The sequence below is a fragment of the Chrysemys picta genome, chromosome 2, assembly GCF_011386835.1.
Source record: "Chrysemys picta bellii isolate R12L10 chromosome 2, ASM1138683v2, whole genome shotgun sequence".
NCBI lineage: Eukaryota > Metazoa > Chordata > Testudines > Emydidae > Chrysemys > Chrysemys picta.
In genome coordinates, this window is record NC_088792.1 from 237,237,290 (window position 1) to 237,381,468 (window position 144,179).

General features: G+C 42.9%; 1 protein-coding gene and 1 long non-coding RNA gene across 6 annotated transcripts; one reads left to right on the forward strand and one right to left on the reverse strand.

Annotated features, from left to right (window-relative positions):
• Positions 1-21,426: 21,426 nt before the first annotated feature.
• Positions 21,427-32,250, reverse strand: PEX2 (peroxisomal biogenesis factor 2). Of its 2 annotated transcripts, XM_005306764.5 has the most exons (3): positions 31,862-32,250; positions 29,654-29,742; positions 21,427-22,528 (listed from the first exon to the last, which is right to left on the reverse strand). In XM_005306764.5, exon 3 carries the CDS (start codon positions 22,509-22,511, stop codon positions 21,594-21,596), a length of 918 nt encoding a protein of 305 aa, XP_005306821.1. In that variant the 5' UTR covers positions 22,512-22,528; positions 29,654-29,742; positions 31,862-32,250; the 3' UTR covers positions 21,427-21,593. The 2 variants fall into 2 exon arrangements, with proteins under 2 accessions (XP_005306821.1, XP_065441861.1); XM_065585789.1 differs by lacking the exon at positions 29,654-29,742 and having other exon boundaries at positions 31,862-32,248.
• On the forward strand, positions 32,217-82,382 carry LOC112059158 (uncharacterized). 4 transcript variants are annotated; one of them, XR_002888372.3, is made up of 5 exons: positions 32,217-32,356; positions 74,822-74,997; positions 77,952-78,073; positions 78,976-79,051; positions 80,699-82,382. It is a non-coding gene; the product is annotated as an uncharacterized LOC112059158 (long non-coding RNA). The 4 variants fall into 4 exon arrangements; XR_006173123.2 differs by having other exon boundaries at positions 78,976-82,382; XR_010598914.1 differs by adding an exon at positions 51,608-51,675 and having other exon boundaries at positions 32,219-32,356; positions 77,952-82,382.
• The last annotated feature ends 61,797 nt before the right edge of the window (positions 82,383-144,179 follow it).

Here is a 144,179-nt window from a genome sequence, read left to right on the forward strand (position 1 = left end):
ATGAAACTATTCATAGAATAAGTTAGTACAAATTTAAAGAGGGCGGAATGAGGCCCAATTCATGCATAATATTTTTCTGTTAGGTGTGGTGAGACTATTAGCGTACATAAAATGTACTTCATATGCTTTATACTGCAGTGTACGATTTCTATTTATTTAAGCCCAAAGAAAGGGTAAGAAAAAATGGGGAGCAGACATAGATTTTGCTTTGAATACTTTGTCTTTGCAGACATGCATTGTGCAAGGTGGCACAACTCATTGAGAAGGGCCAAAAAGTATCCCAAAGTGTGGTGTGGCCAGAGGCAGATTAGGGGCCCTGGGCCACAACAAGTGGGGGCCCCTCCCTACCCCTTCTGCCTGCTGTCCCCCACGGCGCTCCTGCCAGGGAAATTGGGTCGGGACGTGGGGGTTTCACCTTCCCACCTTGTGCTCCTCCTGGGGAAATGGGGTCAGGGTGGGGAAGCTTTCCCCACCCGGCACACGCACCCGGTGCTTCTGCTGAGGAGCAGGGTCGGGGCAGGGGGGCTTCCCCTGCTCCCCGGTAAAAGTGCTGGGTGGGCAGGCGGAGCAAGCCCGCGCACTCCGACCCTGCTCCCTGGCAGGAGCACCAGGTGGGCAGAGCGGGTTGGTGCAGGGGCGTCCATTTTTCCATGCCCCATTTGGCCGGTGCCCCTGGGCATGGGCCCCATTGGCCCAGTGGCTAATACACCGCTGGGTGTGGCAGTTACTAGACAAGCTTAGTTGCTGTTTTTTGGACGTCTGTAGAGTGCTGGGAGGGAAGCATTTGTCATCCCTAGAGGCTACATAGCCTATGGAACTTATATTTAGCTATTAGCTAACTGCTTTAAACTGGTATTCTGTCTCAGTTCAACGGGGAGTAGGGGCAAACCTGAACGAGGTGAGGGTTTGTAGATTGTTACCTGATTTGACTGGGCTTATGGGGAAAAGATAGTGCCCTATCAAACGACAGCTTTATGAAATCTGAGGAGTGGATACTTTCATCAACCTGCTTAAGTACCCTAAAGTCTATCCTAAATATCTCTTGCTGCAATTTAAGCCCATTACTTCTTGTCCTGTCCTCAGTGGTTAAGGAGAACAATTTATCACCCTCCTCTTATAACAATTTTTTACCTACTTGAAGACTATGTCCCCCGTCAGTCTTCTCTTCTCCAGACAAAACAAACCCCATTTTTTTTCAATATTTCCTCATAGGTCATGTTTTCTAGACCTTTAATCATTTTTGTTGCTCTCCTCTGGACTTTCTCCAAGTTGTCTACATCCTCCCCAAAGTGTAGTGTCCAGAATTGGTCACAGTACTCCAATTGAGGCCTTATGAAATGCTATTATACACTTATAGGCTTTTAAACTCAGATACACATTTTCTGGGAAATATTTAGATTAAATATTTAGAATTAAGCAAATGACTTAGAAGGGAATGTATATCTTTACTACTTATCAAATGAAAACAGTATGTAGATTAATGCTTTTGTTCACTTTACAGTGTCTGGTCCATTGAGAAGTAGAAACTTCAATTCAGTTCAATGTAGTGTTAATGCAAGGTGGTACTCTGAATCCTGTTCTAGTATTTCAGCAATTTTTTCTTAAGAGTTAATAGGGTTTTTATCTGTGATAAGCCTTTGTTGTTAGGTGCAGGAGGAGTTTTTAGTGGCCAGTCATTGCATGAGTACCTAATTTCCTGTCTTGTCCAGGTGTCTTTCGGCTTATAGGTAGCAACTTGTTGGAGGCATTAAGGTTCTTGTATTCAATTTTGATGCAGTCTGTTCACTCGTTCCCTTTTCAAAATACTGATGTCGACCAATGAGACAATTCCTAATTCACACATAAAGCTGAGATGGTCACCAGGATCTGAGTTGTATTTTATGCATCATCTTTTCATAGCACATGAGAAAATAGGGCAAATGTCTTGTGGTTTCATATTTAGAACTGCACAACATTCCTTTGTGTTTATGTTCCAAAACTCAAGATCCATAGACTTTCAAATGTAAATCATCTCGCTTATGCTTTCAGGGCTAGATCTTCAATTTGTGTAAATGGTTGTAGCTCAGCTGAAGTCAATAGAGCTACAACAATTTATGCCAGGAGAGCACCTCAAAATCTCCGTAATTTAAGAAAACAGATGACACCTATCTGTAACATTCGATTCTCTGCAGTCTTTGCAAAGCTTCTCTTCAGGGTCATGTGACTGCATTGGCTACCTTTGCAGTTTTGTGTTTCTTCTCAGATTTTAGTTTCTCTCTCTATTTTTTTACAGAAATGTCCATCTTGCAATGTGCTGGGATTTATTAAGAATTGCTCTTGATTACTTAATGCTTTTTAATCAGTCCACTGCAAAACAATAATAAAGTCACTTGATTCATCTGTTCATCAACAGTCATAGCTTAGTTAAGAATGAAGAACAAAATACCTGAATGAGTCTTCGGTATCTGAATCACTACTTTTTTATTCTTTCTTTTTAGTCTTATTTGACTTATGTTCTGGAATCAATTCATTTCTTCTTCTCATCTGTGTGTCTGTGAACTTCTACTCACACAGTTAACAACTGTTTTTAGAGCTTTACCTTGGTTGGCTTTACCTTGAAGATTTTTAATTTGCATTGGCTTTAAAACATATGAATTTTTCACATAGACTTTGATAGAACATAGATGCCTTAGATACCTTTATTCATTAATCAACATTTCCTATTGAAAATAAAAATGCATTATTCTGTCATTTGTGATTATGCTCTCCTAGCAACTTTCTTGAACTGGCACTTGTCATTTCAATGGGTCTATATCCAGAAAGCTTTAGATAGCTAAAACTGGACAGATGATTCTCTGCATAGTTTAATCCTTTCCTCTATATGGTATAACTTTAATTTCTTACTTAAGGGCTCTTTCATTTCAATACACTAATGACAGAATATAACATTAAGCCTTCTTTTCATATGTAAACATAAACTAGATCACAAAAGGGAAAAAGGGAAGTTCTTGTCCCACAAATTCTACAGGAATCTGCAATTGACAGGCTGGTTGTTTTTCATTCCGAAAACTCTAGTGAGGCATAGAAAATGCTTCTGTTTGCTGTATCAGGGCTTAGACCTATAATCCATTGGCATGTATAACATTGTTGTTGTTAATTTTAAAATACATATTTTATGGGTGTTGTCATCAGTGTCAGCTACGCATTTTCTACACATCTGGGCCTCATTCAATGGGGTGAATCAGAGTAACTCCAGTGAAGTAAATTGAGTAACACCAGTTTAAAACAAATGGACAAAGAGAATCTGACCTACAAATTGTATAAAGTTCAGTATTGACCCTGGCCATATGTTTTATTGCCTGTATTATTTCTGGGGTTGCAATAGGAGCAGGAAGTATGTCATTGTAATCCTCAGTGAGCATATTGAGGTTTATAAGTTTGCAATACGGCTAAATTTCCTTTCCATTTTTTTCCAGCTCAGAGGAATGTAGTGTTTGATAAAAATTGGAGAATTCGTCTCCAGTTCCTTTTAACTTTCCCCTTGTGTCTCTGAAAACTCATAGTTACAATTCTCTTATTCCTTTGCTGTTTTAATTTTATGTTGTTATACCAGCTATCTTTTATACTACTAATACTAAAATTGCTTAGCATAATATATATGTTTTTTTCTGTTTGTCCATTAGTCAAAATTTACAGGGTTAGCCTTTCTCTGAAAGATCTTACTATATATTTCATGAGACAGACATTATCTGTTTGTGTTTCTATACTAGTTTCTTTAATTCCTTCTCTAGAGTTTTTCCTGGCCCGAGTTTCCTTTTCACGATTTATATTCAGTTCCTCAGGCCCCAGTCTTCAAGCCATTCAATAAAATTCATTTTCAGCCGACTGAATTTTCATTTACATAAATTATTCTAACTTACTTTTTAAGTGTAAATTAAATCCATGATATTTTATTACTTGAGTATTAATTAGACTTCATGCCTTCTATCATGCTAACTCCCTTATCCCATCATGCTATACCTGCAAGATTCTCCCTGTCCTCATTTGCCATGTGCCCTTTCTTTCTTCAAATCCCTCCTTTAAACTTCTCTCTTCAGTTATTCCCTCCTTCATTTCATTCCTCTTTAATAATCCACAGAATCTCCTTCTCCTGGACCATAATCTTGTATTTTGTCTTGTGTATATTTGGCTCATTTTATCAAAACTGTGTAAGCTCTTTTGGTCCAGCAGCATTGTTTATGGCTCGTGTGGTATTGGGAACTATATCTTTGAGTGGTTTATGTTCCAAGTCAGGATATCTGGATGAGAGGTGCTGAAGAAGCCCCAGTGCTGTTATGCAGAGGCAGTTGGAACTGCATCACTGAACAAAAAGGATCCTTTCAAGCAGCTTGCGCCTAGAGTGATTACTCAACACTACTGCTCTGATCCTGCAATCTGGTGCACATTGACAGATTATGGCACCTGCACAGAGCCACGTTGATTATAGCTGAGCAACATCCATGTTTATGCTGCTCTACCAATGCATTTAAAAATAATAATAGTTCATAACCTTCTCTGTGTATATTTTTAGAGAGTAATGAAATCTCCAGCATAATTGGTCCATCATCCAATAGATGTATACAACCCCTTTGCTTCACTTGTATGTTTAATGATTTAGGCTTAGATCCGCAAAGGTACTTGTGTGCCTAGGTCCCAATTTTAGGCACCATTGTGATCCACAAAACCCCTGTTCAGCATTCACCTAACCCTGTAGGTGCCTAAACTCACTTGGCACCTAAATTTGGCCCTAGTCACCTAAGTTTCTGCATGCTGGCATGCACACTATTGCCTCACTCTAGATACCTGTCTCCTACCTAAGCCCCAGTGCAATCCATGAACTGAGGTGCTCCTCTGCCTGTTTTCCCAATTTCACCCATAGGGCCCGATCTGATAGGCATGCTCAGAGGCTGCCATCAGATCGGGTCCCATTCAAAATAATAGTGATGCCAGTGTCTATGTTATAACTTTAAGCCTGGTGGTGAGAGCACCCATTTGGGATGTGGGAGACCCAGATTCAGTTTCCCCCTCTGCCTCCTGGGAGGCCTGCCTTGATTGATGTAGAAGAAAAGGCCACCCCGTTAGACACACACAGCATTGTTCCCCCCCCCCCTGCAATCCGCTGGAAACCCCTTTGCGCTAAGCTCCATAAAGCTTTGGAATGTAGCCAGGACCGGAGGAGCCAGCTGTTCTCTGCAGCATTATACCTGCTGAAAATGTAGATTTCTGCGTGGAAACCTGATAAGAGTCAGTACTGCTTGAAGCAGTATTAACTTCCACTGGACTTTCTCTTTTGCTGCTGCTAATGACTACAGGGGGAATCTATCCAGGAAAGAGAGGAGTCAGAGAAGCAGCAATGAAAGAGTGCAGTTCTCTTCAGTGCAGAATCGAAAGATGATGGAGGTGGGGCTTCACCTATGGACTAACTTCTTCTGCTGAAGAGAAGATTTGACAGAAATATTAGACCAATTGAAGTCAATGGCAAACTCCCATTGACTTCAGTAGAGCCAGGATTTAACACCTCATGGTGTTTCCTAGGCCTTTTGTCACCTTCTGCAGATATTTCCATGGTGGGGTACAACGTAGCCCTTAGAAATTAAAGAGTGATCAACACATGAATGAGTATGGTGAGGTTTTGGAAATAACAAAAAAAGCTGTCCCATAGATGCAAATATTGTTACATGTCTTCTAATTTGCTATGCCACCCTGTTGAATCAAACCATTTTACAGTCTGTTTAGTTACTCTGTCCATTTCTATTTATTGTTGAGACCACAATTGCAATGAAAATCCTGTGGTTATAAATACAATATATGGGAAGATCGGTACCATATTAAATATATCAAAACTGAGGACATAGAAATGAGGATGATATATGTTAGTTAATACGGATCTGAGATGAGATCTTGGCCCCATTGAAGACAACAAAACTCCTATTCACTTCAGTGGGGCCAGGATTTCCCCCGTTACCTATGTTGTAATAGTTACAGATCTCCTTCAGAATCTGTATCTGTATTTTCATGAACAAGTTGTATAAAACTTTTATATTAAATGTTGTTTTACATATGCACCTAACTTTAGCATTATTCAATTAACTCTTCCTTAGATGCAAGGTGATTCTTGTGTAGAAATTTTATTCCATAATTTTTTCCCCTCCCCCCAGATATTATAAATCTTACCTTTCATTGGGGGAATTGAGAACTTGTATATTCCAGGATACTGTTTGCAGAACTCGGGGCCACTGTGATGAGGTATATGAGTTAAGAATACTCAGATGCAGGACTGGATCCTAGATTTTGTTCCACTACTTCGTGTAAGTTTAGGGAATTGTTCTTCCATGATGATGTATTCAGAGTGGCAGCCATAGTGAAGGCAGAGGGAAAAATAATCAAACAGCTATCCATACTTACTTAATTTTGCAGCTTTTTTTTTTTTTTTTTCTAATTCTTGGAATTGAGAATGGGACCTACTGGCAGAACCAAATAATAAGGGTTGATCATTTACAATCACTTAGAGTTGAACCCAGTAGACATAATGGATGATGAAACAATGACTTGTATTCTTTTCTTTTGCAAGCCTCTGGAAAAGTCCTGACTTATGCAGAACCGAAGAATATGAATCTATGTAAATCATCCTATGTAAGTTGTTGGGCATTCTGTAACACTCCATAATAGTATCCTATATCTTAAGCTCATAAGGCACAATATGATTATACATGGCTTGTGACTGAGGCTATATTTAGGTCTGCCATTGCTGTGTTCACTTCTGGCAAATGACTTTGAATTTAGACTTGGTATAGCTTTAAAATTGAATGCACTAGCTATCTAGCTCCATCTGTCCTCTGGAATCCCTGAGATTCTTAAACATTGGTGTCTAAACTTGTTCTCTAGGCCTTCATATATGTTGCAATCTTAATATTTTTAACATAGCATTTTGTATAGAACTGCAAAAATACTGAACAATTTAGTTAAAGAATAGGAAGGTAGAAGCTGAAACAAATGACTCCACTTTCATTACTGGATCTCATTATTATTATTTTTGTAGCACCTAGGAGCTCTAGTCAAGGACCTCATTGTGCGAGATGCTGGATAGCCACAGAACAAAAAGACAGTCCCTACCCCAAAGAGCAAACCAGTTAAAAATTGCCTACTTGTCTCTTATAATAATAAATAAATAAAAACTGTAGAATTTACTTTGCTGACTTTATCTATGTATTCCACTACCATTAGCTTCTTCTCTGAGGGAAAAAAATAGCTCTGATGTTTGCAGACCCAAGTCTCGGAGTCAAGGGCTAGTACACCAATGAAATTTGATCTTCTTACCAGGGCTGGGTTTTTCTTCTCTCTGCCTCCTGCCATTTTGAACAGTTTTGTCATATCTGCCCCAACTCCCCACACCAATCTCACCTGAAATTATCCTTTCCCTTGCCTATCCACATTAATTTTTCTCTTCTTGTGCTATCCGCCTTAACTCTGTGACTGCAACACTTGATATAGTGAAGTGTTTTACGATACATTCTATATGAAAGATACTACACAAAATAAAATTATGTCGTATAGCTTTTGGGCACTTGACTTTTTTGTCTTTTAGTTCTTTCTGTCTCACTGGGGGGAATGTGAAATTTTGTCAGTAGCATTTGTTGTTTAGTATTTGTTTCTTAAAATTAATCAGAGAATATCAACCTCTTAAAAATGAAAATTAGTAGATGATAATTGGGAATTTCTTTATTTGAAACCTTTGTAATACTTTACTAGTGGCATTACAAACTCCCTAACTGTAGGACTGAAGAAGAACTATACAAACATGTTACTTTTTGGGTAGCCACTGGATAATAGAGGACTTTTTCTTTCTAACTAGTTATTCACTTGCATACTTGCTATGGAATCAGTATGATGGGTAAGTTGATAGCCTGTATAAGAAAGTAAAGAATGGCAGGCTGATTACTTTATGGTTATTTCGCAAAACTGATGAGACAGCAAATGATATGCAATCCTATTACAAAGACTAAGCACAGCTTCTCCCCCCCACCTTAAAAAAATCCTTACATTCCTTGCATTGGGATTGGGTGATATGATTCTACAGTTCAGGGAGATTGGAAATTACAGAACATCTGCAATGAAATTGGTATTTTGTGGAAAACTGATGAATCACTTACTGCCAATGACTGGAAGGAAAAGTACTTGTTTATGCCCTTATGTAATGAATTTTTATGAGGTGAAGTTTCCTGTTTATAAAAAATACACTTTAAGCTGCCGCTGATGTAAAATAATAGAATTCAGAATAATGCATCACTGCAAAGACAGTCACTAGTAGAATAACGTCTGCTTACAAAACACCAAAACAGTGCTATTACTTCTGTAATGGAATTAAAAATTTTCATCCAGCCTCTCATATTCTTATAAGAGAAAAAGTATTAATAGGGACATAGTCCACATTTGTCAGAGCCACTTACATACCTTAAAATATGACAATTTTTTTCATATTGTCTTTTGAACCCCAAAATATTTTCTTCTGCTCCAAGAAGTAGGGCTGATATATACTGTTGGAGAAAAATTACTCCTAAGCAATTATTCAAAAACAAACTAAAGGCAATGGCTCCCTGTAATCTTAGGCATCTAAGTACAAGTAACTATTTATATATCACTCACCACCACATATCAGTTGGCTATGTTTGTGTGTAAGACGTGTACTGAAATTTAAAAGACTCTTGCTTTCTTAGATTAATGTAGCTACATAAAAATTGTTCTATAGATGGTTAAAGAAAATCATTTCATTTCTTTTGAAGGCTACACAATTTCTTTGAGTGAGAGCTGACATCAGTGAATGTTTTTGCTTAGTTTGGGGGGCAATGAAAAGAGACACACCATTAAGTGATCAAATTAACCTTCTAAAACTAACAGTTGGGACTAATTAGTAACCTCAAATATGCCCAAAAGGAGCATTCTGTGCCTTACAACGTAGGTTGTGAACATTTCAATATGAACCCTTATTTGGTAACCGTCAGTGGCAGTAGTAGAAGCTATGTTGTGAAAACTCCCACTGGTAATTTTGTGAGGGGAATTAAGATTGTGAGAATGTCTTGCTAATTTTGAGAGGTGAAATATTTTTTTCACAGTATAATTTTGGAGTTTTGGTTATGGTTGATACCAATTTTAATTTTTTTTTGTAGTAGAATAGCACTCAGCTGGAATGCTTCAATAAAAGATAGAATCTTTTCGAATTACAAATTGCCTTTGCCCACAGGACCCCACCAAATATTTCCTGGAGAATTTATAGGCAGTAAATAGGAAAAACACTAAGGATGGTATCCACAAAGGGGGACTTAGGTGCTGTGATAGCATTGAAATGTCTAACTTTTAAGTGCCTAGAAAATCCTGGGAAATTCGTGATCCATAATGCCAATTTAGGTACCAAGGCTACTTATATAATGAATGGAGAGAGATAAGTACCTTAGAATCTGATCCACAAATCCAGCAAATAGGCACAAAGCCATCTAAACTAGACTCTGGGAGATACCAATGAGAGGGGTGTGCACTTAGCCTTGCCCCTATCATGGAGATAGGCTCCTAAACCCAGGCTGCAGGGAAGCACCTACTTCTCCTTGTGATCCACAAATGGGAACCTGGTGCCTGGACTGAGCCGGCTTATGCATCTAAACCACTTCTTGCAGGAATTACTTATGCCCTGACTCTCAAACCAAAACAGCCAGAGGAGGAGCTGTTGCTGCCACCGCTGCCCTTATAACTTTTAGCCCCATGGTTATAGAACTTGCCTGGAATGTGGGAGACCCAGGTTCAACTCCTGCCACAGGCAGAGCAAGGATTTGAAATGGGGTCACCTACTTCTCAGGACAGTACTCTAACTGCGGAGCTATGGGATATTCTGAATGGGGGGAAGCCCTCAATCTCTCCTCTTGAAGCTGTTCTGCTGTGTCCTACCCACTATCCCACAGGATTGTTCTCTTTCTTTCTCTCTCTGGTCTAATGACTGTTTAAATATTTATTCCCAGTGAAACAGTAGGAGGTAGGTAGGGGGAGATAGGAGACCCTGGATTTGCCCTCCTCCCTCCCCATCAATCACTCTTTCACTATTTATCCACAATGGAACAGCTTCAACGGGAGAGACTGAGGGATCCTCACATCGGAATAAACCATAGTTCAGTGGATCCTCACTTGAGAGACAGAAGATGGGAGATTCCTGTTCAAATCTTTTTCTTCTCCTCTGGAAGAAAAGGGGAATTTGAACCAGTATCTCCTACGTACCAGACAAGTGCTCTAACCACTGCCTCCTCTTCCAGCTGGATTCTGGATGGAACCCAATCTGGTAAACATGCTTAGTGGCCACCGACTGGATCAGGCCTTGCATGCAATTTAGGTGACCCAATGGCTATCTTCCCCTGGTTCAAGAGTTGTTCTAGGGATTGAAGCAGGCAATAGGCATCTGGACACCTAGACTGGGGAGCAGTGTGCTTGCCCAGGGTCTAAAACCTAGCTGCCTAGACAGCAGAATGTTAGGTGCTGAGTGAGTTTAGGTGCCTACAGGGTTAGGTGGTAGCCAAGCAGGAGTTTCATGGATGACAGTGGTGCCATGCAAAGGGACTTAGATGCCATACTCCAGAGTTTAGGTGCCTAAATTTCATCATGCATCACACCCTAACAATTATCACTTTTTTTCTACCAATTAATACATTTTGCATTTTTTTAAAAAGAAGCCCTGCAACAACCTACTTATACCAAACAATGCTAATTACTGCCTAGGTTGAAACCTTCAAGTACTGTGTTCTTTACAGCTCTTCCCTCTTTGGCCTGGCATCTCTACTAGTTTGACATGTATTGCTAGTATGTCAGAGTTTCTTAAAAAGGTATTTATAAATAGTTCTATGAATATGTCATAATACTGTCAAAATATGTGGCTTAAAAATTGAATATGATTAGGGTTTGTATGATGGTTTAACAGTTAGCATGGCAGTTCTGCAAGGAATCAAAATTCTTTTTTTCCCAGGTTAGCAGGGAACAGGAGATGAAGTTATTTCAAGAAGCAAGGTAAACTGACTCCAATGGCAGCAGTATTCAGCCCTGTTGTGAGAAAAGAGTGATGCACAAGTGGTTGGGTGGGTGAAGAAGAGGCATGGGTGTTATAGAATCTCAATCTCTCTAAGAAGTATGGGTAGGAAGAAAGCACCATGTATACGGTGTTCTGTAATTGTGGAATGTTTCTTTCTTTCTCTGTATTTTGGATAGTAATTGCTAGAGAGAATCTTTAGCAACCCACAGGAATCCAGCTAACTAAGGGGAAGGTCAGCAGAAGTTAGCGCTACTTGAACACTTGAGATAAATGTTAAGTCACACTTTCAGATTACTGGCTTGACATCGTTCCTTTAAAGGAAAACATCTTTTTGGCTTTGTGATGGGATGTATCTACTTGCACTGGCCCCACAGGGGTTAACTGTGCATTGCAGACTGAGGAAGCCACACCCCTCCATCTCTGCTGGGCATGCTCAGCCTGGAAAAAGGGTATAAAGGGAAGCAGCCCACCTCAGTTGGGGTAGACTGCTGAGGACTGATGTATATTGTGAGCTCCTGCTACAGAGCTGCGGGAGCCTCAGTTCACAGAGGCCAGTCATGCCAAATCCCAGGTGGACACCGTCCGGCCAGTGTGACCTGGGAAGGGAGTCGCTGCAGACTTCACCACCAGAGGACCCATGGACTGCTGTACTAGGAGACTGGGTAGGAAGTAACCTAGGGGAAACAAATACCAGTTTTGTCATAGTACTGGGAGACTCATCAGTGTGTTTTGGTGGGACCCCCACTGACCTAGTGACACCCCCTCCCCCACCAGTTAGAGCTCTGGGCTGAGACCCGGTGAATCAGGTGAGCCCAGGTCCCCCATCCCCTGCTGCCAACCCCACTCCAGGTTGGTAGCTTCTCACCTTAGGCCTAGAGGCTTGTGGTTGTCTACTGTTCACCCGAGTCAGAATGCTAGACTATTGAGACTGTGTGTTTACTGCTCTTCCCTGTCTGAGGGCCTGAGCACCCTGGGACTGTGTGTTTTCTGCTCCGCCCTGATTGAGGGTCTGAGCACCCCAGATTGTTGATTTGATACTCTACCCTGCTTGAGGGCCTGAAACTCTTGAGGGTGGCACAATCTACTCTGACTACTAGGTCACACTGCCCCAAGAGCCAGTATAGCCCAAAGGACTCTGACTGCTAGGTTGCACTCTCCCATTTTGTGAGGGAGGCTGTCAGAGAGACTAGCAATTGGGGTGTCAGCTCCCAGCTGACAGTATGTGACTGGACACCCCTTGATGGGGTATATCAACCCTGTCGCAGGGTAGATATCTGAGCAATATGAAAGTCCACAGTAGTAAGTACTTATCTCTGTTAATAGTCTATTTAAAAATAGTGTATGTGATGGTTTGGGGGACAACTTATGTATGTACAACTTATGAATGCTGTTTAATATTATGAACTCACTAATGCATCTATCAAACTACAAACTCCATTTGTTTTCTGAGCACCATTTTGATTATTACTGTTCTGTGCCGTCACCTTGGCTCCGTAGCCTCAATATTGACCTGGAACACACAGAAGGGGTCAGGAGAAATTCTTGCACCTAGCAGCAGGCTAACAACAGAGGGTAATTAAACCTTGATGATTTTCCATTCAAATGGAAGCACCTGGGACAAAGAGCTGGTAACTGGCCAGGGCAAACTAATTTTTCAAGGCCAGTGGTGACCAAGCAACAGACCAACTGGTGGGGGAACTCTGATCACCTGACAGGGGTTTGAGGCTGACTAGGAAAGTCACATGACTGGGTCAACTAGACATTTATAAAAGAAATGGTCTCTCACTGGCCCTTTTAGAGAAGAGACCAGAACCAGAAGGTAAGGCTATGTAGGAGACGAAGAAAGGACAAGGAAGGATCCCAGTCTCCCTAGAAAACTTTGACCAAATCCCAAATGCTTGAGTGGTTTAAAAAAACAAAACAAAACTAAAAAAACAGAATTGCAAATGGGTGTTTCTTATTTGCATGGCTTTGTCTACCTTGTGTTGTCTAATATAAAGAGTGATTATTTTAGAAATCCTGCTACAAAATCTGTGTCTGTTTGCTTCCAACTATCACATGTCCCTGAAGGCATAAACCAGAGTGGTGATCTGGGAAAGGGTGTGCTCAGATACTGAGAAGTCTTGGTGGGGCATGTAGGGCAGGCATTCAGCACTGGTCATGGGGTCTAGCATGGTTGGATCATGGAATTCCACTTCTGACAAAGACTATCAGACAGAGTCTATGTCCAGAGCGAGCCTGATGCCCAAAGACAAAAGACCCTGCGGGAGCCTAAAGCTTAGAGCACATGGGTTCAGTGTTGGGATTCAAACACAGGGGCCAGGTGAGCCTCTAGCAGGGTGATCTTGACCAAAGCTGTGACAGGTGGAGTATGTATACACTGCAGCTGAGTGTGTCCCCCAGCCTCGGTAGACAGACTTGTGCTAACGGGGCTCAAGCTAGTGTGCTAAAAATAACCATATGGACGTTACCATACTGACAGACGCTTGGGCCAGCCAACTGAGCTCAAGGTCACCCTTCACCTTGATCTTAACTGCTGCTGTTATCTTTTGGACCGATCACAAATTAGCTGAATTTTCTCATCTTTAGGAAAGACATACATTTTAGGAATTTTCTGTTGTCTCAAACGACAGCAGCAGTTAAGATCCTATTTGAAAATATAACATATGAACTTTAAGTGTTAAAGGGAAGCTGCAAACTACTGAAGTTTTAGCTCCAAAATTTCCTCCCTTAAAAATATTAACCCAGTGTCAAATGTCTTCTAAGCAGTTGGGGGAGAGGAATCTTGGCTTCTCAATGGTTGTTTTGACTCTACTGCAGCCAAGATTTCACCTAATTACATAGTAAAAAATAAAAATAAAATCTAGCATTGCTAAGGAACCCTCCCCCCCAATAAAATATCTGTTATTTAGGAGAACTTCAGAGTTTGGTGCTCTGCTATTGCAGAGGTGCACTGATAACACTGGTCTAGAATTTTTGAGACGTAGTCTGCTTCAGAGATAAAATGTGCTATTTATTATGTATTTTGATGTGCTGAATTCAAATATGACAATTAAAACAACTGATTGGCTACTGTTTCTAAGATATTTAAGTTTTTACATTTTATGTCTATGTATATTGTGTAGATAGGTCTTTTCATGTGTTTACGGTTGCTTTACATGATATTTCACCTGTCCTGTTTATGTAACACTTTAAAAATCAGCAAAAGGCTTATATAAATAAAATTTATTATGAAACAAAAGGCAAAAAACGATTATGTACATAGTTTATTCAGTGTCTACTCGGCGCTTCTTGGCTTGACTCTTGTATTCATTAAATGGAGCATCTCTTGTCACTGTCCAGCAATAGTCTGCAAGCATTGATGGGCTCCATTTGCCCTGATAGCGTTTCTCCATTGTTGCAATGTCCTGGTGAAATCGCTCGTCGCTCACTGCTCTGCAGTTCGGTGGAAAAAACCTAGATGAGAGTGCAAAAAATGTATCTTTAGTGACATGTTGCAACCAAGGCTTTTGTATGCCTTGAGGAGGTTTTCCACCAACAACCTGTAGTCTGCCTTGTTGTTTCAGAGAAAATTTATTGCCACTAACTGGAAGGCTTTCCATGCCGTCTTTTCCTTGCCACGCAGTGCATGGTCAAATGCATCATCTCTAAGAAGTTCACGAATCTGAGGACCAACAAAGACACCTTCCTTTATCTTAGCTTCACTTAACCTTGGAAATTTTCCACGGAGGTACTTGATAGCTGCTTGTGTTTTGTCAATGGCCTTGACAAAGTTCTTCATCAGATCCAGCTTGATGTGTAAGGGTGGTAACAAAATCTTCCTTGATTCAACAAGTGGTGAATGCTGAACACTTTTCCTCCCAGGCTCCAATGACTGTGAGAGTGGCCAGTCTTTCTTGAGGTAGTGGGACTCTCTTGCACGACTATCCCATTCGCAGAGAAAACAGCAGTACTTTGTGTATCCAGTCTGCAGACCAAGCAAGAGAGCAACAACCTTCAAATCGCCACAAAGCTGCCACTGATGTTGGTCATAGTTTATGCACCTCAAAAGTTGTTTCATGTTGTCATAGGTTTCCTTCATATGGACTGCACGACCAACTGGAATTGATGGCAAAACATTGCCATTATGCAGTAAAACAGCTTTAAGACTCGTCTTCGATGAATCAATGAACAGTCTCCACTCATCTGGATTGTGAACGATGTTGAGGGCTGCCATCACACCATCAATGTTGTTGCAGGCTACAAGATCACCTTCCATGAAGAAGAATGGGACAAGATCCTTTTGACAGTCACGGAACATGGAAACCCTAACATCACCTGCCAGGAGATTCCACTGCTGTAGTCTGGAGCCCAACAGCTCTGCCTTACTCTTGGGTAGTTCCAAATCCCTGACAAGGTCATTCAGTTCACCTTGTGTTATGAGGTGTGGTTCAGAGGAAGAGGATGGGAGAAAATGTGGGTCCTGTGACATTGATGGTTCAGGACCAGAAGTTTCATCCTCTTCCTCGTCTGACTCAAGTGAGAATGATTCTGGTGCATCAGGAACCAGCAGTCCTTCTCTGTGGGGTACTGGGCATATAGCTGATGGAATGTTTGGATAATGCACAGTCCACTTTTTCTTCTTTGACACACCTTTCCCAACTGGAGGCACCATACAGAAGTAACAATTGTGGGTATGATCTGTTGGCTCTCTCCAAATCATTGGCACTGCAAAAGGCATAGATTTCCTTTTCCTGTTCAACCACTGGTGAAGATTTGTTGCACAAGTGTTGCAGCATATGTGTGGGGCCACCTCTTGTCCTGATCTCCAATTTTGCAGCCAAAATAAAGGTGATAGGCTTTCTTAACCGTAGTGGTTATACTGCGCTTTTGTGATGCAAAAGTCACTTCACCACAAACATAGCAGAAGTTATCTGCACTGTTCACACAAATACGAGGCATCTCTGCTCACTTTGGCTAAACAGAAATGTGTCCCTTTGCAAAATCAAACACTGACAAATAAGAGAGCACGACACTGTATGATTTCTAGCGCTGATATAGGGCAATTTGTTCAGCAGAGTGATGTAAGTTTCGTTATGATTGCATCATCCATGACTTCTAGGAATAACATGATGCAATTCATATCATGTATGAAGCAATACCAGCTTCAGATTGCATCATTCATTGTTTTGCCTAAAAAGCAAGTACTGTCCAAACCCAGTCATAGATTTATTCATAGATCCAGTCAAAGATGTATTTTAGTCATTTCTGGTTTAAATTGAGTTCCCTTCCCTTTATAACTCACTTATCCTCTGCCATTCCCAAGTCAAGGGTTGTATATACTGACCCAATAGCATATCTTGAAAACTAGAGCCAATCAACAATTTTAAGCATCATTTTAGTTCTCAGTGACCCAGAATTAGGCCTGGTCTACACTACGACTTTAATTCGGATTTAGCAGCGTTAATTCGAATTAACCCTGCACCCGTCCACACAACGACGCCATTTAATTCGAAATAAAGGGCTTTTAAAATCGATTTCTGTACTCCACCCCGACGAGCGGAGTAGCGCCAAAATCGATTTTAGCATTTCAAATTAGGGTTAGTGTGGCCGCAATTTGATGGTATTGGCCTCCGGGAGCTATCCCACAGTGCACCATTGTGACCACTCTGGACAGCAATCTGAACTCGGATGCACTGGCCAGGTAGACAGGAAAAGCCCCGGGAATATTTGAATTTCATTTCCTGTTTGCCCAGCGTGGAGAGCACAGGTGACCACAGATAGCTCATCAGCACAGGTAACCATGCAGTCCGATAATCGAAAAAGAGCACCAGCATGGACCGTACGGGAGGTACTGGATCTGATCGCTATATGGGGAGAGGATTCAGTGCTAGCAGAACTTCGTTCTAAAAGACGAAATGCCAAAACTTTTGAAAAAATCTCCAAGGGCATGATGGAGAGAGGTCACAATAGGGACTCAGATCAGTGATGCGAGAAAGTCAAGGAGCTCAGACAAGCCTATCAAAAAACAAAGGAGGCAAACGGTCGCTCCGGGTCAGAGCCGCGGACATGCCACTTCTACGCCGAGCTGCATGCAATTCTAGGGGGGGCCGCCACCACTACCCCACCTATGACCGTGGATTCCGGGTCGGGGATAGTCTCATCAGCTACACCTGAAGATTCTGCGGATGGGGAAGAGGAGGAGGAGGAGGAGGAGGACGACGAGCTTGCAGAGAGCACCCAGCAATCCGTTCTCCCCAACAGCCAGGATCTTTTTCTCAGCCTGACTGAAGTACCCTCCCAACCCTCCCAAGCCAGTATCCAAGACCATGACCCCATGGAAGGGACCTCAGGTGAGTTTACCTTTTAAAATATAAAACTTGTTTTAAAAGCAAGCGTTTTTTAATGATTACTTTGCCCTGAGGACTTGGGCTGCATTTGCGGCCAGTTCAGCTACTGGAAAAGTCTGTTAACGTGTCTGGGGAAATCCTCAGGGGACATCGCCATGAAGCTCTCCTGGAGGTACCCCCAAAAGCCTTGCCACAAGGTTTCTGGGCAGTGCAGCCTTATTCCGTCCTCCATGGTAGGACACTTGACCACGCCATGCTTGCAGCAAGTAATCTGGTATCATTGCCTGACAAAGCCTGGCAGCGTATGGTCCCGGTGTTTGCTGGCATTCAAGCAACATACGTTCTTTATCTTGCTGTGTAATCCTCAGGAGAGTGATATCGCTCATGGTAACCTGGTTGAAATACGGGAACTTAATTAAGGGGACAGAGGTGGCCGTTCCTACTGGGCTGTTTGCCTGTGGCCGAAAAGAAATTCCTTCCCTCCAGTTAGCCAAGCGCAGGGGGGGAAATTGGCCCTGAGCTTTTCGCGTTTGGCTAGCAGGGATCTTCCCTGTTACCAGCCACGCGGTGGGGGGGAGGGGTACAGCGATCACCCCAGAGAATTTATGGCGGGAAGGGGGGAGCAGGGGGGTTACTTTGGTTCCTGCAGGGATCTTCCCTGATACCAGCCACGCGGTGGATAAAGGGATCATCCAGAGAATTGGATGGTTAGTTTGTTTTCTGCTGCTGCTGCTGAATGTTAATAGGAAAACCGCAGCACTCAACGGGCTTTGCTTGGTATGTGGGAAAGGAGGGCACAGAAGCCGAAAGACAATGGCTTACCATGGCCACATGCAAGCCAAATTCTGTTGTCCGGACCTGTGATCTCTAGCAGCAAAGCCACAGGCACTCAGTATTAAGAGGCAAAATGCGACCTTGCACAGAAATCACATGTGCTATGTAATGTGAATAGTGTTGGTCACCGTGAAAGAGTATAAGCATTGTTCTGCAAAATGTATCTTTTTAAACAATTCTCTCTTTTTTCCCCTCCCTACAGCAGCTGCAAATTCTTCAAGCCTCCCTCCTCCGTCCCGAAGGCTATTACAGATAAGGCGTCGGAAAAAGACGCGAGACGAGATGTTTGCAGAAATCATGGAATCCACCCGCAGTGACAGAGCTCATCTGAATGAGTGGAAGGACACAGTTTCAAAGTATAGGAAAAGCCAGTCAACGTGAGGACAGGAGGGACCAATGTGAGGACAGGAGGGACGCTCGAGATGAGAGGTGGCGGCAGGAAGATCAGAGGAGGCAGGATGCAACGCTGGGGCTGCTGCGTGAGCAAACAGATATGCTCCGGCGTCTGGTGGAGCTTCAGGAACGGCTGCAGGAAAACAGAGTGCCGCTACAGCCCCTGTATAACCCCCCTCCCCATGTTCCATATCCTCATCACCCAGACATGTAAGAACTTTAAGAACCGGGGGGGAGGCTCCGTACACCTTCCCATTCCACCCCAGTGGACAGCCCAAGCAAAAGGCTGTCATTTTTTTAAACCTTTTTTTAGTGGCCTTTTCCTTCCCACCGATCCTCCTCCCAAACCCCCCCCCCCCAGGTTCCCTCCCTTTTTTTAATAATCTATTAAATAAAGAATAAATGATTTTTAAATGATAGTGACTTTATTTGGTTTGAAAGCAAGCTGGGGGAAGGGGGAGGGTGGGTTCCTTACAGAGAATGAGTCAATAAAGGGGGCGGGTTTTCATGAAGGAGAAACAAACAGATATTTCACACTGTAGCCTGGCCAGTCATGAAACTGGTTTTCAAAGCTTCTCTGATGCACAGCGCTTCCTGGTGTGCTCTTCTAATCGCCCTGGTGTCTGGCTGCGCGTAATCAGCAGCCAGGCAATTTGCCTCAGCTTCCCACCCCGCCATAAAGGTCTCCCCCTTACTTTCACAGAGATTGTGGAGCACGCAGCAAACAGAAATAACAATGGGGAGACTGGTTTGGCTGAGGTCTGAGCGAGTCAATTACGATCGCCAGCGACCTTTTAAATGGCCAAATGCACATTCTACCACCATTCTGCATTTGCTCAGCCTGTAGTTGAACAGGCTCCTGACTCCTGTCCAGGCTGCCTGTGTATGGCTTCATGAGCCATGGCATTAAGGGGTAGGCTGGGTCCCCAAGAATAACTATTGGCATTTCAACATCCCCAACGGTTATTTTCTGGTCCAGAAAGTAAATCCCTTGCTGTAGCCCTTTAAACAGAGTAGTGTTCCTGAAGACACGAGCGTCACGAACCCTTCCCGGCCAGCCCACGTTGATGTTGGTGAAACGTCCCTTGTGATCCACAAGTGCTTGCAGCACCATTGAAAAGTACCCCTTGCGGTTTATGTACTGGGTACCCTGGTGCTCCGGTGCCAAGATAGGGATATTGGTTCCATCTATCGCCCCAGCACAGTTAGGGAATCCCATTGCAGCAAAGCCATCCACTATGGCCTGCACATTTCCCAGAGTCACTACCTTTCGTAGCAGCACCTGAGTGATTGCTTTGGCTACTTGCATCACAGCAGCCCCCACAGTAGATCTGCCCACTCCAAATTGATTCCCGACTGACTGGTAGCTGTCTGGCGTTGCAAGCTTCCACAGGGCTATCGCTACGCGCTTCTCAACTGTGAGGGCTGCTCTCATCTTGGTATTCTGGCGTTTCAGGGCAGGGGACAGCAAGTCACAAATTTCCATGAAAGTGCCCTTACGCATGCAAAAGTTCCGCAGCCACTGGGAATCATCCCACACCTGCAACACTATGCGGTCCCACCAGTCTGTGCTCGATTCCCTTGCCCAGAATCGGCGTTCCATGGATAGAACCTGCCCCATTAACAACATGATCTCCAAAGCACCGGGGCCTGCGGTTTGACAGAGTTCTGTGTCCGTGTCCATGTCCATGTCCTCATCACGCTTGTCGCTGCGCTGCTGCCGCCGCTGCCTCCTCGCCTCGTTTTTCTGGTCCTGGCTCAGCATAAACTCCACGAGAATGCGCGAGGTGTTTACAATGTTCATGACTGCTGTCTTGAGCGGAGCGGGCTCCATGCTTGCCGTGGTATGGAGTCTGCAGTGTTCACCCAGGAAAAAAGGCGCGAAATGGTTGTCTGCCGTCCGTTGCTTTCATGCAGGGAGGGAGGGGTGAGGCTGTACCCAGAACCACCTGCAAAAATGTTTTTTGTCCCATCAGGCACTGGGATCTCAACCCAGAATTCCAATGGGCGCGGGAGACTGCGGGAACTTATGGGATAGCTATGGGATAGCTACCCACAGTGCAACGCTCCAGAAATCGACGCTAGCCCCGGTACTTGGACGCACACCGCCGAATTAATGTGCTTAGTGTGGCCGCATACATTCGACTTTATACAATCTGTTTCCCAAATTCGAATTATATAAATTCGGATTAATCCCGTAGTGTAGACATACCCTTAGTAAAGTTTGACTACATTTATTTCAGAAGCATTTTGGCTGTAGAGCAGTGTAATTGATATCCAGTGAAATTGTGGTACAACAATGGAAATAACCAAAGAAAGAGACCCACATTTATCACTGGGATATGAATGCTATACTAAATGTTTATAAAGGCAATAAAAGTACCCTATGACTTATAATAGATTAGGGTGGTATCCACTTAGTAGCCTGGAACAGTAGATGCATTTAGTTGGGACAATTAGGGAACAGATTCATTGCAATGAATTTAAACTGACTTAATGGTGCATAGTGGCAAAAACTGTTTAAAAAGGTAATTTTAAGCCTATTCCCCAGTAGTAAGAACATGAATTGTTTTTTGCTGATATATCGTGGGGTGCAGCTCTCCATTTTCTTTAGGTGGTCTCACTACTTTATTATAGATGTTAATGAGTTACTTACCTCAAAAGTAGTTTACAAGGAATGTCTTTTATGGCGATTATATAAGGTAGTTGATGAAATATGTGGATAGCTACCAACAATATAGTCCCATGAATCTTTGATTATAATTGGAATAATGGTTAAATTACAATTATTAGTATATGGAAATTAATGTCAATACAGACTTTATTATATCACAGACCTAAGACAGAGAAAGATCAAACTGCTGTAAACAAAGAGGACAATGATCAATTTAATAGGGTTCTGAATAGAGTAGAGTAAACTGTATAATAAAGTATGTGCTTCAAGTGCACTGCAAAAAACTCTAGAGGGTGTGAACTTCTGTCATTTCAATTTTGTATTTCAATGGCTGAAGATTGTGTGCCTCTGTACCACACTTAGGACAGGTAAAATACATGTCAAATAGGCAGTTGCTTTTAATACAATAGTAGCAGAAAACATGTGAGCAGCCTATGGTATGAGGCATAGTTGGCCACTCCCCACATACAGCACATTCCTTGCAATGTGCTGCTAAAGAGTTTTCGCTATTGGAAAAAACTGCCATAGGCAAAGACCAAGATGAAATTTTGAGTTTGAGCTTTTGCATGTTAATGAGTGGTAGAAGATAGATTAGAAACTCAGCAAAGCCATGCCATAGAAGTTCCCTGTTCATGTAGTCAAACCCTATTTGACGAACATTCTGAGGCCTACAAAAGACAGATCTAATTCCTAAAATACGTTCGGTCAATGTTGCAAATTTTCCTTTCTGAAGGAAAATCAGAAAGTTCAGTAGTCCACAAAGTTTTAAAAGTCCAGCTACAAAATTAATGAAATACTTGGTTCTGAAGAATGACTCTAGTTGACGACTGCTGAATAGATCATAGCACCTTTCTTCCAACCACCTTCCGCCAACAGTGCATATAAGATACCATAACTTCTGATGTTTGCTCAATGGCTGATATTTCTGTGTTTGAGATAAGTCATTCTTGTACTGAATATTCAGAATAGTCTGTCCCACAGTTGCATTCTTAGAATAGATGGTGAATCTCCACAAGAAAAGCCATAAAAATGCTTTTACTTCTGGTTCAATGTGAGCCAACAGCCCTGGCTTAAATCCATGAAAACAGCTGGAAAACTGGGACCAAACTAGCTGCTCCAAGGCTTTGTTTAGTTCAAGAGCATCCAGCTGACTTATTCTGAGCACAGGGTTCACTCTCTCTGCATTACTGCCATTGGAAGTCATGTCTTCACCACAGCTTTCTAGGAATAAATACAGATAAATTATACTATAAGCTTAACATTTTGCATTGTTAATACTTTAATACAGTTCATATAAAATTGTGAACAACAAAATTGAACAAGAAGCAACAAAGCCATCTCTTTAGGAAATATTAACACAATAGTACACACTGCAACCAGCACCATTTAAGAAGTGTCATATTAATAACTTTCCATCTTAAAATTACTTAAATTGCACTATTATTCCACACAGTAACACAGCTGTATCCTCTTTGAGCTATTCAGGATACTAATCACACATTTAGTGCTTCACTATAAGACTTAATGCATTGCCTGATGCTAGAAGAGTGTTGAAATACTAAAATGAAGAGGAAGATTAGCAACAGTAATTGTAAAACAGTACGCTGGTTTATGGAACTTAATGTGGCAAACAGGTATAGTAAGTAAACTCTTGGGGGAGGGCGGGGGGATGTAGTGAAGACAAACCTTGCCATATCAACACATCACAAGTTGCTGATAAACTATATACTATAGAACAGGGGTTGGCGACCTTTCAGAAGTGGTGTGCCGAGTCTTCGTTTATTCACTCTGATTTAAGGTTTTGCGTGCCAGTAATACATTTTAATGTTTTTAGAAGGTCTCTTGCTATAAGTCTAATACATAATGTAAATAAGGTTTCTAAAACATTAAGAAGCTTCATTTAAAATTAAAATGCACAGCCCCCCAGACTGGTGGCCAGGACCCAGTGAGAGTGCCACTGAAAATCAGCTCGCGTGCCGCCTTTGGCACCCGTGCCATAGAAGGTATTAGGAGATCTGAGAACTATGCATAGAAGAAATATGGAATGTAAACAAGTTGGGGATAATAAAGCCTTTAAAACAAAGACAGTGATATGTTTAAAAATGCTAAAAAGATCAAATAAATATTCAGCACTCACACAAATTATTTTACAATATATCAGTGATGCCTGCATGTATTTTCTAATCTCTTTTGACAGGTGCAGGGTTTTACTACTGGTTGTATAACAATTTTTCTGGCAAGATGATTAATGTATGCTGGTAACATCAACTAATGTGTACTCTTTTCCTGATTGAGTATTAGAATGAAAAATAAAGTTATCTTAAAAAAAATAAATAGCTTGGTGCATATGTAATCATATTAACAATTCTGTGCAATGGGAAAACAGTAGTATACAGTACAAGGGCATCAAAATAATCTTGCATAAAAGTCATGGCATAACATGTCTCAGAAATGCAGGATTCTGCTGTGGGGTGCCTGATGTAGTGGTCCTTTTACTGAGATACAACAAATAAAAATGAGTTGCTAGGAGGCCTAGTGATCTAGTAAGTGCACAGGTTGCTACCACAGATTTGGGGTTTTAAACTGAGTTCCTCACAAAACAGACCAATAGGACTTAATTGCACTGTGGAGGTAGCATGTTCAGTTGATTTAGAAAAGTTGGATAGGAACAGAATGAGTCTCTCCAGAGAACAAAAGCCTGAAATGGAATTTACCAACTCTAGAGGGAGCTGCATCCAGTCCTTATTTGTTAAAGAGAAAGTTGCCATAACAGAGGTTTTTTTTAAGAGGTGAATGAATTCTCGTTGAACACCCCCCCCCCCCCCGGGAGGGGGAGGGGGGAAAGAGAGGAGAGAAGAGAAGGAGAAATGGGCACGCAAGTAGGGAGAAAAATACTGGCAAAACTGTAACAGTTCCAAAAGCTTTAAAAGTGATCTACATCTGCAATTCAAAGCCCAAATTACAAAAACTTTAGAGCAGTATTCCTTTCTGTACCTACTAGGAGACTTAGGCCTGGTCTACATTTGGGGGGGAGGGGGGAGAATGATCCAAGTTGCACAACTTCAGCTACGTGAATAATGTTGCTGAAGTTGACATACTTCGATCGACTTACCGTGGTGTCTTCACTGCGGTGAGTCAATTGCTGCGGCTCCCCCGTCGACTCCGCCTGCGCCTCTTGCAGCGGTGGAGTACAGGAGTCGACGGGAGAGTGCTCGGATCGATTTATTGCATCTAGACTAGACGTGATAAATCTACCTCCGCTGGATTGATTGCTACCTGCTGATCTGTGTAGACATACCCTTAGTACTATTGCAAGAAACACATTGTTAAGACAAATCTTGCAGTAGATGTGATTAGCTTTTCCATGTGTGCTCGATAGAAACAATATTAAAGTAAAGGAGATCAGAAAAAATTCAAGATGTTGGCATGCTAAGCTTTTTTCTTGTTGCCTATGGGTATATCCAATCCTCAAACTTGGGGTGTAATTCCTAGTTCAAGGAGACATACTTTGTATTAGCTCTGATCAAACTAGCACACTAAAAATAGAGTAGTTGTGGTGGCATGAGCAACAGGAGGGGCTAGACAGCCTGAGTATGTACTTGTCTGAGATGATGGGTACATACTCGAGGAGACTAGCCATTCCCGCTGCTTGCGCTGCCATGAAGTGTAGTCAGACTCCATGGCAGTAGCTAAGAATTCTTCTGTTTAAGTCCTGGAAATTAATTTATATATAAGTACTTCTAGATAATGTAAGCCACAACAGACCATCTATTAGCATGGGCTCTTATCCAGCAAACCACTTAAGCACATGCATAATTTTGACTTTAATAGGACTATTCACATGCTTAAAGTTATGCACACACTTAAGTGCTTTGTTGGATTGGGGCCATACATCACACTCATTACCCTCCATCACTATGACTGTGTTGAAGAAGCCTGCACTTAACTAGGGTTGTTTGGACATTTAGAATGTATATTAAAGGAAAGATTCTGAAGTTGCTCCCATTGATTTCAATGTTATCCATATGTGAACATCAAAAGGTAGAATTTGAAATGCCTATTCCCATCTGAATGATAAATATGTATGAGAATCTCAATGGTCTTGTGGCTAACTTTTGGTGAAATAATAAGCCTCCACTCCACATATTTCCTGCTTTGCAGCAATGGTGGTTTCTTATTTTACTCTGTTTTTATCCACTTTTATTTTTAAACAGTGGCAACATAAAAGGTCTCCTTTGATTACTTTCCCTTCCCCAACAAAGTTATTTCAATGCTTTGTTACATTTCCACTTTGTATTGTTGTCACAGATACTGGCCCTACCACTGGAACAAATATGCAGCCTGGTATCTGTACCAATAAATAAATAAATAAATACACCACCTACAAGTATCATCATCTTTCAGCTTGTATTTTTTCATTGCAATTCTTCATTTCATATTCTTCTGTTTTATACCGATCTCACCAAGAATCTTGTTTTCCGCCATGCCGCCTAATTAAGTTCCATTTCTCCTAGTCCCTACTGCTTGTTATTGTCTTTTCATCATCTTGCTTTAGATCATTTTAAACTAGTGAAGGGACCAGAATTGTATACCCAATAATAAATAAAGACAAACACCAGTGTTAAATTTAAGTACATCACCAGGCTAGGAGTACATGAAGGGAACGCTCAAGGCAAAAATCAAGAACAGATAAACAGTATAGTACAGTCTACTAAAATCAGTGTGATTAAGTTGTTACATAAATGTTAAGACAAAATGATTTAAAACTAAATATTAAGATCTCCTGCTGACATTTTATCACCACAGCCAATTGTTTTTATTTCACAGAAAAAAAATCAGTTTTCCAATAATAAAGTCTTTTCCTTAAATAAGCCCATGCTTTGCTTTTAGTTTAAAAAAAAATAACCCAAGAATCTCTTCTACAGTGCATTCCAAAATAAAAAATTGTATATCACAAAGAAAATAGGAATTTCTCCAATTAGATTTTAATGCTGTTATTGAGTATTGTACAAATTATGAATGAATATATTTTATTTAGAAACATATTATTGACAGAAATCTATCAATAGTAATGTGAGTATTGTCAAGGGCCTGTCAATATTAATGTAATTATGATTAAGGGGATAACATGGATTTTAGCTATAATACCAAGTAACATCTCCTACATTGCTGCTATCAATATAAGCATTATTATTGACCTGTTCTGAGACACTCAGTACTAGATGTATTACCATTAGGCATATTTGTCAATGCATTCTGCCTACAAACATTCTACGTTTAAATTTACAGCCCTATAACCTTTGTCAGCAGAAATGCACGAATCCAAGTAATCTCTAAGGTATCATTCTCCCCTACCCCACCCAGCTATTCCCTTGTAATAAACTAATTTCCACAGTTCCAATGTCACTGCCATCTTGCTCCCCCTTTTCTATCATAATCAACAGAAATATTGCATTTACATATTATTTCTATGCATAAGCTTTGATTTAATTAAGTTTTTAAAAAACGTTCAAAAGAAAACATTAATTTTTAAAATGTGTTCTGTTCACAACTGTTGTAATTAAAAACCTCATTTGGAATGTGATCCTGGCATGCTTTAAATTAGTAGGAGCATTCCTGTTGACATAAATGGGTTCAGGATTGAGCACTTTAAAATGATCTCTCTTCTGCAGCAAATTGGGGGGAGGGATAGCTCAGTGGTTTGAGCATTGGCCTGCTAAACTCAGGGTTGTGAGTTCAATTCTTGAGGGGGCCACTTAGGGATATGGGGCAAAAATCAGTACTTGGTCCTGCTAGTGAAGGCAGGGGGCTGGACTCGATGACCTTTCAAGGTCCCTTCCAGTTCTAGGAGATATCCTATCTCCTAGAATTTAAATTAAGTTAGTCTTCATGTCATAAAAAAAAAAACCATATAGAAGACAAAACAATGGCATCCTGATGGAATTTAGGAGGATACCTGTTCCAGAAAAAAAAATTCGCAAATACTGGCATTGGAAAACAATTTCATAAAACTTTCACTACTCGATACTGATTAACGCAAGCCTTCATTAGTATACATGGATATACAGGAGTCCAAGATAAGAAAATATAAAAGAAGTAGCCAGTGTCCAAACATTTACTTTAATATCTTAATCATTAAATCACAAAGGAATAATCAGCAACTCAGGCTCTTTTCTGCAGTCCCCAGCAGGTGTCACAGGGAAGTGCCTTGTTAGTGCGGATTCAATGGAGCCATATTATGAAGGAGAGGACGCCATGGGGGGCCAGAGCTAGTGCTGAGACACTGGGCTTCCACACAGATAGTATAAGATCCTCCAGGTTTGCAGCTGGCCCAGTCCACTCTCCCCTTTCCCTCCAACTGAGCAACAGTGGAGTATCTGCAAGGGGATCCTCATGGAGATTTCTTCTACCTAAGCCCCCCTCTTTTAGATTTTTCAATGGGAGGGGGAAATGTGGACCTCAGTTTTTAAGACATCACTTTTAAATGAGAGAGAAAAATCATATTCCAAACAATCAGTATTCAAAACTCTTGTTTACACTACAAATGCTTTGAAATTATAGCTAAAACCCTAGTGTAGACCCTTTATGCCGACAGGAGTTTTTCTATTGGCTCAGTAATAGCACCTCTCTCAATGATATTAGCTATTCTGACAGACACTCTTTTGCTAGCATAGCTGTGTCTACAGTGGCAGTTTTACAGGCACAGTTATGTTGGCTGGGGTGTGTGTGCTTTTTTCACATGCTGACTGACATAGCTATGCTGACAAAACTTTGTAGTGTAGATCTGGCCTTATAAACACAATCTCTGAAAGACTAATGAAAAAAATCTTACACCTTAACATTTGTTTATATACCGTCCAATCTCATCTAGTGAGGGCAGAAGTACCCCCAGCTCAAAGTAACGTTGGGGCCCTGATTGAATTATTTCTTAGCCACTGTAAAATTAATTTGTCATCTGTCATTAGCTCATATAACCTTAAAAATGAATTTCCATAACTAAATTTTTTACACGTCAATTAAGTACTTTTTATCATCCAAAAGAATGAACTTGAGTTCTCTAACCATAATACTTCACACTTACATAAGGGATATTGGTTTCATTTGTTAGTCTCTAAGGTGCCACAAGAACTCCTTGTTGTTTTTGATAAGGGATATTGAATCACTGAAAATATCTAATTATTTCTCCCAAAATTCCTGTGCGGCACAGAAGTATTATCTGCATTTTACAGACGGAGAAACTGGTTTAGAGAGGCTAAATAATTGTTCAAACAGAAAGTCAAGTTTAGAATCAAGTTTAGAACTCAGATTACAGATTACTCAACCATTTGCTCATTCCCATCTTTGGTTATAATCATATTGTTTATTCTGTTTCTTCCCCAATTCTTCAGAGTGAACAGAAAACTGATCAAAAGAATGAGACTCTGGCCTTACTACTTCCTATTTAGTGCCAGACCAACAAATTCAAGACACGAGTGCTATTCCCAACTCTAACTCATTAAGCCTAGATGTTGTAAAACAGGACAAGAAATTAGCCACTATTCTGAGGCACCTTAAATATCTAGAGACCACAGGGAAAGGCGGAAGTCTGGGGACCCCACGGGTGCTGGGGGGGGGGGGGCGGAAGGGGGGAAGTCTGGGGGCACCACAGGTGCTGGGCGGGGAGGCGGGCCGCAGCACATGGCCTGGGATTCCTGCTGGTGCTGGGGGTTGACAGGGCTGGCAGACTCACTACCCAGCTCCACGCAGCTTCCTGGAAGCGGACGGCATGTCCCTGCTGCTCCTAGGCCCACAGCATTTGTGCAGGCAGTGAGCCAAATTCTGCTATAAATCCAAAATATGTTCACTGGAGTGAACTCTTCTGGTCTAGTCAATGAAATACATTGCTTTTAGAAGTACAGTACTTTCTTTTAACATAAGTAATGCATGTCTGTCCATTTCATTTTTTTGTTATTGAACATATATTTATTAGGATATGATATCAAAACTGCATGTGTGTTTGGAATCACTAGTCAGACTTAACTGGCCACCTGTTTACATACTGAATTTGCTCATCTCACTCAATGCACACACTTTAAAAAAAAAAAAAAATTTAAGCTGTTGTCACTGCCAAGAGATCCTGAAATGGTTTCTGATTGAATAGATATAATATGATAGTTTTGTGTCAAAATAAGTATATCTACTGGTGAGCTTTTGTTTAATGTTAATTAATTTGAAGTGGAAGTTCAATTATCAATTTTTTTCTCTTAAGAGGCAGAAGGTAGAGTATATTTTGTTGCAATACAGCATAGGTGAAAATGAGGTCCAGGTCCCATATTTTTTCCTTGGTAAACTTTAAAAGGTACTTACTTTGTTCATGTTCTCATGTTTCTTGGCATTGATTGAGCACAGTACATAACCTTCTTGAACTTTCTTCCCCCCCAGGATTCTCTTTCAAGCTGCCAGTGGCAAAAAAAGTAGCATTTGGTAATTTTCTGAACCCCTATTTTAATCTTCTGTAGGCACACTTGACCTTCCCTGGTCTTTAAAAGGCCATCTCTTGACTTGCCACCGCCATAGTTAGTGTTACCGTACAAAAGGAGATCCAGAGATTAAAAATGGGAGTGTCAACATCGGAATGCAGGAAAGTGCTTCTCCCATCCTATGCTAGGAAGCCTCGGGAGGAGGCATAATGATGTACAGTATAAGTTTTTAAATTTAGTTTATCCATAAGTCCACATTTGGTTCATATGAATCTTGAATTACAATAAATGTCATTGACCCAGTTCTCTGCACGTGAGTCACTGACTCCTTTATGAAAGAAACCTCTGACTGCTAGTAGCTGGATAAAAGGGGATGATCGTTCAATAAATTTCCCTGTTCTGTTCATTCCCTCTCAGTGGTTGGTGCTGATGTTTGTCGGAAGACAGCATACTGGGCTAGATGGACAATTGGTCTGACCCAATATGGCTATTCTCATGTTCTTATTCTTTCAGAAGAAAAAGAGGAATTTATTTTTTTTGTTCCAAGATGATGCTTTTAAGGTGCATATTAATAAGTGTAGTGGATATTCCAATATGGATACTATTGACTATTTCCATAAGGAGTGCTGGTGGTGGTGGAGTTAAGTCATAGTTGTCAAACACCTGCTCTGCATAGTTGATCTAGTGCTCCTTACATATCTATGTGGCCTGCATGATCTATTCAGAATCTACTGAAACATAATTTAAAAAAAAATTCTAGACATCATGGTTATAAAGTTAACCCTCTAACTGCAAAGTGAGTAACTGATGTGATAATTTCATAAGTCTGTGGACAGCCTGAAACAATAGATTTCAGGTATGAATTCCTTCACGCCAATTAATCTAATGGGAATATTAACTCCAGAGACAAATACTGACACAAATATAAATATTTAACAATTTTATTGACGATCACTTAATCAGATGAGCTGGGGATGATGAAGACCACACATGAATGGAAATTGGGAGCTACTGCACAGGAAAGAAAATAGAAGAGGGCTATAAACAGAGAAAACAGGATGGGGAAAGAAGAAAAACGTAGAAATTCACTCTATAAAAGGTAGAAATAATGGTGGTCCTAAATGTGAACATTTACCTACTCTGAGATGTTGACTTGTGAGTTAATAACAAAGTTTAATTTACTACAACCAGGCCCTTTTCCCTGCACAAACAGTGCACCTCAACCTTTGTGCAAGTTTACCACTGATATCAGGGGCAGAAGTGGACGGAAAGAGAAATAGGAGGGTGATTGCTATGGACTGAAGGGAATGTACAGTCCTAATTTTTTTAACCCTGGTCTATGAATTAAAAATAGAATTCAGCTGTCTTCAAAAATAAGTTTAACATTAGCAGGTTAAGGGATAAAACTGTATTCACTATGTAACCCTCATACTCCACTCAACTGGTCATCAGGAGCCCAAGTGCTGTCCAAGTGAAACCAGAGGGCAGCCATCCTCAGCAGAGAACAGCCCCAATGTGTAATGAGCATAGCAAAGACTACAACCCCAGTATGTAACACCCCATCTTAATCCTAAAGGTCTAGTGGTCAAACCCTGGCCTGCAGGGTTCCTATAGCTGCCACTTTGGACATGGCACATTCCAGGCTGGGTGGGCCCTGTAGTCTCTCCATAGGCCACCATCAAAGAGAAATGGGCAGGAGATCAAAGGCCACACAGAAGAGCTAGAGGAGGCTTTCCTATCACCACTGTATTGTGACCCCTGCTGCCAGCCAGTCACCAGTTGGCATAGTTGGAAGCCTATTAAAATTGATGCCAGGCCCAAGTCTTTGACTACGCCAGAGGCAGTGCCTGAGCGCTCCTAGTCCCCCCAGGCAGGGGCAGTTCTGGGGCCATTAATGGTGAACTTTTAGGAAAGGGGAGTTGCCTTCCTAGGTCTGAGAAATAAAAACCTGAAATTCACTAGAATAAACAGACCCCTCCCCGCAAGACACTTCCGCTCCGGGCGCCCCCTGGCCCGCCACAGCTTCCCCCTCCCCACTGCACCGCCGCATCCTTATTCTCCCCCGAACTCCTCCCCCGGTTTGCCCCAGACTGACCTCTGCTGCCGTCCTGGCTGCTGCCCAGAGCAGCCTGGCGCTGAGGGGCGGGCTCGGCCGGCCCGCTCGCCCCCCGGCTTTCAGGCGAGGAGAACCTGAGCTTCCCTCTCGCCGCCTGCTAGTGGGAGGCGAAGCACCCGGTGAGCCGGCTCCCACTCGCCCCGCCGTGTGGTGCCAGGGCTGGGCACGGTGGCCCGTCTCCCGACCAGGCCTGGCTCAGCTATTAACAGCAAGTTGCAACCCGGATCATAGAGCCCGCGCCTACTGCCTAGAACGGCCGTCACACAGCCCAACAGATACCACAGCTATAGAGTCAGCCGCCTAGAGTGCCCCCAACTAAACAGGAAAATGCCATCGAGCAAAGCTTCTCCTCGCCTAACTAAGGGACCCGGGATAGTAGCCAGGCTCGCGCTTCCGGGGGTGACAGCGGTAACAGCTATTTAAATGACAAACCATTCAACCAATCAGAGGAAGGAGAGCAACTGGCCAATGGGGGTGAGTTTGATAGGAAGCGAGGCGGTGTGGGAGGAGGGGAGCGCGGTAAACTCTGGGGAGAGGGCTGGGGGCTGCGCGGCCTGCCCGGGCGCCTGCCCCGACTGTTGCTTTAATGTGCGGTCTGCGTTTCGTTCCTTCTCCTGCCACCCTTTAAAACTGTGTGTTTTGTAGCAGCGGCCCGTCCCCGCCCCGCCCCGCCCCTCCGGCTTCCGGCAAAATCACCTCCCCCCCGGCAAAATCACCCCCGTCCCCAACCCGCCTCCTCCGGCTTCCGCCAAAATCACCCCCCCCCCCGCGGCAAAATCACCCCCGTCCCCAACCCGCCCCCTCCGCCAAATCACCTCCCCCCCGCAAATCACCCCGTCCCCAACCCGCCCCCTCCGGCCTCTGCCAAATCACACCCGCGCAAATCACCCCGTCCCCAACCCGCCCCCTCCGGCCTCCGGCAAAATCACCTGCCCCCCGGCAAATCACCCCCGTCCCCAACCCGCCCCCCCCCGGCCTCAGGCAAAATCACCCCCGTCTCCAACCCGCCCCCTCCGGCCTCCGGCAAAATCACCCCCCCCCCGGCAAAATCACCCCCATCCCCAACCTGCCCCCCTCCGGCCTCTGCCAAAATCACCTCCCCCCCCCGGCAAATCACCCCCGTCCCAACCCGCTCCCCCCGACCTCGCCAAAATCACCCCCGTCCCCAACCCGCCCCTCCAGCTTCCGCCAAATCACCCCATCTCCAACGTGCCCCCCCCGGCCTCCACCAAATCACCCCCCCCGCGGCAAAATCACCCCCGTCCCCAACCCGCCCCCTCCGGCAAAATCACACCCCCCCCCGACAAAATCACCCCCCGTCCCCAACCCGCCTCCCTCCGGCCTCCTGCAAATCACCCCGTCCCCAACCTGCCTCCCTCCGGCCTCTGCCAAAATCACCCCCGTCCCCAACCTGCCTCCCTCCGGCAAAATCACCCCCCCACGGCAATATCACCCCCGTCCCAACCCACCCCCTCCGGCCTCCGGCAAAATCACCTCCCCCCGGCAAAATCACCCCCGTCCCCAACCCGCCCCCCCCCGGCCTCCGGCAAAATCACCCCCGTCTCCAACCCGCCCCCTCGGCCTCCGGCAAAATCACCCCCCCCCCGGCAAAATCACCCCCATCCCCAACCTGCCCCCCTCCGGCCTCTGCCAAAATCACCTCCCCCCCCCCCGGCAAAATCACCCCCGTCCCCAACCCGCCCCCCCCCGACCTCCGCCAAAATCACCCCCGTCCCCAACCCGCCCCCTCCAGCTTCCGCCAAAATCACCCCCATCTCCAACGTGCCCCCCCCGGCCTCCACCAAATCACCCCCCCCGCGGCAAAATCACCCCCGTCCCCAACCCGCCCCCTCCGGCCTCCGGCAAAATCACCTGCCCCCCGGCAAAATCACCCCCGTCCCCAACCCGCCCCCCCCCGGCCTCAGGCAAAATCACCCCCGTCTCCAACCCGCCCCCTCCGGCCTCCGGCAAAATCACCCCCCCCCCCGGCAAAATCACCCCCATCCCCAACCTGCCCCCCTCCGGCCTCTGCCAAAATCACCTCCCCCCCCCCCGGCAAAATCACCCCCCGTCCCCAACCCGCTCCCCCCCGACCTCCGCCAAAATCACCCCCGTCCCCAACCCGCCCCCTCCAGCTTCCGCCAAAATCACCCCCATCTCCAACGTGCCCCCCCCGGCCTCCACCAAAATCACCCCCCCCGCGGCAAAATCACCCCCGTCCCCAACCCGCCCCCTCCGGCAAAATCACACCCCCCCCCCGACAAAATCACCCCCCGTCCCCAACCCGCCTCCCTCCGGCCTCCTGCAAAATCACCCCCGTCCCCAACCTGCCTCCCTCCGGCCTCTGCCAAAATCACCCCCGTCCCCAACCTGCCTCCCTCCGGCAAAATCACCCCCCCACGGCAATATCACCCCCGTCCCCAACCCACCCCCTCCGGCCTCCGGCAAAATCACCTCCCCCCCGGCAAAATCACCCCCGTCCCCAACCCGCCCCCCCCCGGCCTCCGGCAAAATCACCCCCGTCTCCAACCCGCCCCCTCCGGCCTCCGGCAAAATCACCCCCCCCCGGCAAAATCACCCCCATCCCCAACCTGCCCCCCTCCGGCCTCTGCCAAAATCACCTCCCCCCCCCCCGGCAAAATCACCCCCGTCCCCAACCCGCCCCCCCCCGACCTCCGCCAAAATCACCCCCGTCCCCAACCCGCCCCCTCCAGCTTCCGCCAAAATCACCCCCATCTCCAACGTGCCCCCCCCCGGCCTCCACCAAAATCACCCCCCCCGCGGCAAAATCACCCCCGTCCCCAACCCGCCCCCTCCGGCAAAATCACACCCCCCCCCCCCCGACAAAATCACCCCCCGTCCCCAACCCGCCTCCCTCCGGCCTCCTGCAAAATCACCCCCGTCCCCAACCTGCCTCCCTCCGGCCTCTGCCAAAATCACTCCCGTCCCCAACCTGCCCCTCCGGCAAAATCACCCCCCCACGGCAATATCACCCCCGTCCCCAACCCGCCCCCTCCGGCCTCCGGCAAAATCACCACCACCCCCTCCCGGCAAAATCACCCCCTGTCCCCAACCAGGCCCATTCGGACCCCTAAAAATCTCCCCCGGTTCCAACCCCCAAGAAAATCTCCCCCGCCATCAACCTCCTCCCCCCCCCCGTTCCAACTCTGTCTCTGCCCCTGGCAAAGTTACCCTCTGGCCCGGTCCAGCCCTTTCAAACGCAAATCACCATCCTCACATTTGGGGGCTTTCACCCCTCACTCCCCCGGTCCATCCCACATCCTGTTACTGGCAGGATAAGCAAACACGTGCGTTTTGTTGCTCTCTGTGAAGCCTTATCCATCCCCACCTGCCCCCGCCCTACCTGCAGCAAAAGTGCTGCTCTCCCACCATAAAGATCCCCCCTCCCCCCTCGGATTGTATAGGTGGAAAAAGCTTGGTGTGTGTGTGAAATGGCTAATCAAGGTGGTGAGAATCTGTGTAGACTAAATGCTCTAGGAGGTGATGGAGATAAAGTAACATGGGGAAGATATAGCAGAGAAGGGGATACAGCTGCAGATACTTGTCCAGGACGCACCAGATGAGTAGTTTACTAAAAAAGTGCACTTGGCTTCATGAGAATCTGAGCAGACTAGAGAGGAGAGATGGCAACAACCAATAAAGAGGTGCTGAAGACAAGCATTTCGACACCAACACCGCCCCACCTACCTAAACTGTTGATAGATTTCTTTACCATTACATGACCCAAAGCACTTGACATGCCACTGAAATGCAGCCATCACTGGGGTGAATGTTTAATTGAGGCATATAATGAATCTTATTATTATTTATATATGGTAGCACCTTTGAATTGCAATAAAAGATAAGGGCTCCATTGTGCTAGGCACTGTACAGACATGTTGCAAAGAAGGCAGTCGCCATATAAGATACTTACAAAAAGCCCACTTCCTCCCCATCAACAAACAAAACCAAACCAGCTATTGTGTGACAGATCAGATATAGAATCATAGAACTGGAAGGGACCTTGAGGGTCATCTAGTCCAGTCCCCTGCACTCATGGCAGGACTAAGTATTATCTAGATCATTCCTGACAGGTGTTTGTCTCACCTGCTCTTAAAAATCTCCAATGATGGAGATTCCACAACCTCCCTAGGCAATTTATTCGAGTGTTTAACCATCCTGACAGGAAGTTTTTCCTAATATCCAACCTAAACCTCCCTTGCTGCAATTTAAGCCCATTGATTCTTGTCCAATCTTCAGAGGTTAAGAAAAACATTTTTTCTTCCTCCTCCTTGTAACAACCTTTTACATACTTGAAAACTGTTCTCATGTCCCATCTTGGTCGTCTCTTTTCCAGACTAAAAAAATCCATTTTTTTCAATCTTCCTCCATAGGTCATGTTTTTGAGACCTTTAATAATTTTTGTTGCTCTTCTCTGGACTCTCTCCAATTTGTCCACATCCTTCCTGAAATGTAGCATCCAGAACTGGACACAGTACCCCAGTTGAGACCTAATCAGCGCGGAATAGAGTGGAAGAATTACTTCTTGTTTACAACACTCCTGCTAATATATCCGAGAAGCATGTTCACTTTTTTTGCAACAGCGTTACACTGTTGACTCATATTTAGCTTGTGGGACACTATGACCCCCAGATCCCTTTCTGCAGTACCCCTTCCTAGGCAGTCATTTCTCATTTTGTATGTGTGCAATTGATTGTTCCTTCCTAAGTGGAGAACTTTGCATTTGTCCTTATTGAATTTCATCCTATTTACTTCAGACCATTTCTCCAGTTTGTCCTATCCTCCAAAGCACTTGCAATCCCTCCCATCTTGGTATTGTCTGCAAACTTTATAAGTGTACTCTGTATGCCATTATCTAAATCATTGATGAACATATTGAATGGAACTGGACCCAGAACTGATCCCTGTGGGACCCCACTCGTTATGCCTTTCCAGCATGACTGTGAACTACTGACAACTACTCTCTGGGAACGGTTTTCCAACCAGTTTTGCGCTCAACTTATAGTAGCTCCATCTAGTTGCATTTCCCTAGTTTGTTTATGCATTCTCACTTCTATTTTCTTCTGACGCACCTAATTGCTCTTGCTATCCTTACTGGTGTGTTAGTATGGAAATCAACCTAGTAGCATGAGAAAATGTAGATCCACTGTCTAGTAATATAACTCCACTTCAGGACACAGCATGTATGAAGATGTGTACCTAACAACTCCATTCCTGATCAGACCACTTTTACAGATTAAGTAGCTGGAACTGATTTGTACATTTATACAAAATTTAAGGAAGAGAAGCTGTAAATTGCATTGCTGGAAATTGAAGAGTAAAGACTTACCGGTGCTTAAGTTACAATACCATTCTCATCAAGAAGTAGATGGCTAATACAGTGAGATATTTTCTATTTCCAGTTTGAAAAATTTTCCACTCTTTCTTCAACCATAGTTCTTGAACTGTGTTCATCTACTGCATTTTTGAGTGTCTTTACAGAAAATGAAAATAATTAAACTCTTGATCTGTGAGATGTCCATGTAGCGTATTTCAGAGATCAGTAGTGCCGTCACTTTGCCGTTAATATTCAACACAGACAGCAAAGAAGCACAACTAAGGAACTGGAATTTGAGGAGGGAGTGAGGGATGGAGGGAAAAAATAAAATAAGATACATACCTTTCATTCATGCCTAGTATTCCTTGTCACATTTCCCCTTCCTACCCCCTAACACCTGAACGACATGATAGAAAAATGTCCCCATTCCCCATAAAAAACACCCTAAAATTTTTCTACTACTTTGAGTGCTTAGTGTTGGTTTAAAAAGCAAAGATTTTCTATAGATTTAATAGCCTGTAGATCTGTCCCAATGCTGAAGAGGCCTCTGTGCTTGCCTAGTAAGTACTCTTCATAAACATTTTTAGAATATTTGACCTTAAGCATGACCTGAAGATTTATAGGTATACATTGTATTACTTTAAGTGGGCCCATTTTCCCCCTCAATGCACATGTGACTTCCATTAAGGCTAATGGGAGTAAGGTGTGTGCCTAAAGGTTAGAAGAAACTTCTAAAGGTGCTGTTAGGCTCTGTTGTATTATTGATCTCATAACTGCTGAGGTGCTGCTTCTTCATATGGAAACAAACTAATTTAAAAATCCTATTGTATCTTGGGATAGCAACATACCTGGAATATATAATGTGTATGTTTCTTTGAGTTCTCTAATACTTAGATGCAGTGGGCCAAATTAAAGGTGTAGTTTGAGCCCTAACTCTGAACTTTCTTGCTTGTAAGTGTCTTTTGCAACTTCAAAGTTATGTTAAGTTTTACTTTTTCAGTGTTTATCAATTACCTCTAGTCAAGGGGATAGAGTTTGTTCTTTTAAAATATAAAATATATACATTGAAAAGGACATGAGATGTAAAATAAATCAATCAAGAGGATTTAGTGGATTTGTGCCCCAAGGAAGAGCAGTTGTTATTGTTTGTACATTTATACAAAATTTAAGAGAGAAGAAGCAGTAAATTGCATGCAGTGAACATGATTTCTCCTCTTTCTTTTTAATAAGTTTATATAGAATACAAACTGAATACCAGTAGTAAACATATTTGGCCCTCTCAATAGGACATTTGAGCATTATGCGTGACATATGACAAAACTCACGTACTTTGAAAGAAAGCAATGACATGACCCTTGGGGTAAATTTGTTGTCTGTAGTGTGTGTATTTGTGGAGTGCTTGCTGCTTGACTGAAATATACAGTGTGGTCTGTTTGGAGGACTGTGTGCTGAGCCTAGAGGCCTGCTAAGCAAGGCTGAGAGCTTCTTAACGAGGCTTTGAACCCTAAGCCCTTTAGCACCCCTCAACCCTTAACCAGGGGGCGGGGCTACTGAGGAAGACCAGGGCTTTAAAAAGCCCGCTCCTAAGCGACCAGAGGAACTAGCGAACAGGGGTGTTTTGTTAGGGAGTTTAGTGGGAGAGTGGGGGGCTAGATACACTTAACATTCTTTAAACTTAAGGCCAAATATACCCCTGATAAAAAACAAAACAACAACAACAACAACAAAGGAACGAGCTGCAGGCAGAATGAGGGAGAATGAGAATGCAGGCAGAAGTCCAGCAACAGAGTGGGGGCTATCCAGTTTATTGTACTTAATACAGCATGTATGATTATCTGTCGTATGGGCAGGTTGCATATGTGTGCATTAGGAGCAAGGAGCTCCTGGCCCTCAGAGACCGTGTATGGGCTTTGGAGATCAGAATGTCTGAACTGGAGGAGCTAAAGGAGACAGGTACATACATGAGGCTTTCCGGGACACAGTAGAATGGTCCCACCCTGGTCTGACAGCCTATGTGCTGTTGAGGAGGATGAAAGTCTTGGGGAAGGAGAACATCCAACTGGAGTAGAGGGAAACGATCCCATAGTTGGGATCCTCCTTCCAGATGATATTGTGGTATCCTCTCACACTGAGGATACCTCTCCAGGGGAGGGAACTCCAGTTATTGGGAAGAGACTGGTAATAGTTATGGGGGATTCAATTGTTAGAAACATAGATAGTTGGGGTTGGGATGACCGGGAGTATTGCATGGTGACTTGCCTGCCTGGTACAAAGGCTGTGGCTCTCTCGAGATATCTAGATAGACTTATGTATAGTGCTGGGGAGAAGCCGGTGGTCGTGGAATATGTAAGTATCAATTGTGAGCCTACACCCCATATTCTTCATAGAGATATGTCATATTTATATCATAAGCATAACTAAGATATGTGTTATGCAAGATGGGTCATGTGAGGTATCATTGGAAAGGTTCTGATTTACTGAAATTGATTATCCTATTTGTATGCATGTATCATTTCTGTATCTGAAGTTAGGAATATTGATATGTAACAATTACAACTGTGTTTACATTTGGGGAATGCCCACCAGACAGTATGCAATCAGCCTGGATGGGCCATTTGGGAGAACAATAGGACTCTGAAGATGCTAATCTCCCACCTTCCTGAGAAGTTTCCTGGAATGCTGTGATCATGTCACTTGGTACTGGATTACATCTTGGACTTCTGATATTTTTCCATTGGGGGGGGGGGGGGGGGTGAGGGAATTGCACTGAGAGACAAAAGATTCCCACCATATGTAAATCCTATTTAAGGCAGGGAAGTGAGGTAATCAGGGTTCTTCTCCACTGCCCTCCCACCCAAGAAGGAAGACTGCTGAAAACACCTGAAGAAACAAAGGAACTGCATCCGAGGGTGCTAAAGGAGTTGGCGGGTGAGATTGCAGAGCCATTAGCCATTATTTTTGAAAACTCATGGCGATCGGGGGAGGTCCCAGATGACTGGAAAAAGGCTAATGTAGTGCCCATCTTTAAAAAAGGGAAGAAGGAGGATCCGGGGAACTACAGGCCAGTCAGCCTCACCTCAGTCCCTGGAAAAATTATGGAGCAGGTCCTCAAGGAATCAATTATGAAACATTTAGAGGAAAGGAAAGTGATCAGGAACAGTCAGCATGGATTCATGAAGGGGAAGTCGTGCCTGACTAACCTAATTGCCTTCTATGATGAGATAACTGGCTCTGTGGATGAGGGGAAAGCAGTGGATGTGTTATTTCTTGACTTTAGCAAAGCTTTTGATACTGTCTCCCACAGTATTCTTGCCACCAAGTTAAAGAAGTATGGGCTGGATGAATGGACTGTAAGGTGGATAGAAAGCTGGCTAGATCGTCGGGCTCAACGGGTAGTGATCAATGGCTCCATGTCTAGTTGGCAGCCGGTTTCAAGCGGAGTGCCCCAAGGGTCGGTCCTGGGGCCGGTTTTGTTTAATATCTTTATTAATGATCTGGAGGATGGTGTGGACTGCACTCTCAGCAAGTTTGCAGATGACACTAAACTAGGAGGCGTGGTAGATACACTAGAGGGTAGGGATTGGATACAGAGGGACCTAGACAAATTAGAGGATTGGGCAGAAAAAAACCTGATGAGGTTCAACAAGGACAAGTGCAGAGTCCTGCACTTAGGACGGAAGAATCCCATGCACTGCTACAGACTAGGGACCGAATGGCTAGGTAGCAGTTCTGCTGAAAAGGACCTAGGGGTCACAGTGGACGAGAAGCTGGATATGAGTCAACAGTGTGCTCTTGTTGCCAAGAAGGCTAACGGCATTTTGGGCTGTATAAGTAGGGGCATTGCCAGCAGATCGAGGAACGTGATCGTTCCCCTTTATTCGACATTGGTGAGGCCTCATCTGGAATACTGTGTCCAGTTTTGGGCCCCACACTACAAGAAGGATGTGGAAAAATTGGAAAGAGTCCAGCGGAGGGCAACAAAAATGATTAGGGGTCTGGAGCACATGACTTATGAGGAGAGGCTGAGAGAACTGGGATTGTTTAGTCTCCAGAAGAGAAGAATGAGGGGGGATTTGATAGCAGCCTTCAACTACCTGAAGGGGGGTTCCAAAGAGGATGGAGCTCGGCTGTTCTCAGTGGTGGCAGATGACAGAACAAGGAGCAATGGTCTCAAGTTGCGGTGGGGGAGGTCCAGGTTGGATATCAGGAAAAACTATTTCACTAGGAGGGTGGTGAAACACTGGAATGCGTTACCTAGGGAGGTGGTGGAGTCTCCTTCCTTGGAGGTTTTTAAGGCCCGGCTTGACAAAGCCCTGGCTGGGATGATTTAGCTGGGAATTGGTCCTGCTTTGAGCAGGGGGTTGGACTAGATGACCTCTTGAGGTCCCTTCCAACTCTGATATTCTATGATTCTATGAACTAAGCTCGGGGGGTTGGGAGGCAGGGGCTGAGCCCAGGTGAGAAAGGTCTAACCTGTGAAAGGAATACCTGGAGATCTAAGCTGCAAGCAGTGCAGTTTACCTTCAAGAAACTCTACAACCTACATAAAACAACACTTAGGGTGAGAATTTGCTACTATTAACTAGTAAATTTAGTGTATTAAGCTTCGTTTGCATTTTTGGTTCATTTGCTCAGTAATTTGCTTTGATCTGTTTGCTATCCCTTATAATCACTTACAATTTATCCTTTGTAGTTAATAAATTTGTTTTGTTTTCTAAAACCCAGTTTGTGCAGTTCATAATAGGGGTGGTGGTAGGGGGAAAGCTGTGCATATCTTCCTTCACATTGAGGGAGGGAGTGAGTTTCATGAGCTTACGCTATACAGTTTTCTGTGCAGTGCAAGATAATACAATTTTGGGTTTATACTCCAGAGGTGATGTGCACTTGAGTGCTGGGCAATTTCCTAGCAGAGGTGATTGTAGTGTCTGTATGATTATACAGCTGGGTTTGTTCCTACCTGTGTTTACTGGAGGAAGCCAGAGAGCCTAGTTCAGCAAAACACTGTAGGGGAGTCCAGGCTGGTGGAGGAGGTGGGCTCTGAAACACCAGTACATCAGGTGGCATCCTGGAAGCGGGGTCCAACCCATCATACCAATGACATAGAGAAGGATAGGAGAGAGGTCCTGGAGGCCAGATTTAGGCTTTTAGGCAAGATATTGAAGTCCAGGACCTCCATAGTAGCTTTCTCTTAAATGGTTCCAGTTCCACATGCACGGCCAGTTAGACAGGCAAAACTGCAGGGTCTCAATGCATGGATGAGATGATGGTGTAGGGAGGAGGGGTTTAGATTTATTAGGAACTGGGGGAACTTTTGGGAAAGGGGGAGCCTATACAGGAAAGATGGGCTCCACCTAAACCAAAATGGAACCAGGTTGCTGGCACTTAAAATTAAAGTTTGTAGAGCAGTTTTTAAACTAAGGGCTGGGGGAAAGTTGACAGGTGCGAAGGAGCATATAGTTCGGACAGAGACATACCTTAGGGGAGGATCTACTAATGGAGATTCTTTCCATCCGATTTAGGAGGGGAGGATAGAAGATGATAAAGTACGGGTAGGATCTGATGAGAAGGTCAAATGAAAAAGAGTCCCATTCAATTACAGATACCCCCCGACTTACGCAATCATTCCATTCCGGAAAGCCTTGCGTAACTCGAATTTTGTGTAAGTCAGAAACGTATACCTGTATGTTACGCAAAAATTTCCACAACTCGAAAATCCTATTTCTGGCTTATGAAACTTTTCCCGTAAGCGCAAATTTGCGTAAGTTGGGTCTTGTGTAACCCGGGGAGCATCTGTACATCATGCAATGGCAGACAGGTAAAAAGTGACAAGTTTTTAAAGTGCTTATATACAAATGCTAGATGTCTAAATAATAAGATGGGTGAACTAGAGTGCCTCGTATTAAATGAGGATATTGATATAATAGGTATCACAGAAACTTTGTGGAATGAGGATAATCAATGGGACACAGTAATACCAGGGTACAAAATATATCGGAAGGACAGAACAGGTCTTGCTGGTGGGGGAGTGGCAGTATATGTGAAAGAAAGCATTAAATCAAATGAAGTAAAAATCTTGAATGAACCAAACTTTGACTTAGAATCTCTATGGATAGCGTTTTCATGCTCAAATAATAAGAATACAGTAGTATGGATATACTACCGGCCATCTGACAAGGATGGTGATAGTGACTGTGAAATGCTCAGGGAGATTAGAGAGGCTATAAAAATAAAAAAAAAACCCTCAATAATAATGGGAGATTTCAACTATCCACGTATTGACTGGGTACATGACACCTCAGATGGGTTACAGAGATAAAGTTTCTTGACACCTTAAATTACTACTACTTGGAGCAGCTAGTCCTGGAATCCACAAGAAGAGAGGCAATTCTTGATTTAGTCCTAAGTGGAGCACAGGATCTGTTCCAAGAGGTGAATATAACTGGACCTCTTGGTAATAGTGACCATAATATAATTAATTTAACATCCCTTTGGCGGGGAAAACTCCACAGCAGCCCAACACGGTACCATTTAATTTCGGAAAAGGGAACTACACAAAAATGAGGAAGTTAGTTAAACAGAAATTAAAAGGTATAGTGCCAAAAGTGAAATCTCTGCAACCTGCGTGGAAACTTTTTAAAGACACCAACTTAAATGTATACCCCAAATTAAAAAACATAGAGAATCAAAGTGCCATCATGGCTAAACAACAAAGTAAAAAGAGCAGTGAGGCAAAAAGGCATCCTTTAAAAAGTGTAAGTTAAATACTAGTGAGGAAAATAGAAAGGAGCATAAACTCTGGCAAGTGAAGTATAAAAATATACTTAGGAAGGCCAAAAAAGAATTTGAGGAACAGTTAGCCAAAGATTCAAAAAATAATAGCAAAAATGTTTTTAAGTACATCAGAAGCAGGAAGCCTGCTAAACAACCAGTGAGGCCATTGGATGATCGAGAGGCTAACGGAGCACGCAAGGACAATAAGGCCATTGTGGAGAAATTAAATGAATTATTTGCTTTGATCTTCACTGCTGAGGATGTGAGGGAGATCCCTAAACTTGAGCCATTCTTTTTAGGTGACAAATCTGAGGAACTGTCCCAGGTTGAGGTGTCATTATCAATTTGTTCCAAAACTTCCTCTAAACAGCAATAAGTCACCAAGACCAGATCGTATTCATCCAAGAGTGCTGAAGGAACTCAAATGTGAAATTGTAGAACTATTAACTGTGGTTTATAATCTATCATTTAAATTAGGTTCTGTACCAAATGACTGCAGGATAGCTAATGTGACGCCAATTTTTAAAAAGGGTTCCATTGGCAAGTACAGGCTGTCATGTTATTGACTTGAACTGGGACCATATAGAACATGGTTGCAACCAAGGTCCTGTAGTTGCACCAAATCTGGTATAAAGGAGGTCAAATAAGGTGTCTAAGACAAGGTTATGGTTTGCTGGTTATGATTATGCTATCTGTATGCATATATCATTTTTGTATTTAAAGTTAAAAGTATTGGCTCTATATTGTCTGTATTTCAAAATTATGCTGTGCTTCTGGGTGACACCCCAGATAAGTTGGTGTCAGTTCTGCCTAGCCTGTTTGATGGCCCATTAAGGACCATCGATTATACAACTGACCCATTGAGAGAGGCAAATAGGCCTTGTAACTCAGCAAAGTATGCAGGGACTTGCCCATGTGACTCCAGACTCCATTTTGCTGTAATTTTCCACAGTAAGGACAAAGAGGTGTTCTTACACCTGGAAATGACTATAAAAGGCTGTCAAGTATCAGATGGGTAGCCGTGTTAGTCTGAATCTGTAAAAAGCAACAGAGGGTCCTGTGGCACCTTTAAGACTAACAGAAGTATTGGGAGCATAAGCTTTCGTGGGTAAGAACCACACTTCTTGCATCTGAAGAAGTGAGGTTCTTACCCACGAAAGCTTATGCTCCCAATACTTCTGTTAGTCTTAAAGGTGCCACAGGACCCTCTGTTGCTTTTTATAAAAGGCTGATGCCTTATCTCCGTCTTGTCTTCAATCCTGCTTCATACCTCTGGAGGGACTTTGCTACAAATGGAAGCTCTACACAAAGGACTGATGACCCATCCCAGCTGTGAATGCACTCCAGAGACTTGATTTGAACCTGCAGTTTATTCCATCACTGCTACAAGCCTGAACCAAGAACTTTGCCATTACTGTATGTAATTGATTCCATTTAACCAATTCTAGCTCTCCTCTATATATTTTTTTCCTTTTATGAATAAACCTTTAGATTTTAGATTCTAAAGGATTGGCACCAGCATGATGTGTGGGTAAGATCTGATTTGTATAGTGACCTGGGTCTGGGACTTGGTCCTCTGGGATCAAGAGAACCTCTTTTCTTTTACTAGGGTATTGGTTTTCATAACGATTTGTCCCCATAACGATTGGTGCTGGTGGTGATACTGGGAAACTGGAGTGTCTATGGTTAGCCAGTGGGGTAAAACCAAAGTCTTCTCTGTTTGGCTGGTTTGGTTTGCCTTGGTATGTGTCGAAACCCCAGCCTTGGGCTGTAACTGCCCTACTTTAAGCAATTTGTCCTGAATTGGCACTCTCAGTTGGGTCCTGCCAGAACCAGCATCGTTACACAGGCCAATAAGCCTGACTTCAGTACCAGAGAAATTGGTTGAAACTATAGTAAAGAACAGAATTGTCAGATACCTAGATGAACATAATTTCCTGGGGAAGAGTCAACATGGTTTTTGTAAAGGAAAATCATGCCTCACCAGTTTACTAGAATTCTTTGGGGGAGTCAACAAGCATGTGGACAAGGGTGATCCAGTTGATATAGTGTATTTAAATTTTCAGAAAGCCTTTGACAAGGTCCCTCACCACAGGCTCTGAAGCAATGTAAGCTGTCATGGGATAAGAGGAAAAGTCCTCATGGACTGGCAACTGGTTAAAAGATAGGAAACAAAGGGTAGGTATAAATGGTCAGTTTTCAGACTGGAGAGAAGTATATAGTGGTGTCCCCCAGGTGTCTGTATTGGGACCAGTAGTATTCAACATATTCATAAATGATCTGGAAAAGGGGGTAAACAGTGAGGTGGCAAAATTTGTAGATGATACAAAACTACTCAAGATAGTTAAGTCCAAAGCACACTGAAGAGCTACAAAGGTATCTCACAAAACTGGATGACTGGGCAACAAAATGGCAGATGAAATTCAATGTTGATAAATGCAAAGTAAATACACATTGGAAAACATAATCCCAACTATACATATAAAATAATGGGATCTAAATTAGCTCAAGAGAGATCTTGGCATCCTTGTGGATAGTCGTCTGAAAATATCCACTCAGTGTGCAATGGCAGTCAAAAAAGCAGAATGTTGGGAATCATTAAGAAAGCGATAGTTAATAAGACAGAAAATATCATATTGCCTCTATATAAATCCATGGTACGCTCACATGTTGAATACTGCGTGCACATGTGGTCGCCCCATCTCAAAAAAAGATTCAGAAAAGGGCAACAAAAATGATTATGGGTATGGAACAGCTTCCATATGAGGAGAGATTAATAAGATTGGGATTTTTCATCTTGGAAAAGAGGCGACTAAAGTGGGATATGATAGAGGTCTATAAAATCATGACTGGTGTGGAGAAAGTAAATAAGGAAATCACTTTTCCTTATTTAAACAAAAACTAGGGGTCATCAAATGAAACTAATAGGCAGCAGATTTAAAACAAACAAAAAGAGGTATTTCTTCACACAATGCACAGTCAACCTGTGGAACTCTTTGCCAGAGGATATTGTGAAGGCCAAGACTGTAACAGGGTTCAAAAAAGAACTAGATAAATTAATGGAGGATAGGTCCATCAATGGCTATTAGCTAGGATGGGCAGGGACATGGTCCCTAGTCTCTGTTTGCCAGAAGCTGGGAATGGGCGACAGGGGATGGATCACCTAATGATTACCAGTTCTGTTCAGCCCCTCTAGGGCACCTGGCATTGGCCACTGTCAGAAGACAGGTTATTGTGCGAGTTGGACCTTTGTTCTGACCCAATATGGCCGTTCTTATGTTGTCCAAAATGAAAAGCCTGCAGTTTGAGTGTATGACAAGAATGTAACAACTGAGTCCCTATGATGTTACGCTTATCTCTGTGTCATTTGTATCTGACCTAAGATACCAATATGTTTTTAACAACTCACTTGCTTTTTATCATTTAGCCTATCACAACATTTTGACCAGACCCAAACCAAGCCAGTCTGAAAGTACTAAACACACTTCACTGTTGCTGAGTTATCTGGACTGATGTTTAGACATTCTAAAAATGACAACATTCTGAACAATGTTTTGGATAAAATTTTCAAAAGATCCTAAGTGACTTAACCTAAAAGCTTTTCTTCACTGACAAAAAAAAAAAATTTTTTTTACTGTGGGATAACTGATGTGCTGTAAAAACATAGTGGATACAAGGCTCTCTAGTTTTACTGGGAGTTAAACTAGGTGAAGTCAACCCTAGGTGGGGGCATAGTGCTGACCTCATCTAGCCACTTCGGGTAAGTACTACAAGTGCCATGGTTCCACTTAGTTATCTCACTGTAAAATCCTATCACATGTTTGCTATCTTGCTATATAAGAGCATCTTTTTAAACAGTGAAGAGAAATCTACAGCCCATTTTTTAAAAATGATTTAGGTAGCTAGGAGCCTTCATTTCATTGACTTTTAGTGTGACCTAGGCAGCTCCGAAGTCTCTTAGGCACGTTCTGAAAATTTTACCCCATGGTTTTACTTCCACAGTTTTCCACTGTTTTGGAAATAAACTCAGATGCAACCTGCTTCACAGAAATATATTTGGAGTAGAAATCAAATTCTTAAAATTTAAATTCTAGAAGTAAAGGAAGGAACTCAGTGCTAGGTTGTGTTCCCCACATTTTTAATTTTTTTTCCTATCCTGGTTTCAGCCTCTATATTTAGTAATGGAAAGGGTCCATAGCATCTCCGAATTGTCTTTCTTTGTGTGGTTCTAGTTCTTTGTTAATTAGATCAAACCAGATTTCCATTGAGACTGTAACAGTAGTGTCATCGGCCTGTAATCTGTCAAATCCCTAGGAAATCTCCTTCAATTGCTTATGTAAATGTATTTAAGGTTGGCAGTTTCCCAGGAAAAACTAGATTAGGACAGGATGCTGGTAAATACTGATGTAAACTGTGAAAGTTTGAAAATATATTCTTTTATTAAAATATACTAATGAAAATCACTGACAAATATTTAGCAATTTGATAATAATTTTGCAGTAAGATGGTTTGTTTAATTTTAATGAAAGGAAATTTAAAAAACAACAACCCTCCTCCCCCCCCCCCCCCAACCCCTGTATGCTATTGCCTTGGCTATCTCAAACAGAAACTGAAACTTCTGAATCCGGGAAGTGGACAGGGAATTCCCGGATTCAGAAGTTTGTTTCTGTTTGAGGTAAACTGCCAAACTAACTGTCCAGTCCAGTAATCTGTCTCTTGATCTGGCTGGCTGCAGTGCAACTCCTGTGATTGAACTCAGTGCATACAGTGATTCAAGACAAAATATTTCATCATGAGCTAAGATGGAAGACCAGTTGACCCAATTTATGGCTATTTTGACAAGTTTCATGAAGATGGCAAAGAGTCTTAGATGCAGAAATTGTAAAGAAAAAGTAAGTGGGAAGGCTCCAGAGACTTCAGAACTGCTAACTTTGGCTAAACATACATGAGTATTAGAATCAGACTCTGAGGATGAAGGTACTGATAATACTGCAGTGTCATTGCCAAGTACATCAAAAGGAAGCCATATACACCTCAGCTAAAGACAAGGAGGAGGAAGTATCACGGTTTTTCAACCACAAATGGCTATGTTTGTAACAAAAACATCTCCAGAATTGAAACAAAAAGTAGACTTGAAAATTGCAGATTTTTTATGAGTGTAATATTCCCTCTTCTGTTATTGAGCATCCAATTTTTCAATCAATTATCAGCTGCCTAACGCCAAGCTATAAAGCTCCCTGTCAAAAGAAGGTAGTAGATGAACTGTTAGATAAAGTTACTGATGGCTTAAAGGTAGAAGCACACAACAAATTATGTGGAAAAGCAGTTACATTAATACAAGATGGCTGGAGAAATGTGCACAATGACTCAGTGATAGCTAACTTTGGCTTCTCTATTGGTGGTTGATACTGGAAGCAATAAGAAGACTGGAAAGTACTCTGCTACACTGGCAAGAGAAACCAAGGCATTAGCAAATGAACTGTACCATTGTGTAAAGAGCTACCTGACAGACAATGAGAAAAAGATGTAAAATATGAGAAGTGATTTGGAACAAGAGGACGACACTTTGGTTATGTATGGATTCACATCACATTGGCTAAATCTACTTGGACAAGACCTTACATCAAGTGCTTTGATGAAACATGTTGTAGATTTACAAAAGCATTTTTGTAATTGTCATCAGCCTGAAGCCTGGTTAAAAGAATGCCAAGTTCTGTAAAACCCCAAATCCCTGGTGATACACAATGGAACAGTCAAATAACATGCTTGGAAACATATGTTTAAAAATTGGCCTCATTATCTCAGGGTTCTGACTGACCATGAGGCAGAACTGAAGATAGAGTTCAGTTGTCAGTATAATTAATAATAATTAATAATTAGGGCAATGCCATTTTGGTCAATTTCAGGGTCATAAGATTTTAAAAATCGTAAATTTCATGATTTCAGATATTTTAATCCATGGTGTTGTAACTGTAGGGGTCCTGACCCAAACAGAGGCCCGGGAGTGGTGGGGGGATGGAGGATCACAAGACTATTGTAGAGGGGTTGCATTATTACCTCCCATACTTCTGTGCTACTGCTGGTGGCAGCACTGTCTTCAGAGCTGGGCGGCCGGAGACTGGCAGCTGCTGGCCATGAGCCCAGCACTGAAAGCAGTGCCACCACCAGCAGCAGCACAGAAGTAAGGATGGCATGGTGTGGTATTGCCACCCTTACTTCTGTGCTGCCGCCTTCAGAGCTGGGTGCCCGTCAAGAAGCTGCTGCTCTCTGGCCACCCAGCTCTGAAGGCAGCGCAGAAGTAAGGGTGGCAATACCGCCACCCCACCTACAATAACCTTGCAATCCCGCCCAGGCCCTTTTTTGAGTTGGGACCCCAGTTTGAGAAACACTGGTCTCCCCCGTGGAAAAAAAACTAGATTTCATGAGGGAGATCAGATTTTAGTCTGTGAATTTGGCAGGGCCCTATTAATAATCAAGGGATTTACCAAGAAGAAATAATTCGATCAGACAATTAAAATCAGTTGCTGTGAAACTTCACGCACACCAAAGGGACACATTAACAATTGTTGTAGAATGAAGAGAATGGTTGCATTTGCTGATAAATAAAGATCTTGCACCACACAAAGAAAAAGTACACCAAGAGATTTTTATGAGGCAATTACTCCTGTACACGTTGGCCAACCTCCTTCATCCAAAATACGCAGGACAAAAAGAAATTGCAAGGCAGTGGTTGCTGAGTAAAATCCTGACTTTCTCTCATATTTAGCTTGATTTAAAGTAGAAGAATTGCTGTATCCAAAATCATTGTTTTCATCTGCTATCAAGGAAAAGTTTTCCCTTTAACATGGTGGAAAAATTTGTAGAATGATGATATTCTGTCTGACTTGAGATACAATTGCATCAGTGTCCAGCAAGTTCAGCAAGCATACAACTAATCTTTTCAAACTTTGAATACATCCATCCAGAACTGATGTATAGCCTTGGTCTATCCACTACATCAAAGTTGGTCTTCTGCTACACAATTTTGAATGGCCAAGTGGCCCTAGACTGGTAGTCTGCAATTCTGCATGGTTCTGATTGCTTAATGCTTCAAGCCTAAAATTCTGGATTGTTGTTATTTACATATAACCAAATGTTTTGACTCTTATTTATAAAATATTGAAAACAGAAATAAGTCCTGACATGTATAACTTCCTTGAGAAAATACCGAACCAAAATGTATACAGATATTCTGACAGTCAGTATTATAATTACATATATTGTTATGCTCACTGCAATTTTACTTTTTATTTGTGAATTAATCTCCTAGTGCTCTGTATAATCACAATTTGAATCTGTAACTAAAACTATGTGTAATGTGGCAGCAATATAATGCATCAATGACACAATTTTTAGAATAGAAAATGTCTTAAACTGGGACTAACTAGTTTTTCCGAGTTAGAAAACACCATGATCTAACCAGCTAAAAAACCATCTCTGGTAAATACCATGCAGTCCCTGAGTTTAGTGCCTCTGTGTAGAATCCCTTGTGTAAAATGTGTGCTATGTTTTGATCAAAGTTTTCCTTGTATAACTTACCCATTAATTTGATTTAATTTCTGCTGTTTCCATTTTAGTAATCTAGAACTGTCCCTTCCCCATTTAAGGAAAAAAAGTTATTCCTCTTTTGTATAATGCCATAATGGTAAGTAATTCTATTATAAACTCATTTTTTTTCCTTTTTAAAATGAAAAGTGAAGTTAGCCTACTTGATTCTAGTTTCTATATAGCTGCTGATCCATAAAAGTAAAGTAAAAACAGGTTCATTGTATAAACTTTTAATTCCCTAATTTTATAGTTTATTTCTGTGATGCTTGCTTACATAGTCTTTTGCATAAATGTGTGAACACATGCATAACAGCCTTCCAAAATTGTCATGAAAGTTGGACATAATCAGGCACAAAATTTGCTTTTTGTGGGAAATGGTTTTATGGTCAAAGTACTGGACTTGGACTCAGAAGATCTGAGTTCAAATCCCAGTTTTGCCACAGATTTCCAGTGTAATCTTGGGCAGATTACTTTATCTATCTATGGTTGAGTTTTCCCTCTGTAAAATGGGAATAACAACAAGACAAAGGAAATACTGATAGATATTATAAACTCTTTGGGGCAGGGACTGTCTCTTAGTATGTGTTTATACAGTGCCTTTTACAATGGAGCTCCAGTCTTAGTTGGGGCCAGGTGCTACTGTAATACAAATAATAACAATCCCCCACTCTTAAAAAGATAAATGAAAAGGCTATATTTTAATGTCTGTCTTAAAAAAACCCAGAGAATTCCAACAAATAAAATCTGTTAACCCAAGGTGATTGGGCAAGTAGAATTTTAATGGGCTAAATTACAGAATATGTATACAATGTTCTAAATCTCAAATTAGAGTGTTTTCTTGAAAATAGAAAAATAGTATACTAGTACTTGTACATAAGCTTCCGTGCATAACCTATTTGTATTTTAGCCTCACATGACAGATTACCTTGCTAAATTTCATAAGATTAAAGTTGTTCAATATCATATATATTTCATCATTATGAATTGGATTCTAAATAATCAGAGTTTTTAACATGTGGTAGTTAATAATGACTGATAAGGGTTCTGTGGAGTATAGCAGGTCCATTTTACAGAGTGCTTAACTGAGTCAGAAAAGAATAACCTAATATCACAAGGGAAATTGGTGGAGTAGGGAGTAAACCCCAGACATTGTGACTCCCATGTCTCTAATTATTAGCCTGATTTTGCAACCCTCATTTTAGTAGTGCTCTGCATGACTTAAAGTTGTAGAATCATTTCACCACCCCTGGGTTAAGGAAAGTATGGCCTGTGGGCCACATCCAGCCTGTCAGACCATTTAATTTGGCCCTCAGCTCCCGCCAGGGAGCGGGGTCGGGGGGTTGCCCTGCTCTGGCACTCCAGCTGCGGAGCGGGGTTGGGGGCTTACCCCACTCTGCACGGCTCCCAGGAAGCAGCCAGCATGATCCTCCTCCGGCTCCTACATAGTACACGGAGGCATGGCCAGGCGGCTCTGGGCGCTGCCCCGTCCTCAGGCACCGCCCCCGCAGCTCCCATTGACCGCGGTTCTCAGCCAATGGGAGCTGCAGGGGTGGCGCCTGCAGACTGGGCAGTGCGTAGAGCAACCTGGCTGCCCCTCTGAATCGGAGGGGGGACATGCTTCTGGGAGCTTCTTGCGGTAAGCACCACCTGGAGCCTGCACCCCTGAGCCTCCCACCCCACCCCCCTGCCACAGCCCTGATCCCCCTCCTGCCTTCCAAAACCCTTGATCCCAGCCCAGAGCCCCCTCTTGTACCCCAAGCCCCTCATCCCCCAGCCCCACCCCAGAGCCCTCACCCCCCCATGCCCCAACAGCCTGCCCCATCCCTGATCCCTCTCCTGCCCTCTGAACCCATTGGTCCCAGCCTGGAGCACCCTCCTGCACCCTAAACCCCTCATCCCCCAGCTCGCATCCCCAGCTGGAGCCCTCTCACCCTTTCCCCCATACCTCAACCCTCTGCCCCAGCCCTGATCCACCTCCTGCCCTCCAAGCCCCTCGGTCCCAGCCTGGAGCCCCCTCCTGCACCCCAAACCCTTCAGCCCCACCCCAGAGCCTTCCCTCCCCGCTCACCCCAACCTGGAGCCCCCTCATGCACCCTGAACTCCTCATTTCTGGCCCCACCCGAGAGCTGGGGATGGGGTTTAGGGTGCAGGAGGGTACTCCGGGCTGGGACCAATGGGTTCAGAGGGCAGGAGAGGGATCAGGGATGGGGCAGGCTGTTGGGGCATGGGGGGGCCCCACCCAAGACCCCTCGCCCCCAGTCAGAGCCCTCACCCCCTCCCGCACTCCTATCCCCAATTTTGTGAGCATTTATGGTCCACCATACAATTTCCATACCCTGATGTGGCTCTGAGGCCAAAAAGTTTGCCCACCCCTGCCTTAACCATTATTAAGTCATCCATGTGTGTTAGTATATGTAGGGTGATTATGCACCATGGATTAATAGTTTCTTTATACATTTTAATTTTTTTTAGCAAAAAAACAAATTAATTGATAGAGAAATATGTGATATGCTCAGGATTCTAATGTGTTTTTTTTGTTTGTTTGTTTGTTTTTGGTAATACCTTATTTCATGACTCCTTTACTATACTTCATTTCTTGACACCTCACAAGTGAAACACAATTAAAAGTAATGTGTTAAGTTGAATAAGCTAGGAAATAATTAATTTTGGTAGTGCTTTTCTACATGTTAGTGATCCAAAAATCCTTAGAACTAAAAACAGAAATATCAAAATATCTGTGGGGGAGAGGAGAAGAACATTGTTTGGCACTGCTCTTGCTCCTTTCTTTCTTGGTCAGTTTTGAAGCTGGAGAAGTTGAGTGCAACTTTTTACTCCTGTGAGTGGATTACTTTTCCCACTCTGCTGCTAATACCATTGGAAAGTATTCTTGTATAGGAAAACAGTACTTTTGAACTTCATTTTTATAAACCAATGTTGATCTCAACAAAGATAAAAGGGCTAATCTAATTTTAAATCAACGTTTGTGATGGATAAACAAGAATAAAGGTTGTTCCGAGTTGCTAGTGTATTTATAATGAAGTTACCTATTGGATGAATTAGTATATTAAAAATACTCAAATTATCATGACTTTAGTGTCGTAGGACCAACGTGGCATCATCTTCGCCTCCAACTAGTTAAGGAAATCTTTGCAGTTGACTGTGGGTGGGGAATGACATTCTGTTGTATTCTGACACTAACAGTAACTTAAATCACATTGACATCACATCAGAACAATGTTTTATAGCCTCTGCCAATTTAAAAATCAAATTGATGTTAGATCTGTATAGAACAACATATTTGACTGACAAGAAAGGTAGTTATATATGGATGTGATGTTCTATCCATGTATAATAAGGTTTTTGACTGACAGTTTAACAGTGGGACAATTTCTATCCCTTAGATTCCAAATGATTATTATTGTCGTACAAAAAACACTTTTCCACTAGCTCTGTATAGAGAACATGCATACTTTTTTGTGCAATAACATTGAGTCTTTTGAAGTCTCAGATGGTGACAATTAATGAAGGCACTATCAGATAATTGTAATCAATGTCAAGGACTGCTATTGTGGTGTGTGATGATGTGGAAGCCATTGGGTACATAACTCCCAGTGGACGATCGGCACAAATCTTTGACATATTCTGCACACTGGATGAAATGTCTTTGGAGAAGTGACAGAAATATTTCCTAACTTGAAGGCTTCTTATAATCTCTTTTCAGCTTTGCATTTCTCTACATCACTATAAAATGCAGTTTTAATCTGAAAAATAACTATCTATAAAAGTATCAGAGGGGTATCCATGTTAGTCTGGAACTGTAAAAAGCAACAGAGAGTCCTGTGGCACCTTTAAGACTAACAGATGTATTGGAGCATAAGCTGCCTCCCAAGGTCTGTGAAAGCGTGGGATCATTGTCCAGGATGGGTTGTAGATCACTGATGATGTGTTGGAGAGGTTTAAGCTGAGGACTGTAGGTGATGGCCAGTGGAGTTCTGTTGGTTTCTTTCTTGGGCTTGTCTTGTAGCAGGAGGCTTCTGGGTACACGTCTGGCTCTGTTGATTTGTTTCCTTATTTCCTCGTGCCGGTATCGTAGTTTTGAGAATGCTTGGTGAAGATCTTGTATGTGTTGGTCTCTGTCTGAGGGGTTGGAGCAGATGTGGTTGTCCTCAGCGCTTGGCTGTAGACAATGGATCGTGTGGTGTGTCCGGGGTGGAAGCTGGAGGCATGAAGGTAGGCATAGCGGTCGGTGGGTTTTCGGTATAGGGTAGTGTTAATGTGACCATCACTTATTTGTACTGTGGTATCTAGGAAATGGACCTCCCGTGTAGATTGGTCCAGGCTGAAGTTGATGGTGGGGTGGAAGCTGTTGAAATCGTGGTGGAATTCTTCCAGAGTCACCTACAAGACCTTCACCAAGTATTCTCAAAACTACAACTCCACTGGCCATCACCTACAGTCCTCAGCTTAAACCTCTCCAACGCATCATCAATGATCTACAACCCATCCTGGACAATGATCCCTCGCTTTCACAGACCTTGGGAGGCAGGCCAGTCCTCGCCCACAGACAACCCGCCAACCTTAAGCATATTCTCACCAGCAACCACACACCACACCATAACAACTCTAACTCAGGAACCAATCTATGCAACAAACCTCGATGCCAACTCTGCCCACATATCTACACCGACAACACCATCACAGGACCTAACCAGATCAGCTACAACATCACCGGTTCATTCACCTGCACGTCCACCAATGTTATATATGCCATCATGTGCCAGCAATGCCCCTCTGCTATGTACATTGGCCAAACTGGACAGTCATTACGTAAAAGGATAAATGGACACAAGTCAGATATCCGGAATGGCAATATACAAAAACCTGTAGGAGAACACTTCAACCTCCTTGGCCACACAATAGCAGATGTAAAGGTAGCCATCTTACAGCAAAATAGCTCAGTGGTTTGAGCATTGGCCTCCTAACCTAGGGTTGTGAGTTCAATCCTTGAGGGGGCCATTTAGAGATCTGGGACAAAAATCTGTCTGGGGATTAGTCCTGCTTTGAGCAGGGGGTTAGATTAGATGACCTCCTGAGGTCCCTTCCATCCCTGATATTCTATGATTCTATGAGAAATAGGTCTGTGAGTCACCAGTACAGAGATCGTAGTTGAATTTGTGTTTGTGGATGAAATTATCTGAAGATAAGGTGTTAGAGAGAGAAGAGGACAGAGTCCTCTGAACTGATCACAGAACTAAAAATTAATGATAGCTTAGTGATTATGATTTGATTACATTTATATGTGCAAACAGAATAAAGTACAGACCAGTAATATACATACTAGGTGCTTTAAAAGGGCCAGTTTCACGAAAATCAAAAGAATTATAAGCCAAATCAGCTAGGAGGATGAATTTAATCAGAAAAATGTGAATGATAATTGGGAATTGTTTAAGAACATTTTACCCAAAAAGCCACCACCGAGGAAGAAGGCAATATTGGTTAAAAACAGGCCAGGTTTAGAGGGGAAGTGAAGGCAGATATAAAACACACATATGTATGATAAATGGAAGAATGGGGAAGCTGATAGTAATTAATATAAATCAAAAGCTAGGAATTGTAGAAAATTGATTAGGGAAGCAAAGAGATGCAAAGAGAAATCTATGGCCAGCAGAGTTAAGGACAATAAGAAGGATTTTTTAAAATACATTAAGAACAAAAATAATCCTAACAATGGTATTGGTCCATTAGTAGATGGAGATGGTGGTAGAATTATCGATGATAATAAAGAAAAGGCAGAAATGTTTAATAAATATTTCTGTTCTGTATTTGGGGGGAAAAAAAGATGATGCAGTCATTTTATACCATAACTCTCTTTCCGTTCCACTAGTATCTCAGAAGAATGTTTAAGAGCAGCTACTAACATTAGATACTTTTAAATCAGCAGGTCTGAATAACTTTTATCCAAGAGTTTAAAAGTGCTGGCTGAGTAGCCCTTTGAAACATTGTTTACTTTTAATAAGTCTTGGAACACTAGGGAAGTTCCAGAATATTGGAAGAAAGCTAATGTGCCAATATTTAAAGAGGATAAATGGGAAGCCCGAGTAATTATAGGCCTGTCAGTCTGACATCAATCCTGGGCAAGATTACAGAGCTGCTGATACGGTACTCGATATATAAAGAATTAAAGGAGGGTAGTATAATTAATACCAATCAACATGGGTTTATGGGAAATAGATTCGGTCATACTGACTTGATACCTTTTTTTGATGAGACTACAAGTTTGGTTGATAAAGGCAATAACATTGATGTAATAAACTTAGACTAAGGCATTTGATTTGGTACCACACAACATTTTGATTAAAAAAACTAGAACAATATCAAATTAACATGGCACCTATTAAATGATTTAAAAGCTGTCTAACTTATAGGTCTCAAAATGTAATTGTAAATGGGGAATCATCATTAAGCAGGTGTGTTTCCAATGGGGTCCCTCCAGGATCGGTTCTTGGTCCTATGCTATTTAGCATTTTTGTCAATGACTTGGGAGATAACATAAAATCCTCACTGATAAAATATTCAGATGACACAGTAATTGTGGGAGTAATAAATAATGAAGAAGACAATTACTGATTCAGAATGATGGTTCACTTGGAAAACTGCGTGCAAACAAACAATGTATGTTTTAAGATGGTTCAGTGTAAATGCATACATCTAGGAACAAAGCATGTACACCATACTTGCAGGGTGGGGGACTTTATCCTGGGAAACAGTGACTGAAAAAGATTTGGTGGTAGTTGTAGATAATCAGCTGAATCTGAGCTTCTAGAGCGACACTGTGACCAAAAGGGCTAATGCAATCTTTGGATGCATAAATGGGAATGTCAAGCAGGAGTAGGGAGGTTATTTGGGACTGGTTTGACCACTGCTGAAATTTTGTGTCCTGTCTTGGTGTGCCCAATTTAAGAAGGATATTGCTAAATTGGAGAGGGTTCAAAGAAGAGCCAGGAGAATGTATAAAGGATTAGAAAACATGTCTTAGGGTACGTCTATACTTACCCGCTGGTTCGGTGACAAGCAATCGATCTTCTGGGATCGATTTATTGTGTCTTGTCTAGACGCGATAAATCGATCCCGGAAGTGCTCACCGGTAATCCTGCTCTGCAAGAGGAGTAGGCGGAGTCGACGGGGGAGCCTGCCTGCCACGTGTGGACCTGCGGTAAGTACCTTTAAGTTCGAACTAAGATACTTCAACTACGTTATTTACGTAGCTGAAGTTGCGTATCTTAGTTCGAACTGGGGGCTTAGTGTGGACCAGCCCTCAAAGTGATAGCCTCATAGAGCGCCAACTACTTAGCTTAACAAAGAGCAGTTTAAGGGGTGACTTGATTACATTCTATAAGTACCTTCCCAGGGAACAAATATTTAATAATGGGCTCTGCAGTCTCGTCTAGCAGAGAAAGCTACAACATGATCCAAAGGCTGGAAGTTGAAACTAGATGAATGTAGACTAGTAAGTGGGTGTTAATATTTATCAGCGAGGGTAATTAACCATTGGAACAGTTCATCAAGGGTCGTGGCAGATTCTCCATCACTGATAATTTTTAAATCAAGATTGGATGTTTTTCTACTCGATCTGTTTTAGGAATTATTTTGGGGAAGTTCCATGGCTTGTGTTATTCAGGAGGTCAGACGAGGTGATCAGAAAGGTCATTTCTGGCCCTGGAATCCATGAATTTATAGAAGCGGCAGAAACAGGAGAAAAGAAGCCTAACACCCTCACCATAGTCTGATCCAGTGCAGGAAGTATGAGAGAAGAAGAGGCTTCTGTAAAAGAGGGCAACTGCAGAGGCAAGGTCTCCCTGAGAACCAGGACCAGGGAATGAGATGAATGCATTATAAATGGCTGTGATCTTTTTTTGAAATGGAGACAGCAAGAGAAGGGGAGCAGGGAGGAATAAAGAAGAGGGATGAGCGTAAGGTTAGGAATGGTGGCTTGAGAGTAGCAGTAGTGATGGCAGGGTTGGGTGTAGGAGGTGAGACCTGAAGGAGGGCCAGGGTTGGAGCAAATGTCATCAGAGGAGAGGATGAGCCTGCGGACATGGGACCTTGATTTGTGCTGGTTGGAGGAGGGAGGAGATCAGGGTGGACAGGGGATAAGGAGCAAGTAGAGGCAGTGGAAACTGTAGAGGAGTGTGTGTAACCATTAATGGGAGATGGATCCAATGGGGGCAGAGAGGTGGTAGAAGAAGGACAGATGTTACGGTGCAGAAGAATGTTATCATAAGAGCCGTGAGTGAGTGGCAGATGCACAAGATTATAAAAAACCCCACAAAACTAAACACACACAAGGTCTAATGCATGGTTTTGGCCTGATGCTGAGTCTCTGCTTTCTGGGACTATTCCCCTGCTATTGGCAGGACTCCCCAGTTGCAGACGCCTTTGGTGGTGCGGTCTCTGGGCCAGGCTGTGATGCAGTGGCAATAATGGCTCTTTGCCCTGTGCTGAGTCCCTATTACCTGGGAAGGATCCCCTGGCTATATGCAGAAATCCCCAGTTAGAGTCGCTGTTATTAATTATTCTGCAACCTAAAAATCAAATGACTGTTACTCATCTGTGCTGCAGTCTGTTATATGCTGGGACACTAATTCAGTCATTAATCACACAGGAGACTACTTATTGCAGGGCATGCATTTTTTTTTGTACGGCTTCCCATGCAATTACCAGCCAGATCCAAATATGATGATTTCTTGGCACATGCCTTGGTCTGGATACGTTTATGCTGCAGCTGAGAGCGAGCCTCTCAGCTCAGGTAGACAGAGTTAGGCTAGAAGAACTCAAGTAAGTGAGCTAAAAAGAGCAATGAGAATATTGTAGCACTGACAGAGGCTTAAGATAGCCGCTCAAGCCTATCCTAGCCACTTGAACTCGGACCAACCGGCTAGCCTAAGCCTCTGTAGGTGCCACAATGTCGACACAGCTGTATTTGGTGTGCTGACATAGCCCCCTATAGCATGTCTGTCTACCTGAGCTGAGAGGCTTGCTCCAAACTGCAGTGTAGACATACCCTCTGAGGTTATGTGGCAAAAGAGAAACGTTGCTAATGGTTATTTTGGGTGGTGCGCAGGGGTGAAGTTCTCTATTGACAAAATGAAAAGTGAGATTTTTCATATTACTATTAAAATTATCTTTATTATTAATAAAATTATATTTGGATGGATGGTCATTTACTTTACATGGAGCACAACGAGCAGAGAGAAGCAGAAGCTGGCTTTCCTTGAGGGAAGTCTCCTTTGGTGAATCTACACAAAGGAGCATAGTTAGAATTTGTGTTATGTATGAGGTACTAAGCTTGACTTCATTCCCTATTTTAAAGGAACAGTTTACACCCTAATTTATGAATTGACAATATATATATTTTGGATCACGTAGTAATGTACCAAAAAGCAAATGTTATTACAACATAAAACAAATGATTGCTTAAGCAAAGGATGTGTGGACTAAGGATTGATGCATGAACATTTTTTAGAAGTCTCTTGTAGAGAAGTTCTTGATATTGCTAAGAGTCCCATGAATAGTTTTTGTAATCTACATTAAGTTGCTCACATGAACCAATACATTTTTTTTTTAGTTCAGACATGGATTGGTTTTGAGAATGAGTGGATGTTGCTCCTAAAGTGTTCAATAGAAAGGGAATTAAAAAGACACTTGGAGTTCTAGTTAATTTTCTTACACAAGATTTTTTGTATTTAGCAACTTATTAAAGGTGTGTTAATAAATCATTCTTCTTAAAATAGTTCTTTATTTGTTGCTTACTATGTGTTGGTAGTAATTCCATTTTTAAGGTTGCATTCAGTTTTTTAGTTAAAAAGGACTTAAAGCTCCACTTTATTGGCCTTAAAAACAAACGATGATTATAGCCAAGTTACCCCACTGTTAGGGAGAAATTTAATATTTTGGAAATTTGCAAGGAAATGTATTCAGCAATTTAAGAACACCAGAAAGCTAAAATGGTTCCTTTAAAAACATTTATGGCTGGTGTCTAACATTTTTTCACAACCCTCTAATGCCTTCTTTTTAAATGTTGAAATGTATGGGAGTAGATTTAGTTTGACAAACTTTTTAACATAATTTTTATTGCCATTTTTCTTCAAAACTGTTTCTAATAGCATCATAAAAGTCAAAGAATACTAACTTATTTTTCAAATGCCTTCATCTAACATTTTAGATGTTAAAACTCTGGCATCTAAAATTTCAGATGTCTCTTCTTCTGAGAGAGGAATAAAAAGTGGAGCTGCTAACTACACTGCTAATTATCTCATTAGGTCAGAAACATAAGCTAATGTCAGGTTTCAGAGTAGCAGCCATGTTAGTCTGTATCCGCAAAAAGAACAGAAGTACTTGTGGCACCTTAGAGACTAACAAATTTATTAGAGCATAAGCTTTCGTGGACTACAGCCCACTTCTTCGGATGCATATAGAGTGAAACATATATTGAGGAGATATATATACACACATACAGCGAGCATGAACAGGTGGGAGTTGTCTTACCAACTCTGAGAGGCCAATTAAGTAAGAAAAAAAAACTTCTGAAGTGATAATCAAGCTAGCCCAGTACAGACAGTTTGATAAGAAGTGTGAGAATACTTACAAGGGGAGATAGATTCAATGTTTGTAATGGTTCAGCCATTCCCAGTCCTTATTCAATCCTGAGTTGATTGTATCTAGTTTGCATATCAATTCCAGCTCAGCAGTCTCTCGTTGGAGTCTGTTCTACAGGCCATTATCCTCTGATCCCACTGAGGATTACCTAAAGAAACTACACCATCTGCTAAAAAAACTCCCTGACAAAGCACAGGAACAAATCTGTACAGACACATGCCTAGAACCCCGACCAAGGGTATTCTATTTGCTACCCAAGATCCATAAGCCTGGAAATCCTGGACGCCCCATCATCTCAGGCATTGGCACCTTAACATTAGGCTTGTCTGGTTATGTGGACTCTCTCCTCAGACCCTACGCTACCAGCACTCCTAGCTATCTTCGAGACACCACTGACTTCCTGAGGAAACTACAATCCATCGGTGATCTTCCAGAAAACACCATCCTAGCCACTATGGACGTAGAAGCCCTCTACACCAATATTCCACACAAAGATGGACTACAAGCTATCAGGAACAGTATCCCTGATAATGTCACAGCTAACCTGGTGGCTGAACTTTGTGACTTTGTCCTCACCCACAACTATTTCACATTTGGGGACAATATATACCTTCAAGTCAGCGGCACTGCTATGGGTACCCGCATGGCCCCACAGTATGCCAACATTTTTATGGCTGACTTAGAACAACGCTTCCTTAGCTCTCGTCCCCTAACGCCCCTACTCTACTTGCGCTACATTGATGACATCTTCATCATCTGGACCCATGGAAAAGAAGCCCTTGAGGAATTCCACCATGATTTCAGCAACAGAGGGTCCTGTGGCACCTTTGAGACTAACAGAAGTACTGGGAGCATAAGCTTTCGTGGGTAAGAACCTCACTTCTTCAGATGCAAGTCTTGCATCTGAAGAAGTGAGGTTCTTACCCACGAAAGCTTATGCTCCCAGTACTTCTGTTAGTCTCAAAGGTGCCACAGGACCCTCTGTTGCTTTTTACAGATTCAGACTAACACGGCTACCCCTCTGATACTTGACACCATGATTTCAATAATTTCCATCCCACCATCAACCTCAGCCTAGATCAATCCACACAAGCGGTCCATTTCCTGGACACTACTGTGCTAATAAGCGATGGTCACATAAATACCACCCTATACCGGAAACCTACTGACCGCTACACTTACCTACCATGCCTCCAGCTTCCATCCAGGACACACTACACGATCCATTGTCTACAGACAAGCTCTAAGATATAACCGCATTTGCTCCAATCCCTCAGATAGAGACCAGCATCTACAAGATCTCTATCAAGCATTCTTAAAACTACAATACCCACCTGCTGAAGTGAAAAAACAGATTGACAGAGCCAGACGAGTACCTAGAAGTCACCTCCTACAAGACAGGCCCAACAAAGAAAATAACAGAACACCACTAGCTGTCACCTTCAGCCCCCAACTAAAATCTCTCCAGCGCATCATCAGAGATCTACAACCTGTCCTCAAAGATGATCCTTTACTCTCACAGATCTTGGGAGACAGACCTGTCCTCGCTTACAGACAACCCCCCAGCCTAAAGCAAATACTCACCAGCAACCACACATCATTGAACAAAAACACTGACCCAGGAACCTATCCTTGTAACAAACCCCGATGCCAACTCTGTCCACATATCTATTCAAGTGACATCATCATAGGACCTAATCACATCAGCCATACCATCAGGGGCTCGTTCACCTGCACATCTACCAATGTGATATATGCCATCATGTGCCAGAAATGCCCCTCTGCCATGTACATTGGCCAAACCGGACAGTCTCTCCGCAAAAGAATTAATGGACACAAATCTGACATCAGGAATCAAAAACCAGTGGGAGAACACTTTAACCTGTCTGGTCATTCTATGACAGACCTGCGGGTGGCTATTTTACAACAGAAAAACTTCAAAAACAGACTCCAACGAGAGACTGCTGAGCTGGAATTGATATGCAAACTAGATACAATCAACTCAGGACTGAATAAGGACTGGGAATGGCTGAACCATTACAAACATTGAATCTATCTCCCCTTGTAAGTATTCTCACACTTCTTATCAAACTGTCTGTACTGGGCTAGCTTGATTATCACTTCAAAAGTTTTTTTTCTCTTACTTAATTGGCCTCTCAGAGTTGGTAAGACAACTCCCACCTGTTCATGCTCTCTGTATGTGTGTATATATATCTCCTCAATATATGTTTCACTCTATATGCATCCGAAGAAGTGGGCTGTAGTCCACGAAAGCTTATGCTCTAATAAATTTGTTAGTCTCTAAGGTGCCACAAGTACTCCTGTTCTTTTTATAAGCTAATGTGCACACTTTCAAAGGAATGAAGGAGGGAACCTTCACACTCTTGCAAACCTTAGTAAGAACCAGGAGGAGAGCCATATTCCTCCTCAAGCTGGTAGTGCTGGCTCGGGCAGCTTGGCTCTTAAACAGAGCCGAAGTCTGAGTCAGGGGAGGAGCAGAGCAGCCGCGGGAGAGGAAGTGCCCGGCCAGTATTTTTCCCGGACATGTTCGGCTTTTTGGCAATTCCCCCCGGACGGGAGTTTGATTGCCGAAAAGCCGGACATGTCCGGGAAAAACTGGACATATGGTAACCCTAAGTTAACTGAATATATCCACTGTAAGGATGACAGAAATTAGTTAACAGTGCAAACAGGTCATTCTGGTCTTTTTAATGTTAGTTATACATTTTGCAATAGGGCTGTGTAAATTACTTTAGTAACCTTCACTCTAAGTTAATGAGAGTTTTTGTTTAGATTATGGATCTAAAAGTGTTATGTATTAAAGGAAAAATTAATTAGTTATGGATTAGCAACTCTGTCCTTGTTAGAGCACGTAGAGCCTTTTAAATCATGTGGACCATCACAACTTATGTTTATGAAATTGTCCTAACACAAACACAAATCTATCTAGTAGGAATAGTTAGTGATCTATGCTTCATTAGGTCTGATGTGTACTTAGAGGTTGGCTTTTTTTTTTTTTTTTTTTTTGGGTAGGTTGTGTCTGAGTGTCTCATCAGTCAATCATTTCATCAATGGACTTTCCTATCTTTCCTTCTAGTATTGGCGAGGCCATACTTCACAAAGTGGATTTTACAAAATGTCTTGATTTCTACTTTGAATAGATATACATCTTTGAAAAGGCCCTACATTCTCTCCCCCCCCCCCCCCTTTTGATACCAACATATTAGGTCTATTAGAGTTCTGAAGAATTATTTTAAAATACTCTAGTTGTCTTTATGTGTTTCTCGGAATTGTCACTTGAGGTTTAAATTAAAGCTTGTTTTACCAGAATTGTGGCAGCAATGATAACCAGTCTCAGGTCAGTTTCACCCCTTGAGGCCAGCAACTTGGAGTCATTACATGCTTTTACAAAGCACTAATGCCTCGGCTGTATCACATGGGATGCTCACATCAACTCGGCTGTAGTATAAAAGATTGTTTCCTGTTCACTGTCCATATCTTTACTCTCTTTCTCTTTGAGTCTGTGTTTCATATATCTAACTATCTGGTTGTGTTACTATATTGCCCCTTGTGCTTTTCTGCTTTAGACAGGATTTTCTATAGTAATGCCCACATTTCAGCACTGTCATTAATATGTTTATAGCTTGACCATTAAAAATTCAACTTGGATTGAAACCAGTATTTAAAAAAAAGAAATAATTATGTAAAAAGAATGTTATTTGGTTTTTGTTTTTACTACTGACATTTTTGTGAACCATTTTCAATTTGTTGAAACTGAGAAAACAGAAGTGGAAATGAATATAATAAATGATGGGCTTTATTCCTCTTTCCAATCTAGTTCTTTAATATAGTACTATTTTAAAAGGAATAAACTTAATAGAAAAAAATGCTTCAAAATAACATTAAGATTGTGACAAAATAACAATGGAAATTCCACATTTCTCCTGCCTTCCTCTGCTCACTTTTCTTAGTTGAGGTTTCTGAGAAGTGCATCAGTTTAGACAGTGTCTGCATCCTAGAGACTTTACAGTGATGCTTCAGATGAGGAAAAGGTACTGAGACTATTCTGTTAAATGGATTCCTCCTTGTGACAATGGAGAGAGGGAAAATTTGAGTCCTGATAGTATGTTGGGTATATCTGCAGTTTAATATATAATCAAATCATGAGTGCCATAGACTTGCATTCAATTCCTGAGCTACTAAAGTAGCAGTGTATGGAAAACACTATTTTTTTTTTCTTATATAGATGTCAGAGTGTTGTGATGGGCAACTCCTCCTCCTTCCAAGAGTTTTTACTTTTAGAATTGCACAAGAATCGATCCGTCTTATCCCTTTTCAACATTTATATGAGACTTCTTGGACAATTTGTTACGTGCTACAAGCTCCAATGCCATCAATACACAGACAACACCTAGCTTTAAGTCTTAGTTCCAATGAATCTAGTCACATATAAAGATATGCTGATTCTTGTCTAGATCCCAGCCTACTCTAAAACTGAATGAGCAAGGTTGAAAGGTTTTGGTTTTGTTTTGCTTTTTTAAGTTTAATTGAAAAACTGTTTTGATGCAAAAAATCTCAACCAACCAACCAAAAAAACCAACAACAACCTACCACCCAAAGTCCAAAGAAACACATAAAACCCTACAACCTTTTGAGTATTTTATACTCACATACCCTTTCCATTTTTATTGGATCCTAGGTTGTCTGGTGGGGCTGCCCAGATATAGGTTCTTCACCACAAACCTCCCCAAATAATTTCCTTCCTCTAAAAGTTGTCTTTGATCATTTGTTGCATCCTATCTAGCCATTTTAGCTGCCATGGTGATAGACTTCAACAGCAACTGATTTTACTTAAATATATATGGAATCTTTACAATAGAATAAATTAATCTCTTCATTTCAATCTTTATAGTTCTTCTTCGAGTGATTGCACATGTGCATTCCACTCTAAATGTGTGCATACCCTGAGCACAGTCACCAGAAAAATTTCTCTCAGTGGTACCCATCAGGGCAGCTCGAATGCCTTCTCGTGCCACACGCTCATAGGACTGGCATAAAGCACCCCGCTGATCCTGTGCCCCCTCAGTTCCTTATCGCCTGTGACAGTTGCTGGAACTGTTATCCTTACTTTGGCAAGCTCTCTCAGTAGTCTTGTTTTTTGTATATTTGTACATAATTAGTTATTTCTAAATAGTTAGTCAGTTTTAGTATAAGTTTGTAACTTACTGAGTTAAGGGAGTTTTTGTTCATTACCTTGATCACCAGGCTTCAAGCCCATGCTTCCTGCAACAAGGCTGAGCGATCCGCACTCAATCTGCCTGAAGTGCCAGGGAGATTCTCACAAGGGGGACTGCTGCCAAACCTGCAGAGATTTTAAGCCTTGCACAAAGAAGTAATGGGAGACCAGGCTGAAATTTTTGCTCATGGGGCGGCACTGAGACCTCCATCTGAGCCAGGCCAATCTGACTGCACAGAATGCCTCGGCATTGGTAAGGAATGCTCGTCCTACTTTACTAGCGTCCCAGCACCATTCACCCTCCACAGTGCCTAGGAAAAGGCAAAAAAAACAAAACAGCTGGTCAAGAGAGGATGATCTCCTGCACTGAAGATGGCCAGGCATGAGGATCAGAGTAGAGTGCAACCTAAGTGAGGGCAGTCCTCTGTCTCAGTACTGCAGAAGTCAGCATCGTTGACTCAGGCACTTACGCAGGTACCATTGAGTCTGATACTGGATGAGACTACATCTGCGATATAGTATGGTACCTACACTATCTCAGTGCCGATCTCGCCAGAGGCGTTTGCTGCTGCCAGAGACCTTCTATCACTGTTGGTACCAGTATCACTGGCAGTACAAAAGTCAGCAGTATCAGTGCAGGTGATCAGAAAGGAACCCATCGGTTCTGGTCATTGTTCAGTACCAGCCCTTTGGTACCATCTTCACCACTGCACCCGTCTCTGGCACTAGTGGGATCCACACCTCCATGGTCACCGGATAGAGTCGTCTGACTCAGAAGAGGTCTAGTCTTACTCCTCTTGTTCGAGGAGTCATCCCCGCTGCTCCCCCAGACACTCCTACCCTTCCATGGACCTGGAACAGGGGTAGCATTGAGTGCATGGTCAGGTCATCATTGGGGACCTATGCTTGTCCAGTGGACATTTTGGAACCCAGGGGGTTTCTCCCCAGTTTTCGGAGCTTACTCTAGGTGCTCCTATTTGGTGGCCTCAGAACGAAGGGCATCACCATCCAATCTAACTGCAACCAGCCTGGACTCAGGTACTGAGCCTGGCACAGAATTACAGGAGACTGTTCAATGGGATCCTGCCAGGAAGAAAGAAAGGGAGAATGTCCTCAACTGGTGCTGTCCTCCTCCTCCTCCTCCTCCTCCCCTGACGAGGCTGTTTCAGGAGCGGGCGTGTCACATCCTCCGGATGACTATAAGGCTCACCAAGAGTTGTTGAAAAGGATGGCCTTAAATCTGGGCAAACAGGTGGAGTTAATGAAAGAATCCTCCCACAGCTTAGTTGACATTTTAGCTGCTGTGAGCACTTCAGGGGTAGCCCTGCCTCTCAATGAGGCCATTATGGACCCTGTTAAAGCCGTATGTCAGACCCCTGCATCCCTCCCATTTCAAAAAGTGTCACAGTCAGAATAAAAATTGCCCCCCCCAATGGGGGTAACATAAATATGTCAGAAAAGGGCGGAGCGAAAGTACTTTGTTTCTGCCTAGGGTTATGAGTTCTTGTACACCCTTATCCCTCTCCATCCCCCGGGAGCCCTGGTAGTATTCAGTGCCAGTGAAAGAGAACTACAGGGTCATCAGAGTGAAACCCCAAAAGCAAAGGACTCCAAGAAATTGGATTTGTTCAGTAGAAAAGTTTATTCTACTAGGGGGTTACAACTCAGGATTACAAACCAGCAGGTGCTGCTGGGCAGATATGATTTCAACATGTGGGATTCCATGCAGAAGTTCAAGAACTTGCTCCCACAAGAGGCCAGGTAAGAGTTCTCTTTATTGGTGGATGAGGGAAAATCAGTATTGAGGGCATTGTTGCAAGCTGCTTTGGATGCGTCTGACTTGATGGCCAGGTCCATGGCTTTGGCAGTGGCTATGCGCAGGAGTTCATGGCTTCAATCCTCAGGTCTCCCACAGGAGGTCCAGCAAACCCTTTAGCACCTACTTTTTGAGGGAGTTTTTCAGAACAGACTGATGTGAAGCTTCATGGGTTAAAAGACTCCAGGGAGACCCTTAAGTCACTTGGTTTGTACACACCAGCAACTTCAAGGAAGCACAACAGGCCCCAACAGCTTGTTTGATATTCTGTCCATCAGGATCCACAGAGAAAAGAAGCAGGGATTTTCGATGTAAGTCAGCACCTCTTCTACTTCAACGTCAAAGCCTGCCCCACCCAGACATCCTGGGGGTTCTAAATAAGTGTTTTGATGGGACATTCGAGGACTCTGTACCAGTTCCCATGATGCCAAGCCCTGTTTCTCCTTTGTTTACAAACTGACTTTCCCTCTTCTGCAGTGCAGGGTCCCGTATCACCATGGACCGTTGAGTGTTGAGCATGGTGGAAGTGGGATATACCCTCCAGTTTATTTCCACTCCTCCTTCCTCCCCTCCGTCCCCATCCTTCTCCAGGGACCCCTCTCATGAAGAACTTCTGGTCCAAGAGGTTCTATCTCTCCTTTGGGTGGGAGTTGTGGAAGAGGTTCCATAGAATTTAAGGGGGAAAGGGCTCTACTCCCACTATTTCCAATCCCAAAAGCCAAGGGAAGTCCCTCACTGATTCTAGACCTGCACAAACTTAACAGAAAATAAAGTTCCACATGGTCACCCTGGCATCCATTATCCCTTCCCTGGATCCCGAGGACTGGTACACTACCCTCAATTTAAGACACATTTTTTCGTATATAGATGTACCAAGATCACATACGTTTCCTCAGATCTGTAGTGAACCACTCGCATTACCAATTCATGGTCCTCCCGTTCAGCCTATCTGCAGCTCCATGGGTGTTTACAAAATGTATGCCGGTAGTGTCAGTCTTTCTGAGGATGTTAGGGATGCAGGTCTACCCTTATCTGGATGACTGACTAATCAAGGGTCGGTCCTGGGCTCAGGTAGCATCCAGCATTCAACTCATCCAGTCACCGTTCAAGGCCCTAGGCCTTCTTATAAAGGGGGAGAAATCTACCCTCACTCTGGTGCAGAGGATAGAGTTTATTGGCGTGGTGTTCGACTCTACTCAGGTCAGGACCTACCTCCCAGAGGGAAGTTTCCAGTCAATCACATTCCTGATAACACACCTCAAAGGTCATCCCATCACAACAGCCCAAAATTGCATGAGGCTTTTAGGGCACATGGCTTCATGCACTTATGTGGTACAACGTGCCAGGTTACACCTCAGGCCCCTCCAGATGTGGTTGGCCTCAGTGTACTCCCCAAACCGCCACCATCTGGACACTACACTCACAGTATCTCCATAGGGTCTTTGTCTCCCTCAATTGGTGGTTGGATCCTCTCACTGTTTGTGCAGGCGTTCCTTTTATATGCCCTCACTTGACAATGGCTCTAGTCGCAGGCGCAAAATGAGCTGGCAGCTTGCCTCAGCAGGACTTTTTCCAGTTACCACGAGTGGTCCCTTTGTCCAGCTGTGGTGAGGGGCATTTTCAAGAAATGGCGGATTCCCCAGACAGACCAATTTGCAATCCAGTAGAAAGTGTCATCAATTCTGCTCCCTACATGGCCACAGTCTGGGGGCTATCATGGATGTCTTTCTGCTACCATGGACAAAACACCTTTACTACGCTTTCCCTCCCATCCCGCTCTTGAATGGAGTACTGTTAAAAATCAAGCGGGACCAAGACTGGGTCATTCTGATAGCCCTAGCATGGCCCTGTCACACTGGTTCGCCACTCTGCAATGCTTCTCAGTAGTGACCCCAATCTCACTTCCATTACACCCAGACCTGATCTCTAAGGATCACGGTTCACTGCTCCATATAAACCTGAGCTCCCCTCCCTAACAGCCTGGAAGCTTCATGACTAAATCCCAGAGAGCAGGCTTGCTCGGAGTAGGTTTGTCAGGTCCTACTAGGTAATAGGAAGCCTCCACCAGGGCTACTTACCTTTCAAAACGGAAATGGTTTTCTGTCTGGGCATCCCAACACAGGGTCTCGACCACACGGTCATCCTTACAAGAAATTCTCAAATATCTATTGCACCTGAAGCTGCAAGGCTTAGCTATCTCCTCTATCAAGGTTCACCTTGATCAGCCTTCCATTCCTGGTTGGATAACCAGTCCTTGTTTGCACATAACATGTCTGTTCGATTCCTGAAGGGCCTAGAAAGGCTTTGCCCTCAAGTAAGAGAGCCAGTTCCTCCCTGGCACCGGAACTTGGTCTTATTAAAGCTCATGGGCCCTCCATTTAAACCATTGGCAATGTGCTTCTTATTGTATCTGTCCTGAAAAGTAGTTTTCTTAGGCCATATGTACACTACACAGTTTTGTCGGCAAAAGGCAGCTTTTCTCAACAAAACAGTGGAGGTGTACACACTATGATGCCCCTCCCATCGACAAAACTCTCCTGCTTTGCTGACTTGATGAGAGGCGTAGAGCTTTTTACGGCAAAGTTAGATTGACACAGCATCAGTGTAAACGCTGCATCTGTTACGTCAGTGTAACTGGCCTGCAGGAGGTATCCCACAATGCCCACCATGACCGCTCTGCTCACTGTTTTGAACTCTGCTGCTTTGCATCCAGCTACACAGGCATGCGCCCCTCTCCTCTCAAAGCTCCCCTTTCAAATTTTGAAACTGCTCAGCGTGGAGAACTCACATAGCTACTAACCAGCTGAGCATGCTGGCTCTTGGCAGCAAACAAACTCCTGCCTGGACTACAGGGGAGGGGTTGGGTTTCTTGGTCTGTGGGGAAAAGAGGCTGTGGGAGAACTTGAGGGAATCACGGAATCAAAACATTAATGCAGAATCCCGTTCTCCTCAGCACTAGGACCGCAGCGGCAGGCAGGCAGGACGAAGTGCTCCTGGGGCAGAGAGAGACTGCTTTGCTGTGCAGAGCCAGAGTGAGGCAGGGGCTGATGTTGGGTGTCCCCTTCTACTGCTGGTGTACCAGTCTCCACTGAGCTGGGGTGGGGGAATGGGGACACTAACTGGCTGTACACCAGCTTCTGCCTCAGGATTGGTTGCTTCCAGCTGCTGTCTGAACTTAAAGAGACAGTGTGCCAACACATTCACTCGCCCCCAACACACACAGTTCCTCAACATGCTGTCTCTCTCTCTCACACATACACACTCCCCCCAACACACACATACACTCCCTGTCACGCACTCTGCACCCTACCCCCATACACACGTACACAGTTTTGTGGGCTTCTTGTGTTAGTGTTCAGCCATGTCAGTTTGGTCATATTACCGAGTGCTACTTTTAAAAGTGATTTCAAATTTGTTACTTTTTGGGCACACACAGCAATCATTACAAGGTTCATAGCACAGTGCAAGCAAACAATGCCAGGCTCAGCACACTACAGCAACACACATTATTGTGGCTCATTGTTAATATGCTCCATCAAGGCATTCCCCAGCCGAATAGCCCCCCCAATGGGCTCCTTTTATAGCCTTGTGTTCATAATGCACAGCACAATACTGAACAGCAGTGCAGGAACCATATTTTCTGACCGAGATGGCTGGTTTGCAGGTTACCAGGGCACTTGAAAAGCAGCTGGCAATCTAGTAGGATGCCCATGGAATGATGGAATTGAGAAACCCTCATCATGTGACGCTGTACCTGCCCCATGAGCCATTGCAAACCCTTCCCAAAGCACCCTGCGGCCAGCTGCACAGTAGGATAGCTACCCACAGTGCACTGCTCTCTGTCGATGCAAGAGCTGCTATTGTGGATGCGCTCCACCAACACAAGGAGCATAGTGTGGACATCCAACAGCCGTTTAATTATAGTGGTGGCTGTATGTCAGCATAACTTGCGTTGACAAAACTTTGTAGTGTAGCCAAGGCCTATGTGGCCATCAATTTGGCCAGAAGGGTCTCAGAGCTCCGTGACCTCACATCTAGAGCCTCTGTACACCCCTTTAAAAATAAGGTGCAGTTACATCCTCACCACAGTTTCCTCTCAAAAGTGGTTTCGCAATTTCATAGCAATCAAGCAATCTACCTTCCTGTCTTTTACCCGAAGCCACATGCAAATAGGAAGAAACAGTGCCTTCACTCACTGGACATTAGATGAGCCCTAGTTTTCTACATAGAAAGGACTAAACCATTCCAAAAGTCCATCCAACTTGTTCATAGTGGTAGCAGGCAGGATGAAGAGTCTCCCAATCTTCACAGACAATTTTGTCCTGGATCACTTCATGCATTTGTACTTGTTACAGTCAAGTGGGTGTTCTGCCTTCGGCTATCCTGACTGCTCATTCCACAAACTTGCAAGATTCTTCAGCAACATAGCTAGTGCAGATTCAGAATATTTGTAAAGCAGCAACCTGGTCATCAGTGAACACATTCTCCTCCCACTATGCCATCACTCAGCAGTCCAGAGATGATTGGAAATTTAGTTAGCTGTCCTGCAATCAGTGTGACCATGAACTCCAATCCCTCCACCTAATCAACTGTTGGGAGTTACTTAGAGTGGAATGCATATGTGCAATCACTTGAAGAAGAAAAAATGGTAACTTACCTTCCATAACTGTTTTTCTTCACGATATGTTGCATCATAACCCACCGTCCTGCCCTCGACATTGGAGTTTCTGGAAAGGAGGTGTGGAGTCGGCTGGGAACTTTATACCGGTGCTATGAGCGCGGCGCACCAGAGAGCACTCAAGCTGCCCCAATTGGTACCACTGCGGGAAAATTTTTCAGCAGCTGTGCTCAGGGCACACACACACACACTTACAGTGGAATGGACATGTGCAACACATCTCAAAGAACAACAGTTATGGAAGTTAGTAACCATTTTTTAAAATATTTTTGACCAAATGCTAGGCAGCATGGACAGCTTAATATAAGAGATACTAATTGCTACTCAGTGCCTTCTATTATAATTTCCAAAAGAAATAGGTTTTTATACCCTTGAGACTGTTTTTATAGACATAGAGTTGACTTGACACATATTTTATTTGCATACCTTGGAGATCACTTGCCACTCGCCAGACAATTACAAATGAGATTTGAGATCACAGAAACGATTAATTTACAAAGCAGTGTGGGTAGTCAGGGAGGATGTATGAGTTTCTAGCATTGAACATTGACCAGTTGGCAAACAAAAGATAGGGCTGAGCTGTCCATAGATGGATCGTGAGGGACAGGGTTAGCAAATATGGATTCTGGAGAGAAAGAACATGGACTGAGGAAGCTGTGTGTTTCAGAAGATGATAGAATGGGTCTGATTTAGGGAGACTAGAGTCAATTTTTTATTAATAGCTAGTGGCAAGGTCAAAAGATGAGGAGAAACATAAAATAGTATAAGATATTTATGTTGAGAGTTCCTAGAGATTAAATGAGATTATAAATGGGTAGGTCAGCAGCTGCTATAATTTATCCATTCTTTATTTTCAGCAAGAAACATTATCCTCCTGTCCTGGACCCTACCGGATCACATTCAACCCTGGACTAAACAGATGTAATTCCTATTAAAGTAAATAGTAACTGCAAGCTTATTACATGGTTGAATTTTATCTATGTTTTTTAGAGGCTTTAACCCCAACATACTGACCAAAGTGTTCCTATTTTGGGTAAGTAATAAAATGTACTTACAGTAGACCCTGAGACTTATGAACACTTTGGGAATGGAAATATTTGCAACTCTGAACGAAACGTTATGGCCGTTCTTTCAAAAGTTTACAGCTGAACATTGATTTATACAGCTTTGAAACTTTACTCTGCAGAAGCAAAATGCTGCTTTTAACTATCCTAATTTAAATGAAAGAAGCACAGAAACAGTTTCCTTACCTTGTCAAATCTTTTTTTAAACTTTCTCTTCATTTTTTTTAGTAGTTTATATTTAACACAGTACTGTACTATATTTCCTTTTTAAAAATTATTATTATTATTATTATTTATTATTTTGGTCTCTGCTGCTGCTTGATTGAGTACTTCCGGTTCCAAATGAGGTGTGTGGTTGACCAATCAGTTTGTAACTCTGGGGTTCATAACTCTGAGGTTATACTGTACTGTGAATATGAAAATTTGACCAAGTTTGACAATTATTCTCCCACTTGTTACTAGTAAGGAAATATGAAGCCAGCAGCAGCTAAGTAGAAATGATGTGACCTTTGTTTAATTTTTCTGCCCCTTCTGTGGAAGGGAAGCACCAGAGTGAAATTTACCAGAATAATGACAGTTCACTGCAGTTGCTGCTGAGGATCTGCTGTGGAGCAACAGAAGTAAATCAGTTCTGTCTTCATCTGTTCTAGGGTGGGAGGAATCAATAGAAAAATAATATTTTGTTTGCTTGTTTTTAGTTGGGGCATAGTCCTGGGTATCAGAGTGTGTGAATCAGTGCACAATAACACAAATGGAGCTAGTATGTTTCTTTTATCCAGTTTTCTATTAATATTATCACACTGCATTAATTTGAATGTTGTAATCAATCAGACTTCATATTTCTTGGAAACCATGTCTTTTCTGACATGTGTTTAAGTAAATGCAACATAATGGTAGAGAATGTATTTTTTTGTGTGCACTGCATATAGCATTACATTTATACATGTTGCTGTTTCCATATGAAATTGGCTAAAGAAAAACATTCTCCCCTTACACTGTGTTCTCGCTGAATTTGTATTGAAACAAACAAAACATTACTAATTCTAGTTGGTATTATGCAGTTTTATTACATATAATTGATATAATATGTGCTAACATTACTTTTTCATTTCTGACTGCCAGGCAGGCTCTCAAAATAAAACTTATTGATAGCATGAGCGACTAAACCCTGTTTTTGACCTGACTTCAGCAACTAATCTTATTCCTTGTTTTTCTATCCTTATGGTACTTCCATCCCCCACAAATAATTAGTAACATTTGAATTCAATGAATAGTCAGGTTCTTGGAGGGAAGTTTGTTTTTCATCTAGTTAATTAATTTGGATAACATGCAGAACCTAGAACTTGCCTTTACTGTTCTCTTTATTATACAAGCTTTTGTTGATTATTACAGTACTTGGGAAATAACATTAGCATCTGTACTATAGGAATAGTTCTTCACTTGGGAAAAAAGAGGGATGTTCCAACTGATCCTGCAAAAGCCAAGTACCAAATGATGCCTTTGTATGAGTTAGATTTCCTTGCACCTTTTCTCTGTAGAGGATGACTTAACTGTACAAATATTAAACCTCTCTTTCATTTCCATTATGGTAGCCATTAGGGGCCTACCGGTAATTAGTTATGTAGTCCTTTAGATCTGTAGTAGGTGAATACAAAACTCTACCAAATCAGAATGATTGCTCTTTACGAGGTGTAAATGAATAAACAAATGCAAACCAGTGGTAGGCTCCAAGTTTGTGGGGAACTACACCTCTACCCCGATATAACGTTGTCCTCGGGAGCCAAAAAAAATCTTACTGCGTTTATAGGTGAAACCGCGTTATATCGAACTTGCTTTGATCCGTCGGAGTATGAAGCCCTGCCCCCCCCCGGAGCACTGCTTTACCGTGTTATATCCGAATTCATGTTATATCGGGTCGTGTTATATCGGGGTAGAGGTGTACTTATCTTCAGTAGAAATGTAACTTGTCCACAGTAAACTTTAAAGCTCCAAAAAAAAGAAGAACAGGAGTACTTGTGGCACCTTAGAGACTAACACCACAAGTACTCCTGTTCTTCTTTTTGCGGATACAGACTAACACGGCTGTTACTCTGAAACCTTTAAAGCTCCAGTAGCTTTGATATCCTTCAGTTTACTTTCTGTACTGAGGATGTATATCAGGGTAGACAATAGGCAGACTGGGGGCCAAATCCGGACCACCAGATGCTTTTGAATGAATGGTATAATATAATTATATGGCAACTAATCAAAGGTGTGAGGGAACCTTGCAAAAGAGACAAGGATCCTACCCTAAAGAGTTTGCAATCCAGAGTTTGAATGAATGATAGTGAGAGCAAATTAAAGGGGGAAATAGGATAGATTTGGATTGGGTCATATAAATTATATGATGTGGTGACACAGTGAGTTATGATTCAATTAGTAAACGAATATATTAATTTTATTCACCTCTTCTAGGCTTTGTGGCAGAAATTAGTTTAAGAAAGGATTTTGTATGAGGAAAAGATGGTTGCTTGGCAAACAGTCTTTGAATTGTACAGGAGTTAAAATTTGTCTTGGTCGGTTTCCAAAAGCTATATCCTGAAGGAAACTGGGTTACTAATACACTATAGAACCTTCAGCCTCTAGTTCAGTCTAAACTTCTAATAAAAGTAAGAAATCTTCTTTCTGTTTTTTTAGCAGTTGCTTGGGGCTACTCTTTCAAAAGTTTGATTTCTGTTTTATTTTGATAAATATTGTGTTACCGTGTGCATTTGTTGAGTGCTTAGAAAAATTAGAAGTGTAAAAATATGTAGAAAATTGGCCAATAGAGCTTGATGGGGTAAGGAAAACGTGGATTATGACCTGTGGTAAATATTGGTATTTTGGAATGGATCTCAAGATAACTTTTAAAGCCTTGATTTTATATGTATTATTCTCACTGCAGGTAAAACTGAGGATTCTACAATCCTGCACAGATGGTCTGAGTGATCAGAAGCTAATGAGAATATTGCTTATTTGGATCCTAAACTGCTGAAAGCTGACCAGATAATTAATGGAAGAGCCTTGGTAGTGAATTGCTATATATTAACTTTTTTGTAATTTTTTTTATTGTAGCTAAGCTTATTGAGTCTTTATTGCTTACTAAATTAGTTTCATACTTTTTTGTCAATTTTTATATCTATATATAAATATATTTAAAAATATTGCTTATTTAGTTAGGTTTTCATTTTAAAATCTATGATTGTTATTGACTCTCAAAATAGTCCCTAAATTAGATTAATCACCATTTTTATTTCCTCCCCCCAAAACTATTTTCAGAAGAGTGGTTGCACTACATTTGGAAATTCAAATACAGTAAGAGCTACAAGAATGATTGAAGGTTTGAAAACCTACCTCACAGTGAGACACTAACGAAACTCAATAGATTTAGCTCGACAGTGAGGAGTTTAAGAGGTGACTTGATTATAGTCTGTAGATACCTACACTGGGAGAAGATTTCTGATAGTAGAGAGTTCTTTAATCTAGCAAAAGCATAACAAGATGAAATGACAGGGAGTGAAGCTAGACAAATTCAAACTTGAAATAAGGTGCAAATATTTTACAGAGCGTATATAACCATTGGAACAAATTATGTAGCGATTTGGGAGTGAGGGGGTGGGGGGCGATTCTCTATCACTTGAATTCTCTAAAAGGTGTGTGCTAGCTCAGCCAGGAATTTTGGATTTGATACCGGTGTCATGTAGGAAGTCAGACTAGATTCACAATACTCCCTTAAATCTTAAAATCTATGAATCACTATGTGATTTAAAAAGCAACAAAGAGTCCTGTGACACCTTATAGTATAACAGATGTATTGGAGCATAAGCTTTCGTGGGTGAATACCCACTTTGTCAGACGCATGCGAAAGGTAAGCTCCAATACATCTGTTAGTCTATAGGTGCCACAGGACTCTTTGTTGCTTTTTACAGATCCAGACTAACACGGCTACCCCTCTGATATGTGATTTAAGTGGACCACAAAATGGCAGATTTGGAGAGAAGAAAGGTGAGTAATAAGGGGAAAAGTGACCTCAATATCAGATAGTCTACAAAGCCATTTTGCAGGCTCTGTTTGTGCACACTGCACTGAAGAATGAGGGAATGGCTGTAGCACCAGAGACTTTCTCTCTCTATTCTAAGAATCCCCTCCTCAGAGGCAGGGCCTTTTCCAAGAAGACCTCATCCTCCCTTCAGAGTTATCCTGCTAAGGAGTTTATAAAGCACACCTCCTTTCAAATATCACTGAAAATGCTTGGAATCTATAGATTCACAAAAGCCTCCTCACTAAAATCTAGGTTAATATATAACTGAAATGGTTGTTGTGGAAGAATTTTCAGGAAAGAACTGCATTAAAATATTTCCTGTTACAGACCAGGAGGGTAAACACAAAATTTCACACACAAGAACATCTTCCTCTTTCTCTGATGATTCTTTCCAAAGGTATTTAAAAAAAAAAAACGACAGTGAAATTTTCAGAAGAGGGAGTGTTAAACTCAGGTTTTATATCATGAAGACTGATTCTAATTTATTATCATTCAAGGGATTTCTTCCTCTTTTCCTGAAGACTGATTTGTGTTCTATATACTGTAGATTGTACAATGGGGCTGATTGAGATGACCTTATAATAGTTTGTTGACACAATCTTGGACATACTCATCTTTTGCTAAATGAGATTTCTCTATGTTAAAGTCATCACAGATAATGATTCTTGTGTCCCTTGAAAACATAGTGGTCTTGGAATGGCTACTTTGGAGAACAACGGATCAGTTAATTGAGCTTCCATAAATTATATTGGGTTTCAACTACAAGTTAGAAAATTTCTCATCAGCACTCATTTATACCAACTTCCTGACATTCTGTCACAGCTATCATCTTAAAAACCACCACCAACAACAACCCCCAGCCCCCTGCCACACACACACACTCTCTCTCTCTCTCTTAGATATAGAGCTGGACCGCTTAAGAACTTGTGACAAAAGTAGAAAATTCCTTTTGAAAGGACGGCTTAAATCAGCAGCCATTGGCATGAGGGCCATATCCTATATCATATAGTTACTGCAGGTACCTCCTTAACCTGGATCTTATGGTAGTGTTATTCTCAAAATGAAGCTAGAAAAGGAGACTATAAAACAATTGAAATCTCTCAAATCTGCTTGTTCTCCTTCATATGAAGCAACTTTCACGAAGTTTGCAAAGTGTTTTGAGATTCTTGTATAGAGTATGCTAGGTAAGTGCCAACATATAATTATAATTATAATGATTATTGCTTTCTTTGCCTCCGAGTATCTCTATTATGTAAAGCCAGGCCCAGTGAATGTGTAGTTTAGAGCTCTAAATACTGATCAAGCTCTTAAGGAAATTCCTGGAAAAAGCGTGGAAAGATTGTTCTTTTTGTGATTCCCTCAGAGATTCAAGTTACATTTGAAAATTCCAAACTATCACCGGCTGACAATCTATAGGCCATTTTCTGCTACAGACTCCAGGAAATAGTTCTCTAACTATTCCAGCTACAGGTCTTTCTTGGCTGTTTGGGGAAAATAGTCAATAATAATGCTTAACCAACTATACAGCATATTCTAACTTCAAAGTGCTTTACAAATATTAATCTTCACAACTCAACTTTAAAGTAAATTGTTCTATTTCTTTTTTACAGATGAAAGTACTAAGGCAGAAGGATTATGGTGTACATATTAAAAAGTGCATATACAAAAGTATGCTTGCATTTCTGTATGTGTTAAACCTACCTCCTGGGGGAATTCTGCACCACTGTGCAATGCAGGATTTGCACAAAATTAATGTTCTGCACAGAGTTTCATTTTTTCCCCAGAGAATTGGTGCTGAAGAGCTGCTGGTTGCTGCTAGGATGTGGGCGGGCTGCAGTTCTCAGGTTTGCTGGTCCTGCTCAGTGACATGGTGCAGCTGGGATCCTGTGGGGAGAGGCAAGAGCAAGGCACCGCTGCTTTCTGGGAAGAGAGAGACTGAGAGTAAGGGGAGCGTCTGCAGAGGTGGGGGCGTGACTCAAGTTGTTCCAGGGGCAGCTGAACCTTTAAATTATGCGCCCCTCCCCCCAACAGCAGATACGGGTCGTCTCTGCCTGGTAAGACAGTAATGAAGCTGTACAGAGCAAAGCCTGTGGCTGGGCTTTGGGGGGGAGAGGCGAAGCAAGCCCCGTGGCTAGGCTGTCAGGGGAGGGGATGTGGGTGTCTGGCCCTGCAGCTGGGCTCGGGGGGGGGGGGGGAGGGGGTGTGGGTGATTGGCCTGGAGGGGTCCACGAAGCCCCCTCCAGCACCCCCCAAATGCCCCCTCCCAGTACACACACACCCCTCCAGCATCCCCAAATACCGTCTCCTAGTACTAGATTGCTAAAAACTTGTGAATATTTCATTGTTGCATAATTTTTTACATGGTTCCATTTTATGCAGACTGGAGGCAGCATGCTTGTGACCCTGAGAGGCCTTACTGGAAGTGCCTCCTGGGAAAGGGTTCACTGTCATATAACAGTGTGACCCAGAGCACCCCAGTATTCACACCCTACATGATATTGTTATAATCTTTGTATCAAATATGCCTTGTGAGATATCACTTGAAAACTAATAACTCATTGATCATTAATATTCTTGTTAATGTATGTATGCGTTGTGTATTAAGAGTTATGGCTATACATTGAAATTATAAGTAAAATGTGCTTAAACTAAAACTTATAACTAAAATGTGCTTAAAGGGATGTCATGGGGAGTTTGTGAACAAGTCTTTCCTAAACAAAGGAATGTGGGTTTACCTCAATTTACATATACGTAGAAAACAGGACCATCAAGACAGCACGGAGAGGAGATTTCAGGAAAAGGAACAATTTGCCTTTTAGCAAACATAAGCGGAGGGGTGGGAAACAGCATGGAGCTTACTTTACCATGAGAATCCATGTCACCTTCCTTACAGCTTGTATAAACTTTACTTTGAGGTTTAACCCTCATAAGAATGAATTTCAAAGGTTCATGAGAGTATAAAAAAAATACTCAGAAAACCCCAAGTTATCTCTTCCACCTAAGAAGACAAAAGGTACAGCACTTCTGGGCATCTGAAAGAGAACCTCACCAAGGTGGGGGTCAGCCACCATCTTGCTAGAAGACTGTGGATGAGAAAAACCATCTTGAACAAAGCCTGTACCTTAGTAAATTAAGGTTTAGACTTTAGGCGTGTGTTTTCACTTTTATTTGCTTGTAATCATTTCTAACTTCATCTCTCATACCTGAACTCACTTAAAAGCCTGTCTTCTTTTGTTAATAAACTTGATTTACTATTAAACTAAGCCAGTTCAAATAAATTTGAATTAAAGTGAATGTTAACTCCAGTTAATTAAAGTGGCAAGCTGGTGGGGTTTGTCCCTTTAAAGGAGAAAACGGATCTTATTACTCCTCTGAATGTTATAGGAGTGGGCTGGACACTACAGAGCACAGAGGTTTGGTAAGGTTGGGACTGGGGGCGTGTTGGGGTCATTTGCTTATGTTAACAGGTCTGGTAAAGATAAAAGTACGTCTCTGATAACTGCTGGCAGGTTTTTGGATTCAAAGTGGTTGAATCAGAACAGGGAGCCACAAGTAGCAGAAGCATCTTGGAGAACTCAAGGCTATAAAACAAGCAGTAACACAACCTCTCACTGGTCTGAATTGCAACTCAGAATGTGACAAACAGCAGCTTCTGTCAGGCCTGACAAACTCACTACACCTAATATGTTGCTCTTATGGTATGTATCTGTAAATAATATTGTGTAAGGTATCAGTTGAAAGCTTATATCATACCAGTCATCATAATCATTGTGTGATGTATGTATGGGTAACAATTAAAAAGTTGTATGTGTATACTGAGAATATGTTTTAACTAAACATACCAGGCAGGGTTGATAGACAAGGTTTTTCTTAGGCAAAGGAATGTTGGTTTACCTGTCTGTCTGTGTTTCTGGGGTAAATTGAGCATGATAAAAGCCAACACAAAGCAAGCTTTGTTTGCATGCTAAGTCAACAGGAAAAGCCATTAAAGGTTTTTTGGATTATAAGAAGAAGGGGACCGAACTTCTGGGTTATCCATAACTGAGTTAACAAAGTAGTAAGAGCCTTCCGTATACATGATTGGTGGATCCCCAGCCATGTGGGCTAGTGACTTTGAGCTGTGGCTTTAGGTGAAAAACCACCTTAGACAAGACTGTAGCTGGTTAAGTTAAGTTATAGTCACTAGAAAGCAAGTTATACTTTCATTTTATTTGTAACAATTTGCTGTTTCTGTTCTCTTTGGTTAGTATTGCTTAAATCTTTATTCACTTTTAATAAACTTATTCTTGGTTTTACTATAAATTCATCTCAGTTCTGTAATATTAAAGTAAAGTGTGAATCCTCAGCTAAGCTAATAGGCTGGTGTGTGTACTGTCTCTTTGGAGACAGCAGATTTGGTAATTTCTGAGAGTGTCCACTGATGGGGGCTGAATACTGCAATGGAAGGCTCTTTCACAAGGTTCAGGAACTGGGGTGCACCAAGTGTTACTTGTAAGGCAAAGTAAGGGCTGTTAATGTCCCAAAGAGTTTGTCTGACAGGCTAACCGACTAGGGTGACAGGGAATTATTAGTTTAGTACCAGCAAAACTCTCTTTTGCTAAGGCAGAGAACTAACAAGGTCACAGTTCTGGATGCCCTGAGAAAACGTCATATTGGTCTAGTAGTTATGGCAGATATGAGGTCAATTTTCTCTTCCTGACTCTGCAAGTCACTTGCTGCTATGACCTTGACAAATCACTTAACCTCTCCATGCCTAAATTCTCCAATATGAAAATAGGAATAATATACTTAATATTCTTTTTATAATGCTTTGAGATCCTTGGATGAATGTTTCTATGTAAGTGCAGGGTAGTAGTAATAGTAATTATGTCTGTACAGTCATCCACTTGGAAATATATTTTTGTGGCTTTGCTACTTCCACGTCCTATCTTTAAGGGGAGTACTGGTGTGAACATCATCTTCAGCCTATACCCTAGGAGATTGTTCCTGATTTGAAGAACATATTTAAAGCTCTCTCATAATGGAGAAAATATTACATATAAATAACATTTCAATTTTTATATATAAAATTAATATTTCACTCACAGACATGAATCACTTGATGTAATTGGCCTTGTTATTTACAGTTGAAAGTACATCATTCTGTATTGTAATTTAGTGGCCGTTTTTGTGAACAGAACTTCTATGTATGACATCACTGGCATTTAACTGGCTACTAATAAAAACATAAACATTGCTATTTGTAAGCCTATATTACAGGTTTCTGTACATTATATTTCATCATATAGCCTATCACAACTTTTGATAGTTCAGTACATTGCAAAAACATTGTATTGCATTACCTTAAAAAAAACAGTGTTAGCAGTACTTTAGGAATGCTGTAACATAATACATTTTAAGATTGCTAGGATAAGGAAAAAAATTAAGCAGAGGACCTGAAAGTAGGGTTTAAATAATTTATCAGATACCTACCAGCTAAAGGACTCTAGGTAGAGGTTGACGATTAAAATGAGGATGAAATGGAGATTCGTATGGTAAGATCCAGGGACAATGCTCTTATGAAAAGTGCAAAATGGGGAGGACACTGGTATTTCTACCATATCGTGTTTCCGGTTGTGGATTCTATCTTTCATATCTGCCTCTCGCTATTAAGTATCTTACAAATGTGAAGCTTTTTGTTTCTCGCCTTCCCCACCCTTCAGAGCCTTCTGGCTGCTGAGGGAAAAGAGTTAGTGTGCTACTCTACCTGTGCTTTAGGCCTGGTCTACGGGAATAGCGTAGCTGAAGTCGACGTATCTTATTTCAATTTACCTCCCATCCTCACGGTGCAGGATCAATGGCCACAGCTCCCCCGTTGACTCCGCTACCGCCGCTCGCCCTGGTGGAGTTCCGAAGTCGATGGGAGTGCGTTCGGGGATCAATATATTGCGTCTAGATATATCTGCTTATTGGGTTCTTCTCCTCACTGAATAACTCAAGTACTTGCCTCTGCTGCTGCTCATACCTTTGCCAAGCTGTGGTTACATGATTTTTTTTTTTTTAATATGTTGCTGCTTGGTAAAGCTGTGAATTATAGCAGAAGCACTCGACCTGTCTGACTGCAGTCTGCAAGTTAACACAGTATATCAGTTTACACTTGGTTCACTGCAACCAAGCCTAGATTTTTTTATTTTATTTTTTTTTTTGCATATAAAACTGATATTATAGGTCCCCTGACTCATCAGGCCAAGTGGATGAATGAAGTTTTTCAAGCCTAAAATAAATTTTCTGTTGTTTAGCTATTTTGGTTTTTAAATTTATCATCGTTTAAATAGTTTTTTTTTAAATACTGTGACCTGTGGCAACTTGGATTGATGCAGTCAAACATGAAGGGCTGGAGTAAAGATTTTGAAGCAGAGTCCATTCCTATGGAATAAAACCAAAGACGGAAAGTGAAGTTGTAGCCGTATACTCTGGGTCTTTAGTACTAATTATAAGTATGACTAATATATCTGTCATAGTTTCCATGTTTAAGTTGCTCATTTTGGTAAACTGCTTTAGCTACACTTTGAGAATAAGGTAAATAAGTACTTGTAGCTTCGTATTTATTGTTACATGGCTAAAGTGTGTAGAATCTCTGCTGTACAGCAGTCTGTTGTCAATCAGTTATATTTAAATATTTATTCTTGTTCAGACTCATCTTTCCTAAGCCATCATTGCTCCTTTGCAGGGTACTTACTGATTTTCAGAATAACTCCTGGAGCACATATAGCAATGTGCAGTAATTGGGAATAAGTAATTTAAAAAAGCAATATAAAATCCCAGTTCTTTTGTGTTCTACTCTTCACAAGTGGTAATATAGAAAAGGTATATTAAGTCAAATCTTTTGGGATTTATGTTCAATGGATAGTTTATTTGATGTTTGAATAAATGTTTGCCTCTGTGTGCCTTTGTTGATTATGATTTTCTTGCATATTATGAAAGCTTTTCTATAACTGCTGTTTTGCATTTTGTTTTAGGTAGGCACAAGATTCATTTGTTAGCAGATCTGTATCTCTGTGTTGTTGCTTTTTTCATTTTGTATTTAAAAAGAAATAGTAGTGATCATCTAGGGAGATGTCTCTCTTGCTTACCTTTCGGGCTTCCAGTCTGTTAATATTAAATAACTTAAATGTTGGCATGTTTTCTCTAAAATTGCTTTTTCATGTGCAATTCTCTTCCCCTCCCCTCCCCATTTTTGAGGAGGAAAATCAGTTTTTTTCATATTATTGTTTAAGGTTCAAATGAAAATATAAGAAATCTCTTTTAATCCCTCTGATTTCTCAAATAAAGAATTACTATAAACAGAAAAAAAGTTAATATTTTTCAATACAGGTGTGATAAATCCACATTTTTGATATTTCCTGAAACACTAAATACCAAGCTTATATCTTGTTAGAAAACAGAATATTGAATTAATTTATTGAGGGGCTTCCCCTCCCCCACACTCTTCACTGTTATATCTGAGTATGATACAGAGGCCCACTGGGGCCAACTGCCAAAAGGATCACTGTTCTTCACAAGCAACTGCTGTCTCCGACCTGACAAACTCACTACATCTAATACACCACTTTCATAGTATTTTTCTGTAAATGTAGCATGTGAGGTCTTTACTGAAAGCTTGTGATCTATCAATACTCATAATCAGTGTGATATGAATGTATGGGAAATATGTAAGGAATAATGTAACTATATTGAAAATTATGCTCTGATGATCTTGTAATGAAAGTGAGTCACCAGGGAATAATATGTGTTGGTGATGGCCCATTCAAGCAGGAGAAGGCTATCACCCTTCCCTGGCTAGCTGATTATGTAATGTATTACTCAGTTGTCTTTGCTCCAACTCATAAAAGCCAATGGAAAACCATCAAAGACAAACTATAAACTTTGAAACCACTTGGAAGTGAAAAGGAACAATGTGACAGTGAAGGGATTGCCCTATCTATGAATGAAGACAAAATATGGGTTGAGTATATCACAGGCTGGAGAAAGACACTCTGGGTCCATTGAGGAGGTACTGTGCTGAGTGTTGACACTTCTTGAAAGACTGGAACCAAGCTCCTTGGTGAGAGCAAGTGCTGAACTTTGGGGTGAGAATCTACTTTATTAAATAGTAAAGGTAACTATTAATAAATGTAGGCCCTCATTTGCATTTTATTGTTTTGTTTGTAATAATTTATTTCCATCACTCATATTTATTTCTATTTGAATCTCCATCTTGCTTCCCTTGTCAATTTATATAATACATTGTAGTGGAAAGGTCTGTCAACATCTGAATTGATAGACCTTTTATTAGTGGATAAAAAAATCACTCTTCGCTCCAGGAAATTTATGTGATCCAATTAGTCTTTTGTTGACCATACACTGTGTATCTGAAAGAAGTCTAGATGATCCTCCTCCCCACCATTCCATTTGGGATACATCAGTTATCGGAATCATGGTGGGACTCAAACTATGAAAAGGAATCTGTTGACATACATTGTGCAGGTTAAACCACCACTAGAGGAATTGTAGAATTAATTGAGCGATCTGAACTTTTTTTTCCATAGAGTGAATACGTGGTCTGTACACCAATTTGATCCAAGACTAAAGAGGTCTCATCCTGAGCCTGTTGAAGGGGGTTACATAAGCCCAAGAGGCCATCTGACCTAGCAATTTTAGGAAACTTATTTTCAAATTTAAAGGATGAACATTCAGGTTGGAAATTAATTTGGTAAATGTTGACAAACTGTTCTTCAGGATCAAAGGCTTTTGCTGCTTTGGGGTCCAGAACCTCACCAGTGAATTCAATAGTCTGGGTCGGAGCAAGATTTACTTTATTTAAATTAATAATTAGTCCTAAATCTTTTCTCTGGGTTGGGACTATCTGAACTGAGTTTGTGACTTGAGCTGCTGAAGTTCCCCTTATTAACCAGTCATCTAGATAAAGATTACATTTATTCCCTGATGATGAAGATGGGCAACAAAAACTGATACACACTTTGTGAAGACTCAAGGTGCCAACAAGAGTCTGAACAGGAGAACCAGTAATGTTTGCCTAGCACTGCAAAACAGAGAATCTGTACATGAAAGTATGCATCTTGCAAGTTCAGGGTACTGAACCAATCCAAATGATCTAGAGAGAGGTATGACAGAAGTGAGTGTTATGAAAAATCTAATGTAACAAATGTACACATTTAGTTGCCTTAGGTTGAGAATCTGTCTCCAATCTTTTTTTGGAATCAGTATGTGTGGAGAACAAAATACCCTCTTCACAAAGTGCAGAGGAACTACCTCTATCATACTCCATTGTAAGATTGAGTCTACCGCTTTTTCATGACAACCTTGTAAGAGTGGTCCCTGAAAAGGGATGGAAAAGAAGGGTGGTGCAGAGAAATGGACTGGAGTTGTATGATGTAACCATCTTGAATGACTTGAAGACCCCATTGGTCTGTAGTTATTCCAGACCAAGCCTTTTTGAAGGAGAGTCAGAAACCAAAATGGGAAGGGGGGGGGGACAATATAGATCTATCTAGACTGGTTCTGCAACCTCAACTGTAGCTTCAAAATGATTTCTTTTGAGAGTGACCAAATTAAGACAAGATATTAAAGGAATGTAATAGATTATCTATTCTGGAATCTTTGTCTAATGTGTTTAAAGGAAGATCTCTGGTGGAAGAAGTAGCCAGCAGTGGAGGGTTGAAGTTTCTGTTTATTAGAAATCTGGGGTTGTGACACTGAGCCAGAAAGGGTTAAACAATTTGCAGGCTAAATGACCCAAATTCAACCTTTAAAGACGTAGTAGGAAAGTACGTAAATTAGCGCTATTCTTTATAAATAGCTGATGAAGCCCATGTTCGATAGACTGGAGCTTTGAAATGTACATTTGTATTGTTAAAGAATTGGAAGAAGACAGTGATTGTATTGGTCTGTGTTTACCTATATATTGTTAGAGGCTAAAAATATAACCAGATGGTTCCTGTCCGTCTGTTACTATATTCTATAGATTCAGAGATCTAAAGGGGATATTAACATTAAAATGGAACTTGGGTGTAATAATATAATTGGGTATATTTCTCTTTGAAGTTTGTAGTAAACTATCAACTGCTTAATGAATAATTACCTTATGCTGATGAATACGATTAGTTACCTGTGCATACATAGGAAATAGGAGGTTTTACTTCAAAGCCACTATTCTTCACCCAAGCTTGCTAGAGATCTATAAAAGAACTCTAGGACCCTGATCCTGTATTTCAGATCTGCTTAAGCTTCATCAGGGGAAGTTCGAATTGCAAGACTGAGATCTCCAGCTCCAGTCTGGAGCACCCTGATATTGGACATAAACTGCCTATTTTGTATTATAACCTAATGAAATGATTCTGGAAAGAACTTTTTGTGACTCTAAAGCTAACCATTTCTCCCATGAAACTGACCTGTGAACTTTATTCACCTCTGTATGTACAATGATCTTTTAACCAGTTCTGTCTCTCTCTTCTTTTTTAATAAATCTTAGTTTAGTTAATAAGAATTGGGTGTAAGCGTGTATTTGGGTAAGACCTGAAATGTTAATTGACCTGGTGGGTAATTGTGTCCAGTCCTTTGGGATTGGTAGAACTTTATATATGATGAACAAGATTTTCAGTAATCCTCATCATATTTGCCTTGGCTGTCTTGGTGAGAGCCTAAAGCTGGATTGTTTGAAGGGAGCTGTGTTTTTGGCTTCTGGGTAACCAGTAAGGTATTATAGAAGCTGTTTGGTTTCTGGATTGGTGAATCTAATTAGTAGAAATAATCAACTGTTTTGGGGATCATCTCCCCCGTTATTTGCAGTTTGCCCTGAATGAGCAATTTCAGTGTGACTTCCCCCTAGAACCTCAGTCACATGGGGTCTATATTGTTGTTCTTAAAATATGGCCTGTAAAGACCCAAATATATTAACATAGCTCTTGACTCCTTTATTAATGTAATGTATCATCCATCTTGTAGCTAAACAGATCCTGACTCTCAAAGGGGTATATCCTATAGTGTAGCCTGAACCTCTTTAGGTAGACCTGAGGTTGAAACTCAAGAATCTCACCTCATAATAATACCCAGTGCCATTGTTCATCCTCCTGTCTCCGCTGGAACAAATGTAGTTTGTAATGAGCTTTTAGCAATACAATCCTTCAGACCATAAGGAAGTAAACTCTCTTCTCTCATTTCAGAAGGATCATTACTTGATAGCTGGGAATTCTGACTTGAAGAGAGCCAGAGGAGTAAATCTTCCCATACAATTTTTTAAATTATTATTATTCCTTTTCTTTTGGTGCAGATCTGGAATTCTGTTTTGATTTCTCATTAACAGGAATAATTATTATTGATGAAGGAATCTGGTAAGTATAAAAATATTTGAACTCTTCTAGAAAAGAACTTGATCCTTCCAATCTGCTCATTTGGAAGTTGGCAATACAGAAAATGGTGTGGCCCATAATCCTTTTGTCAGCTCAAGGATATCTTCATTAATAGGTAAGGCTACGTTATTTTGAGTAGAAGCATGTAGGATATCAAATAATTTATATAATTTATCTTACACAAATTCTAAAGGAATTTCTAATATCGCATTCAGCCTCTTTAACAGCTTTTGAAAAGCTTTGAAGTCATCTACTGTCATCAGAGTAGAGGACACAATAGCCTCATCAGGACAAGGAGATGGCAACTGCATTTCTGAAGAAGGATAATTTTGAATCTGCTCTTCATATTTGTCAGCTAGAAGCTGAACTGTGGAATTCTGAGTAGAATTTATAGTCAATGAAACTTGTCTTCATGGGGATTTGTGACCTGAATTAGAGGGAGGAGGGAATTACTGATTTGAATTTCCTAAGGAATGCATATCGCCAGGACTGATATCCATATAGATAATAGCATTCCAAGATACTTAGTGACCCTGTGAGGTGGGAGGGTCCCAGAGCCTGGGCTCCAGCCTGAACAGTGATACAGTACTACAGTCCGAGTCAGCTGGCCCGTGCTGTGTAGACATATCTATTCAGACCCTGGGCCCTCCTGCTCGCCATCTCATTGACCTGAGCCTCCAGGTAGCTCCAAGACCCTCTGGCACTTAGGCACTAACTCTGTAGGTGCTCCATGGCTGGAGCACCCATGGAAAAAACTGGCAGCCAGCTTGCCCCCACCCCCAGTGCCTCCTGCCTGCTGGTGGCCCTGCTGATCAACTCCTCCCCCTCCCTCTCAGCGCCTCTTGCCTACCGTGATCAGATGTTTTACAGCATGCAGGAGGTGCTGGGGGAGGGGTTGGAGCAGGGATAGGGCACTCAGGAGGGTGCGGAACTGGGTGGGAAGAAGCAGGGCAGCATGGGCAGGAAGAGGCAGGCTGGGGCCTGAGGGAAAGGGTGGAGTGGGGGCGGGGCCTGGGACTGAGCGGGGATTGAGTACCCTCAAGAAAAGGAAGAAACTGGCACCTGTGCTCTGGCACCAGGATCCTCCTGCTTAGAATCCACCATCAGGCCCAAGGACTCCACCAAACAGAGGTATGAGGCAGGCAAGGGTAAACACCCTCACAAGAAGGGGAATAAATCCTATAATAGGAGGGCTATTTCTCTCTTCCTTTCAGCACTGACTGACTTTTTGTCCCCGAATGAGTGAGTCTGAAGCTCATGGAGAGAAGTGGGTGGGAACTACCAGCACTCCAACATGGTCCACTGAAGGGGCAGGACCAGCCCTGGCTGGCACCACACAGACAAAACAGCGGTATTGGACCAGCAGAAGATGACTGCATTGAAGATGGCACTGGTGGAGCCAACCAAGCCCAAGATGCATGCCAAAGTTCTTCCTGTGAGAACTCAGTATGCTCTTCTCAAGAATCTAGCAATTTACACAGACCTTTGATCCTCTTGGACTCATTACTGCTCAGTGCTGTTCTGACACCATTGACATGACACTCACTGGTTCTGAGCTCCAGCCATGGGATGGAGGCTCCAGCACTGTCAACATGTTATTCACCAGTTCCTATCCCCAGTTGGACAGTGACAGGGCACACAGTACCTCATTGGCTCTGCCAGAAGAGTCGGACAACTCCTATTCTTCATTTGAATAAGAGCAGCTCCAACGGTTTCCCTGATGGTTCAGCGAAGAGCTGTCAACCCTGACAGGGCTTTCAGAGCCACTCGGATGCCTCTGTGCCCCCATGAACTGCATTGTGGGTCAAGAAAGCTATGGGGTACCCCCCGATGGGGACCCCATCCCTACTCTTATGATCCTGCTTGCGAGCCTTATTGGCACCCATGGGATCCATACTTTCAGGGGCAACAGTTTGAGACACTAGACGTTCTAACAGTGATCACCTTCCAGAGAGTGAAATCTCCCAGGAGCACTTGGTCGAAGAAGAACAGCCAGTACTAGAAGAACAGCCGGTACCACCAGATCTGTCTCAGTGGTCATGAGATGGGCTTCATAGTTACAGTTTTTGGGGCTTCACAAGGAGGTTCAGGCAATGGTCAAGGACTTCCCTTTGAGGGTAACAACCTTTTGAGCAAAAAGACTAAGAAGCTAAGTCGCTTCACTCCCTCAAGTACTTTTGCGCTACCTTCGTTCTTTGGGGGTATATACCTTGAAACCCCATAGGAAAGATTCCAGGCTACCTCCTCGTATGCCTGGCACCTTAGCTTTTCTTTCATAAAAAGGAGTATGAGGCTTCCAGGAAGTGACAGAAGGTCTGGTGTGGCAGACACACACCTCACCATCTCCCTTCCCTTTCCAGTTCCATCTGCTTACTAAGAAGGCATTTTGATGGAACGCCCAAGAGCATTTCAATGAGATGCTCCATACCACCTGTTACTCCCACCCACATTGGTTGCTGCCTGGCCCGTTTCCTTCTGATGTGGCAGCTCACCACTTTGGACGAAGGATCATAGACATCATATTGACTGGCTACATCGGGGTGGTCAACCTGAGCCTGAGAAGGAGCCAGAATTTACCAATGTACATTGCCAAAGAGCCACAGTAATACATCAGCAGTTCCCCCCACTCCGCTCCCAGCATCTCCCTCCCACCGGCAGCCCCGCCGATCTGCGCCTTCCCTTCCCACCCCACACCTCCTAATCAGCTGTTTGTGACGTGCAGGAGGCTCTGGGGGCAGGAGGGGGAAGAGCAAGGCCATGGCAGGCTCAGGGGAGGGGGCGGGAAAGGGTGGAATGGGGGCAGGTTGAGGTTGAGCAGTGAGAACCCCCTGGCACATTGGAAAGTTGGCACCTGTTACTCCAGTCCCAGAGTCCGTGCCTATACAAGGAGCCGCATATTAACTTCTGAAGAGCCGCATGTGTCTCCTGAGCCACAGGTTGGCCACCCCTGGGCTACATGTTAGACTTTCTGTTGGCCCCTCCAACTCCCATGCCCTGTCCCTCTTCAGGGGCCGCTGTCATGAGAGGATTCTGAAACAAGAGGTGGACTCCCTACTCTAGCTAGGAACTATAGAGCCTTTATGCTCTCTACACAGGGGGAAGGGATTTTACTCCAAATACTTCCTCATTCCTAATAAGAAGGGATACAGAGACAGCCCGGACCTCAGACCACTAAACATCTTTATACGTTACTCAAGATTCAGGATGACCACCCTAGCCTCAGTAATTTCCTTCCTCAGTGAAGGTGACTGGTTTGTGGACCTCAATTTGAAGAATGCTTATTTTCATTTAGATATTCACCAAGCTCATAGGAGATTTCCGTTCTTCACAGTGGGCCCAGTGCACTTTCAATACAGACTGCTTTTCTTCAGCCTCTTGATGGCCCTCAGGGTTTTACAAAGGTACTGTCAGTGGTCACTGCATAACTACAGACAAGGCAGCCCAATTTTTCCCTACCTGGACAACTGGCTGCACACAGGATGACTATATTAGGAAGTACAAGCTTCAGTCAGCTCTTCACTCAACCTCTTTCATGTTTGTGACTTCAGGTAAATTCAGAAAAATCTACTTTACACCCCCCACCAATTATAGAATTTACTAGAGTGAATCTGAACTTGATCTGAGCTTACTTACCTCAAGAGAGATTTCTCATGATGAGTGACTTCATTGCCTAGCTTTGACTCAAACCTCAGATGACAGTCCAGTCCTGCTTAGCCGTATGGCTTCATACACTTATGTACCCTATTCACAAGGCTACACATAGAGTACCTTCAAATCTGGCTGTGGATGGTCTATGCTCCAAGCAGGACTCCCTAGATAATCAGGTTTCACTTTCCCACAATGTCCTGATGTTGCTCACCTGGTGGGAAACCAGAGAGTCTGTGTCAGGGTTCCCTTCATTCCCACTCCTCCTACAAAGACTCTCATTACAGATACTTCCTTACTGTATGGGGAATGCATGTAGACAGCCAGACAGCTCGGGATTCCAGGACTCACAGGAATACAAGCTACATATTAGTCTTCTCAAGCTGCATGCAGTACGTGAAGTGTGCAAGACATTCCTACTGCTTATTTGGTCCACTTTCTATTATATAAACAAATGGGGGTGCCAGAACTATGCCACTCTTCAGCGAGGTGATCCAGCTCTGGAATGGTGCATCTAGCATCAAATTACCCTCTCGGCAGTATGTATTCCAGGGTAATGAACTCCCTGGTGGACAGCCTCAGCAGGCATTTCCACTAGGAACATGTGTGGGAGCTCCACCCTTTGGTAGTGCAATACATCTTCTGTTGATGGGGCATCCCAGCCTCTTTGCAACCTAGTAAAGAAAGAAGTGTTTTTGAGTGACCCACAGCCTTAACTCCAGAGGGGATCCTTACTGGTGCAGTGGTTGGACATGCTGATGTGTGCCTTCCCTCCCATCTCCCTGTTACCTTATGTCCTCAGGAGAATCAAACTGGACAGGGCAACAGTGATTCTGATAGCTCCCTGGTGACTGACACAATTATGGTTCACCACAATCCTGCAGTTGTCCTCTCACCCATGCATTTATCTTCAACTGTTCCCAGGCCTGTTGTGTCAGAATGAAGGCAGGACCAGCCACCCCAACCTGGCTTCCCTCCATCTGGTGGTGTGGTTTGTGGATGGACAGCGAACTTTGAGAAATCATGCTCAGAGGATGTCCAAACCATCCTTAACAACAGCAGGAAACCCTCTGCAAAGAAGTGCTATCTGCTGTCAAGTGTCAACTCCGGTGTTAGCAGCACCTCCAGTGGAGTTGGCTGTCCTGTTTGTCCTGGAATATTTTCTCTCCTCGATGTTGGGCTTTTCTATCAGTTCTGTACAAGTATATTTGGCAGCTATCAATGCCTTTCCTTCCCTGGTAAAGAATTGTTCGTTGTTCACCTATCCTGCCACTGTGAAGTTCCCAAAAAGCATTATAAGGATATTCCCTCTGGTATCTACTCCTACCTGGGACCTGAACCTTGTCCTTATGAACCCATCATTTGAACTGTTGGCCTGCTCCCTCTTACACCTATGTATAAAGGTTGCCTTCCCTCTACCAGAGCCCTTTCCTGCTGTGGGGGAAAGGTCCAGCAGTGGAGACCTGGCAGAGACTTTCCCCCTGCTGCAGCTTTTGCTAGCAGTCTTCCTTTGCTAGCACTTTAGCAGCACTCGAATTCACTGCTAATGGTGAGTACAGTACTACAGGTTTCCAGTATTGACATTCCCAAACATTCAAAAATCATGAATGAAAACCCTCAAAACTATGAGATTGGCTTAAAAACCACGATATTTTAAAATATAATCATTTTTTTGCTTTTTATTTGCCCTCCTGTTTGGGGGCTTTAGGGTTACACTTGGTTCATGTTTTGAAGCATGAAGGCTAGAAACTACTGTTTTAATGAAAATTGAGATGCTTATTCTTGAGGAGCTGAAGCTTAAAGAAAAAATGCCAAATACCTCAATAATTGTTAACACCTGTCTCATAGGGGCTTGAGCAGAGATGTGTCCTTAGTCGCACACCCTTACTTATTTTCTTACAGCTGCAAAGCACTGCTATGGAGGTGTTGGAGGGAGAGGTGTTTGCTAAATCTGTAGTAAGGTTTAGTATCTTCTACTTTGAAACAGTTTCCCCTGTCAAGCTTGATAAGTGTCATGCTGGCTCCTACACTGTGAAGGCATAATACCTGGGCCTGCTCAGGCAATGCTCTCCTTTTCTGACCCCTCCAAACCTCAATATTGTTAGGCTCATGGAGTTATAAGAAAGAACTTTATGCCTTAAAGGAGAAAGAAGAAACCCCATAATGGTGAGTGCTGTGAACATACAACTACTTTCCTCCCTAGCTACAATATATAGTATATAAGTAATTGTCTAATAGTTCAGTGGGTAATAACACTTCAAAAGGATTAATATATTGATTATGTTAGACCGGGGTGGGCAAAGTACGGCCATGGGCCGGATCCGGCCCACCAGCCATTTTAATCTGGCCCTCAAGCTCCAGCCAGGGAGTGGGGTCGGGGGCCTGCTCCACACGGCTCCCGGAAGCAGCTGCATGGCCCCACTCCAGTGCTCCAGTCGGGGCGCAGAGTCAGGGGCCACTCCATGCGGCTTCTGGAAGCTGCCGCATGGCACCCCTCTGGCTCCTACACACTCCAATATCCCCCTCCGGCGCTCCTATGGGAGGTGCAGGGGTGGTGCCTGTGGATGGGGCAGCGTGCAGAGCCACGTGGCCACGCCTCCATGAAGGAGCTGGAGGTAGGACTTTTCGCTGCTTCCAGGAGCTGCTTGAGGTAAGCGCCACCCGGAGCCTGCCCCCCAGAGCCACGCCCCATGCCCCAACCCCCTGCCTCAGCCGAGATCTAACTCCTGCCCTCCGAACACCTTGATCCCAGCCTGGAGCACCCTTCTGCACCCCTCATCCGCAGCCCCACCCCAGAGCCCACACCCCTAGCCAGAGCCTGCATCCCTTCCTGCACCTCAATCCCCTGCCCTGATCCCCCTCCTGCCCTCCGAACCCCTTGGTCCCAGCCCAGAGCACCCTCCTACACCCTAAACTCCTCATCACCAGCCCCACCCCAGAGCCCGCACCCCAGCTGGAGCCCTCACCCCCCACCCCTCCCCTGCCCCAGCCCAGAGCCCTGTCCCACACCCTGAACTCCTCATTTCTGGCCCCACCCCAGAGCCCGCACCCCCAATCAGAGCCCTCACCCCTTTCTGCACCCCAGCCCCAATTTTGTGAGCATTCTTGGCCCAGCATACAATTTCTATTCCCAGATGTGGCCCTCAGGCCAAAAAGTTTGCCCACCCCTGTGTTAGACAAACACTTTTTGGTGAAAAACTTTGTATCTATAGATCTCTTCCATACTTGTGCTTAATTATTGAATTATTAAAACTACTTCTTTGCATTTTCTGGTAAATATCTGCAGCAAAGTTATAGACTCATAGAATCATAAATATGTAGGGCTGGAAGGGGACTCAAGGAGTCATCAATCCAGCCCCCTGCACAGGAGCAGGAAGAAGTAAACCTAGTCCATCCCTGGCAGGGATGTTTTTAAAAACTTCCAATGGTGGCGATTCCACAACCTCCCTTAAAAGCCTATTCCAGAATTTAAATACCCCTTATAGTTAGAAAGTTTTACCTAATATTTAACATAAATCTCCCTTGCTGCAAATTAAATCCATTACATCTTAGTTCTGCTTTGATATCTACAGAATCAGCCACTTTGTTTTATAAAGCAGTGTTTTGGCTGCTGAAAGATTTGGCTGTTTTCTGCTTCCACCATTTGTACAGTGCTATCTTAAACAAGTGCAGCACTTTTGTTGATGCAATGGCATCTCTGTATCTAATGTTGCTGAGGAAACTCGGGGCTGAGATCTCATTATTGAATTTTCCTAGTAATTCCAGAGATTTGCATGGTCTAGGAGAGTGCTCAAATGGGGCCTCAAAAGCTTTTTTTTTTTTTTTGGTTTTTATTTTGCCAAGGTTTTAATTCTTTAGCATAATTTGTTCTGTTTGTTTTAAATGAGGAGCAAAAAAGAGTGGATGCTTTGGATCCAAACAATTTAACAATAGAGATGAAGTGAGGACTGTTTATGTGTGGATTGAGGACACAAGACAGTTATAGTATTATAGAAATTTCAGATGGAAAAGACATTAGGTCATCCAGTCCATCTTGCAAATTCAGAACTGTTCCTTGCAATACATTTTCTAATGTTTTGTTCTATCTAGTTTTAAATATCCAAGCACTGGAGATTACACTTCTTCCCTTGGGAGACTTATATATTACTTCATTTATCTTATTGTCAAGGACTTTTCCATGATACTAAACCTAAATTTTCTTTTTCTTAATGTTCATCTTATTACCCTATGTTATTCATCCTTCCACTCTGCTGAACAATTCTCTTTTATTCCTTGGTTAGTAAATATGTTTGTCTATCTTTTAATCTAATCTAGCGGTTCTCAAACTGTGGGTCAGGACCCCAAAGTGGGTCGCAACCCCGTTTTAATGGGATCGCTAGGGTTAGTGTTAGACTTGCTGGGGTCCGGGGCTGAAGCCAAAGCCCAAGTCCCACTGCCCCTTGGATTTGGTTTTTCCTGCCCTCTCTGCCTGGGGCGGCTAGGCTTGGGCCTCAGCTTTGGACCCCCACTTGGGGCAGTGGGTCTTGGATTGGCTCAGGCTTCAGTCCCCTGTCCTGGGGTCATTTCGTAATTTTTGTTCTCAGAAGGGGGTCGTGATGCAATGAAATTTTAGAACCCCTGAAAAACTATCTACTATTGCAATATCTTTGCCACCTCTCATTCATCACCGTAGCCAAATTACATTTTTCAGTTCTATAAATTGTTACTAACTCTACAAGTTCCTGTCTCCAGCTCTCTGATCATTTTCATTGCTCTTCCCTGAGCTCCATAATGTGTAACCTTATTACCATTCATTGTAGATGAACTGGGAAGAACAGCATTCAGTGCTTTGTATGTCATGGTTTTATTACTTTGACTGGGAGTTCCATGCTAATTTCAAAGTGCACAACAGTGGTAGAACAATAAAAATGCAGGATTATTCATGGTTTAATTCTTCAAAGGGCATGAGAAAGTTTACATGTTTAGCTGTATCTCATTGTAAGGGACACAGCAAGGTGTGCAGTTAACCCCTCAGTAAAAAAAGACAATAGGAGCCCAGAGATGTGCTTGTCAGGACCTGTACACGGGCAGTCTGACCTAATGATCGAAGCCCAGAATAGCATCATGATCATGATCTGGAGCTATGCCAAGGGTCACAGTCAGAGTTAGAAGCAAACCAGGGGTCAAAATTGGAGTCAATAAATGGGATCAGGATGAGGGAGCAGGAACAAGGAGTGAGAAACAAGGCGAAGTAACAAGAACAAGAAGTAGGAACCAGGCAAGGAGGCAGGAACTTGGTTTAAGGGGGTCTAGTCAGCAGCAGGCCTAATGACTAGTTGCTCAGACAAGGGGTATGACAGGGGAACTAGGACAGGGGTTCTCAAACTTCATTGCATCGCGATCCCCTTCTGAGAACAAAACTTACAAAATGACCCCAGGATGGGGGACCGAAGCCTGAGCCAGCCCAAGACCCACCGCCCCAGGTGGGAGTCCAAAGCTGAAGCCCGAGCATCGCCACCCCAAGCAGAGAGGGCAGGAAAAACCAAATCCAAGGGGCAGTGGGACTTGGGCTTTGGCTTCAGCCCCGGGCCCCAGCAAGTCTAACACTAACCCTAGCGATCCCATTAAAACGGGGTCGCGACCCACTTTGGGGTCCTGACCCACAGTTTGAGAACCGCTAGATTAGATTAAAAGATAGACAAACATATTTACTAACCAAGGAATAAAAGAGAATTGTTCAGCAGAGTGGAAGGATGAATAACATGGGGTAATAAGATGAACATTAAGAAAAAGAAAATTTAGGTTTAGTATCATGGAAAAGTCCTTGACAATAAGATAAATGAAGTAATATATAAGTCTCCCAAGGGAAGAAGTGTAATCTCCAGTGCTTGGATATTTAAAGCTAAATCCCAGGGGTAGTGTGACTTGGGCTTGGCTTCATCCCTGACAACCCCATTAAACCCACTTTGCGGTCCCAACGCACAGTTTGGGAGCTAGGAAGTGATCAGTCAGCAACTGACTACTAGTCAGCTGATCCTACTTAGTCAGCAGCTGTAGCCTCTGCTTCTGGGGTATCACCCGCAGTTTCCACATCTGTCCTTCCAACGTAGTGATGCAAAGACAAAGGCTCCTTCTTGGAAACCACCTGGGCCTGGGTTTGAGACCCATGGTGCTCGACACTATCCTCCTCTGAAGGCAGTCCCCAGGCGCCTTGGGGCCAGGTTTTTCAGGCTGATCCTTGTGGAAGCCCAGTAGTTTTTCAGGGGCATGAACATGATGAGCTGGCTCCCAAGAACATTCTTCTGGCCCATAAGTTCCCCAATAAATCAAATAATACAATGCTCTTCTGAGTATTTGGAAATCCACGATGTTCTGAGTTACATACTCCTCATGGTCCTGTACTTGAACTAGGGGTGGGGGTGATGGATGCTGGCCAAGAAGTGGATCATTGACAAAATGCCTTCAGGAGGGATACCTACCGGATGGATCTTCCAGGATCAAGGGATCAAGGGAGCTGCAATTCAAATGTTATCAGATTGATTTGTCAAAGAATGGTGTAAGGCCCTGCATATTGATGGTCCAGTTTGTGCATAGGTTGGTCAGTCTGTAGATATTTAGTGCACAGCCATACTTTTTGACTAACATTCAGAAATGGGGCCTTTTGGCAATATTTGTTGGTGTGAAATTTATAGGCTATTTTGGTGGCCACTAGGTGCTCCTTTAGGTTAGCCTAGATCTTCTGAATATCCTGTACCAGATCTAAGGTATCAGGAACCATTGTTGATGAGGGGACAGAGGGATGGAACTGTGGATGAAAACTATAACAGGAGTAGAAATAACTGAATCAGGTGGAAGCATGTTCTGCATTATTATAAGCGAATTCAGCAAATGGGAGTAATGTAGCCCAGTTATTTTGGCAGCAGTTCAGGAAACAGCATAGATACTGTTCAAGTACCTGATTGGCCCATTCCAATTGGCTGTCTGTTTAGGGGTGATGGGATGTGGGTATATGAGAACAAACATCCAGGAGGTGAAAAACTTCCTTCCAAAACCTGGATATAAATTGAAAGCCCTGATCTGTGTTAAGATGGAGGAAAAAAACATGCATAATTAGGAGTCATGTGGCAATTTCCGCAGTCCAGTGGCATAATCATGGAATATAATGGGCCATTTTGGTGAGTTGATTAACTACAGTTATTATGGTCTTGTGTCCTTCCAATTCTGGTAGTTCGACTATGGAATCAAGGATTATAAGTGACCAGGGTCAAGAAGGGGTTTTGAATGGTATCAGGTGGCCAAAAGGCTTGCTTCCAGAGGTCTTAGTCCGAGGTCAGGTGTCACTGGATCTGACATAGAATCGGACATCGTCACACATTTGCAACCACCAGAATAAGTGGGCTACTGCACGCAAAGTCTTGCATTGTCCAGAGTGACCCACCTAGGGGGTGTCATGATGCATGTGCAGCACCTTGAGTTGTGTGGGACCCTCAGGGACATATAGATCGTCATTAACATAGAAAACATCGTCAGTCCAGGGGTAATGGCATAGGGTGATGGCACGGAGGCACTCCTTGGATGATGACAAGTATCATTAAGGAAGGATTACTTAAAGTGAGGTAAGGAAGTCTGATGACACAGTATTGGTATTTCAGTATGTCGGGTGGTGGTTCATCAGGGTTCAGAGATTCTGTAGAGTACTCTTCCCTTCTGTGAAAGTACATCTGCCATACCATTCTTGTGGCCTGGGCAGTACGTGATTGTGAAGTTAAACCTTGAAAAGAACAAGGCCCAACATAACTGACACTGATTCAGTACTTTGGCAGAGTGTATATATTCCAGGTTTTTGTGGTCTGTTAAGAATAGTCTGTGTTGTTTAGCTTCCTCAATATAGAGTCACCATGTCTTGAAACCCGCCTTGATTATGGGTTTTTCCTTGTTGACTACTTCATAATTGAGTTCAGCAGAAGTAAGTTTGAGGGGGGAAAAAGCACATCGATGCATCTCCTGGTAAAATCCCATTCTTTGGGACAGTACCACCCTTAATAGCTACATCAGAGGCATCGGTTCCAAGGATACCAGGTTGGTCAGGCTCAGGGTGGGCCAGCACTGGGGCTGGGGTGAAGGCTATCTTTAGACATTCAAAATCTTGAAGGGCCGGTGAAACTTTGCGGGTTTATGAATAGGCTGTTATAGGAGATATGATTTGAAAAGTTGGAGATAAATGTCCTGTAGAAGCTGGCATTTCCCATGAATTTCTAAGTGTCTCACACTCTGAGGCTCTTCCTAATTCTGAACAACAGACACCTTCTTAGGATCCATCCATAGCCCTCCCGCTGATAGGATGAGCCCCAAAAATTTGATGGAGAACTGCTCAAATGTGCACTTCTCTAGCTTTGCGTATAATCCATGTGGTGTAATCTTGTGAGAACCTTGTGGACATGGTGATCATGTTGTGCTTGGTCACTGGAGTAGATTAAGATATCATCCAGATCTGTGACCACATATTGGTTTAGGATATCTCAAGAATGTTGTTAATTAATTACTGAAAGGTGGCAGGAACTTTAGTAAGATTGAAAAACATTACTAAATATTCAAAATGCCCATACCTAGTTCTAAAGGCTGTATTCTACTCATCCTGTGCCCATACTCCAAAAGCACTGGAATGAATGGCAGTAGGTGCAAACTGTGTCCCATTGCTTATTAGAGTACTGCCCTAGACACTGTGGCAGCTGGATTTCCCTCTTACCTTCGTGCTGTGGCTGCAGCAGCCCTTGCTGTTCAAGTATCCAAACTGCGTATGGTTATTTGGTTAAGCACCCTGTAGTTCACACAAAGTCTCAGAGAGCCATCCTTTTTTTAAATAAAGAGTATTGGAGCATCAGTGGGGAGGTAGAGTAGCAGATAAAAGCCTTTGGGAGCTTTTGCTCTCATGTCAATTAAGGCCCATTACATGGGAAAGGCATGCTTGTCCTCTGGGATCTGTAATTGAAGTGGAATTGTAGAAGTGGGCAGGAATGAAGACCTCCTATTTGAACATAATGTTGACATCTGTTGATAAGAGTGCCAGGCTCAGGACCCCAACTGAACTTGGTTCTAATCTTTTCCTGTTATTGGGCTAGCAGAGATTTTGGCAGGACACATGGATACCACATGTCCTGCTTCCCCATAGTAGAAACAGGTTTTCCTGGCTTCGGTGCACTCGCTTGTCTGGAGACAGGTGGAGCTGCAGCACATCTATTTTCCTGGGCTCAACTAGGGCCAAGCTTCCTTAAGTCTGAAGGCTGAACCTTGGAAAAGTGCGGACTGTAGATGGGGTCTTCCTGCATTTCATATGTCGTTCATGAAGACTGGTGTCTGTCCTGACACACAGGCCCATAAAAGCTTCCAACCTGGCAGAAGGGTCTACCCATGCCAGCTTGTCCTTTAAGTCATCACAGAAACTGAGCCAAAACTGATGGACTGTGACATCATTCCAAGCGGTGTCTGCAGCCAGGTATCTATACTGTGCAACATAGGAAGGAGCTGACCCCAGGGTGTGCTGAAGCTTACATAAGGTGGTCTCTGCTGTGCAAGCTTAATGTGAGTTGTCAAAAAGGTAGTGAACATTTGAAGGAAAGAATCCCAGCTGGTCATCACCCAGTGTCCTGTTCTAGAAGGGAAGAGGCCCTGGCTATGGCCTTCCTGGTAATCATACTAAGTACCAGCCCCGCTTTGATCTTATCTGTGGCTTATTCTTGGGGCTGGAGCATAAACAGGAGTCTGCATTGGGCAATAAATCTGCAAAAATTGCTGTGAATGTCATCTTATCTCTCTGGTGATGTAACTCTGGGCTGAGCTGATGTCATAAAGGGAGACAGGTAGATACCCACGCTGCTCTGAGAGCTGCAACTTGTTCTTGCAAGCAGCTATTTTCTGTTTGCAGATGCCATACTTGATCCCTCAATCCCTGGTTCTCAGTCTGGAGGACAGCAATCTATTCCTGTAGACTCACAGGCCCCTGGGGCATTAGAAAGGCAGGCTGGCCCAGTATTGTACATACTCAGTTTAGGGGTTCAGCACCAAACCCCAAAAGAGACCCATAATGATCTGAGCAAATTATGATGCCTTGTACGTGGGCAGTCTGAACTAATAATGGTCAAAGCCCAGAGCAGAGTTGAGGTCATGGTCAGGAATCACACGTTACATCCATAGGCAGAGGCAGAAGGGTCAAGCAAAAGTCAGTAACTGGGGTTAGGACAGGGGAACAGGAACAAGCAGCAAGAAACAAGGAGAGGTAACAGGAACAAGAAATGGGAACCAGCCAGGAGGCAGGAACTTGGTCCTAGGGGTCTGGTCAGGAGCAGGTCTAGTGACTAGTTGCTCAGACAAGGGGAGTGGTCAGAACAAGAAGCTTTATGCGAGGAGGCACAGGTGCTGACTTTCATTTTTTTGGGTGCGTGCTCCACCCCCACTCCGCCCCAAGGCCCACCTCCACTCCACCCCTCCCCATAAGGCTCCACCCTTTCTCCGCCTCTTCCCACCACTGCTTGCCCCTTCCCCCAAGGCCCCACCGTGACTCCATCTCTTCCTGCCGCTGCTCCACCCCCTCTTCCCAGTGCCTCCCTCTCGCCACCAAACAGCTGATCGGCGGGTGGTTGGTGGGTGCTGAGTACCCACTATTTTTTTTTCTGTGGGTCTCCAGCCCCAGAGCACCCACAGAGTTGACACCTATGTGAGGAGGTGATCAATCAGCAATTGGCTGCTAGTCAGCTGGTACTGGTGAGTCAACAGGTGTAGCTTCTGTTTGTGGGGTATCAGCTGCAGTTTACACATATGGTTTTGCAGCATGGTGGCCTAATATGTACAGCTCCTACGTAGCAACCATCTGGGCCTGGGTTTGAGACTGCAAACAGCTGAAGCTCTATTCCCTACAGTTAATTAAATGTTTTGAAATGTTTGCAACAATGTTTTGGGAAACAATATAGTAGTTACAGTACCTCTGGCAATCTGCTGTTCATCACATGTTTTTGGAACAGTATGTTTACCACAGAAACCTTCTCAATGGGGACTGTTGACACAGATAGTTAACTTATTGTTTGAGTCAGTGAGGAGTTAGACCACAGAATGACTGCTATACTGCTCTCCAACAACTGTTGAGAGCAGTATACCATAATGTTACAAACTGCATAGATATTACAATTTGTCACATCATTAGAAAGTGTTGTTTTGGCAAATGATTTGTGGGAAAAGGTTTAGTAACACTGTTCTAAATCCTTGAGAAGTTAGACAAAACCCTCTTTTTCCTCTGTAAAATAATACATCTCAATGGCTAGCATCTTATCCACCAGGTTCTGGCCTTTTTGGGTTTTGTAGCGATTCTGTTCTCCAGAGCTGCATGTTACTCTGTTCACTGGAATGTTTGAACTGATATTGTAAATGGAGCATGTCCAGTATTAGCCCTTTCACTGCCTTTTCTGTGCCCCTTGGCATGTTTGACTCATATATTTCTTCATGGTTGTTCTATTTTAGCCTTTCCATAAGATATGGTTTACAGTTTGCACTTGGTCAGATTTGAATGTCATACGGTGAAGAATTCCAAGACAAATCTCCTTTTCCTTCATATCTTTTTTATAGGGAATGGAAGCCTGTCACAAAACGCCGCATGATTTGTTTATTAGTATGCTGAGAATCAAATACCTACACATGCTGATAATCTCAAGTGATGTACCAAATTAACAATATGATGAGCTGTTTGAACACCATGGCACTGATGTCTGTTTGAAATTCTTTCATTTACATAGTTTATTGTTGGTTTGCATTAAAATATCTTTCAAAAGCTTTGTTTCTAAACACAGAATATAAACTGAAAATTTGTTGCATGCTTTTTAAAAAATATTTTTCCTAGTTAATGCGTCTCTTTGCTATTGGTATCTTTGTTTCCATTCATTCCATCTGGGAGACCTTTCCTCAAGGCAAGCTCATACCTGTAGTTTATCAGATGATTCATGGATGACTCCTTTAACAGCACTAAACTGTTCAGCTGGTACCTTTTTTGTAGATTAAGTGTGGTAGGCCTGGCTTCCAGTGAGTGAGGAAGTGAGAATCCTTTCTTGGCTACAGAATCCACTGATATTTCACCGTTGGAATGGCTTATGTAGTTATATGTCTTTTATAAAAAATATGCAATGTTTTCACTAGTTTTTTTTTTTTTCTTAACTATTACTGAGCGGTTAATGGAATGTAGCTGCCGAAAAGGTTAAAAAATAGCTATTTTAATATTGTCTGGTTTAGTAGTCTATAAATAGTAAAGCTATACAAGTTTCAGTTCCTACAATAAAGGTTATTATAAAGAACCATTTAAAAAATGTGCTTAATATTAAAGGTGAAAAGCAAAAATAATAGTTTACCCTCTCACTATTGAAATGATAAATTTTATAATCTTTTATAATCTTTTCAAATGATATTAACTGAATTTGAAAAGGACTGACTGAGTAGTTACTTTGAATATTAATAGCACTTTTTTTTTTTTTTTTTTACTCAGTGTTGAAATGCAATTGTTCTCTCTTGGTTAAAACTCCTCCACAAATTTACTTTCTTGGAGGAACACTCGGAAACAGAGCAGGATTAAGGCAATCTGGAGCCTTAGGCCTGGTCTACACTACGACTTTAATTCGGATTTATCAGCTTTAATTCGAATTTACCCTGCAACCGTCCACACAACGACGCTATTTATTTCGATGTAAAGGGCCCTTTAAATCGATTTCTGTACTCCACCCCGACGAGCGGAGTAGCGCCAAAATCGATTTTAACATTTCGAATTAGGGATAGTGTGGCCGCAATTCGATGGTATTGGCCTCCGGGAGCTATCCCACAGTGCATCATTGTGACCGCTCTGGACAGCAATCTAAACTCGGATGCACTGGCCAGGTAGACAGGAAAAGCCCCGCGAACATTTGAATTTCATTTCCTGTTTGCCCAGCGTGGAGAGCACAGGTGACCACAGATAGCTCATCAGCACAGGTAACCATGCAGGCTGATAATCGAAAAAGAGCACCAGCATGGACCGTGAGGGAGGTACTGGATCTGATCGCTGTATGGGGAGAGGATTCAGTGCTTGCAGAACTTCGTTCTAAAAGACGAAATGCCAAAACTTTTGAAAAAATCTCCAAGGACATGATGGAGAGAGGCCACAATAGGGACTCAGATCAGTGCCGCGTGAAAGTCAAGGTGCTCAGACAAGCCTATCAAAAAACAAAGGAGGCAAACGGTCGCTCCGGGTCAGAGCAGCGGACATGCCGCTTCTACGCCGAGCTGCATGCAATTCTAGGGGGGGCTGCCACCACTACCCCACCTGTGATCGTGGATTCCGGGTCGGGGATAGTCTCATCAGCGACACCTGAGGATTCTGCCGATGGGGGAGAGGAGGAGGAGGAGGATGAGCTTGCAGAGAGCACACAGCACTCCGTTCTCCCCAACAGCCAGGATCTTTTTCTCACCCTGACTGAAGTACCCTCCCAACCCTCCCAACCCTCCCAAGCCAGTACCCAAGACTCTGACCCCATGGAAGGGACCTCAGGTGAGTTTACCTTTTAAAATATAAAACTTGTTTTAAAAGCAAACGGTTTTTAATGATTACTGAGGACTTGGGATGCATTCGCGGTCAGTTCAGCTACTGGAAAAGTCTGTTAACGTGTCTGGGAATGGAGCGGAAATCCTCCAGGGACACCTCCATGAAGCTCTCCTGGAGGTACTCCAAAAGCCTTGCCACAAGGTTTCTGGGCAGTGCATCCTTATTCCGTCCTCCATGGTAGGACACTTGACCACGCCATGCTTGCAGCAAGTAATCTGGTATCATTGCCTGACAAAGCCTGGCAGCGTATGGTCCCGGTGTTTGTTGGCATTCAAGCAACATCGTTCTTTATCTTGTTGTGTAATCCTCAGGAGAGTGATATCACTCCTGGTAACCTGGTTGAAATACGGGAACTTAATTAAGGGGACAGAGGTGGCCGTTCCTACTGGGCTGTTTGCCTGTGGCGGAAAATAAATCCTTCCCTGCAGTTAGCCAAGCGCAGATGGGAAATTGGCCCTGAGCTTTTTGCGTTTGGCTAGCAGGGATCTTCCCTGTTACCAGCCACGCGGTGGGGGGAGGGGTACAGCGATCATCCCAGAGAATTCATGGCGGGAGGGGGGTGGTGGTTAGTTTGGTTCCTGCAGGGATCTTCCCTGATACCAGCCACGCGGTGGGGGGGAGGGGTACAGCGATCATCCCAGAGAATTCATGGCGAGAGGGGGGGGTGGTTAGTTTGTTTTCTGCTGCTGCTGAATGTTAACAGAAAAACCGCAGCACTCTACAGGCTATGCTTGGTATGTGGGAAAGGAGGGCGCAGAAGCTGTAAGACAATGGCTTACCATTGCCGCATGCAAGCCGAATTCCGTTGCCCAGACCTGTGATCTCTAGCAGCAAAGCCACAGGCACTCAGCATTAAGAGGCAAAATGCGACCTTGCACAGAAATCACATGTGCTATGTAATGTGAATAGTGTTGGTCACCGTGAAAGAATATAAGCATTGTTCTGCAAAATGTATCTTTTTAAACAATTCTCTCTTCTTTTCCCCTCCCTACAGCAGCTGCAAATTCCTCAAGCCTCCCTCCTCCATCCCGAAGGTTATCACAGATAAGGCGTCGTAAGAAGAGAACGCGAGACGAGATGTTTTCTGAAATTATGGAATCCATCCGCAGTGACAGAGCTCATCTGAATGAGTGGAAGGAAACAGTTTCAAAGTATAGGAAAGAAGCCAGTGAACGTGAGGACAGGAGGGACCAACGTGAGGACATGAGGGACCAACGTGAGGACAGGACGGACCAACGTGAGGAGAGGAGAGACGCTCGAGATGAGAGGTGGTGGCAGGAAGATCAGAGGAGGCAGGATGCAACGCTGGGGCTGCTGTGTGAGCAAACAGACATGCTCCGGCGTCTGGTGGAGCTTCAGGAACGGCTGCAGGAAAACAGACTGCCGCTTCAGCCCCTGTTCCACCCTCCCCCCTCCCCATGTTCCGTATCCTCCTCACCCAGACGTGTAAGAACACGGGGGGGGGAGGCTCCGTACACCTTCCCATTCCACCCCAGTAGACAGCCCAAGCAAAAGGCTGTCATTTTTTTAACCTTTTCTTAGTGGCTTTTTCCTTCCCGCCGATCCTTCTCCCAAACCCCACCCGGGTTCCCTCCCTCTTTTTCTAATCTATTAATAAAGAATAAATGATTTTTAAATGATAGTGACTTTATTTGGTTTGAAAGAAAGCTGGGGGAAGGGGGAGGGTAGGTTCCTTACAGAAAATCAGTCAATAAAGGGGGCGGGTTTTCATGAAGGAGAAACAAACAGATATTTCACACTGTCGCCTGGCCAGTCATGAAACTGGTTTTTAAAGCTTCTCTGATGCACAGCGCTTCCTGGTGTGCTCTTCTAATCGCCCTGGTGTCTGGCTGCGCGTAATCAGCAGCCAGGCGATTTGCCTCAGCCTCCCACCCCGCCATAAAGGTCTCCCCCTTACTTTCACAGAGATTGTGGAGCACGCAGCAAGCAGAAATAACAATGGGGAGATTTCTTTGGCTGAGGTCAGAGCGAGTCAATAATGATCGCCAGCGACCTTTTAAACGGCCAAATGCACATTCTACCACCATTCTGCACTTGCTTAGCCTGTAGTTAAACAGCTCCTGACTCCTGTCCAGGCTGCCTGTGTATGGCTTCATGAGCCATGGCATTAAGGGGTAGGCTGGGTCCCCAAGAATAACTATTGGCATTTCAACATCCCCAACGGTTATTTTCTGGTCCGGAAAGTAAGTCCCTTGCTGCAGCCCTTTAAACAGAGTAGTGTTCCTGAAGACGCGAGCGTCATGAACCCTTCCCGCCCAGCCCGCGTTGATGTTGGTGAAACATCCCTTGTGATCCAAAGTGCTTGCAGCACCATTGAAAAGTACCCCTTGCGGTTTATGTACTCAGTGGCTTGGTGCTCCGGTGCCAAGATAGGGATATGGGTTCCGTCTATCGCCCCACCACAGTTAGGGAATCCCATTGCAGCAAAACCATCCACTATGGCCTGCACATTTCCCAGAGTCACTAACTTTCGTAGCAGCACCTGAGTGATTGCTTTGGCTACTTGCATCACAGCAGCCCCCACAGTAGATTTGCCCACTCCAAATTGATTCCCGACTGACCGGTAGCTGTCTGGCGTTGCAAGCTTCCACAGGGCTATCGCCAGGCGCTTCTCAACTGTGAGGGCTGCTCTCATCTTGGTATTCTGGCGTTTCAGGGCAGGGGACAGCAAGTCACAAAGTTCCATGAAAGTGCCCTTACGCATGCGAAAGTTCCACAGCCACTGGGAATCATCCCACACCTGCAACACTATGCGGTCCCACCAGTCTGTGCTTGTTTCCCTTGCCCAGAATCGGCGTTCCATGGATAGAATCTGCTCCATTAACAACATGATCTCCAAAGCACCGGGGCCCGTGGTTTCACAGAATTCTGTATCCGTGTCCGTGTCCATGTCCATGTCAATGTCCTCATCACGCTTGTCGCTGTGCTGCCGCCGCCGCTGCCTCCTCGCCTCGTTTTTCTGGTCCTGGCTCAGCATAAACTCCACGAGAACGCGCGAGGTGTTTACAATGTTCATGACTGCTGTCTTGAGCGGAGCGGGCTCCATGCTTGCCGTGGTATGGAGTCTGCAGTGTTCACCCAGGAAAAAAGGCGCGAAATGGTTGTCTGCCGTCCGTTGCTTTCATGCAGGGAGGAGGGAGGGAGGAGGTGAGGCTGTACCCAGAACCACCTGCGACGATGTTTTTTGTCCCATCAGGCACTGGGATCTTAACCCAGAATTCCAATGGGCGCGGGAGACTGCGGGAACTATGGGATAGCTATGGGATAGCTACCCACAGTGCAACGCTGCAGAAATCGACGCTAGCCCCGGTTCTTGGACGCACACCACCGAATTAATGTGCTTAGTGTGGCCGCATACATTTCGACTTTATACAACCTGTTTTTCAAATTCGAATTATATAAATTCGGATTAATCCCGTAGTGTAGACATACCCTGAGGCACACCATATCCTGGGGCCCCTGCCCTTTCTCCCGTACAGACTGTCAGGTGCCGCCCACACAGGAGCTGCTGCTGGAGCTGTGGTGAGCTTATCATTGCTCCTGCTTGTGCAGGTCGGGGTTTCCTTTGTCCCTAGAGAGATGGGGCAGCATCAAGGGGCTTCCCTCCCAGAGAGAGGGGGGCAGAGGCAGTGGACCCCATCTCTTTTCATAGCATCATAGAATCATAAAATCATAGGATTAGAAGGGACTGTAAGGGTCATCTAGTCTAACCCCCTGCCAAGATGCAGGATTTCTCATGAGTGGCAGCTGGGGACCCCTCTTCCTTCAGGAACAGAAGGGCAAAATCCAGTAAGTTTTATTTATTATTTAAATTACAGCAGCCTTAGGCACCTTATTCATAGATTAGGGCCCTACTGCACTAGGCACTGTATAAACATATTACAAAAAGACAGTCCCTGAGCCAAAGATCTTACAATGTAGGTATAAGTCAAGAGACAAAAGATGGAGGCAAACAGATAGAGAGAGGACCAAAAGGAAACAATGTGGTGATCATGGCCAGTAAATAGGCTGTGATCTCGACATTGCAGGTGTCTAACTGTTCAAGAACCCAGGGTGTATCTACCTGGGTGGTGGTATGGACTGGCTTCATGAAATAGGAAGTGTAAATGACCATCAACAAAACATTGCCACTTACTGTAAAGGAAATGTGAAATGCACAAAGTGAATAAAATATGAAAAAGAAAAAAAGTATGTTTTCCATTCACTTCTTTAAATTATTGTAATCTTAGGTGTTACAATAGTAGGTATAAACCAGAAGTTGTCCTCAGAAAAAAATGCTTCAAATCTGTATAGCCAGCTTTACTGCTTGTAAAATGGATCTACTCATGGTTATCCAACTTTATCACATATTTTTATACCTACAGGTAAAAAAGCACTACTTAAGTGCAAAACAGTAGTATTCAGACTCTTTTACAGATGGAAACATTGACACAAAAAAATCCTGAATACCTTGCTTGGGCTAGGCCTTGAACTCTAAACCAAGTTACTTTGGTTCTTGACTTGGTTTCTTACCCTTTTCCTTTTATCTGGTGACAGGAATATTAATACTTATCTACCTCATCACAGTACTTTGAGGATTAATTGTAAATGTTTGTATAGCTTTTTTAAAACATGCAACTTTTGTATAAGTAATTGTTTGCCAAGGAAGCATGAAGGAGAAAAGAGCACTGCAGAGAGAAAGAACAAAAATTCTTCCTTTTGTGCTAGGTCTGCTACCTACCAAATAGTGTAGAGGGAGTAGGAGAGTTTTATTATATATAAGAAGAGAAGAAATTGGTCTGGGGAAATGTTTTTCTAAAGATGTTTTCTTCAGAAAGAAAAGATGATTCAAAAGAAATAAGAGCAGAGGTATTATAGTGGCAATAGAAATTACAAGCTTCACTGTATAGGTTGGTTTAGTGGTCTGTATATAATATCTGAAATATTTTCATGCACTCTCTTTTTCTGGAGCCAGTGTTTGAAATCTATGCCAGATTGAGTCTCATCTTCATCTTTATGGCAAGGACACTGAGTTCCATGTAGTTTACTGTGAGGATTTTTCAGACCAGGCCTTGAAAACTGAAGCTTTTTTGACTCTGTATGGCTGTTGAATGTTACCCCTTTTAACCGGAGTTGTTAGCCAATATTCAGGTTCTTGCAGGTTGTTTCTTTTAGAAGGAGAAATTGATGAGTGAGTCAGGTATTTCTTTGATGCTATTCTTTTATGCTATCCTGTATATTTACAAAGAATGTACCTAAAGTCCTGTTTCTCTGAACACGGTAGCAATCAAACAACAGGAGACAGTTTATTTTCTCATAGATCCAAGCCTCTTTCCAGACAGCACTCTACCCAAAAGCACGCACTCTTAATTTTTTTCTCAGGATCATGCTACAAGTGCTTCCCTGTCTGTCTCTGGTATTTCCTTGCTGCCTTCTCTGTCTGCTTATGTGGTGTTTCTGCTGCTTCTCTCTCTCACATGCAGTTCCATCAAACAATATTCAGCCCCCAAGGAGACCCTTCTGCCAACATAGATGAAGGTTCCTAACCATCAGAGGAGCGAAGTTCTGGAACAGTCTTTGAAGGGAAGCAGTGGGAGCAAAAAGCCTAACTGGCTTCAAGACTGAGTTTGATGAGTTTGTGGAGGAGATGGTATAATGAAACTGCCTATGATGGCACATAGCCGATCTGTGACTGCTAGTTGCAAATATCTCCCATGGCTGCTGTCATAACTATAAAGGGAAGGGTGTAACAGCTGTCCTGTGTACAGTACTATAAAATCCCGCCTGGCCAGAGACTCCAAAATCCTTTTCCCTGTAAAGGGTTAAGAAGCTCAGGTAACCTGGCTGGCATCTGACCCAAAGGACCAATAAGGGGACAAGATACTTTCAAATCTTGGGGGAGGGGGGAGGCTTTTGTTTGTGCTCTTTGTTTGGGAGTTCGTTCGCTCTTGGGACTGAGAGGGACCAGACATCAATCCAGGTTCTCCACATCTTTCTAAACAAGTCTCTCCTATTTCAAACTTGTAAGTAAATAGCCAGGCAAGGTGTCTTAGTTTTACTTTGTTTTCTCAACTTGTAAATGTACTTTTTATTAGAGTGTTTATCTTTGTTTGCTGTTCTTTGAACCTAAGACTAGAGGGGAATCCTCTGAGCTCTTTAAGTTTGATTACCCTGTAAAGTTATTTTCCATACTGATTTTACAGAGATGATTTTTACCTTTTTCTTTAATTAAAAGCCTTCTTTTTAAGAACCTGATTGATTTCTCCTTGTTTTAGGTCCAAGGGGGTTGGATCTGTATTCACCAGGAGTTGGTGGGAGAAAGAAGGGGGGATGGTTAATTTCTCCTTGTTTTAAGATCCAAGGGGTTTGGATCTGTATTCACCAGGGAATTGGTGAAGGTCTCTCAAGGCTTCCCAGGGAAAGGAATTAGCTTTGAGATGGTGGCAGCGGACCAGAGCTAAGCTGGTAGTTAAGCTTAGAAGTCTTCATGCAGGCCCCCACATTGTACCCTAAAGTTCAAAGTGGGGATACAGCCTTGACATGGTGGCATAGCGGTGGGATTCATTTTAAACCCAAAAGCCAGTAAGATTTTTTTTTCCTTCTAGCTGCTTGGAAAGCAGAGCTGAAGGTAGATGCATATCTTATCTCTCCTTGCCTGAAGGCAGAGGTGTTAAGTTTTCTTTAACTAGAGCCTTTGTTAAGAGAAGGGTTCAATTAATGAGCAAACGACTGGTAAAAGGAATTTACAAGCTGAATTGTTTTTTTTTCTTTTTACATCCTCGGGAGTAGCTAGTTAGAAAGTCTCTGTTAACTCAGCAGCAGCCTGAGCTAAGTGCATCCCAGTTTCAGTCAACTTTAGAGGGGTGTGACCCAGCACAAGAAAACAGGAAAATGACTACCAAAGAAGTAGCTAACAAAATAGAACTGGCCAAACTAGAAGCAGAAGAAAATGAAAGAAAACATCAGAGACTGCTTCAATTAAAAAAACTCGAGACAGAGAAGAGAGCAAGAGAAGAAAAAGCCAAAGAGGAGGCCCATGAAAGAGAAGAGAAAGCCAAAGAGGAGGCCCATGAAAGAGAAGAGAAAGCCACAGAGGAGGCCCACAAGAGAGAGATGGAGCTGGAAAAAGCCAAAGAGGAGGCCCACAAGAGAACTATGGAGCTGGAAAAAGCCACAGAGGAGGTGAGAGAAAAAGAGAGGAAGCATGAACTGGAAGTAGCAAGGGCTAGGCAGGATGCACCAGCCCATCCTAGCAACTCCTCTCCAGGTACCACTTCCCATCCCAGAAAATTCCCCACCTACAAGGCAGGAGATGATATTGAGGCCTTCTTAGAAGATTTTGAAAGGGCCTGCCTTGGATACAGCATCACTCCAGACCAGTACGTGGTAGAGCTGAGGCCGCAGCTCAGTGGACCCTTAGCAGAGGTGGCGGCTGAAATGCCTAAGGAACACATGAACAGTTATGAACTTTTTAAAAACAAGGCCAGACTCAGAATGGGGCTAACACCCGAGCATGCCCGTCGACGGTTCAGAGCCCTAAGGTGGAAACCCGATGTGTCATTTACCCGACATGCCTACCACATTGGAAAAATTGGGATGCCTGGATATCAGGAGCAAATGTTAAATCTACGGAAGAGTTGCCCTTCCTAATGCAAATGGAGCAGTTTTTAGAGGGTGTTCCTGAGGAAATAGAAAGGTACATCCTAGATGGGAAGCCCAAAACTGTAACCGAGGCGGGGGAGATTGGAGCCAAATGGGTGGAGGTGACAGAAAAGAAAAAAGCTAGTAGCAGTTGGAGCGAATATCAGAAGGGGCAAGCCGAAACAAAACCTTACCACCGGGGACAACCCAAGGCCCCACCCACATCCCAAGGGAAACCCCAGGCGCCTTCTCACCCCACCACACCAGTCTCCACCAACCAACATTGCCCCGGTGATACCTTAGCAGGGTGATGTTTTAAATGTAATGAACTGGGACATATAAAGGCTCACTGCCCCAAGAACCCCAACCGATTACAGTTCATTACACCACAATCACACCAAAGATCCCCAGACCCAGATGCCTCTCTCATACCCTCGGAGCGAAGGGAAACCTTGAGAGTGGGCGGAAAGAAGGTTATCGCTTGGAGGGACACTGGGGCACAAGTGTCAACTATCCACCAATCCCTAGTGGACCCCAAACTCATCAACCCGGAGGCTCCAGTGACAATTCAACCCTTCGTGTCACAGTCTGTAACCTTGCCTACAGCCAAGTTGCATGTCCAGTACAAAGGCTGGTCAGGAATGTGGACTTTTGCAGTCTATGACAATTATCCCATCCCCATGCTGCTGGGGGAAGACTTGGCCAAGCATGTGAAGCTAGCCAAGAGGGTGGGAATAGTCACACGCAGCCAGGCTAAGCAAGCTTTCACCCCCATCCGTGTTCCTGAGCCGTCCACCAGGGCCCCGTCTGTGTTACCAGAGACCCAAAGAAAGGTGGTGGAACCCGATCCCCTTCCAACGACTGCAACAGCCATAGTGGATCCAATCCCAGAGACCCAGCCAAAGCCAGTCCCAGAACCGGAACTGGCAATTCAACCAGCACCAGAACCATTGCCAGCACTGAGTCCAGCGCTTGCAAACCCATCTACAACTTCAACGCCAGAGGGCACCAGCGAGCCTGACCTGGCGGAAGCAGCAGATAACCCTACCGAAGAGGCTCAGCCAGAGCCTGAGATACCACATAGTGCACCAGCGGACAGCGGTTCACAGTCAATGGAAACAGCCCCAGCACCTGCATCGCTTCCAGAGGGACCAAGCCCCAGTCCACAGTCCAAGGAGTAACTGATGTCTCCAGCATCAAGGGAACAGTTCCAGGCCGAGCAGGAAGCAGATGACAGCCTTCAGAACGCTTGGGCGGTGGAGCGGAGCACCCCCCCCCGCCTCTCAGCTCTTCTAACCGATCCCGGTTTGTTGTAGAACAAGGACTTTTATACAAGGAGACTCTTTCTGGTGGGCACCAGGAAGACTGGCATCCTCAAAGACGGTTGGTAGTTCCCACTAAGTACCGGGTAAAGCTCTTGAGCTTAGCCCATGATCATCCGAGTGGCCATTCTGGGGTGAACAGAACCAAGGACCGGTTGGGGAAGTCCTTCCACTGGGAGGGAATGGGCAAGGACGTTGCTAATTATGTCCGGTCTTGTGAGGTGTGCCAACGAGTGGGAAAGCCCCAAGACCAGGTTAAAGCCCATCTCCAGCCACTACCCATAACTGAGGTCCCATTTCAGCGAGTAGCTGTGGATATTCTGGGTCCTTTCCCAAAGAAGACATCCAGAGGAAAGCAGTACGTACTGACTTTCATGGATTTTGCTACCCGATGGCCGGAAGCAGTACCCTTAAGCAACACCAGGGCTAAAAGTGTGTGCCAGGCATTAACAGACATTTTTGCCAGGGTAGGTTGGCCCTCCGACATCCTTACAGATTCGGGAACTAATTTCCTGGCAGGGACCATGGAAAACCTGTGGGAAGCTCATGGGGTGAACCACTTGGTTGCCACCCCTTACCACCATGAAACCAATGGCCTGGTGGAGAGGTTTAATGGAACTTTGGGGGCCATGATACGTAAATTTGTAAATGAACACTCCAATGATTGGGACCTAGTGTTGCAGCAGTTGCTTTTCGCCTACAGGGCTGTACCATATCCCAGTTTAGGGTTTTCACCATTTGAACTTGTGTATGGCTGCGAAGTTAAGGGGCCATTACAGTTGGTGAAGCAGCAATGGGAGGGGTTTACGCCTTCTCCAGGAACTAACATTCTAGACTTTGTAAGCAACCTACAAAGCACCCTCCAACACTCTTTAGCCCTTGCTAAAGCAAACCTAATGGATGCTCAGGAAGAGCAAAAGGCCTGGTATGATAAACATTCCAGAGAACGGTCCTTCAAAGTAGGAGACCAAGTCATGGTCTTAAAGGCACTCCAGGCCCATAAAATGGAAGCGTCGTGGGAAGGACCATTCACGGTCCAGGAGCGCCTAGGAGCTGTTAACTATCTCATAGCCGCCCCCACCTCCAACATAAAGCCTAAGGTATACCATGTTAATTCTCTTAAGCCCTTTTATTCCAGAGAATTAAACGTTTGCCAGTTTACAGTCCAGGAAACAGATGACGTGGAGTGGCCTGAAGGTGTCTACTACGAAGGAAAGAGGGATGGTGGCGTGGAAGAGGTGAACCTCTCCACGACCCTTGGACGTCTGCAGCCACAGCAGATCAAGGAGCTGTGCACAAGCTTTGCACCAATTTTCTCAGCCACTCCAGGACGGACCGAACGGGCATACCACTCCATTGACACAGGTAATGCTCACCCAATTAGAACCCCACCCTACTGGGAATCACCTCATGCCCAAACTGCTATACAAAGGGAGATCCAGGACATGCTACAGATGGGTATAATCCGCCCCTCTAATAGTGCATGGGCATCTCCAGTGGTTCTAGTTCCCAAACCAGATGGGGAAATACGCTTTTGCGTGGACTACCATAAGCTAAATGCTGTAACTCGTCCTGACAACTATCCAATGCCACGCACAGATGAGCTATTGGAGAAATTGGGACATGCCCAATTCATCTCTACTTTAGACTTAACCAAGGGGTACTGGCAAGTACCACTAGATGAACCTGCTAAGGAAAGGTCAGCCTTAGTCACCCAGGCAGGGGTGTATGAATTCAATGTACTCCCTTTTGGGTTGCGAAATGCACCTGCCACCTTCCAAAGACTTGTAGATGGTCTCCTAGCGTGATTGGGAGAATCTGCAGTTGCCTACCTCAATGATGTGGCCATTTTTTCTGATTCATGGACAGAACACCTGGAGCACCTGGAAAAAGTCTTCGAGCGCATCCAGCAGGCAGGACTAACTGTTAAGGCTAAAAAGTGTCAAATAGGCCAAAACAGAGTGACTTACCTGGGGCACCAAGTGGGTCGAGGAACTATAAATCCCCTACAGGCCAAAGTGGATGCTATCCAAAAGTGGCCGGTTCCAAAGTCTAAGAAACAGGTCCAATCCTTCTTAGGCTTGGCTGGATATTATAGGCGATTTGTACCACACTACAGCCAAATCGCCGCCCCACTGACAGACCTAACCAGAAAGAAACAGCCAAATGCAGTTCAGTGGACTGATGAGTGTCAAAAGGCCTTTAACCAGCTTAAGGCAACACTCATGTCTGACCCTGTGCTAAGGGCCCCAGACTTTGACAAACCGTTCCTAGTAACCACAGATGCGTCCGAGCGAGGCGTGGGAGCAGTTTTAATGCAGGAAGGACCAGATCAAGAATTCCATCCTGTCGTGTTTCTCAGCAAGAAACTGTCTGAGAGGGAAAGCCACTTGTCAATCAGCGAAAAGGAATGCTACGCCATTGTGTACGCGCTGAAAAAGCTACGCCCATATGTTTGGGGATGGCGTTTCCAACTACAAACAGACCATGCTGCGCTACAGTGGCTTCATACCGCCAAGGGAAATAACAAAAAACTTCTTCAGTGGAGTCTAGCTCTCCAAGATTTTGATTTTGAAATACAACACATTTCGGGAGCTTCTAACAAAGTGGCTGATGCACTCTCCCGGGAAAGTTTCCCAAAGTTAACTGGTTAACAATTGTTCTTGGAATGAAACACATTGTTAGTTTTTATATAATCAGTAGTATGTCTAAAGGTACATGTGTCTTATTAACTCTGTTTTCTCCTAGAACTCCAGGAAGAAATCACAGCCTGTGTGGAACCAGATGTCCAACACTATCTGTGATTTGGGGGGCGTGTCATAACTATAAAGGGAAGGGTAACAGCTGTCCTGTGTACAGTACTATAAAATCCCTCCTGGTCAGAGACTCCAAAATCCTTTTCCCTGTAAAGGGTTAAGAAGCTCAGGTAACCTGGCTGGCATCTGACCCAAAGGACCAATAAGGGGACAAGATACTTTCAAATCTTGGGGGGGGGGGGGGGGGGGAAGGCTTTTGTTTGTGCTCTTTGTTTGGGAGTTCATTCGCTCTTGGGACTGAGAGGGACCAGACATCAATCCAGGTTCTCCACATCTTTCTAAACAAGTCTCTCCTATTTCAAACTTGTAAGTAAATAGCCAGGCAAGGCGTCTTAGTTTTACTTTCTTTTCTCAACTTGTAAATGTACCTTTTACTAGAGTGTTTATCTTTGTTTGCTGTACTTTGAACCTAAGACTAGAGGGGAGTCCTCTGAGCTCTTTAAGTTTGATTACCCTGTAAAGTTATTTTCCATACTGATTTTACAGAGATGATTTTTACCCTTTTCTTTAATTAAAAGCCTTCTTTTTAAGAACCTGATTGATTTCTCCTTGTTTTAGATCCAAGGGGGTTGGATCTGTATTCACCAGGAGTTGGTGGGAGAAAGAAGGGGGGATGGTTAATTTCTCCTTGTTTTAAGATCCAAGGGGTTTGGATCTGTATTCACCAGGGAATTGGTGAAGGTCTCTCAAGGCTTCCCAGGGAAGGGAATTAGCTTTGAGATGGTGGCAGCGGACCAGAGCTAAGCTGGTAGTTAAGCTTAGAAGTCTTCATGCAGGCCCCCACATTGTACCCTAAAGTTCAAAGTGGGGATACAGCCTTGACAGCTGCTGATGGGACACTAGATGCGGAAGGCTCTGAGTCATTACAGTGAATTCTTTTCCAGGTGTCTGGCTGGTGGGTCTTGCTAAAATGCTTGGGGACCAACTGACTGCCATATTTGGGATTGGTAAGAAATTTCCCCCCAGGTAATATTGGCAGGGATCCTGGATTTTTTTTGCCATCCTCTGCATTATGGGGCACAGGTCACTTGCAGGTTTAAACTCATGTAAATGGTGGATTCTCTGTAACTTGAAGTCTTTAAATCATGATTTGAGGACTTCAGTAACTCAGCCAGAGGTTAAGTGTCTATTACAAGAGTGGGTCGGTGAGGTTCTATGGCCTGCAAGGTGCAGGATTATCATGCTGGTCCCTTCTGGCCTTAATGTCTAGGAGATTCCTGACTGACGTATGGCCTGCGTTTTGGGTGGTGCCCCCTATTTCATAAAATCTTTCAGTTATCCTATTACATAAAATATTCATGGCTTCTTACATTAATCCTGAATGAATGGCATCTATTGCCCACAGTTTCAATGTAATTTCACCCCACCTCAAGCATAAAAATAACTTTTATAGAAGTTGATGGGTTTGCACTAATGTCTCCACCCCTGAGTTTGCTGCAGTTTCATTGTGCTCTGTGTATATTGTGACAGACCCAGACCAGTGGGGTACAGGAGTGTGGTAGAGGGCAAATATACTGGTCACTGGATGAGTAGTTTTCTGTTCCCTCAGTGACCAGAGCAGAGGATGCACTAGAGTAATCAGGAACCGGCTAGAACCAGTTAAGGCAGGCAGGCTAATTAGGACACCTGGAGCCAATTAAGAAGAAGCTGCTAGAATCAATTAAGGCAGGCTAATCAGGGCATCTGGGTTTTAAAAGGAGCTCACTTCAGTTTGTGATGTGAGTGTGAGGAGCTGGGAGCAAGAGGCCCAAGAAACTGAGAGTGAGAGGGTGTGCTGCTGGAGGACTGAGGAGCACAAGCGTTATCAGACACCAGGAGGAAGGTCCTGTGGTGAGAGTAAGGAAGGTGTTTGGAGGAGGCCATGGGGAAGTAGCCCAGGGAGTTGTAGCTGTCATGCAGCTGTTACAGGAGGCACCATAGACAGCTGCAGTCCACAGGGCCCTGGGCTGGAACCCGGAGTAGAGGGCGAGCCCGGGTTCCCCCCAAACCTCCCAATTGACCTGAACTGTGGGTTCTTCCAGAGGGGATGGTCTCTGGGCTGTTCCCCAACCCACATGGTGAATCTCTGAGGCAAGAAAATCCGCCAATAAGCGCAGGACCCACCAAGATAGAGGAGGAACTTTGTCACAATATATACAACAGGTCATACTGAAAGGTGAATTGTCAGGCTAGAAGCAGGTTACTAGTGGAGTTCCTCACGGATCGGTTTTGGGACCAATCTTATTTAATCTTTTTACTACTGAACTTGGCACAACTTGGGAATCTGCTAATAAAGTTTGCGGATGACACGAAGCTGGGAGGTATTGCCAATACAGAGAGGGACCGGGATATCCTACAGAAAGGTCTGGATAACCTTGTAAACTGGAGTAATAGTAATAGGATGAAATTTATAGTGAAATGTGCAAGGTCATGCATTTAGGGATTAATACCAAGAATTTTTGTTATAAACTGGGGATGCATCACTTGGAAGTAACAGAGGAGGAGAAGGACCTTGGCGTATTGGTTGATCACAGGATGACTATGAGTCGCCAATGTGATATGGCTGTGAAAAAAGCTAAAGCGGTCTTGGGATGCATCAGGTGAGGTATTTCCAGTAGAGCTAAGGAGGTGTTAGTACTGTTATACAAGGCACTGGTGAGACCTCATCTGGAATATTGTGCAGTGCTGGTCTCCCATGTTCAAGAAGGATGAATTCAAACTGGAACAGGTACAGAGAAGGGCTAGTACGATGATCCGAGGAATGGAAAACCTGTCTTATGAAAGGAAACTCAAAGAGCGTGACTTGTTTAGCCTAACCAAAAGAAGGCCGAGGGGAGATATGATTGCTCTCTATAAATATATCAGAGGGATAAATACCAGGGAGGGAAAGGAATTATTTAAGCTCAGTACCAATGTGGACACAAGAACAAATGGATATAAACTGGCCATCAGGAAGTTTAGACTTGAAATTAGATGAAGATTTCTAACCATCAGAGGAGTGAAGTTCTGGAATATCCTTCCAAGGGGAGCAATGGAGGCAAAAGACATATCTGGCTTGAAGACTAAGCTTGATAAATTTACGGAAGGGATGGTATGATGGGATAGCCTAATTTTGTCAATTAATTGATCTTTGACTATTAGCGGTAAATATGCCCAATGGCCTGTGATGGGACACTAGATAGTGTGGGATCTGAGTTACTCAGAGAATTCTTTCCTGGGTGTCTGGCTGGTGAGTCTTGCCCACATGCTCAGGGTTTAGCTGATTGCCATATTTGGGGTTGGGAAGGAATTTTTCTCCAGGGCAGATTGGCAGAGGCCCTGGGTTTTTTTCGCCTTCCTGTGTAGCGTGGGGCACGGGTCACTTGCTGGAGGATTCTCTGCACCTTGGAGTCTTTAAACCACAAGTTGAGGACTTCAATAGCTCAGACATAGGTCAGGGGTTTGTTACAGGAGTGGGTGGGTGAGATTCTGTGGCCTACGTTGTGCAGGAGGTCAGACTAGAAGATCATAATGGTCCCTTCTGACCTTAAAGTCTATGAGTCTGTATATATATGTGTAGAACTTTAACTCTGTCAGTGCCTGTAGCTGTAATAGTGGTGTTTCATTAATATGTTTTACTATATATATTTTGTTAGTACAAAATAAATACCTTGTGTGTAGAAAAACAATTATATTTTTCTGTTACTTTATGGACTAATGGGTTTTCCAATTTACTTATATTTGTCCAATTAGAAATATTTTAATGACATCCAAATCAATAGTACATATGTACACACACACACACACTCTCTGTGACAGTTTTTACTTATCAGAATGAACAGTTGAACAAAATTTTAAGAACTTATTACTTGGAGAAAGGCAAATATGTGAGCATTGTTTGTCACATGTAGCAAAGAAAGTAATTATACTTCCAGATTAGGTAAATAGTTAAAATAGTAAAAATATGCACTGTTAATGTGATTCTGTATGTGTGTTTCTCTGACAAAGTGAGATGTGAATTGAGGGTCCAATTCTTCAGTGCTTCCTCATGCTAGTAGCATTTAGAAACTTCAGTTGGAAGCACAGAATAAGAACTGATTTAAAAATAGAATAGCATTTTTGCCAGTAGTCCCTGTGACAGATTGGTTAATCGCTCCATAAATCCACATGCGTAAAAGCAAGCAGTGATTGTCTGCTAGATCGGGGCACTCAACATTAGAAAGGGGATTTAATTAGTATTTCCGAAAGGCTCCTTTCCAATAATGGTCATGGAGGATGGCTTCCAAAGTTAGATATTTACAACTGGGCCCCATGTGCAAAAGCATATTTTGGGTAATAAAAGATGGATCAAAGAAGGACCGAATGTGATCCTGAAGTAATATGTGGCACCACACCTTTATGGGTGAATATCTGGTATGATGACTCACTAGTACATTTGTGTAAATATTTTTGTGAGAGATGCTAGTTATTATAATGGGAAGGTTAACATCTGTAAAATTCATAGACTCCAAGGCGAGAAGGGACCACTGTGATCATCTAGTCTGACCTTTTATATAATAGAGGCCACAGAACTTCCCCAAAATAATTGCTAGAGCAGATCTTTTAGAAAAAACTCCACTCTTGATTTTAAAAGATGAAAAGACCATAGTCTATAACTGAAGAATGAACCTGAGATGCTGCATGGGGGGACAGAGAGTAGTACTGTATGTATGTATCTGAGATACTGCCTGGCAATGGGAAAGAGAGGGTTGATAAATTGGAAAGGGTTCAGAGAAGAGCCAGGAGAATAATTAAAGAATTAGAAAACATGCCTTATACTGATAGACTCAAAGAGCTCTATCTGTTTAGCTTAACAAAGAGAAGGTTAAGAGAGAACTTGATTACAGTGTATGAAGTATCTTCATGGGGGTCAAATATTTAATAACGAGCTTTTCAACCTAGCAGAGAAGTGCATAACATGATCCAGTGGCTGGAAGTTGAAGCTAGACAAATTCAGACTGGAAATGAGGCATACATCTTTAACAGTGAGAGTAATTACCACTGGAATAATTTTCCAAAAGTCATGTGGGGGATTCTCCATCACTAACACTTTTTAAATCAAGATTGTGTGTTTTTTCTACAAGCTCTGCTTGAGGAATTATTTTGGGGAAGTTCTATGGCCTGTGTTATACAGGAGGTCAGACTAGATGAGCCCAGTGGTCCCTTCTGGCCTTGGAATCTATGAAAGAGGTGTGTGATTGTTTGGCTGGGAGCTCTAAAGTTCTATATCTCGCCAGCTGGAAGATCCAGGTTGTCAAGGGTGAAATATTACCTTGTTTTAAAATGTTATTTGGTTCACTTTAGCTAAAACTAAGCTGTATTTATTTAGCTGGCTTTTTGCCAAGTATCAAACTAGTGATGTACATATTTTCTTTAAATTTGATTCTCTATTCCTAATAAATCCTGCTTTTAGTTCACCTATTTGAGTCTTAGATTGGGAGTTTCATGCAGAGAGAAGAAACATAGTAACCTTCTATCTACAAGAAGAGGTAGTGAAGTTACAGGATCGGAACCTTACCCTGCTCTGTGTTCTCAGCTGAAAGGAGTCTCCCCTCCCCTACCCCAAGCATGTCTTTTCCAAAGTTGTGTTACAACTGACACATGTAAAATGCCATAGGACCATGGCCAGAATTTAAGAAGGTGAAGATTACTCCCTTTATTATTTAGGACTACTTGCATGAGAAAATGCTAATAAAAACGAGTAAGAATTGCAGAATTGAATCCATAATTTATTCTTCAGAGGTATATGTTCTTATGCCCAATAACTCTGGCTCTTGTTGAAGTCAGGAGGACTTGCAGTATTCAGTAGCTCTAGGAATTTGGCTTTAAGTCAATAAAGCTATAGTGGACCATCATGGTAATAAAATTAGTGAAAATGTGCTTGGATGAATAAAATATTACAAAGTTCTGAAAAGATTATGAAAAGTTTTTAGAAAAACTGCATGAAAACATATTCAATTATTTGAAAAATCATTTGTGATCATGTAACTAAAGATGGTATTATAATATATATGCCTCAGGGGCATAATTGAGGTTTGGGGTTACAACTTTGACTTTGTCGTTTCCTGATTTTTGCTCCTACACATAGAACTTTAATGTTCCTTTAATGCAGTGTTTTGTATGGAATCAATTGTAAAATGTTACAGCATTATCAGCTGTTGCAATTTCTGTGCATTGTGAGATTTTTGCATGAATTGTGCATTTATAAAAAGCTATTGTGTTATTGTACTCTCAGTACTCTACACCACACTAGGATGGAAAGTTCTTGCTGCTTTTCAGTAAATGCCACTGCCAAATTCTGGCACATACCAACTAAAATAAAAAAAAGTTTTATGAGAAATGGTAGTACTTGATAAAGTCCTCAGGAGCTGCAACAGACACAATTAATCCTTCCAGTCTTGGATCTGGAGAAGCAATGACTACAGAAATGATAAATGGCAGGTAGGCAGCCTCCTTTTCGTTATATTTCTTCCATTGTTCTGGTCTGGACAATTACCATGTCAAAGGACTTCACCAACTACTTTAAAATGTCATTAATTTTCTTAAATGAAATGTATCACAGAAAATAGCTCTAGTGCTTAATTTCAAATGCCTGGATAATATACTGTGGGCCTGTCTTGGGACAAGCTGTCCTCTCACTTTTGTTTGCCCTTGAGATTTAGAAGAAATCATATCTATAGTATTCATAATAAGTAGCAATTTAACCAAGTTTAAATTAGATGTGAATAAATGGATTAACAAGCACCTCATTAAAATTTTAATTTCCATTTCATTTATCACATTTAATAGAATCAACTTTGTTTCAGTCTGGGGGAGGATTAATTTCCAAGTGTAACATTAATGTCACTTGTTTCTATTGATAGGTTGAAATTTTACTACAATAATGTATTTTATATAGTTTAGAAATATCTCAAATGCATAACTTGTACAATTTTTTAAGTAACTATTAAATATCTAACAAATTAGGAGAAAGTTGTATTTGCTGAAGAGTTCACTTGGAGATTTTTTTTAAAGTGCTTGATATCAAAGTACTGTAATCCTGAGGAACAGTCAGCATGTTCATCTTACTGTAATATAGTATTTGTGTGATATGTTTTGTTAAGAAAAAATAAAGTATTCAAAATCAGTTGTATACTGGAGGAATGAAAAATATATTTCACTAAAAGAGGATTAGCAAGGTTTTGACATCCAAAATTTGACATCTAAATTATAAACTGATTCCTCCCCAAAGAGATGTAAAGTATTTTGAATTCCTTGAATGGAAACTAAAATAGAAGTGTGAGAAACTTTAATACTTTATGTGTTTTAAACAGTGTACATTTAAAAAAAAACCCAGCTCTATAATTTAGAAATTAATATTCAGAAGTATAGTCCTCAAACAAAAACATTGTAACTTAATTGTTGTATCTGTCCAGTGGTACACCTAGTTCAGTATACTCTCTCCAATAGTGACCAGTACCAGGTGCATCAGAGAGTGGAAGAAGCCTGGCAGTACACAGCCAGCCCACAACATTTTGGCATCTGAGGCGGGGAGCTCAAATGACGCCCAATGCCCTCTCGCTTGGGCCAAAATTTGGAAAGGTCTCATTTCTGCCTTCTTCCTGTTGTTCTCCTCTCATGTACTGCTCTGCTACCTACCCCAATAAAGGAGAACTAACAACTTAAAATGCCTTGTTCAAAAATTTTAAGTAACACTTAACTTTCACATGCCTAAACAGCAAATGTAACTTTTCTTGTCTGCATAGTAAACACTGGCATTTTTATCTGTTGAATAATCAAAGTGGTGCTTTCCCTGCCTACTTGGTTGCAAAGATTTGAACTGTTTCCTGAAGGTCCACAGTCTGGGCCAACTCATGCTCTATTGAGTTGGTTGCAAGGCCGACCAGACTCTCCTGTGTCATTGTGGAGCGTAGATGTGTTTTTATTAACTTCAGCTTGGAGAAGCTGCGTTCTCCACTTACAGGAAGTATTAGAAGTATGCGCAGAGCAACAAAAGCATTTGGAAAGAGGGTAGTCATCTTATTTGTGTACATATATTCCAGAACAGCCTTTGGAGTTGATCCTGCTGAAATGTATCTTGAAAGGGCTTTCAGTTCATCACCTAAATCACTCACATCAATATCACACATGTCATCATGTGTCAACACTGTCTCTAGTGCCTTGCATTGCTGGTGTAGGTCTTCTTCAGGTATAGTGAGGAGTTTTGGAATATCATACAACATGCCAAATATACTGCTACGTTCCTTGAGCTGCATGAAACGTTCTTCTGTATTGCACAATCTAGCACCTGGTTAAAGAATTCAATTTTGAATTGTTGTTTGGGGTCTCTTATGGGATTTTCTCGTGCTTTGTAATCAAAATATCTTCTTCGGTGACTATTGTATTCTTGAATGGGTGGGAAAATAGCTTCAGTGTGAAGTTTCTCTGACAACTCCTGTGCACTCTTCAGAACGTTTTGAAATCCCCCATCTGACCAGTAAGACTGCCGGTATGACTTTGCTTAGTCCACTTGTTCCATTGCTCCAGATATATCAAGGTCAACACCTCGGAGTCTCTTGCTTACAACATTTATTTCAAACAGTATGTTATGCCACAACACTAAGGCACACAGAAATTTGAAGTTATGTATGTTTCTGGTGATTCCATTTTCCTCTGCCACTGTTCTCCCATGAACAGTTCTTGTCATAGCATTATCCTCCATAATGGCAACTATGGCATCATCTATCTTCCAATTTGGTGTTTGATAGGCTTTATCGCCTCCACTCGACTTTCCCATCGTGTGGCACTCAGTGGTTTCAGTGTGAGAGAGGATATATGGCTGATGTCAGGTGTGCAGTCCAGAATAACAGAGTAATATCTTGCTGACTTCAGATCTGCCACAATCTTCTGTTTGACTTTTGTTGCCAGTAACTGTTTGATCTCATTTTGAATTGTTTTTCCAAGATAGTGGTGTGTGTATATTTCTTGGGTGGTGACTCTCCTGGGACGCTCCTGGAGTACAGCATCAAACTCAGCCGTCAGCTCCACAATTTTAAGGAAGTTTCCATTGTTTGGCATATACAGCTGATCTGAAGTGTCACACAGTGCTAGGTTTTGGGTAGCAAGCATTCTCAGAACATTTTGCCATTAAAGAGACTCTGATGCAATCTTCTCTTGATGCTGATCATCTATGGTGGCCTTTAACCTTAGTCTCATCTCAACCTCTTTCCACCTTTGGAATGCTCTCTGGTGATTTGCTGCTTCCTCATGGCATGCCAGATTTCTAGCCAGATTTTTCCAGTTCTTTGGTCCTGTAGAACCCAATCTGGCTGGAACATTAGACTGGAAGAGTTTGCAACAAAAAGAGTTTGCAGCATTCTGGGTTTTTGAGTATATAAGTCATGGCCTCTCCACTTTGTCACCATTGGGGATTTCACGCCAGTAATGTGTTGGATGGAAACTTCTATTTTCATTGTCTTTGGGGAACATGAAGTTTTTCACTTGCTGTGGCCCACGCAGTACAAGGAAGTGCCTCAGGCTACTGCTCAAGTGGGTCCACAGTCCTGGATCATCTAGACTTAAGGAACTAAACTCAGCAGCAGCTGTTTCTTGTCCCTCCACCACACTCTTCTCTGATCTACACTTTTCTTCAGGAATGTGCATGGTTACATCCATTTGAGATGGAGATATGGATGCTGCAGTAGCTGTCAGGTCACCTGAACTCTGACTAACTGGAAGATCAGGCATCTCCTCACCACTCACATCCTCACTGGGGCCGGAAGGCTCACCATGAACATTTGTGTCTATGTATCTCAGGAGATCTCCTTCCTGCTTAGATAGAAAAGCTTCCTTTGCTTTTTTTCTTTTTCTGAATGCTGCCCCAGAGGGGCGTTTTCTTCTTTCACTCATAACTGCTGTTCTGTGCCAGCTATAGTGGCCCTCAACACTCAATTGAAGGGGACAAATAAGCAGGCTGGTAGCAGGGTCTGAGTGAGGGAAGATATCAGCGTCTTAAGGGCCTAACTGGCTCCTACTACTTCAGTTGACTGCCTGTTCTTCTCAAGTGGGTTCAGGGAAGCAGCAGGAAACAGGAAGTTCCTGAGAAGCTGGTGTTAATCAGTCCAGGCTCCTGGGGGTGCTAGAGAGGTACATAAGAGGCTCCTCCTCCTCTCTCTCCCTGCAGCTCCTGCTGCTTCCTGTTATTCCCTCTCACCTTTTCTCCTGCCTGCCTGTTATGTCTCTTGTGCCCTCCTTCCTCCAGCACAGCACTCCACCATCTCCTTGCATCTAGAGTCGAGAGAATACACCAGCAGCAGACACAATTTTCTACACTCTGGGTCCTAGTGGCACCCACCCACAGACTGGCACCTGAGGTGGTCACTTCAGTTCACCTCATGGTAAGGCCAGCCCTGCTGCAGTAGGTAGTTGAGGGGTAGCAAGAAACTTTGGCCAAATTATTCCATAAATACTTATTGCAGGATCTCTTCCACCTTCTTCTAAGACACCCAGTATCAGTCATTTGCAGAAAGAGAATACTTGACTATATGGACCATTGCTTAATCTGATTTGGTAATTTCAGTATTTCTGCAAGATAGTTTAGAGATTGAGGACAGAGGGCAAATCATTTTATGACTTTTCAGAAATATTTTTATGAACATGAGTATTTCTCAGATTTTGATAATATATTTTTTTTGGAAGATCCTGCAAGCACTTGTGAGACTTCTGTAACATACCCCTCTGGAGAGAAAAGCAAGAGAGAGGTGGTGAAAGAAAGGAGTTTATTTATTTTAATGTGGGGAAATTTGTGCATTAGACTTTTTGGAATCCAATTAACAGTTGTAATTAATTGGGTTAGTAGCTAAAAGACACTCAGAAATAAAACTTCTTTTCAGTCAACTTGAAAACAAATTTAAAATATTGAAATCTAACTGCATCATAATGTTATATTGAATCTTAGAGCAATCTTCTTTGAAATTGCAAACTGAAGTATTTTGCTTGAAGTGAAAGGGCTGCCAGTCCTTGCTGTTTTGCAGTATTCATCGTCTTTTATATAATTTAACATCAAATGCAGTTAGCCAATATTGAGACATTAAGTGCATCTTAGCACTTGTGAAAAATATCACATCACCGCCCCTGAGGTATACATACAGGTGTTCAGTATAACAGCAGCCGTAAGAGCTTTCTTCCTATTCTGTAGTGACCACCAGTAGGTGTATAGAAAATAATTTGGTCTATATTCCCATTCAGTAGTTGGCCTTTGTGCTGTGGCCACAATTGCAATGTAAATAGTTGCCTTTTAGAAGTAGTTCTAATTTCACCATCTCATTTTACATGACTTTCTTAACAACCATCAGAAAATTACTATGTTCTGTCATTACCCACCTGGGCCAGTACAGATTTGAACAAGTGACTTAGAAGAGAGAGACTCCATCAGGGCCAGCTCCAGGCACCAGCCGAGCAAGCTCATGCTTGGGGCGGCAGATTCTATGGGGTGGCATTCCGCCCAATCCTAGGGCAGCATGGCTGCTTTTTTTTTGTTTTGTTTTGTTCGCCGATCCAGCCGCCCTGTAAGGGGCGGCGGCACGGAGGAGGGGAGCACCCTGCTGGGAGCGGGCTGCGTGCTCCGTCTGCTCCAGCTGGTGCCAGGTCTGCAGCAAGCCCGGCAGGGCAGCCCGCATCCTTTCCTCCCTCCGGGTGGCGCGGAGGTCGGGGTGTGTGGTGAGCGCCCCACTGAAGCCCTGCTTTCTCTCCCCCCACTTCCTTCCCCTCCCCCTCCTGCTTTGCCGCTCTGCAGGTTTTTTTTTGCTTTGCCGTTCTGGCTGCCCCGATTTTTTGTTGTTGTTGTTTAGGGCAGCAAAAAAGCCAGAGCTGGCCCTGGACTCCATATTGCCTCCTAAGTGATCCGGTTCCATAAATCCAGTGCCTTTTAATGATGTAGATGTTTAAGTGAAAGAGGCTTTATTTTTTCACATTATATTATCCAAAGTTGTTAAAAAAAATAGCCATAAATGGAGAAAAGGGTTCAAATTAGGGCTATTGTTAATATCAGGCACATAGATAGATCTTATAAATAGTAATTACAGAAAATTAATTTCTTCCTTAATAACTTTGTCTTTGGTAAAAGAACTAAAACCAATAAAAGAGGGCACAAAAACATTTATTAGATTTTTTTTTTATTTTAAAGGAAATTGAATAGTTTCCAAAAGCTGTAATGAGAGTATAAAAAGAATTATTAAAATATAACACCCATTTCAGGACTGGCCTTCCCACCCTACCCAAAAAAACAGACAGAGCATTTATGGTACTATACCACCCTTAAACCATATCTACATATAATAGTACCATGAAGAGAAAAAAAAAGTAAACTTGTTTAACAACATTGGATACACCACCAGCTGGAGCTGAAGTATGTATGGTATACTGGGGACTATTAACTATTTAGGATTTGATTTGTGATCAGTAAAGACTGATGGGGTATATTTACCAGGATCGGTTATTTAGGGAAATTAACTTAAGGTCTATGGAACATTTTCATATTAAGTGCATTTCTAAAATCAGATCTCCACTGTTTTCTCGCCTGCCTCTCTTAGCATGCAGTTGCTTGAATGTAGTTCGGCAACCTGAAAGGGAATGTAAACATAAGTATGAGAGGTTTCAGAGTAGCAGCCGGGTTAGTCTGTATCCGCAAAAAGAACAGGAGTACTTGTGGCACCTTAGAGACTAACAAATTTATTAGAGCATAAGCTTTCGTGGACTACAGCCCACTTGTTATGCATCCGAAGAAGTGGGCTGTAGTCCACGAAAGCTTATGCTCTAATAAATTTGTTAGTCTCTAAGGTGCCACAAGTACTCCTGTTCTTTATAAGTATGAGACAGTGACAGAATATAAAAGTAAAAAGAGGTATAAAGGTTAATGTCTAGTGTAATTTTAAAGCCCTTTACTTGAGGCTAATTTCCTTGCAAAGTATGTGGATGGAGTGTCTTATGTGGACTAGCCCTTGTCTCCAGTATCCAGTCATGGACTGAAGTGTCAGACTTGTTATGCTGCTCTGGATACATTTTAAGTGAAACCCTCTCCAATAAAATGTAGGGTTTGAATGCCTTATGATGAACAAAACACCTGAAGAGGATAGATTCACATAATTTGTCTAGACCTGATTAATCTCTCAAATAGAATCTTCACTGAATTGCATAATAGCCATGGTAAGAAGACTGAATTTTGCTGATGAGAGTTCTAAGTCTGCCTCAGAAAATAGAATTTATTCATTTTAGTCTTCATTTTGGACCCTCTTATTTGAGGTATTTAAGCCCATGGTGGCAGCAGAAGTTTTTCTTCTTACTTTCTTTCAAGTTGGCAATTCTCTTGTTGAAATAATCCTCCTTTCTGGAAGATGAATTACAGACCTTTCAATACTGCAGTAAAGATAATTGCAATTATTATAAATACACATTTCTGAAGTTCTTATACTCTCCAGTTAGGAGTTAGAATCTAGTTCAAAAGCCATTGTCTGTACTTTGGTGAATGCTAAATTGGTCAAATTGACCCTTTCTGTTCATCCGTAAATATGGATGTATGTGTGCATTTTGTTATTCTTTGTATGTGTGATTTGCAGGGTTATGTTGACAACTATTGTCCTGCTCTAAGTAGGGGTGGGAAAGTGGCTACTATTTGATAAAGTTTATTAAAGAGGCTGAAGGACGGGAAGATCTCAAGTGAAAAATTCTGAAGTAGGGAATCCTTTTTTTTTTTTTTTTGGTCCTGTTTGCATAAGATCTCTGTGGTAAGCTAAAAAGGTCAGAGAGGTTCTGATGTTGAACAGACTGCTTGCAATGTTAATTTAAAGAGAGAGAGAGAGAACGATGTGTTGAAAAAGGAAAAGTATAATAGAAGCAATAATAAATCCCTTTGTTGTAAACACAATAAGCAACTTCTGTTCATGCTTTCCAGTTACCAAACACTGAGCTTGATTTGATGGGGAAGATGCCAGTAAAAAACTCTGACTTTATTTTCAAACTTTTTTGCTTACATTTTAGGTTTCAAGCCATAAAACAAATTGGAAGTTGTAATTTTCCTTTCAAACAAACATGAACAAAATATTTGTAACATTCCTACTCCCCAAGCTAAGTTTTTCCTCAGCTGCCTGTATCCTAAGTCGTTCTGTGTGTAGGAGAACACAAGAAAATTACTTCAGCAGGTGATGACATCAGTAGGGAGCAAAATTTGACTGATCTAAATCTCCTGAAGGAAGCTGGTGATTGTACATTGATGGTGTGAAACACCTGCAAAGACCATCTGGCTATTTCAGCTCATGGAGACCTAGAGGTGGAGAACAAAATGTTGTCTGGAGTAAAAGAGAACCAGTAGGCAGGGCCGGCTCCAGGCACCAACCCAGCAAGCAGGTGCTTGGGGCAGCCAATGGAGAGGGGCGGCACATCTGGGTCTTCGGCAGCAATTCGGCAGTGGGGGGGTCCCTTCATAGAATCATAGAATCATAGAATATCAGAGTTGGAAGGGACCTCAAGAGGTCATCTAGTCCAACCCCCTGCTCAAAGCAGGACCAATTCCCAGCTAAATCATCCCAGCCAGGGCTTTGTCAAGCCGGGCCTTAAAAACCTCCAAGGAAGGAGACTCCACCACCTCCCTAGGTAACGCATTCCAGTGTTTCACCACCCTCCTAGTGAAATAGTTTTTCCTGATATCCAACTTGGACCTCCCCCACTGCAACTTGAGACCATTGCTCCTTGTTCTGTCGTCTGCCACCACTGAGAACAGCCGAGCTCCATCCTCTTTGGAACCCCCCTTCAGGTAGTTGAAGGCTGCTATCAAATCCCCCCTCATTCTTCTCTTCTGGAGACTAAACAATCCCAGTTCCCTCAGTCTCTCCTCATAAGTCATGTGCTCCAGACCCCTAATCATTTTTGTTGCCCTCCGCTGGACTCTTTCCAATTTTTCCACATCCTTCTTGTAGTGTGGAGCCCAAAACTGGACACAGTATTCCAGATGAGGCCTCACCAATGTCTAATAAAGGGGAACGATCACGTCCCTCGATCTGCTGGCAATGCCCCTACTTATACAGCCCAAAATGCCATTAGCCTTCTTGGCAACAAGAGCACACTGTTGACTCATATCCAGCTTCTCGTCCACTGTGACCCCTAGGTCCTTTTCTGCAGAACTGCTACCTAGCCATTGCTCCCTCTCGGAGCGAAGGACCAGCCGCCGAAGACTAAAGCGGCGGCGGTAGAGCAGATCGCAATCGTGCCTTTTTTTTTTTCTTTTTGCTGCTTGGGGCGGCAAAAACCCTGGAGTTGGACCTGCCAGTAGGTCAGCCCTAACATGTTCATAGGCCTGTTCAATCCAGCTCCTCCTGACCCTGTCCACTGCTGGCTTTCTCTATGTTGTTTGGGAGGTGACTTGGAAAACAAAAGAAACAGGACTGTATCTTAATACTCCTTCACCTGGCCCTATTGTTGTGTTCTGGGATTTGATGCATCCTTTCAGAAATCTCTGTACTCTCTAATTCTGCCTCTGACGTCGAAAGATCTATTTTCAGTGTGCATTTGGTTCTGTCAGCTGCCCTGGTGTCCCCCAAGGTCCATAACTCTATTTATATCACAGTTGTGGAACTGATGTGATATATGCTATTTGGGAAGCATGTCATGCTGTTCTAGTTTCCTAAGTAGTGCTTTGACAGCTTCTAATCAATCTTTTTTCTCTACTTTGGTGGAGTCAGTGGTATATGTCAAGACATTAAAAGATGCTTTGGAGTGTTAAGATAAATCCACTTTAATAATTAACTTGCAGGTAGGAGGTGAAGAGTGGGATAAGGCCACTAAAAACAATTGCAATTTTTATTATGTATACCTCACTTGCCTTCTACATCTAACAATGTAGGCCATACTTACAGTATCCTGAGAAGCAGTGACTGAAAAAGACCTGCCAGTCAGCATGGATAATGAGGTGAACTGGAGATCCTAGTGTGATGCTGTGGCCAAAAGGGCTACTACAATCCTTGGATGTCGCTATTTAACGTTTTTACCAGACCTGGAAGAAATCATATTTTCTTCTTTGAGTGATCAAACATGTCCATTCCACTGTAGATGCCATGAGCCCAGTGCACTGATGTTGCAGATTTTTTCATCCGCAGTACCTGTCAGGGTGGCTCATGTGCCCTCTGTCACCACATGCCACTGCATGCTTGTGTAAGAGAGGATAGCCACCTCAGTTCCTTCTTACTGCCAGTGATGGTTATCAGAGCAATCCAGGCTTGCTAACTCAAGAGCTTCCCTCACTCTTTTCTGTATATAGATCCTGTCTTTCTCTCTCTCTCTCTCTCTCTCTCTTTTTTTTTTACTAGTTTTAGTTATAGTTAGTGTTAGACAACTTTTAGTGCTAGATTTCTGATTTTGATCTCTCTTGACCACTTTTTATCTCTCAGGACTGGGACTGGTATTGGAATGATTGCCACATTTGCCAGAGTTTAAGTCTTCCTGGACCAGTGCAAAACCCATATCTGTCAGCAAACGGCACTTTGCCTGCTTGAAATGTTTGAGGGAATCCTATGTTAGTGAGAAATGTCACATTTGCAAAGGATTCAAGCCCCTGCTCAAAAAAAAAAAAAGATAGGGTGGCAAGGCTTAAGTGCTTGCATATGGAGGCAGCACTTCGACCCCCATCAGAGTCATCACGTGGGACGCGGGCCCCAAGTACATCAACTTCAGCATGGAGCGTTCCATCAGAGATGTCTGCGGCTTTTCAGGACCATTCCTCAGGTTCAGTTCCTCACTTGACTGCATCAGTACTAAGTCAGGCAGAAACCCAAAGAAGCATTTGGGCTAGAGACTCCCCTCCTCTGAATGCTCATCCCCTCCCAAGAGGGGATTGCTGCCTTCAGAGCCTGTTCCAGGTGTGTCGAGGCCGTCCCCTTGAAAGACATTTGCGGAGTTAACAGATGGTACCGATCCCAACAACCCCGGAGATATATGTTGCCACAGGAGGCATGCTTAGCTTCTCGTACAAGTATTGTGGGAGGAGGTTGCAGTCAGTACTGCTGCCCATGGTCCAAACCTCGCTGCACTGAGATCCTACACTCTATCCAGACCTCAACAAAAGCCCTTGTTGTCTAGAGCAGTTTCCCAAGATTTCCCCAGTATCCCCAGCTACCTCTCAGCAGTCCCACCTAGATTTGCACCTCCACTGTCAGAAGCATCTGACTCTTTGTTCTTGGACTTCAAGGTGAGGTCCTCTGTATTCCACCCAGATGACCCAAAGTGGGTAACATACCCACTATGGGTCTGCGGCCATGCAACTGCCCCAGCATTGGGGTCTATCTAAGGGTCTATGACCTGGGCTGAAGGATGGATCTGAGGCCCATATCAGAGGCCATTCTGGATATCATGGAGTGTCCCCCTCATCCAGCTAGGACCTCTCCTCAACCATCTCACTTGCTGTCATGGAGAGTGCACTGGAGACATTGGTATTGAGAACATCATTACCCAGTACTGAGACTGGTACTGAGCAGCCAGAAGCCCCTCGGGCACCCTCTCCACTGCAAGTCACAAGCCAGTGACCACCTCAGATGCCTTTTGCATCTTTTCCCTTATCACCAAATAAGTCTGTGAAGCTGTCAAGTGATTCATCACTGCCAAGGGACCATAGAGCTCATCAAGATCTTTTAAAAAGAGTGGCTTCTGTACTTCACATTCAGCCAGAAGAGGTACATGAAAGCTCTCACAAGTTGATGGACATCCTGGTATTGGAGACTCCAGGGTGGCTCTATCAATTAATGGAGCCAGTTAAGGCCCTTTGGTAGATACTCTCCTCCTTGTCCCCCACAGCAAAATGAGCTGAGAGGAGGTATATGTCCCCTCTGAAGAATATGAACATTTTTATTCTCATCACCCCCCCACCTCCAACCTGGGTTCTTTTGTGGTGGCAGCTGACAAATAGTGGGAAAGACAGGGACAACAAGCTTCCATGGGCAAAGTCTCAGAGGCTGGATCTGTTTGGTTGCAAGCTTTATTCTTTTGAAAGTCTACAACTCAGGATTGCAAACCAACAGGCTTTCCTGAGTTTATATGCCTTCACCCTTTGGGAGAACATAATGAAATTTAAAGAGAACCTACGAGAAGACTGTAGACAAGAACTTGCAGTAATGGCTGAAGAGGGTAAACTGGTCACCAGGACTGCCCTCCAGGACAGTTTGGATAGTGCAGACTTGGCTTTTCAAACTATGGCATTAGCTATTACTATTAGATAGTGTTCATGGTTGCAGTCACCTGGGCTACTTTTAGAAGTCCAACAGACTATCCAGAACCTTCTTTTCAAAGGTCCCTCCCTCTTTTCAGAGAAAACCGATGACAGACTTTATAGCCTTAAGGATTACAGGGCAATACCCAAATCCTTTGGAATCTATACCTCAGTGGCAAAAAGAGAGCCAGTTTCTTCCACAGCAGCCATACAGATACCAGGGGTCTGCTCCCTGATCCCAAGATCCACTGAGGAAAAAGAGCAGAGGGTGTAGGAGATGCCCTCTATTGCCCTTTTCTTCATTATCAGTGGGCTCATCCCATGCGGCTGCCTTGTCCAAACAGGCATTTTAATGAGTTTGTCAAGGATAGTGTACCAGTTACCATAGCTCCATCTTTTCCCCATCATTCTTCCAATTGCTTATCCCACTTCCAAAGTTCTTGGGGGCCCATATAACTTCAGACTGGTGGGTCTTAAGTACCATGGAACTAGGGTATGCCATCCAGTTCATTTCTACCCCCACCCTTCTTCTCTGTCCCTCTTCATGGACCACTCACATAAGATTCCCATTCAACAGGAGGTCCAATCTCTTCTTCAGGAAGGGGTCATAGGGAAAGTCCTGTTGAATCTCAGGGGAAAGGACTTCTATTCCCACTGCTTCTTGATCCCCTGACAAAAGGGGGTCTCCAGCTTATTTTAGCTCTAAGAGAGTTGAACAAATTCCTGAAGAAAATAAAATTCTGCATGATTACCCTCACTTCAGTGATCCCTTCTGTGGAACAGGAGGACAGTTACGCTGTCCTTGTCACACCATTCTATGACCATAGGAAGTATCTCAGGTACATGGGAATGGCTGCCATTAACAGTTCACAATGCTTTGGTTTGTTCTGTCAGCTGCTGTTTGAGTGTTCACAAAGTACATGGCAGTCATACCAGCTCGCCTACGAAAATTAGATGCCCTTTTGTGTTCCTGTATGTGGACGACTGACTGATAAGAGGTTGGTTCAAGGCTCAAGTCCTATCTGGCATATTAACTGTTCTGTCCACATTTAGTCCACTGGGGCTCCAGTAAATTGAGGCAAATTGTTCCTGAAGCTGGTACAGACAATAGAATCTATTGGGGACCAGTTGCAAAACTTTACAGAACTTAATGTGACAACTGAGAGCATACCTTCTCACAATGGTATGCAGCTGTCTCAATCTTCTTGGTCAAATGGGACCATGTAATCTCATTCAGCACGTAAAATTAAACCTCAGAAAGCTGCAGGTTTGGCTAGCATCAGCGTATGCCCTGAGTCATCACCATTTGGATAAAGTGGTTAGCGTGTAAATATTAGTTTTGTCATCTCTAGACTGGTGGATGGACTCTCTGATAGTTTCCTTAGGGGTTCCCTGTCTCCCCCATTACTAACCCTCACTCGAGTCAGATGCAACTTCTCTGGGATGGGGAGCTCATATGGAGTCCCTGCAGACTCAAGATCTTTGGTCATCTCAATATCTAGAGACTCATATAAATGTCAGGGAGTTAAGAGCAGTACATCTAGCCTGCTTGGCCTTCCTCCTCCACATGTATGAGACTCTGTTCTTCCTTGGGATCTGAACTTAGTTCTTGCAAAATTGATCTACCTTTGAGACCCTGGCAACTTGCTGTCTCCTTCACATTTCCATAAAGTTAGCATTTCTAATAGCAGTTAAGGGTGGGGAAGTTGAGAGCTCTGGTGTCAGACCCTCTACACAGTTTTCTGTGAGCATAAAATTTATCTCTGCCCTCACCCAAAATTTCTCATGAAAGTAGTCTCTGATTTTCATGTTTATCAAGCAGTCTATTTGCCCATGTTCTTTCCAAAATGCCATGCATATAGAAATGAAGGAAAGCTTCACTTGTTGGATGTGAGAAGGCCTTTAGCTTTCTACCTGGACTAAATCTTTTATATCTTCTATGCACTTGTTTTTAGTGGTTGCAGACAGAGCTATGGGCCAACAAGTTTCCACTCAGAGAATCTCATCCTGGATCTCTTCATGCATTTGTTTATGCTACCAACTGGCTAATATAATCCTGCCAGCTAGGGTATTGGTACACTCTCAGAGCGAAGGAAGCTTCTGCAGCTTTCTTGGTGCAAGTAAAACAGTCAACATTTATGGCATTTCCCATCAGTCCAGAGATTATGCCAATTTTGTATTGTTGATTTATAATCTCTGTTCAGATTAATTTCTAATCCATCTTCATGCGTGTTTGCTTGTGAGTCTCCTAGAGTGGAATGGACATGTACAATCACTCGAAGAAGAAAAAATGGTTACCTACTGTCACACTGTTTGGAATGGATCACAGCTGGGAGAGCCAATCTCACGTCAGACTGCCAAAACTGGGCAGAAACTCCCAAACTGTTGGTATATTCTATAATTAGATTTAACGAAGTCAGCAACAAATGTGTGCTCCTTGACCACTATATTAGCTCATCAGGAAGCCACCAGCATTCCATATATAATCTACATTCTATGTTATCACCCAGACAAACTGGACTTCTGTGGTGAAAAGTTATTAAAACCCCAAATCACCACACATTAGGTTCTTCCAATCCCAAAGGATCAGTCACTCACCCCAGGTCATCAGATGTTCAGGATCTTCCCAAAGACAATATTGCCAATCAATCACTATAGTAAACTAACTAAAGTTTATTAGCTAAGAAAAAATTTAGAGTTATTTCAGAAGTTTAAAGCTGTTAAATTACATTACATGTGAATTAAAGTTTGTGAATCCAAAATGCTAGTAGGGATGTTATAACTGCTAGTTTTTTATAAGGCTCTCTGGATTTTCCCAAATAGTATTGAGGAGCTCTGTCCTTTGTTTCAAATTTCCTTTGTCAAAATTCATCAGTCCAGAGATGAGGTAGGAAATAGGAAAGAGGTAGTCAGCCTTTATTCTTGGCTTTTATATCTTGAGCCGCTTTCTGGAAAAATCCTGGCTTTGCCATGGAGTCAGAGTTTCATTGTCTACGTGCTGGGTTACGCAGCTCCAAGTCTATATGCTCTTCCACCAGCCCTTCATTCAAATTGCAAATTTTTGCCTGCCTCTTCTGTGGGGAATGTGATGTATGGGTGTGTCTGGGACTGACAAGCAGGTGTGTTTGTTTATAGTTCTTTTGTTACTCCAGAAGAGCTAACCTGTGGGCGTTTCCCAGACTCACAGCAGGTTTATGTTTACAACCACATAACAAAATTTCACAACTCCCTACACAACATTGATACACCCATAATATCAAGATAATAATACTCAGCAGACTATAGCTTTTCCAATGATATCTTACAAGGAATACTTTGTAAAAGATTTATCACAATTTTGTAAAAATGATGACCATATTAGTGTAGAGTGTTACCTTCCCCATTATATAGCATTATACCTACCTTTCTGTAACTGTTGTTCTTTGAGAATTGTTGCATATATCCATTCCATAACTTGCCCTCCTTCCCGATGTGAAGCTGTGGCCAAAATTTCGCAACTGTCCTTTCCCTGCTAGGAATCCTTGTGGCACCTTAGAGACTAACAAATTTATCTGGGCATAAGCTTTTGATGATCTTCCAGAAAACACCATCCTAGCCACTATGGATGTAGTGTTTGGAAGCCCTCTACACCAACATTCCAAACAAAAATGGACTACAAGCCATCAGGAATAGCATCCCTGATACCATCACGGCAAACCTGGTGGCTGAACTTTGTGACTTTGTCCTCACCCACAACGATTGCAGATTTGGGGACAATTTATATCTTCAAGTCAGCGGGACTGCTATGGGTACCCGCATGGCCTCTCAATATGCCAACATTTTTATGGCTGACTTAGAACAACACTTCCTCAGCTCTTGTCTCCTTACGCCCCTACTCTATTTGCGCTACATTGATGACATCTTCATCATCTGGACCCATGGGAAGGAGGCCCTTGAGGAATTCCACCAAGATTTCAACGATTTCACCCTACCATCAACCTCAGCCTGGACCAGTCCACACAAGAGGTCCACTTCCTAGACACTACAGTGCTAATAAGCGATGGTCACATAAAAACCACCCTATACCAGAAACCTACTGACCACTATACTTACCTACATGCCTCCAGCTTTCATCCAGACCACATCACACGATCCATTGTCTACAGCTAAGCTCTAAGATACAACCACATTTGCTCCGATTCCTCAGAGAGAGACAAACACCTACAGAAACTCTATCAAGTGTTCTTAAAACTGCAACACCCACCTGGTGAAGTGAAGAAACAGATTGACAGAGCCAGAAGGGTAAAGAGAATTTACCTATTACAAGACAGGCCCAACAAAGAAAGTAACAGAACACGACTAGCCGTCACCTACAGCCCCCAACTAAAACCTCTCCAGCGCATCATCAAGGATCTACAATCTATCCTGAAGGATGATCCCTCACTCTCACAGACCTTGGGAGACAGGCCAATCCTCACTTACAGACAGCCCCCCAACCTGAAGCAAATACTCACCAGCAACTACACACCACACAACAAAAACACCAACCCAGGAACCAAACCCTGCTACAAACCCCAGTGCCAACTCTGTCCACATATTTATTCAAGGGACACCATCATAGGACCTAACCACATCAGCCACACCATCCGGGGCTCGTTCACCTGCACATCTACCAATGTGATATATGCCATCATGTGCCAGCAATGCCCTTCTTCCATGTACATTGGCCAAACCGGACAGACTCTACGCAAAAGAATAAACGGACACAAATCAGACATCAGGAATCATAACATTCAAAAACTTGTAGGAGAACACTTCAATCTCTCTGGTCACTCAATAACAGACCTCAAAGTGGCAATTCTTCAACAAAAACAACTTCAGAATCAGACTCCAACGTGAAGCTGCAGAACTGGAATTAATTTGCAAACTAGATACCATCAGATTAGGCCTGAATAAAGACTGGGAGTGGTTGGGTCATTACAAAACCTAAACTTAATTTCCCCAATACTAATTTCTCCCAACTGTTACTCACACCTTCTTGTCAACTGTCTGTAATGGACCACTCTTCTACCACTTCAAAAGTTATTTTTCCTCCCTTGGTATCCTGCTGTTAATTGATTTATCTCGTTAGACTGACCTAACACTTGGTAAAGCACCCCCATCCTTTCATGTATTTATACCTGATCCTGTATTTTTTACTTCATACATCTGATGAAGTGGGTTCTAGCCCATGAAAGCTTATGCCCAAATAAATTTTTTATTATCTAAAGTGCCACAAGGACTCCTCATTTTTTTTTTTTGCTGATACAGACTAACACGGCTACCACTGAAACCTTTTCCTGCTAGGCACTCATCCCACCCTGTTCTGAGTTTTACCCAATGCATACTGGGTGTCTCATTGGAGCAGTAGATTGTGGTGACAGGGCAGATGAAATGACTGGGAAAGAGGGATTTAGAATGTTTTAGCCACTGGCCTCACCTATCATGTTAGCCAGGCAAAAACTGTAGACACAACAGGAGATATGGAGGAGACAGAAAACAGACTAGAAAGCTGAGGGGGGGGTTGACATATCTGTATAAAACTGTTTGTTTTATGCACTGTAGGTTAATCAGCAGCCTAGTTACTATTCTCTGTGTGTTTTATGCTGTATTAAAAAGTTGGCATGCAATAATCCCTGTTGCATTAATGTTAAGGTTCCCCTTTATTTTCATACAGCAAAGCTATGCTGCGTTGATCAGACTCAAGCATAGGGGAGGGTGTGGGGCATATCACTCAATTAAAGTTACACAGCAAACCTCTTCCTTTATATGCATTTACACATTGCATTGCATTTACTGTACATTGCATAACATGTTTTGGTTTGGGTTGGTCACTTTGTAGGAACCAATCCTTTGACAGCATTATCCATGCACTGTCCCTGCTTGACTTACTCTACTTCATTTTACATTCCAGGCTTTTGTTATCCATTGTTATATTGTCCATTGTAAATGGTTCCCTAGGTGTTTCCCTTGGTAATGCATACATTCTGTTTCCACTCTGCTGATCCATTTACCTCCCGAATCTTGTCTCCCAAGAAATGAGGACTCACCCATGTCTAATTACTCATCTCAAACCAGGCCTACAATTAACACTTTTAATAATGTTGCATTTGAAAAATCAATAAAACAAACTGCATGATATTGCTGTCATTTGCATACTTTTGTTATAGTTTTATAAATAATATATTTAAACAATTACTTATTTAATCATATGTATGTTAGATGTGGATAACATGAGAAATATTATCACCTATTCTGTAATTTATCTTTGCATAATTTATAATCCAGAACATACAGTATTACCTAATGTAAAATCAGAATATTTTTTCCTGTGGGTTTGGTTTTTCACCTGTTAATTTTAAAAATTATGGAGTATTCATAATGATGATTAATTAGAAATAAAGACGTTAAATCACAGAATCTGCTGAGCCATTTATTTTCAATAAGTTCC

What these genes read in the sequence shown, in the direction of transcription:
- PEX2 (XM_005306764.5), bottom strand. Translation starts at nt 22,511, where the DNA reads ATGACTTCCAATGGCAGTAATGCAGAGAGAGTGAACCCTGTGCTCAGA.